This window comes from Aphelocoma coerulescens, chromosome 4, assembly GCF_041296385.1.
Source record: "Aphelocoma coerulescens isolate FSJ_1873_10779 chromosome 4, UR_Acoe_1.0, whole genome shotgun sequence".
NCBI classification, from domain to species: domain Eukaryota; kingdom Metazoa; phylum Chordata; class Aves; order Passeriformes; family Corvidae; genus Aphelocoma; species Aphelocoma coerulescens.
In genome coordinates, this window is record NC_091017.1 from 43,431,332 (window position 1) to 43,575,510 (window position 144,179).

Below are 144,179 nucleotides of genomic sequence, written 5' to 3' on the forward strand. Positions count from 1 at the left end.
ACTCTGTTTCAAAGGAAGTCAGCTATGGTGTAAGAAATATGGTTGGACAGGGCAACCCACTTAGTAGGCATCTACTACTGTTAACCCCATCCAGCTGTTGGCAGGAGTCTGTGTCCCCTTCAGATAACTTCTCACTGCTGTTTAGTGACACTATGTTGGTGTTGTCACAATGTATCAGCATGTAATTGAAAACATAATTTAGTTCGTAGGCAAAATGATAATTTATGCAAGTTTGAAAAAGTATCTTCAATTAATTAAAAAAAAAAATCAGCTTTTATCAGAACTCAACAGCATTTCTCATCACACTGTGTGCAATCAGTATTGCCACCCATAACCTTTTGACCATAATTTTGTTACTCCTTTCTCCTCTCTGCTGTGAAGCTTTTAATAATAATTGCACTTACTGTCTTTTTACTCAGTAGAATATGTACAAGGAAAGGTTTAGGAGATTTATAGTATTTCATTTCTCCCCTCTGAGTAGCTTTTTGAGAGTCTTTCTTTGCTTCTCAAAGAACGGATTGCCAAAGGCAAAGAAGGAATCTTGATGTATTTCTTACAGTTTAGAAGGCATACGAAGTTTCACTTACTGCAAATAAATATGTGTGCTTGGTTGACCTTGGCTGGATGCCAGGTGCCCACCAAAGCCACCTTATCACTCCCTTTCTCAACTGGAGAGGAGAGAGAAAATATAAGAAAAAGCTTTTGAGTTGAGATAAAGCCAGGCAGAGATAATTCAGCAGGTACCATCATGAGCAAAACAGACTTGACTTGGGGAAATTAGTTTAATTCATTACCAATCAAATCAGATTAGGATAATGAGAAATAAAATATATAGGACTGGTCATAAGTAGGATTGTTAATTTCTGTGAAACCAGCCTGTTGGTTGGGTTCACATGTCAATATCAGTATTTTGAATAGTTCCATGAGATGAAAATTAGAGGGGAAGTAAGATCTCTGGCAGCATATGCAATGTCTTTAGATTCTGGCTTTTAAATCTCACTTCTAGACTTGCTTTTGGATAATAATTCAAAAGAATCCTTTATCTGCAAGAAATGAATGCAGCGTAGAGCTTATCTTATGATAGTAGTTCAGATGCTTAATTTCATTAACCACTGTTCTCTACTTGCTGCTTTATCTGAAAGGATGGTGTATCCTCTGGAAGGATGAGCATCTTCAGTTCCTCTTTTGAAATCACAGATCTCCTTGGCTAAATGTGTTGCTCCTTTTCTTGCAGTGGCAGCATCCTTTGAGATAATCCTTCCTTCTCTTCCCATTTTATTCACTTTCAAAACAGAAGGTCTAGTACCGTGTTTTTATATTCTTTTGGAGGCTTTTCCAACATCTCTCACACAGTGTGTATGAGATATATGAAAAAATCAAGATGATGCAATTTCTGGAGAAGCAGGAGCAAAAACATGGCTCCTATACCATTAAAAATGTATTTATATTCACTTTAGTTATAAATTAAATCTTGAGGGAAAGAGATTGCTTCAGAAGAGATTTGCTTAAATACTTACATTAGTGATTTGATGCTGTAATTATCTTCAGAAGTTGTTTAATTAAACAAATGCTTATTAGGTTATCCTTAGTTTAGAAACTGTCAGAATATGTGCTTTTAAAGGTCAGCACTTAGGTAGTTTCCTTCTTAGAGTTGTGGGGAGGGAAAAAGAGGAACAAAGATCACTGCTTGGTACTTTGCCTTGCTTTGAATGGAAAGAAAAACCCAAACAAACCATAAAGTCTTAACAATCGTTTTGCTTTCATCACATTTTAAAAGGCTTGCGCAAAGCCTTTCTCCTTCGCAAAGCCAAGCAGGATTTGTCCCTTTATCATGATGGTCTTAGAACATTTAAAATGCAGGAAAACGAGTTTAGCAGCTGTCAAAATTAGTGCAGCTCCTGGGACTAATAAAAAGAAAAACTGTAATGTTGACACATCAAATAACATCCTCGGGATGTGGGACAACACCTAGTGTGCGTTTGGTCTGACCTACAAGATGCGTGAGTGGCAGCCCTTGTGCACAGTCATTAACTTGAAGAGGGACATTATGCTTAGGTCTCAAATTGTATATACCACTTAAAGGAGAATAAACATTCTACTGTAAGTGTGGGGGACCAAAACAAACACTGAATTTGTGGAGAGCTGCATTGAAATACTGTTTTGTGCTTAAATGCCCCTTATAAAATGTGTGGGCATATGTTATTTCTTCAGTGTGTGGATGTGGATACATCTAATAATGCTCATATTTATAAAATATTTATTTGGCTTAGATACATATATATTCAGTGTATAGTGAGAAACTATAAGAATTACTAAGTATGTGTTTTTAAAAAATATTTCCAGATGCTAAAACAGACAAAAATATTGGTAAAAAATGTAAATACAAAAAAAGCAAGATGGTGTTTTAAGAAAAAATTTCCAATATACTGATTTAATTACCTTGAACTAAATCGGTCAAGGACTCAAATGCAGAAAAGGATTGCAAGTCAAAATGTAAAACACTCCAAACCCATCACCCTTCAAACAAAGGTTTCCAGGCTTATCTGGATGAATAGTGACCTGAGAAAGAACCTCTTCCCTCCTGCCCTACGGACAGCATGAAAGAAAGCTTTATCTTGTAGGTCAGAGAAAGTAGGAAGAGGTTAGAATTGCCAGAAGTCGAGCTGAAGCGACCTTTGCAGGGAAATTAAAACAAATAAACAAAAAGATTCTTTAGATAAAGATGAGAACAAGATCTGTTTGCATGAGGGAACCTGTACTGGCCCCAAACAAGAGTAGTATTTTGAGTCACTTTTAAATAGTGATGCTAAAATCTGCACAAGCCAGATAGCTAATGATTATGGACATGTGGCAATGGAAACCACCTCCCTAATGATGGTAAAATAAACTCAGTATGTAACATATGCTAAATGGATTATGGGTGGAAATTGGACAGATGCTCTCAAGAGTTTTGCCTTTTCAATCTGGTAGCAGCTACTTAAGAAAATGGGATGAGAAATAAAGGGGGAAAAAAAGTAGAATAAAGTACAATGTATGGTTTTCAATGGTGTGTGTTCCTAAAGTAATGTAAGTTTAGATTAGATACCTGATCACATTACCAGAATTAGAAGTTATTTTTTTGATGTCCCTAACTCAGTTCAAGAATAAGGCATATGTCTTCTATGCCTGCTGTGGACATTGTGGTTTGTGTTTTGTATTAAACACTAAACATGCTGAGGACTAGTGGAGTGTTTTATGGCTTGTTTTGTGCTGAGGGAGTTAAAACTTTTGTTCCATGGACTCACAAACTTCTTTTTGCTGAGTCAATTTGATTCTGGGAATGAAAGCTATGCTAGTAGGCAGTTCCCATTAGGGGAACTTCCCTTCCTTTGCAAAGGCTGCTACACAAACTTCTCTGTTTTCCTCTGACCAAAAGACATGTTCTACGTATGTTCTAGGACTTTTCTCTGGGGCTCCATCTTTTGTCCCAAGTAACAAGAAATAGGGCAAGCTCATATAGCTCATATTGTGCCAAGGGAGGTTTAGATATTGGATATTAGGAAAAATTTCATTACTGAAAAGGTGGTCAAGCATTGGAACAGGATGCTCAGGGAAGTGGAAGAGTCCCTGTCCTTGGAAGTGTTCACAAACTTGTACACTTGGTGCTGGATGTGGTTTAGTAGTGGACGTGACAGTGCTGGTTCAATGGTTGGACTCCATGATCTTAGAAGTGTGTTCCAAACTAAATGATTCTGTATACAAATATATAAACAGCTAGCCTTGCCTTTGCTACTGTGGCCCAATGTTTCCTGAATGTCCTTCTTGGACAACTCATGGAATACAAAATAATAGTAAATGGCTTCTTGCTTGCAAGAACTAAGCAATGATGCCTGGAAGGGGTTTAAAGGCTGTGTTATGAATGCATTATATACACTGGTTATTAATAGAAGTTACTGCACTGACTTTAGTGAGAAACTATTGTTCTCCAAAGAGCTTGGAGAAAATCTGCTTTCCAAAGGCAGAATTTAAGACGCTGTGGAAAAGAGCCAACAGCTCTGAACTACTATTGCCTTTTCACAAGCAACTGGAGGCAAAATTTATGAGACATTTTTTTTCCAAGAGGTTTTAGCTACTGTTGACTGACTGTATTCAGAGAAAGGAGAGCATAGACAACTCGACAACAAAAGCTTTCATAATATTTTCACCAATGGCTGGGGTACCTGCAAATTTTTATCTTTTATTTTTTGATGACAATTATCTGCCTGTCAGTATGCAAGTGCCACACTAGGGTGAGAAAGAGACTACTTCCTGTATGTGATTAGCAGCCGACTTGTTCCCTAATATCACCCAAAATTATAATTCTTGCCATAGTGGAGAAATATACTTTGTCATCCTAGAATAACTTTACAGTTTATATACGTTTTGGTGGGATTGGCCCTCCTCCTTGCTGATGATAGATATATGTCCTAACCCTTAGAACTCCTGTGTGTCCTACTGTACATGCTGCCATGGCATTTTAGCACTAAAAGATCTTAGAAGAAAAGACCTGCCTTATCTAAATCTCTGTGCTCTGCTGTTTAAGACATCTTTTTTTCCCAGATTCTGCAAGAGCCAGTTCAGAGGGCTTCTTTGTGGGTGGCAGTGGATGCAGGAGGGGCGTGCCTGGTATGCCATTACAGGTGTGAGTCTCCAAAGCTCACTACCTGGAGTGTAGAGAAAAAATTACTCTCGTGACTTGTTTAGGGCTACTCGTGGCGTGTCCTTCCTATTTCCTTTTATAGAGGAAGCTGAGCATAGAATAGTAGTAGTTTGGCACAGCTCTTTCTAGACAAACTATGAACACTAATGCATGGAGCAGGTGAAATTGTTGGGAGTCTTTAAGGAGAGTCTCCAAAGATTTGAAAATTTGTAAAGAAGTTTATAATGTCCAGAATTCTAGCCATTTTCTACACATGCATTGTACTTGCATATTGGGCGAAAAGAGCGTTATCTTTTCTCTCCAAAGGGAAACATTCCAGAATTATCTCTAACTCTGTTAAACACAGCCACAACATTCACTGTATAACCTAAAGCTTGGCATACTCAGAGCCAGTGCTAGTAGAGTGCTGCAGATGGTCTGTTGAGGGGTGTGTGCTGTAAGCATGATGAACCTTCATCTTTGAAAATATTTTACCATAGTCTCTGTCACTTTTATTCATCTACTGATTTATCTGGATAATACAATTTGCAGATTTTTAACAATGGTGTTTAATTGTCGAGGTTTCTTTACATTTTTCACCTTCCGAGGACTTACGTTCCAGATTGTCTTCTATTTAGCAAAAGCTAGGGCTTAAATGCAAGTTTGACTGGGAGGCAAAGCCTGTTGGTGCAGTGGTTTTGGTCTGTACTGTGTTCACTTGGATTAATTATTTTTGTGGTCTTCTTGTAAATAAGAATTAGTCTTTGGGGTTTTTTTTGTGAATATCTGTTTGCCATTGCCAGATTCTTGAAAGGTGGTTATAGGCTATTTTTGCTTTAAGAATGTTTTAATTTGGGTTATGTCTCCAGAGCTAATCAAAAAATAAAAGAGAAAATTGCATTAAGTATTTTAACTCCAAGTACAATTTTCATTTCGGAAGAGAAAATTGTCTGAAGCTTTTACAAAAGAAAATAATTACTGATACATGGAACATTTTCTGTGTAAATACACTCCTTGCACGTTTAAGGAAATGAAATTTTGTTAACGTTTGGCATATTATATGCATAATCCCTTAGAGTTCAAAGTCTTGTTTTACACTTCAGCACTGGGAATCAGGATTTCCCAACACAATGCGGTCAGAAAAAATGAATTAACACTGACGCACAGCTCCTGACCTCCTTGGCGCCAAGGGGCTACATTTAGCCAATTTCCTGCAAGGATGTAGTTCAAGGAAAGTTTCTCACTGATGCCTAATATAATTTACATGATCAATTTACCTTTTTGTTTTAACTTTTCCAGGAGTAACTTCAAAAAAAATCAGTTTTTAATAGTTACTTGAGTACCATTCCCTTGTTGAAAATAAGATTTAATTTCATTGCCTTTTTATATGCCCTGTTTGACTGTTGAGTCCAGTGTTTTGTTATTTCAACAGACTTCAAACATGTCATAAATAAATTTCCACTGGGTTGGCACTTCCTTTTTGCTTCCTGATGTAGGGTTGGATTGTTCTTTGCAAGTCTCTTGGGATTTTATGAGCTTTCTCAGAATGACTGACTTGACCACAAATTCAACCATCATAATTTTCAGAAACCGTTCACACAGAAAAGCCAATGGAGGCAATTTTTGGAACAATAGCATGTGCTACGTATTGTATGAGATCAAATGCCTTCTCAGGTGTAACAGGAGACACAGACAATGATGGAATCTATTCAAAATGTTATATGTGGGATTAGAGTCAGTAGCAGAGAAGGTTGTTAATATGAAAGTTGTATAGGATGATATTCCTAGAATAAGTGTTTCTCAGAAGGGGTGCCTTGTGTATGCATAAAAATACTGACATGGTTAAACAGACTACTTGTCATTTGGGAAGCTTAACGAGTACCATGGAGATGAAACAACATTAAAACTATGTACTGAATCCACTTAGGATAAGAATGTTATAAAATTTTAATAATATTTAAATCAACTAAGTAATGTATTTGAATAATTAAGTATCTCAGACAGAAACAAGAAAAGAAATTAATGTAATAAAAACGATTAACTGAGAAAGTAAAAGTTCAGCATTGAATCCAAATGCTTAGAGAGAGAAATGTCCGGGGGCATCTTAAATATCCTGGTGAATCCTGGTCTTCTCTAGGCTTTCCATTTATGACAGCCTTGAAGTGGCAGCTGTGCTTGGTGTCTGAAACAAGGCTTTTGCTATGTTTAGTCTCAGAAATCACCTTTTAATATTCTACTAACTATTCAATAGTATTAGTGTATTCTGGTCAGTAACAAAATATTGTCCCTTTGTTAATAAAAGCGCATGAATAAGATCACTTCTTCTGGATAGTTCAACAGAATTGTTAAGAATCTGAGATTTAATACCACCTGTTTTTCTTAAGCACTTTTGGCCATAGTTGAGTATAATTTCTCTTCTGTGCCAAATGTGTGAAATGTTTGGGAAGGTGTCTGCATCCAAGTAATCAAGGAATCATAGAATCATTTAGGTTGGAAAATACCTCTAAAATCATCAAGTCCAAACTAAAGCTAGTGCTGCCAAGCATCACCAAATCATGTCCTCAAGTGCCACATCTACATGTCATTTAAATACCTCCAGTGATGGCAACTCAACCACTTCCCTGTGTCATCCTGTTCCAGGGCTTGAAAACCCTTTTGGTGAAGAAATTTTTCATAATATCCAATCTAAATCTCCCCTGGTTCAATTTGAGGCCATTTCCTCTCAGCCTGTTGCTTGTTACTTCAGAAAGCTATTCCCACCTCACTAAAACACCTTTCAGGCAGTTGTAGAGAGCTAGATCATCTCCCCAGGTCTCCTTTTTCTCCAGGTTAAACACCTGCAGCTCCTTCAGCCACTCCTCATAAAACTTGTTCTCCAGACCCTTCAGCAGCTTCGTTGCCCTTCTCTGGACTCACTCCAGCACCTCAGTGTCTTACTCGTGCTGAGGGGCCCAGAATTGTTTCTGTGATGGCAACTGTATCAGTTTTCCAGATGCACAAGGACTTCCAACTCCTCTTGGTTGCTGGCCTACATTGGTGCAGATGTTCTTCAATTAGGCTATTGATCCCATCATCTTTTATGAATTTTTGGATGTCTCATTTGGGTTTCCTATTGACTTTTGAAGTGCTTTTAATAATTAGAAGGTTCCTCTGGAGCCAATTTGGCACATATCTGGGTTGGACTGCTATTGCCCTATAAGATCTCATAGGCAGATTTTTAAGAAATTCATTTTTGCCAATACTTTGAAGCTGAAAATGAGATTGCTCAGTTATTCCCTATTCCAAATATTGGGTAACTCTGGATTAAATATTTAAAGACAGTAATTGCTGAAAAATATGTTTTCTAATGCTGAACGATGCATAATTAGCATTCTTAGACTCACTATTTAAAATATTTCTGGAAGCATCCTAAGTGACGCAGAAGTAAGTGTCAAATATGCATTTAATTTATGTCAAAAAAATGCTGCTGGCACAGTCATCCACTTAGGAACAAGTGGTTACTTGACTGCTGGGCAAACGTGATACTAATGAATGGAGTAAAACATCACGTTATTTTCCTATGTTCCTACCACAGAAAAAAACGTGGAGGGCTTTGATCCAAAGCAATAATTTTTCCTGCTTTCATCCACAAGTTGTACAGTTTTGCCATGCTGTGTGGAAAGACAGCTGGAATTATATACCTTGTGTAAGCAACTACTATACAAATTTGTACTTGGGAAATAAATGAGCTCAGAAATATTTGTGCATTTGCTTAAAAGAACCAAACTACTCTACTAATTTGTCACTGTATCTATGCCTTATATAATCATGACAATCATGCCATTTTAATCAGAATTTTATGCCCAGTGACATAACTTGCAGTCTTCATTTGTAACTAATGTGCTGCTAGTACCTAAAATGAAATTGGAAAGGTAAAACTGCATTCAGCAGAGTACTTTTTCTTATCCACCTGCACAAATTTAGAAAATTCCTACAGAGACCAGAACTGAGAGTTTGATCTCCATTGTTCACTAACTAATTCAAAGTGGGAGAAGCTGTATATAGGATAGTGGGAAGACTGATATTTTCATTACCACATTTTACCAAAGAGAGGGTGAGTCTCATTAGAGGAGATGCTAGATGTCCTGCAATGTAAATATCCGAAGTTCAAAATCACTGTGCTCAATTTTGAGTCTGAGCTACTTTATTAGGAGAGAAACTATGTGATGCCACATTCAGGCCTTTCTTATGACAGCTTACAATGATTGTAGGCAGAAAAATTATCCAAGAGGCTGGCTGTGGTATGAGCCAAGGGTAAACAGCAGCTGGTCTCAATTTTGGAAGTGGAGAGATGAACAGGGAATCAAATAAAAACTACAGAAACAATGGTGAGAGAGAAATGCCTATACAGTGATTGCACAAGAAATTAAGTGGTGAAGTAAAAGGTGACAGAAACTCAGAGAGCCTTGATGCACCATTTTACATAAAATTAACTTCAAGTAATACTACTTAAAGTAAACTTCCTTACAAAAAGCTAAACATATGTTCTCTTACCCATTGTATAAAAATAGGTAAAACCCCCTATTTTCTCTAAGTCATCCATAATATGTACTGAGGAGATGATGTATCATGGGACAAACTTGAAAAGGTTTGCAAACTGCTGCAGTATCTGAGATTACTAGTCTTGCTCTAAGACTTAGCAGAAGGATCATTTCTTTGTTCAGGTAAGATGTTGTCATTCTTACTGTAAGGAAATGATGATATATGGAAAGAGATATTTTCTATTCCCGGCAATCTTTTTTTTTTTATGTACCTGTAATGGTATTTTATCTAGCAAAATACAAAGGAGTTCAAAACAAGAGTTTTCCCCCAGATTTCTCTTCAAAATCATATCTCTGGGTTTTTTTGGTTTTTTGTTTTTACTGTAGTTACCTGTATATACACTTCAGATATATATATATATATATATATATGCATTTATGCATATATACTTGTTTCTATAGAGATATATTATACAAGCTTTATTGGTTATCTAAATATATCTGTAGGAATCTAGCAACTGTTGTTAATAGTTAGAAAAAGCAACTATATTCTATACTTTGAAGTGAATATTCCATTTCTTTTTATATCTTTTTTTTTTTAACAATAAGTAAGAACATAATTCCTCTTTATCTCTCACTAAAAAAAGGACATAATTGTGAGAGGTCACCAAGAACTATGCTATAGTTTAAGTACCTTTTTGCTTGACTTGGATGCTAGTTGCCAAATTCTGCCTAGGAAGAGCTTCCCAATTAAAGCATGTTAGAATTTAAGACCTACTTCTCTGTACAAATTAACTGAAATAATTGATTTCAATAGAAAGCAATGGGAAGAAAAAACTTAGCCTTACTGAGCTACAATTCTGGCACCCTTGGGGGAATGGGAACAGATGGTTTTACTACAGATCCAGGACTGTTATGCATTATTTTTTCTCACTGTCTCTCATCCTGACTTTCAAAGAAAACAATTCCCCTTTTCTGGACCATGATACAGATTTTTTTGGATGCTTCTTAGCAGGATGTGTATAGACGTGGGGTTATGAGATTTCATACAGAAGGATGCATGAACCAAACTGAGCCAGAAGGGAGATTGTTGCTTTGGTCTTGTGAAGATACTGGCATTCCTCACAGAAACTGTAGTTGCAGGAAAAGGATAGAAATAGATCAGAAAAGCTGGCCAGTGACTGTATTGCTAACATTATAGGGGATCAAACTACATATAAACCACATATTGTATATTAATTAGATATAACATAGTGAGACAGACTATTGCACTAGTGCTGGATACCAGATTTTAGTACCTGGTTGTGCAGAACTTCAAGCATTTTTAGTTCTCATCGAAGTTTGCAGTGAAACAGAGGATATGTCTTGTTTGCATCTTGTCATGGGAATTAGTCTGCAGTTTATGGACTGTTTAGAAAACAGTCTAATTCTGGTCTGAAATGGCTTATGCAAGAGAAAGCTATTTCTATTGTGTTTATTTTTTCAATGAATGTGTCATTAAATCTGTTTTTTCATCTATTGAAAATGCATTAAATATATGAATGGTACTGGAATGATGATTTTATGGAGTTATATGGAAATCTTGCAGTGCTCTCTGTCTTATTTGCAGTTAAGCATTTCTGGGCAATATGTTTAACATTTTTTTTCTGTATTTTGGCATGTGAGGGAGAATAGATCTGTTAGAAATGCATACTGTTGGGTGTAATCTGGAAGTAAAAGAGAATGTGTCAGAATTCTAACTAAAGAAAGAAACTCGCTTTTGTAACATTATTTTAGAAGTGCACTAAGGGCATAGTTGATGCTTTTCTCATACACAGTGTGTGTCAGCAGGTGGAAAGATCCAGCTGAGCAACTATCCTTGATTACAGTTTTCTACTCAGCAGATAACAATTGAGGTCAATGATTGTTTTCTTTGGTGTAAAGACAAAAGAAAATGTAGGCAATGCAAGTAATAAGGATAAATTAACAGTATCAAGGGGGAAAAGCAAACTTTCAAGGCTTTAGAGGTAGAACAGATCAGCCCTCATCAATTTCTGAATGTTTTTGTCTTTGAAAGGCACTTTTTTTTTTTTTTCCTGCTAAGATAAATTTGGACATTTGAGTGTTAAGTATCAATTTACACATTTGGGCCTTGAAGACAGGCAAGCAAAACATTATCTAATTGCTTCCATGACAGTTTTTACTGCAAGAAAATGTCAAATTAAAAGTTTTCTCATTTAGCAGATAGCTTCATCAGAAACAATGCAAATAAGATGTAAAATAGTTTCATGGTTGATGTGTAGATCTCTCATATCTCACATAAATTCAGGTTTTTTGAAGCCCACTACGATAATTGCTAGATTTGTGAATCCAGCCCTTTCCTTAGTGTCCTGTATTTTCCTTGGTATTCAAAGTGTGTGATGAGAAGTAAAAATATGGGTTTTCCAGCTTTTTTTCTCACATCTGAAAACAGGTTAAGCATTCATCACCTCAAATCATCCCAGCAGAATGTGAAGTGTCAATGACCTGGTATCGCTGCTAAGCACTGTGAATACACAAGTGTGTTTCATTCTTTCACACCAAGCACTACACAAAAATGTGTTCTTGGTTTGCATGAGCATCTATAAATCCTTAAGGAAGTCGTTTCAAGGAGGCATCCTTTGTAACATGAGTGGAAGATGCAGAGCTCACCGTGTGAATTGGCCAAAACGCCCCAAGTACGGCAGCTGCAGCCCTGAGCTCTGCAGGGGCTCGCAGCAGTTTTACTGCAGGGAGTGCAGTGGCCTGCAGGACTCATGGGCAGCTTATCACAATCAGCCAAAGGGGAAGATGTGTTACTCTGCTCACATCAAATTGGAACTTGCCCTGACTTCAGCCCCAAGTCTTTGCCATGAAATTACTGATCGTCTTGGGGAGGAATGCTTGACAGACTGTTCATGTATATAAATAATGTGGTATTTTGCCTTTCAGATCTCTGATTTTCCTGGATTGTTTGAAGGAAAAAAATAAAAAGGCTTTTATTACTGACATAAGTTGGATTACTACTGTCTTATTCACATCTTTAACAGATTTCAAACCATTGAAGTTCAAGTAAAGAGGCTTTTTTATCCAAAATGGTTTTCTTTTCTGAATTCTTTTAGTGGTTATACCTCACTACACATGAGGATGACAGCTTAGGAAGTGGAAATGTATTGCTTTCATCGAGGTATATAAAGTATTAAATAATCATTAAATAAGCATTGTAAACTAAGAAATACTCCAAAATAATAAAGTGCACACCTGGAAAGGCAGCTGGAAACTTAAATGAAAACAAGTTCTAACTGTGTCAATTTACTCTACAAATTAATGAAATCACAGCAAAAATACAAAAAGATGTGGAGTTTCTTTGTACATTGAAGAACCATTGCAACTCACTTACCCAGAGCATGTCATATCCTACAGAAAAGAAGCATGACAAAAGTGAAAATTGGGAAATAGTCACATGAACTAGATGGAAGGGAATTATTCCCATACTTGTCAAATTTCCAGAACTACTGGCTTATAGCAGGTGGTAACATCCAGAACAGTTCTGTCCCTTCTCTATCATCTAGTGTTACAAGAACATAATAGCCAAATAAATAGTACTGGAATCATGGTCAAGTCAACCACAGTTTAGAACAACATTATGTTCTCCATTTCTGACTTGAATCTTACTTATATCATGCAAAGTATAATAACTTAAACAGAAGGAAGAAAACCTTTCATTTGAGTTTTGGGCATAAAGCTGTTTGAAATTTATGAATATCTACTGAGTTTTATTTCACAGATTAAATAGAGAAGTTATCAGTTTACATGCCTTGATAGAGTTTACGGATATATACAGCATTCTAGGCATTTGCCAAAGGGCATCTTCAGCTTAGGGAAATTACTTCGGAAATTGCTTCCTACAAATTGGGAGCAAATTAATGAGGAATTATTTTGGTCTAAGTTTAGGATTTAGGTATCCGTGATTATATAATCAGTTGTGGATCTAATCCCTTGTATATTTTTCCTTTATGTATCCTTTCATCCTACTCTTTACAGATTCTTCAGTGAGAAGGAAATTTTAAGCACTGACTGGTGAGTATGCTTAAGGTTTAACTGTGCTTTGGTGTGGCATTTCACTGTGTTGTAAACTCTTGTAGCAGGAACAATGCAATTTCATTTAAGCTGTCTGTTTCACAACTCTCCAAACTTTATACAAATAGTTTTGCTGTCAGTGGAAGTTGTTTCAAATGCTCTTAATCTTAATTAACACTTCATAAATGGTGAGATTTTCAATTTTCTCTGTCTTATTTTTTCAGTCCTTTTTCCATGAGGCATGCTTTGAGCTGCACAGTGTTGTTGGCTCTCTGGGAGAGCTAACAAGAAACCTAGTAGATATCTGCTGCTTCATTTTGCATGAAAACAGGAACAAAACTTATGGATGATGTCTTCTCAAGCTAAGGAGTTGTAACAGCTATAGTTACCTATCCGTGAAACCTGGAGTTTTCAGGTAAAATACTTCTGAGTATATGCATTTCTTCCCTTTTTCAGTAATCAATGATGTTAGAACAACCTGTACAGAACAAGAGTGCTTGATGACATTTACCAGGCCTTGCTGCTCTGAAGACTGATCACAGTCTTACAGTGATGCCATTAATTATGAATAATACTATTTAAATCAGAAGAAAGAATCAGTGATGTCAGCAACAAGCCTCTTCCTGCAGATGTATGGTATTGACTTGCCTTTAGCTAACCTCTTCTTGATAGCCTTCTCAGGGGTCAAGATTATTATATATTTATTTAGTAATTAATTATTTTTACTTTTTGGAGTATCGATTTTTCTTGCTGGGAGTTTGAGGAACCCCCTAATACAGATGATCTTCATTCCAAGCTGGTCCTAGAAGCTGTCTGATGGGTAAGTCACAGAAGAAGCCAGAATCTGTCAGCACTGGTGGCTGATTTTAAACCACTCAGAGAGAGGATGCTGGTTTAGGAATCTGTGTGCACAGTTCTGCAGGACCCTGACTGGACATAGAGCAAATAACTGAACTGGGACTGTAGGCTGGGAAAGGTGAAGTTTTATTCACCCACTGGTTGTTTATCATTGTTAGAGTTACTAAAATAAAAATAGTTATTTTAGAACTGTTTTTCAAATTAACTTACAGTTAAAGAATATAAGACATACTTCTTACATGTTTCAAAGAACAATGACATAATAAAGGAAATGTTAACTCCTAGATCTTTGAAACATAAAGGCTTATAATTATGAAAGCTGAATGCTTTTAAACTTAACGCAGTAATGTACTAAATGAACAGATAAACTGCTACTGCTTGGATTCTCTAAAGCATAACCTACTATTATTAATCTTTCAAAAGAATACTGATCTTTTATATATATACTTGCAGCAATATCAAACATCTCATTGCTGCACAGTCTGTTCCTTGAAATAAATATGAGTGTGCTGTCAGACAGCTTTCTAGTTTCCTCACAGATGACACCAATATGTATTTGAAAACTCACTCTCTTATTTTTGGAAATTACATTTGATAAAAGCTTTATCTCTACATAAAGCATATATTTGGTTTTTGTTCATAGTTTGGAAATGAAATTAAATGTTATGTACTAGCTCTTCCTCTATTGGATGTAACTGACTTGACTTGGAGTCAGAAATATATTTCAGAGTTTGTTTTTTTCAACTTAATTTTGCTTGAGTTTATTTTGAGCTAAGCTTCCAGGAAGTGTGTCTGCACATATGTTTAGATTTTTTTTTTCTGATATCAATACAAGTCCAAAGTATTTTTGTGGTTCCGTTAGAGGTTATTTTCTGTATTTTAAAATAAGTATCTCCTAAATGGTTTACAAAAACTGATTGGATAAGCTGAAACCAATAGCATCTACCCTGATGGTAACCCATGGACTACATTGAGCCACAAGTGTTCTGTGACTTGGCAGCTCTCTGCATCCAAATTACTGGACAGGGTGCAGGCTAGTGAAAAGTACATCCATAGGGTATAAGATTTGAGCTTACAAATAGTATCTGTCTTTAAAAATGGCATTATCCCTCTGGGAAGGATCCCATAACCCCATTTTATCTGTCTACACAGCACTATAAAGCAGGTGGGGGGCACACTTGTGCTGAGGAAGAGCACCAACCTCAGTGTTTTTGTGGTATATATGAGAAGTCTCCTTACCTGCCCTTGAACCCAAGATTTTTTTTCCCTCACAGCATGAATGAGATGTGAACATAAACTCAATTACAAGGCTGAATTAAGTTCCAGAATGCTGCACTGGACATCGAGGACTGGCTGAGTGCACTGTTAGACTGCAGGGGTAGTATGCAGAATGCAGCAGAATTAAAGCTTGAAATTTTTACAGCGAGAGTAATATTATAAATTTTGGTTTTGTTTATAAATTATCCTTTATGTTTCAAGTGGTATCTGCTAGGGTGATCAATGCATCTGATTTTTTTTTTTTACAAGTTTACTTAGGGGAGCTCTCAACTGTAATTATTTTTATTATTATTTGCTTGGGCAGATTGGAATTGCAAACTTTGAAGTTTCAGGCTTCTCTTTAACACTTGCTTTCACGTATGTGTAGTGAAGAATAACTCTAGGTAGCTAAAACGAGATTAATCCCCATGTTGGTCTGATTATTTAATGGAGAGAGAAGAAAGAGGTCCTAATGATAATAGAGAAGAAAGCAACCCTATTTTTAGTGAGAGATTGGATATAAAAGGGAAATAGAAGGTTAGAGTTAACAGTGATATGTGAGAAAGGCTGACAGGAAAATAGAGATATTCTTAGGGGGAGACCGAGATATGGCCCAGAAATCTAAGAGAAGTAATTTGAGAAGGGGGGCAAAGGGGAAGAGTTCAGTGACCACATACATCTGATTATAACTGTAGAAAAGGGATAAAGAGTTTTCTGAAACTCAGCTGAAAGGTCAGTGTCTGTCAGGAATGGATATAATATCCTTACCCAGGAATAGGAGAAATACTTGAATCTAAAAGATGTTATTTTCATGACAGGGTTTTGCTGAGAAGAAAAGGGAATAAATGGTGATACACAATTATTAGAGGTTTCTGCAGTTGTTTGCCAGAAGTAGAAACACTTGTACAAAAGAGCAAAGCACTGTGTTTTAAGATTTTATTAGTTTTTCTGGTATGTTCTATTCTTTGTAATTCAGTATATTCTCGAGCTAAAATAAAGTCCCCTGATTCACAGATTCAGACTATAGATAAAATATAATTTTTTAATCAAAAATTACTGAAATTTTAGAACTTGTGATTGAAAAATTGGTGATCTCCTAATGCTTTCTACTGTCCACATTCCATTACAACATTTGGACAAGAAAGTATAGGTAAAATGAATCCAGATATGTGTTCTATAAAAAGGTTTTCATCTCTCCAGAGCTTTTAAGACCTCTACTATATTGTGGAGTCTTAAACCTGTATTTAAGTGGCTTAATTTTTTCAGTTCTTATTAGCCATTGATATGAATTACTTAAAAAATTAAATACCTGGTCCATTTCATCTTATTATTTCATCACTCAATTAGAAGGTTGTTCTGTGTTCTTTCCCATTAGTTTTATCTGCAATGCAAAATGAAAAGAGAAAGAGAACAAAAAGAAGCTATTAAATAAATTATCAACTATTATTTTCATTTTTTTCAAGGAAGCAAAATTCTTATAATATAACAAATTATTACTATATCATATTTTCTAAATAAAAAATTCTGAAAATTCTGAATTGACCACTTTTAAACTTTTCTACCTGACAGCAACCTTTTGTACCTCCAAATAATGCAAAATCCATTATATTTTTAAATCACAGTATTTTAAGAATATATCCTTAAATTAAATATATAATAAATAATATTTAAAAGAATATAGTCTATTCCTCAGGCTAATCTGTTGATGAGCTTACTGACTGCATAGATGATTCCATTCCTGTCTTTTGGCATGGATGTGATTGCTGGTTATGCTTCAAAAAAATAGGAGATATGTTAAAATTTAAGGGCATCTGGAGTTGTAACTGAGATCTAAAGACTGAAAATGAGCATACTGAAAGCAATCCTAATGCTAAGCCTTTCAAGATGATACAGTACATATGTAAGATTTCACGCTGGTCTTTCAAATAGAGCTGAGAGAACTGATTTACTATCAACTTGTTCAGCATGAATTAAACAACCCTGTCAGCTGACCAACAACACTCATACTGTAAATAGCATGTCCCTCTGGTAGTGCAGGTAAAGAGGGCTTACTCTGCATAATTTATGGTCTCCCTAGAGAACAATATTGAAAGAGTACAGAAACTGCTGTAAATTCCTGATGAAATGCAAGCATAAATCTGTTTACTATTAAATGTGATTTAGTGCAGTTACATGCACTCTCCCTCTCCCAACCACCTTGTAATTTTTGTACAAGTTACAAGAATTTTAGACAAATAACAATAAAAGCTTTTTATTTGGACTTAGTGCAGAATAACTTGCATATAGAACTATCATCTATCTTTTCAAATATCTTTTTAAGCTGTATAACCTATTTTTATATCTTTTAAAGAACATTAAGATTTGAAGTGAAGATGAAAATTTCAAGGAGATCATTATCAAATATCTCTTCAAAACTGGCAATGATATAGACCTATAAGCTTCTTTATGCAACAGATGCAAGAAGGACCTACTCTACAGATTATTTCATGACAGTATGGAGATAAGGGGAATCACATTATATCACATAGAATCTGTAGAGTCTATATCCAATACTAATGATAATAATTCTGATGTCTGTGCTCTTGTTTATTATCGCAGGGGGTCTGATGCTGGCCAGCACCGGTGTGCTGTGACATTCCTACAGAGAGCATCCTGCAAAGCATTTTCCAGGGGTAGTGGCAGGCCTCCCTGAGCAGTAGGTGATTCCAGGAAGTGTAGCAACTTCTCTGCTGAAAGTGATTCCAGCTCCTGTGATTCAGCTCTTTGTGAAATCACCCAAGGTGAACTCCGGGACAGAGAGACAGGAGCCTCGTTTGGCAATTCCACAGAGGTGGCTTTTATTGTCCAGCAGCCCCTGTGAAGGGGAGGCCAGGGACAAAGGCTCCCTGGTCAGGGGCAGAAACAGGGGCTTTTTATGGGAAAAGCAGGGAATGGGGTATAAACTTATTAGCCAGCTGGGTACAGGCTATTACCATACAGAAACAAGGCATGCTGGGGGTGGTTCACTTTGTCACCATGACCCAGAGGAAGGTTGCTTATCTCTGGGCAAAGTCTTTTTGCCCTCAGACCTCTCTCCTCCAAGGGAGTGCAGAGGGCTCTTGTGCCAAGGGCTCCCAGCCCTCCACAGTTTATAATGCATTTTTCTAGCACTATTCTCATGGAATGTAGAATTGGAGAGCCTGATTATCAGAAAATGCTACCAACTGCTTGTATGTATTATTCTATGCATATTTTCAACATAATTTTGAGAATGGTTAACTAGTCGCTTTGCGCAGACATAAACCTGATTTGTGGCTACTTTTACAAGTCAGGAATTTGCTCTCTATAAATCTAAGTTTTACTTAGAGATTAGCACAATTTATGCCCAAAAGTCTCAAGGCTTGGAAGGTTAAGAAACAGAAAAAGCATGCATTCAAGAAAGTAAGCCTTATTAAATGCTGATGTTTGTGATAAAGTTGAAGGCTCTTGTTCATTGGTCTCATTTTCGAGCTTCCTGTCTGCCCTTCCCTACTCAGATGAGTTTTACCATTTTGGAGTGTGGCATGCTCGGTAGAAATACAAGTACCTGCTTAGCCACAGTGGGTTTATTAGCTGTTTTCATGAACCCTTTAAAAAAATTTAGACACGTGATCATTGCTCAGTTTAATGAGGTTTGGTTTTTTTAATTTGCATAGTATTTTAACATGCACTTTTTATAATCTACATGGAATTACTTGATGGAATGTAGGTTTTCTTCTGCCTTCACTCGTGCCCTCCTCCTTTGTAAGCACAAGTATATTTTTTGTCTGTTAGATACCTGCTTACTTAGGCTCTGTTCTTGGTACCAGATTTGGTTTGTCTTCTCTTCACTGACTTCTGTATTGGGCTGGGATAGAAATTTAAAATCTTCACCTACAGTTTTTTTTTTCTCAAGTCTTTGTAAAAGTTTGTTATTTAATTGATTTCTTAAGGTATTTTATGTTTCCCTTAAGCAGTTAAACTACAGAAGTGATGTTTGGATTTTTTTGAATACTGAATTAAGTTTGATCATTAGCCTCTTGCTATTATGTTGACATTGCCAATTTAGACACTGATGATTTGCATGATTGCTAATGCCACTGGATGGGAAGTGTGAGTTGTTATAATAGCTAAAGTTGTGCATCAATGTTAAATTGTTGTCCAAATTTCTACCTTCATTTGATTGCTGAAGCAATAATAATAAAGACATTGTTCAGTATTTGCATGCCTGAACTTCACCCTGTTATCCCATTTGGATAATAAATATCTGGCCTCTTAGGAAGAACACAGAGCATAGCAGGCATACAGTGGAAAGTGTGAAGTCTCAAAGTATCTCTCCTCCTGTTAGACTGCATCAACCTGTGCTGGGAATGGAGTAATCAACAGGAACTTTCACTCAGTTTTAGCAACTATGAAATACAAAAAATCTAGAAAAGCAACCCCTCCTGGCGAACTTTCTATGATATTTCATTAATAACTCTTTAAAGAACAGCTGCTTAGATCCAGCACTGATGTCTACAATTATTTTTACAGATCTGACCATTCCTGTCACAAAAATCTTGCTTTGCAGCTTTGCTTGTTCCACTTCTGCACCCAATAAAGTTTCCGTAAATAAAGAAATTCCTTCCAACTTCTGATACATTTTAATTTTGAATAGATTGATCTTCCCATCCAAGTTAAAAATCTTACCTTTTTTTAAAATTGTAGATGTTTGATTTCACATTTTCTGAAAGAGACTTTTTTAATGTAGAGACTGTGTCAATCCACAGCAGACTGGTCCTTTCATGTCCCCATTGGAATATATATTTTTTCCCCTTCAAAATATATTTGCATCTGTATACATTGATGAAGAGATCTGATTGACTCAGTAAAGAGTAAAGCTCATCAAAGCATTTTGAATGATTTAACGTAGCCTATAACACTAAATAAAAAGCAGTGTTGGAATTTCCACTTTCATACCAATAACCTTGAATAGACATTATTTTATACTTTTCCTTGGGAGTGCCACCAAGAAATAAAATAGGAGATGAATATATTGGAATGTGAGTAGTTGCTACCGTGCTTTAAACATAGTCCTTATACTTGGGCAATGTACAGAATCTCCAATGTTCCCATTGTCATTAATTATACCTTCTTTGCTACTGTCATTCTAGAGCCAGAAGTACCACTGGCTCACAAAACCCTCAGTACAACTCTATTCCAAATGGAAAACACAACAGGTATGAGAAAATGTCTGCAGTCTTCCCTCATAAAAGTGCTTTCTCCTTATTGCCTTTTTCCCCTGTTAAGAACCCTGAAAATAGAGTTGAATCTGAGTTCCTGTTTAGGCAGATGATTAAACATTCTCACCATTATATAATACAATTTCCATTTTATTTTAAACATACTTTGCATGATATAAAAATATTGATCACAGTGAGCTTTAACAATTGTTACTGCTATAAACAGAAATGCTGCACGATGGTTTTAGTGGAAATAAATTATATAGTCATTATCTCTTAAAAAAAAAAAAAATCACAAGAAGGAGAACCTAGGCTGTTTGGTCATTGACAGAAAATAAGTCCTTATTGAGTTCTTTACAAAACACGAACCCCAGTTGTTTTCTACATTTTGCTTTCCACATCTTGAGAAAAGCACAAGTCTGTCTCTGAAAGCCCCACAGGGTCTCTGGTGAACATTTAATTCCAAATATTATCAAAGTTTCTGTTGTTCTGTTGTTCTAATGGAAAAATGTACACCAACATAGCAAGTAGTGCTCTCTTCACTAATTCATAAGTGGTCTTTTCCAATATGTAGGTACACAGCGGCACACTTCTTCACTGAAGTAAAATCCAGCATCGCAGCGTTTCGTTCGCACTGTACACGGAGGTCTGTAACAACTAAAGAAAGGAAAACAAAAAGTGGACATTAATATAACACAATCATTTATATTTACCTAGGGCAGAAATCTGTGTGCCTTCACTTTGCCATTTCTCAATGGGATATTTAATTCTTACAAGTATATATATTTTAACTTATGATGTTCTTGCAACAATTTTAGTCAGACATCTTCACAAAATACAATGAAATAGTAATGAATTATACTGAAGAGAAATTATTCTATTGCAATGGATACACATGGATCTTTTTTACCACACTGTTGGTTACAGCCACATTCTAATCTTGAGTAATATTTTTTTAAATTTTGTTTTGAAAATAGGATATATTTCTGTACTCAAATTGGCTTGTTACAACCTACTGCATGCTGCAAATTGGAGGTGGTAATCTAGAATCAGGTGATAATCAAATCTATCATCCTCCTACCCAGGACTGTTTCTCACCTTATTGGTTACTTCAATAAGCCTGAGAGAGGTTTGTCTACATATGTTACACTGTGACTCTGATCTTGAAAATGAGAACATACTTCCTTTCAAGTTGCAAATTCCCACAGCCAGTCTCTGAGGCCAGTGGGAATATATCTACATTCATATTGCATCCGCGTGCATTCTGAAAAAAATCAGAGCCTATTTATCATGTTTCTGATAAAACTTAATGGAAAAAGGGCAGAATTAGTGCCTACCTGATTAAAATAAGTTTTGCAGAAATACAGCATTAAACCACAAATCACATCTACTATGCAGCACCAGAATTTTTCCTCACCAATTCCTTGACTGAAAAATACAACTTATACAAAGATATCATCTCTGGTTGTCCCTGAACCCTTCCTTTTCCTATTTAATTTTTCTATTAAAACAAGAACTTGACCCAAAATAACCTACGATAACAATGCTAAATACTTTCTGGTGTATAATGGAGACAAAGTACAAGTCTGGGATTTTTTTCAGACACTGGCAAGGAGTCAAAAGACAAAAGTCTATGTCTTAAATTTCACCATAGTTATACTTAAAACTTTTACTTAAATAATGTGCACCTGTTTGTGAAACACCGATATTGTGATCTGTTACGATAACTGTTACTAACATACATACAGCACGCTAAATTGCACAATGTCACTCTTCTCTGCCCTAGGTAATTCTTGTTTCAGGCTTGTGGCTACTCTTACTGTTGTTGCAAATAAGTTAGTATGTAGTGTGCTTGTTTTGGATACTAAGTTACTACTTTGCAATAATTTGTGATATGAGGTCTGCACTACAGTTACACTAATTCACACCATCTAGTTCAACCAATGAATCTGGCTATGAGGAAAGCAACAAGGAATGAGGAAGACTGCAAATGTGACATTTATTAACTAGTGTCACGTCTTGTTCAGTGTTTTCAATGTCATTTATCATAGATTAGTCCACCATTGTGATCTCTGTAATTAAGGGAGTAACATTTTTTGTGCCACTTAATAGATATTTGAAATCAGTGTAGCAGCTCATGGGAATCTCTCAAAGCCCTACTTATCTTTTCCCCCTAAAGTTTGGAAACGGTGGTAAAAGGCAACAAAAAGGTTTGTGAGTGAATAGGCAACCAGCAGTAGGTCTGTTCTGGGCAAAAGGTACTCCATAGAGATTCAGTGGATGAAACACTGAACTCACCTTTTTGCTGTCTCTGCCATGAAAGTTCAGACCATTTCAGGTACTGAATGACAGTAAAACGAAATAAGAAGAAAAAGATGCAAAGCTAAACTCTTCCACACACCTATGACTGTACACAATGAAAAGCAGTCATGCTAACATTAAGCATGAGGAGTTCACTTTGTTTAGGATTCATGCCTCCTTGTGAACTTCAACTTGCAGCTGAGACTGCTATACAGCACCTCTCCCACATGAGTTTGTGTCCAGCACAGTCAAGTTCAGGTTACTTCAGTCTTATCCTAATTTGGGACATTTCAACAGAGCGAGAAAGTCCCTCTCCTCCTCTAAAGTGCTTAGCAGATGAAGTTCCTAGTAATCTGGCCCAGCCAAAACTGACCAAAATAAATTTTAGAGCTGGTAGCACAGGGTGAACAGCAGCACTCATTGTAACTACATAAACGTGGTTTCCTTAGGAAACTGCTGAACAATAGACAAGGTCTTTCAAAAGATTTGGTCTGAATGCTGTTTATGGAGTGTTTTCATGTGACAGAGATCTGTTTCAATGAGCATAATCTGAGCATGCTGGAGCTCAGACAGATGTTCTCTCACTAGTCCTAGTGCTGGGCAAATCAAAAGCAACTTTCTCTTTATGGTCAATAATTGTGATTTTTTGCTGCAGAATGCCCATATAGTCACTGTGGGCAGCCTAGCAAGGCCACAGATGAAACAAGTCTTGGGCTGATAAACAGCATAAATCACCTGAAAAGCCAGTATGCTGAGGTTTTTATTTTTTCCTTCCCATCCTCTGCTTTGTAAATTATTTTGTATTACTTTCATCTGAAGCAGGGTGTAACACTAGAGATAGAGGCATTTTAGGTACAGTGCATAAAAATATTAGTGCTTCAAAACCAGAAGCTACAAGGACTACTTGTCTCCACAGGGAGCTGTCTAGGACATGACAACAGGATTATGTTCATGTCTAGGGCTCACACGTCTAGCACAAAGCTAGGCAGAGTTGTACCTCTATTTATGTTTTATAAATTTATAAAATTCATATATTTATTATATAAATTCAATTGTATAATTGATGCTGTTATAAGTCAGCCAGAGATCTTTCAGAGATAAAAAGGGCGTTGCAGGGATTTTTTCCTTTTAGAGACAGCTTGTGCTGGACAGAGACAAAAAGTGAGAAACCTACGCTAAGTCTTTTCTTAAGGAGAAGAGGCTGCTCCCTCTATTTTCCTTGGCAGTGCTAAAATCTACAGGACTACTGGTTCCAGAGGTCTAAAGGTTTTCCCCACACAAAATCAAAAGAAAAACAGCTCAGAAAAGAGAAAAAGGTAGAAGCACCCTATATCATACTGTCCTTGGAAGTGAGAAAGTGATTCAAACTCTTTACTGTATTCAACCACAACACAACTGAGAAAGGCTGAACTCAATTTTCTCCTTCAAATACTAAGTCTTTAAATCAACAGAGACATTGAAATCAACATTGGATATTTATTATGGCATTTCTTAGCTTCTTAAGTGCCTGACTTCTCCAGTTGTGCATGCTCTTTTAAAATGTACGTGATTTATATTTGTAGCACTGCTGGAAGTGACACCTCTAGTGTAAAGGCTTTGTAAAATGTAGAGCTTATGTAACCAGGCTGGTTTCTTTTCCTCTGCAAACATAAAATTGAAATGATGTGAGTTGAATTATAGAGAAAAATTAGTTTCTGATGTTTCTAACAGCTGTTCTATTTCACTTCAAAGGCCAAATATTGGAAAACAAGTAATGCCAGTTATCTTTTCCCCCATTTCAAAGACTTCAATAGAAATGTCAGTACTTATATTTGTCATTTTTTCATTATGAAGATGAAATAATGTTTATATATCTGGAAATATATTTATCCCAAATAATTACATGTTACATTAAATATTACATAAGTGTTATTTTTGATAAGCATCAGGTTACTACAGACATTTAAATGTCCCAATTTGCTATTTTCTGTTTGCAGTGCATGAATTGTTATTTGTCATTCATGTAATAGAAATAATTCCCCTATACTAGAAATACGTGATCCTTCTTCTCCAAATGACATTGAGTGGATTTTTTTTAAAATTAATTTAATTAATGAATTTGTTCAAGAAATTTACAAGAGAATCTTACAGGAAAACTTTCCTCACATAATATACAAAGCAGAAATAATGCTGGTTGTTTCTCAGAACCTAAAGTCATCCACATTTATATATATAGACTGCTAATGCTATGGGTGTAGCAGTCATGGGAGGAAAAGGCCCTAGGGTGTATAAAGAAACAGCAGAATTCTCTTCCTAACTAAGTTTTATTTTAAATGGTGGTCTGGGAAGTCTGTTTTATAGTTATACATGTCTACTTTTCACAAAAATCACCCAGAGCTAGGTGACTCCAAAATTTAGGAAGTGGAAATGAATGATGTTATCTCCAGAACTACACCCTGAAATCTAATTAGGAATATTTGAGTTATTTGAATATTTGAGTTACTTGAATTGCAATTTTCAGTTCATGGGGGAAAACAGAGTAGGATTTTAAATACCATAAGATATAGGGAGATTGAACTTAGGATTCATTTTCACCAAAAGGAAATAAGTCCCAGGAAGTAGTAGTAAGAGTACTAAAAACTAAACATGGTTTAAATACTTATTATGCCTAGTAGCTTCCTCTTAGAGATTATCGAAGTCACAGAAGATAAAACTGAAGACAGGTTTACTGTTTACTTAAGACTGTTACAAAGCAGTTCAACAAGACAGCTAATGTCACAACCCAAAACTTTATGCCTTGAACACACTAAAAGAAATTAGAACTGAGGTTTTACCTGCATGTCTGGTGATGGAACCTTTTTCCTTTCAAGAAGCATTTATTGGGAGATTCTATACATTCACAGACACATTTTGCAGGATTTAGTGGCTGATGTCTAGGACAGCTCTTTTTACATACACACTGGCACTTTTCTTCATCAAATTCCTTGTTGGGCCCACAGGAAGCAGGGATAAGTTTGTTTTTGCACATGCACTGACATGATGATCTGTCCAATTCTTTGTGAGGTCCACAGCTCGAGGGCCGCACGCCTCCTTTGCAGACACACTGACAGGTTTCTTCATCCAGCTCTTTGTTCGGTCCACAAATATGGAATCCTTCAGATGTGTCTACAAAAGCAGCAGAGAAATCACACTCTTACCAGAATTTTGTGTCTACTCTCACACCTATTTTTATGGGAAGAAATGAGCAAATCCATGCCTTTTACGGTGTTTCAAAAACAAATATACATAAAAAGACAGGCAACAACCAGTAGTAGTATTAATACAGAAAAAGATACAAGTAATTGCTACTACTTCTTTGTCTTTAGGTGAATATAAACATAGAACTACATTAAATCCTTTAAGCAAAAGTGCTTACCAGAATCTCCAAGGTGAGAAGAGAAACCAAAATCATGCTGTGACAAACATCTGCAAATTTGATTATTCCAAATATGATTTTTTGGACAGGTCTTGTTTGCCACATGACACCTGTGAAATTAAAAAATGCTGTTGATTTACTACCATAAGAACTCAAGGAAAAAAAAATAAATCAATTTTAGCTGTTGATTGCATTAGTTTCTCTCCATTGCAAATATCTTTCTAAGTGTCAGTTCATTCATAATCTTTTTTTTTTATTCCTGTCAAATCTGTTACTAAAGGTTCTCCCTACTACAGAGATTTTCAACCATTTATTGAAGAAACTTTCTCACATTTCAAGTTTTAGCTCTAACTTCTAGAAACTTATATTTGTACTTTGCTAATGTAGTTTGGAAACAGCCCTAGAACATAAGCCTCAGGTAGAAAACAGAAGAGTATAAAACATTTTTGCATGCCAAATACTGCATGTAACAGGCATCATTTTATGTGTTGTTTTAAGTACAAAAATGTTTTCAAACTTAAGATAGCAAAAGACAGCAGATAAATTTTATAATGAATGCTGTAGACAAAACTTTAAAAAAAATATATCAGTTTATCAGATTCCATTCCAGTTTATGTGAAAGTTATGTGCCATTAGCTGACACTTTCTCATTAGTTACTCAGATTCTGGTGAGCTTTCTTGAACCTAAAGATTTGAACTTTAGCAGTGCTGCCTTTAAAAATAAAGGCAATAAACAAGTTAACACTTTAGTCCTCTTTTTCTGCTACAGTTTGCAGCCAAGGTAGTGGAAACCAAAGAAAGAAAAAAAAACCAAAGGCAGCAGCTGTTGCCTTTTTAAAGAATGAGTGAACTGAGCTATCTGGTGAATCACTGATAGAATATTTATGTGTATTATCTCATCTTCATCTCTTGCAATTTCTTTATCACCACAGCTGACATTACATCTTTGAACAAGTCAAACCTAACTTCTTGTATCCGGGCTCTGTCATTTATTCATTGTTTCTGTAGTATTTCTAAATCCTACTAATCTGTTAAGACAACACCTACATTACTCATTTGATGCACTTTTCATCCCCCTGAGCACCATTACTCACACATTCAAAAATGCAGGTGCTGGGACATTCTTCCATGATCATCATTCAAGTACACCCCTCCCCTTCAGCACACTAAATCACTGCTTGTACAGACTGCTGTAGTTTAACATCACCCTGCTTCACCTCATGTTTTATCAAACTTGTGTTTCCTGATTTCATTCCAGTAATGGTCTCACTCTTGCTGCCTCACTTGGCATATGTTTCCTTTAGCCTGCCTCCTGATTCTGTTTGAGAAATAGTTTGGATAATTTACAGACATATTATTGTGTTCTGTTAAAAAAACCCAAACCAACCAAGTCAAGCCAAACAACTACAAACCAAACCCTCCTGCCTGTTTTATTGTACAAAGCCATAGATTCTGAACTTAAAGACAGTATGTAACAGTAGAGGAGACCTTTATATATTCTGATCTATTACTGTGTTGTCTTACCTTTGTTGAAGCATGATTCCTTAGTCACAGGAGAAACAGCTACCTGTGAGTGCTGGTTCAAGTCTGGTGTCTGTACTCTCACCTCCCTCAACTACAGGTAGCTGCTTCCTGGCTAGAATAAACTCTTGCTCTGGTCATTACAACAGCTCTTAATCTAGAAACACTGAGAAGCTGGAGAGAGTCAACATCCTTTGACTTTATTATTAACTCTTGGGTTTTTATTGACTCTTTATAAGCTGTTAATTATGTAATTAAACTAATTATCAATAGATTTACTTCCAAGCCACTGTTTATGATCCATGCTTTGACAAACAAATCAATTGAACTCAAATAGAATATAATCTGTGTGTCAGAAAACATCCAGACTTAAACTGAATGAAACCACTGAGGAAAATGCTTAAAACCTCAGAGAAATTTGCTCTATTCACTCACCTTATTAAAAATGTCAACAACTAATTCCAGTTCGGCTTCTAGTTATTGATTCTTCCTTAAAGCAACTGTTAGACTATTATGTATTTTTGACCTCCTAAATATTTATACATCAAGAAAATCCCACACACATTGTTCTTCAGTTTTAAATCATCTCACTTCAGTTTATCTAATGGTAAAAAGGTAATGTTAATTTAGTAGCATTCTCTTTGTGTAAAATAATGGCAGCTCCCTTGCAGAATGCATTCTGCTACTGCTATGTATAGATCACCTATCCTAACTGTGCAAACATCCCAGCAGTATTTTAAATCTGATTATATAGGCTTGCTCATAACGTGAAAGGAAAGACAAGCCTCATACTTACTGAGTTTGTGCTGCTGGCAAGGAACGTCTTATGATAGAGTGGACTTGTCTGTAAACATCCAGCTTGGACATGCACCGGCAGGACGTGTGGTTGGCAAAACTGACGGTGACGGGCTTGGGGCCGTGAGACAGAGGCACCGTGATCTCAAACAGCTACAAAAGGCAAAGCAAGAATCTTCTTACAAAGATCACTAATGGTCCAACTAAGCAAAATATAAGGACATACGAAAAACCTATCACGAGTTTAAGTTCAGACTTTTTGTTTTGGATTCTTGTTCCAGCTGTAAAAAAAGTAGCACTTCTTAAAATTTTGGTCTTGAGTCACAAGTCCATGTCTAGTTCAAAGTTCAGTACTGTCCTGGGGTAACCAAAAAATTAATGCCTAATTGCCACCAGGGATATCTACTGAGTTTTTACTAAGTTCAACACAGCCTTCTGGAAAGAGACTTCCTAATCAACTTTTTGATTATACTTACAATCCCTTTTGCCTTTTATACCAATGTGGCTCCATTTCCCTGATGTATTATAAAATTCCCTTTAAATTAATCACAAAATACTGAGATGCCTCTGGGAAGAAGAGCAATAGTCATAACACAGAGGTTTCATTTTTGTACTGATATATGACAATAGCTTTATGTACTTATTTCTTTTAAAAATATCCATCTATTTGAAGGCCATCATAAATTATAATGCACAAGCTAGGAAATTGGAGAGGAGGAAGGTGATGTTGCAGATAAAGACAAAAAGGACTGTGTTTATGAAAATAGCTTCAATTTCTGCATACAGTATATACTTAAGACAAATACATGCTTGAGTTCTTTGAATATGTTTTTTACTACTGATCTTTAATCAGAGGACAAAACTCACCTACATATGCAAGACTTTTTTTTTTTTTTTTAACAAGTTGTACTTTTCTGCACTGCTGTTGAGACCTCTGACAACCTGGACAGCCAGAAACCTACAAATGGACAAGCTTTTACTATCTTAAATACCTGCTTAGGAAGCTGATTCTTAGAAGATATATATGAATTGATGGACAGAACAAAGAGTATGAACTTAATTACAATATTACACATGTAAAGAAAATCCTGTTTTTTCTGTTCTCTCATGACAGTATGAACTTGCTTTTCTGAAGCTGAAATAAAAACCCACTGCAGCAAGAACTGATAAATCTTAGAAAATAGAATAAGCATGAGTTTTTGAATGAGCCTAACTGCAGCTGGAAAACAAGTGCATATTCTTTGTCTATTCTTGCAGTAGGCCAGTTTGCTCTGCTGCAAAGCATAGCAGACTCCAGACCACTGAAGATGGCAGCATAGGACTATTGCTACATTTCCAAACCACCTAAAAGAGGTAGGTCCCTGCCCAACTGTCCTGTTTAGCTTCAGGAGATCACTGAGGGAAATTTCACAAAAACAGCTGAGATGGATCAATCATGGGTGGAAGTGATGGTGAACATGAATTAATCTTAATTTACATTTATCCTTCCATTAAAACTGTGAAAGGTTTGGAGACAAATATTGCTAACAACTATTCCCATCAACACTTCAGTGGTACAACGAGAAAAAGGTCTAGTTAAACAATATAAAGGTAGCTTCCTTGACCTCCTTGAATTACCTTCAGTTGTTCAAATAAATTCTTTTAATAATAATGTATTTTATATCACCTGAGAATCGCTATTGTTTATACATAAAGTCAAAAAATCTAAGCCAACTATTGTATTTTTATCTATATACATTATATCTATAACTCAATTATTTGTATTAGAGTTTATATTATACACAGTGTTATATTCCTACTCCCCACTCTTGTAAAGTGCTTAAGACAAGACATGAACTAACATTTTGAAAAAGAATAGAAAACAGACCCATCTTCATTAATGGAAGTGCTGGAATTTAAATACTGGTGTTGTAACTATTGATTTGTTCTTCCTTCACTTTTGCCAGCACATGTTGTTGGGATACTATATGAATGAGATATTTATTCCTCTCTTCCAATAACAAAAATATATAAAGAGGTTTCACAAGAGGTTTCAAATTATTGAAAAGTAGTCTGTTACAGAAAAAGTATTTAATGCTCTGAATAGTTCAGTTTAAGTAATCTCTATCAGTTGAAAATAAGACTCATCCTAAAGAAAATCTATATTCTGCTCTCAGATGTGATAGCAGCATCTCTAAATTCAATGAAGCTATTTAAGTGTAAACTCTTAACACGCAGCAGTTGTGTTTGAATCGTCATCTAAAGAAAACATTTCAGATTAGGTAAAACCTGACCATAAGCAATGCTTTATGGTTTTGATAACATCTACAATTTTTTTTTGCTCACCCTCCTCATCCAACAGAACAATAAGGTCAACATCTGCTTTCACTATAGGGCATGTTTGGCAACATTTAACAGCCAAATGTCAGTACCTAGAAAGGATATGCCTGTGAAAAATGCCTCCTAACCAGTACGAGGCTGGTTCTCAATTCTTTTTCTGGCAACATTCTGGCTACTATGGCTACTGTTGCTGGTACCCACATGGCCCAAATGGGTAACACTTCCTGGAGACCAAATGGCTTATATTTCTGTTTGATCCCTCATTCTCTAAAAGATTGGTTTTACTGCATTCTTAGAAGACCAAATCTTCTCTTCCTTTCCAACTTTAAATTATAATAAAAAACAGACTAATTCACTCAACAGGCAAAAGGGAAAAGCCATTTCCTTCACGTACCGATGCCTAAAGACAGACATCCAGTCCCAAAGACTACAAAGAATGAGCTTCAGTCCCCAGAAGAACATAAGATCTGATAGCAGTAGGGATTAGAGCAGTTTTTCAAAGTGTAGAGCTTTTATTGTTCTGAAAAATGCTATTATAATAAATGAAACAGCAAATTAAAATACATTAAATGAGTATTACTCCAGTCAGAGGCAAATTAAAAAATAAATTCAACTTGCTGTCCTGTACCTTTTTGCCACCAACACTGCATTATCAGGAAAACAGTGGAAAGCAACAACAGAAGCAATAAGTGATTGTATAACTAAAGAGTATTATATATAAGAAAAAACAAAAAAACCCCACACAAAATCACAAAGCTCTGTCCTCCTCCAGAGAAGCTGCTAACTGTAAACATAAATCAGTAACACACTGTTACTGATCAGAGTACAACACATACTAACAGAAGCTCTGTGTAGCTGAAGAACAGTTGAAAGCCATAAATAAATAAAGCATTTAATAAGAATTCAACACCCTCCATTCCTCCACCTCCAGCCAGTCTAGGCTGTTTTGTCATAGAAAGCCAGATGGCAGGTCTTCCAGTCCTTCTCACTCTTTCTAGGATTTCTCTTTCAAGTACTGTCCACAACCTACAACTTAGTATGATTTTAAACTTAAAAAAAAATAAAAAAATAACAAATCTGACAGAACATGGGAATCTCTGAATGTGTTGACAAAAAGCACTATCAGAACTCCTGAAAATGCAATTTTCCATATATTTGTTCTCACTGATCCTTAGAATCATAGAATTGTTTGGGTTGGAAAGGACCTTAGAGATCATCCAAGTAGAACCCCTCTGCCACGGGCAGGGACACCTTTCACTAGACCAGGTCACTTAAAGCCTCAAAAGGCAATAAATTTTGATCCAAGGCATTGATAGCTTCTTCTTTATACTAGAAGGACCTCATGCCATACTTTCCAGAAAACTGCAGATTTTTATACAGAGTTTTTATTTGCTTCAGTGGCTACATTAATTTATTCAGCATTGTCACGATATGTGCCAATATCCATTGTATCAGCACACATAAAATTATTATGCTCACTGACTTCTGAAACATATCAAAACTGTTATGTGGGAAGGCCATCATTCTAGATACTTTTCAAATGCAGGATTTATGTATGTTTTTTTCCCAAGATTTACATTAACTACACTATGTTCTTCTGATGGATTGTGGTTTATTTTGGCACGTTTCCCTTAAATTGATTGAGTCTAAGTTTCCATCACTTGTGATCTTTGCACTTTAGAAAGTGCCAGTAAGGCCAGCCAAATATAACCAGTGTAACAGAGTACAATGTGTCTAGAGAGGTTTTTAAGCTAAGGACATGAGACTGATTTTAAAACTAAACATCCTATATTGAAAAGAATGAAAATAAACTATTTGAGAAATGGAACATCATCATTATTTTGCTATCTAACTTTCAAGGCTTACGTGGGATATAACAACAGGTAATTGATATAATAAATTCATATTTATTTAATCTGCTTGTGTTCCTTTTTCTATCTTTTTCTATTTTAATCCTTTTCTTTTCCCAGAAACATTAACAAAAAACATTTGGAACTTATGTATCTCCCACTATTAATAGTACCTACTATATCACTACAATAATCAGTCTAACAGAGAAATGCATGGGAAAAGGTAGAAATGGTAATGTTCAAAACAACTGACTATTCTTGTGGCATATCTCTGAATTGTGAAAAAGAGCACCACGCACATCCCAAACTGGGCAAACAATTTCAAGCTGTTAACTTGTTTCCTGTGAGAAAATCTCCTCTAAATCTAATTTTGATCTGCTTGGATAGATGTTTTCCCTTGAGGGACTGTAACTGTAACTGTGAAACAAGATGATTTAGGACCTTTACAACAAGTGATCTGAAAGAAGCCAAAAAATGTCCTTTCTGACAGCCAACAGGGAGAATGGGATGAGAGCTCTTTGACATCTGCTCTCTACTTCCCTTCAACCTATAAGCAAGTGGCTATAGGTGGGGCATAAAAAAGTGCTGCTCAGGGACAGGCTGGAGCAGCACCAGGTGGTTCCATAATCTTTGTAACCACTGTTGAATTATTTGTGCCATGGAAACAGAGAACAGCTGCTTGATAACGAATTAGAGAAAAAACCCAACACAACCACACCACAAAACAAAAAGCCAACCAGTCACATTTCCCACAGATCCTTACTAGACAAGCCACCACCTACAGACTTGGCTACTGCACTCAGGAGAATTAGCCTAGGGAGTCTTCTAAGTCATAGACCTTGTACTGTATCTTAATTAAGAAGTTGTCTCAGATCTCAATCCTGGTTGTATAAACATCCCTTAGCAGCTACAAAAACAGGTTTTGGGGAAAAAAATTGTATTAAAAACAAAGCAGAATACTTTTCTACTTTTCTCTCAATGAAGTTGATTACCTAGAAAGGATGAACACAGCCTGAACTAGAGAACTATTGACCTCGCTCTGGACCACCACTGTGTTCCACAAAGCAATCTGGGAACATCTGACCTGGTCCCTCCTCCTAGAAATCAATGATTTCCCCCTATAAAAATAATTTCTGTGCTGAGTTCTTTTATTTTTAATTAATTTTGATGAAAGCTGATATCAGCTTTCTATATATTTTAATGTCTGGAACCAATGCTAGAGCTTGCCTTCACAGTAAGAGCTCCAGTTGGAAAATTAGTTTCCCATTAAGCACTTTTTCTGCAGGGTGAAGAGTATGAAGTTATCTTACAGAGTTTATCCACAAAAAATAAAGCTAAAAATTGGTGAATTATGAAAAAACTATTTGTTCTCATTTCCATCAGGAAATAAAGAAACTGTGGTGAAAAGAGATGTGTTGGGTACCTAAATGCTACAGAAGTTCTTGAATCCAATACTTTTTTTTTTTCCTAAGTCTCATTTGATATGGGGTAAACTGTGGTCACATAATTTTAAAAAATTTGAGATAGTGACAGATGAAGAGATATAGCTATAAGTCTGTTCCTTTATTAAGGGTTTTTTAAAACTGCATTCTGTCAAGGACCAGATAAAACTGGAAAGCAGAAGCAAGACAAAACTCAGAGATTAAATTGCTTTTACAGAATAAGTAAGAAAATAAAGCAGTGACATTGCATCCTTTTTCCTTCTAATAAGACCTTTAAGATTTTACTTTTTAGAGTCTCTCAAATCTTTAACTACTCTTACGTCATATCATCACCAATAACACCAAGAACTTCAAAAGGAAAGTCAGTGCTAAACATTTTTTACTGGGTAAAAAAATTATTTCACCCAATGGATGTGAACACTAAGATGAAAAGAAAGATATTATTTACCCCAAACTGACATAGCACTCAAAAACTAGGAAATCTGTGTTACATGGAACAACTCTCTCTGTGACTAGACAATCCTTTATTTTGGTAAGATAAGCTTTACCAATACATTAAAAAAAAAAAAAAAAAAAAAAAAAAAAAAAAAAAAAGTTTTATTTCTTGGGTTTTAAAATGAAAATGGTATTTACATCTTTCAAGCAACTGGAGTTGAGACGATGGTTTCACCTAATAATGAGAAAAACAATAAGGCTTTAACAAAGTCAGTGTTGCACTTGTCCTCATTTAAGCTATTTGAGTTACATTACTCCTGTGTGTTTGTCTACAACTAGACTAAATTTAGGATTGAAAACTCTTGGAAGGATATACCATTTCAGACAGACAGATCTGTTGAGAAATGAGGGCAGAACTCTAAATGCACTCTAAAAATTAGTGGGTTTTGCTGTTTTCTTTACATTCCCTTTTCCTAATTCCCCCCTAAAAAGGCTCAGAGCACTAAGAAGTTTTATGATAAAGGAGTGACATTTCTAAGGGCTGCAATTTTATAACTGGCTATGCAGTTTTGGTCTTCATTATAAATATGTACTGCATCTTCAGCTAGACGCATCCTGTTGAAAAAGGAAGCAAGATTTACACTAAAAAGTGAAAAAGCCCCCAGTGAAAAAAAACCCTACCAAATACTATAATAGGAAAATACCCTAGGAAATTCTTGTAAGTATGATTATTTTTACAGGATTTTTGAGGGAAATGTTGAAAGACAGTTGTGAGAATTCCTGTATCTTCTTAGAATAATGCAGCATATGCTTCTTTGAAGGCAGCTCACAGGCTCAATGCATGATCTCTGCACATTCCTACCTGATCACTAGCCCTGAACTTGAAGAAGATGCATTACAACAAAAAAAATGGTTACATAATGCTAATATTTCTCAATATAGTAAAATGCAGTTCCTAAAAGGCTTTATTTAAAACATGCAACCTTCCTGCACATGTCCTACAGCAGCCTACACCAGTAAGATTAGAGGCTACTTTTCCATAAAGTACTTGCCTCATACAGGCATATGGTAGATGAAAAAAAAAGAGAGGGAATTAAGTTTCATGGATAATCTCAAAACTGAGAATGGGACATAATAATGTCCCGTTTTTCTTCCCTAAAAAATAAAATTATTCTGGGGGAAAGAGTGCTAAATACATTTTTTCCAGGCAGTAGTCTCTTCATCTGTTTTACCCATGTATTCTGGAATCAACTATTTCCTTTGTCACAGTAGCAAGAAGAAGGTTTAAAATATGCATGAACATAAATGTATTTGCAAGGAGGATGTGAACTGTAATAAAAGAGTGAGAACTTACTGTCTTGCTGATGTAATTTGTGCTGATATTCATACACTGAAGTCCTTCACTATTGCAGCAACCTCCACATCTGTAGATTGATACACATGGGGGTTTAAAGAAGGTGTTTGTAGTTGCTCCAAACTCTTTTCCCACATCCACACACACTTCACGTGGCATGCACTGAGTTTTTCTCCATTCAGTATCAATACCTGCCAAGTTACAGGGAATTTCATATGTTATAAAGTAACTGTTTAAAACCAAAACTGTCCTGCAGTAAATTAGGATTCCTTTTTAAACTTCAAAACCAGAATATGAATTGCTAGAGTCACACCCTTCAGTCAGTGAAATACACATCTCTCTATGTTACCTTCTAGCTGAATTTTCTTCTTTAGAGGGACATGACATATTGTCATGAAGCAAAGTCACAGTGGAGCTAAAATGGAACCTAACAGGCAGGGGGAGACCTTAGAGTACAGAATCATAGCCTGGTTTGTGTTGGAAAGGACCTTGAAAGTTCACCTGTCATCTAGTCCAACCCCCTTGTAATGAGCAAGAACATCTTCAACCAGATCAGGCTGCTCAGAGCCCCATCCAAACTTGAATGACCTTGAATGTTTCCAGGGATGGGGCATCTGGCACCTTACTGGGCAACCTGTTCCAGTAGTTCACCATCCTTATAGTAAAAAATTTCTTCCTTTTATCTATTGTGAATCTATTTTCTTTAGTTTAAAATTATTACCTTTCTCCTTTGCCTAGGGCAAGTCTTATCGTCAGTAAAGTCTGCACTTTAGTACTGCACACCTCTGCAAAGTTATCTTAACCAGCCCTACAGAGTACTTCACTTGGATGTGATATATTAGAAATGTTAGATTTTATACACTTACTGTGAAATTCATTTAAATACATGTTAAGTTTGTTAACTAGAAGGGTATAATTTAACAGAAAATATTACTATTTAGCAATTATATACAGCATGTTATTTAACCTGACGGATGATTTTTGTGCCCAGATTATCCACATAAATTGGGCCAAAGACTTTGTATCATGTTTTACAGCCTCTTACCAAATATAATCTTGAGCTAAACAGCCCTGAGACTTGTGGCTGTACAGGTCCCTTTATTCCCTTTTGGCATTAGAATTTGGTAGGCTATTCAACAAAAATGGAAATCCTGCCCTTTGTGTACTTTGAAGTCTCCATTAAGGTACGTGATTTCCAATATCATGTCAAAAAATACACCTCCTGCTATAAATCCCGCATTTCTCTGCCTACAAGAATTTGTTTAAACTGTAAGCTAATATATTTTTACCCAAGTTATCTGAAACACTGAAAGGTATTCAAACACATTGGTTTGAAAGCTGTTTTCCTTGTTTTATCATAACACCATTACAACTATCCTCTTGTAACAGGAAAAAGTTAAAAGTGGGTTATTTGGCATTCCAAAGCCATAATTTGTAAGAGAAGAAAGCATTACCAGCCATGATGCAATTGCAGAAAGTGAGAAGAAACAGTTCAATGGGTCCAACTATTAGCATCCTCTTTTCTTTCTGCAAAATCGTTACAGCCTCTACAAAGTAGGATTCCTTATACTTGAAGACAAGCACTTCACTTTCCCTATTTTATATTATAGACAATACATCCTATCAAACTGCTGAGGTTGGTTTACTGACAATGCTTAGCTTTTAAAATATTTTTGACACAACTGAAAAGCCTTCAGATTTTAATTTATTGTGTGTTGGAACGTGGATTGTGTCCTGTACTTACTTTTCAGGATCTCTGCATTATAGTGTGCTGCGGCAAATTTCAGGGAATCATCTGATCTTGTGTCAAAGCTGGAGTGTTCCCTGTTGTGTTGCCAACCTCCTCTCCTCAACTGACATTTGAACATTTTCCAGTATTCTGGATAAAGTACTGTCATGAGTTCATCCACACTGGACACAGACCGCAACTGCTCTTCCAGGTCTTTGCTTGCATGAGCCTGTCAAAGTAACATGCAAGATTAATTACTTTCTCTAGTACATAAGGTTGCTGGAAACTAGCCTGAAAAGCAACTCATACATTGTAAAATAAAGTTGTGCTCAAAGGGGTCCTCATTATAAAAACTGCTTCTGTCAGTCAATGCCAACAGTAGTATATTGACAAATAATTAAACCTTTTGCTTCTTCCATCGCTTCTTTATCACCCTTGTAGTTCAAAACATCTGTGTGAGAAAGGAGCTATAGAATTAAGTCTATACAAACACAGCTTGCAGATCATAAAAAAAAAAAGCTCTTTTATCCTGGAAAGATAAGTTTTTGTGATAAAATTTTGAATGCTTAAACCTCCAAACATTTAAATGATGTTCATGTTATTTAATATCACATACTCTTACAGTAACACCAAGTTTTTCCCATGTTTCCTTAGTCCCGGCAAATCAAAACACCCAGAAATGCAAAATCAGTTAAAAAAACCCAAAAAACCACCAAACTAAGAAACTAATTACTGTTATTTAGTACCTTTCTAGGGTACTAGAATCTTAATAAGAAAATTTTATTATAAAGCAGTAATCTTTAAATCAGTGGGACACGAGGACTTTGGTACCCTGAAGAATCTAAACCTCACACTCCCTTGCTGTTTCAGGAGTAGCCTCAAATCCTGTAGTCTTGCTTTCTTGTATTGCTGGCCTTTACACAAAGTCATTGCAATTACAGTTTTCCAAATGACTGAAATTTACATTCCAATTTATCACTTATCAGGAAGATTCCTCTGTTTCTCTCAGATGAAACATATTGCATCAAAGGACTGGTGTTATCCCCTGCTCACCTTTCTCATCCATGAATTGCTGACTTCCCAACGGGAAAGGCAGTATGGAGAAAAAAAGAGTATTGAAGAACCTTTAGCCACCTTCTCAGCCTACATGGCCCTTAGATGGCAGTATGAGACACAAAATATAGAGGTACACTCTGTCCAAAATGCATCAGCTGGCTGGAGACTCTAGTTTACTACAAAACTGTTGCTCTAGTCAAAAAACCACCAGGCTGTAAGAGTGTAAAACATGCCTAAATGCAGAAATACAAAACTATATAAACAGGAATTGACAAATTCTTATCTGACTCCCCAACTAACAAAAAAAAAAAAACCTTTCAGTTCAATGATTTTGAACATTATGTGAGTAAAACAGTTAGTTCAGAACTAGCTCACCTGAGTCAAAACTGTTCCTTGTCTCACAACCAACTACCAGGGTACAAAATGGCATGTATAGTTGCATCTACTTCCTTATCCAGTGTCAAATACAGCTGAAACACCTCAGGATAAGGGAAATTCACAGAACTCATTTCTGTAAACACACTTATACACAGAACTGTAAGGTGGTGAGGCATTGGAATAGGTCACCCAGAGAAGTTGTGGATGTCCCATCCCTGGAATTGTTCAAGGGCAGGCTGGATGTAGCTCTGAACACCCTGGTATAGTGAAAGGTGTACCTGTCCATGGCAGGGGAGCTGGAGTTAGATGATCTTTAAGGTCCCTCCCAACTCAGGCCATTCTGTGATCTATGATTCTAATACCAATTTTAAATTCATTTTATATGATGAAGTGTTATGAAATTAAAAAAATGTTTTCACTGAAGCCTTGCTAACCACAGTGTCCTCGCAGATGACTTTGACCTGGGAGGTTTCAACAACCAAGCTATTGTCTCAGAAATGTGCCCATGAAGGTCTTCATCTCTTTCCTTGCCACCGTAGGAATGGCCATCCCTGACCCGAACCATGCAACATCAGTTTCTGGGGGCTTTGCCTTCAAATTTACTGGTAACACAGAGAATTTCTCTCCCCACCACCCCTACTCTCCTTGCAGAATGCCACTCAGAGTCCCAATCAGTGGGTTGGAGACCAAAATCCAAGCTTAACAAACAACTAATTTGGCTACTCGCTGCTTGCAGCTCCTGAGAGGTGAGAAGTGCAGGCTTTGAGCAGCCTCCCTCCTGCCAGAATGTTTCCTGAGGGTGCTGCAGCACATGGCCCTTGAGTAATGGGAAACAAGTTGCTGCACCAGCACAATGCCAGCGTTGCAAATGCTTGTCTGCCACGTGATGGGAATATGCATGGCACAGTGTGTGCATACTGTCACAAGGCCGGGAGCCAGTCTATTATGCAAAAGGCACAGGAAAAAAAACCTGTGGTTAGCCATCCAGTAGTTGATTCTAGGAAGTCCTAGCAGATCATGGGGATAATGTGGAAAGCGAATTCAATCAAAACTTTGCCACCTTTGATGAATCCTTAAAAGCCTGTGCAGACTACAGTAGACGAAATGTTGGCTATTCTGTTGCAGACATTCAAAGTACAGGCCTAGAGCATCAGGAAAATAAGTAACGAAACTCAATATTACTTTGTTGATAAGCTGGGCATGGAGCAGGAAAGAGTAAAATTGTAATAAATAATGTATGTCGATGAATTCCTCTTTAGTCAGGCAATCAAGTAATGTATTTTCAGCTGGAAACGGAATTTGTTATACATATTAAATATGTATGAATAAAACTCAAAATATGAAGAAATTAATGGCTTTAATTAAGCATTTTATCAAATGTAACACAGAATTGTTTTACTCATATTCCATGGGCCATAGTGCCATGTGCCCACAACCTGAGACATGGCAGCCTGGGTTGTGAGCATAGATTAAGGAAGGAGAGGCTGCAGAGCAGCACTGAGGAAAGGGACCTGGGGGTCCTGGTCGATGGCAAGTTGAACATGAGCCAGCAGTGCCCTGGCAGCCAGGCAGGACAACCCTGTCCTGGAGTGCATCAGCACAGCATTGCCAGCTGGGCAAGGGAGGGATTGTCCCACGCTGCAGTGGGGCACCCTCACCTCAAGTGCTGTGAGAAGTTATGGGTGCCACAATATAAAAAATACATCAAGCTATTAGAGAGTGTCCAAAGGAGAGCCATGAGGCTGGGGAAGGTTCTGAAGTGAGTGAGGATACTTGGTTTGTTCAGCCTAAAGGAGACTGTGGTCTTCAACATCCTCACAAGGAGAAGCAGAGGGGCAGACATTGATCTCATCACGAGACCAGTGACAGGATTTGAGGAAATGGCCTGAAGCTGTGTCAGGGGAGGTTTAGGTTGGATCTCAGGAATAGGTTCTTCACCCAGAGGGTGGTTGGGCACTGGAACAGGCTCCCCAGGGAAGTGGTCACAGCACTAAGCCTGTCTGAGTTCGAGGAGTGTTTGGACAGTACTCTCAGGCACATGGTGTGACTCTTGGGGCTGTCCTGTGCAGAGCCAGGAGTTGGAGTTGATGATCCTTGTGGATCCTTTCCAACTCAGCTTATTCTATGATTCTCTGAAGTACTCATTTAATGTGAACAAAAGGAAAACAATCTGAATTATTTTCTGCTTATTCTAATAAAGTTATTTGTTTGTAAAGATGGCTTCCATTGAAATTTACACCATGGAAAACTTTTGTTCTCTCCCTCTTCCAATTTAGAAAGAAAAGAGAAGGAAATACATATGTCTGTACTAAATACACCACTCCTAGTGTCCAGAGGTAGGGAACAAAAAAGGCATAGAAAATATATGTTGATTTTTCAACATGATTACAGTGTTACCTTGACAGAAAGATCAATGATCTCTTCCTGTACATCTATGTATTTTTTAACTGCAGCAAATTACTCTCATGTATGAAAAATTGTTTAGAGGAACATTTGTTTAAGGAACTTGTGATTTAATTTTGTAGAACAGCCAAACATCTTGTTGACACGAACATCAAATGAAATCTTAAGTTCTGGATGATTACAAGAGTGTGTCCTGCATATAGAATATGCATCAGATCATTAAGGATCATTAGAAAGAGTTTCCTAATTTTTAAGAGAAGAATGAATCTGCTTCTATAAATATAATAGTAGTCTGGCAACATTTTTGATTTTGTGCAAACTTTGGTAATTTCACAAAAATATACTGTCTTGGTCCAAATCTTTTATTCTTTGCTCTTTCTTAATTATGCATTGGCTTGTAGTGTAGGACACTGGATTTACATTGCAAAACAATTTTGAGACTTAAACGCCTATTTAGAATATACAATGAGACAAAGAAAGTATCAACAAAAATGTCCTAGAGATCAGAGAAGCTCTCATTTTTCATTCTTCTTATGCAAGTGCAGATTAGTGAAGTTCAGAAAGAAATATGGTTTGTAGCTGCAATTACTGTCACCAAGCTAGTTATTCCCAAATGTTAAGTTCAAAGGGAGGAAAAAAATAATAGAACATTAACATCGGTTGTAATAAGAGATATTCTGCAACTTCTAGGATAGAAGAAAGCTTTTTAATAAATGTAAACAGTCAGTTGATTTTCATATAATTACAGAGCACTCCTGATGGAATCGTGGACCAACTGCTTAATGTTTTACTGGTAATGCATTCTGGGATTTATCTTATACATTAAGAAGGAAGCAGGAAATAGTGCCAAGAGTTATTGCACAGGAAGGAGTTTTCTCTATCCTGTGCTATTTTCTTTGCACTTTCAAGTCAGCTAAGAGATTGGGGTTTGAACTTTCTTTTTTTTTTAATCACCACCACTCCCTTCATAAGTGTTTATCTCTATCCTTTGGTTGACCATTCTACTATTTTTTGTCATTTTTACCTATTATCAGTGTTGTCCTGCATGAACACCTAAAATCACTAGAAGGTACATTCTAATGAAAGACACTGATTAAACCTTCAACTAGCCAAACTCTACAAGATGATAGGTGGTATTAAGCAAAATAACAACCTAAAAATACGAGAAAGAATGGAGAATACAAAAAAGATACACTTCTCCATTTCATTAATTTCACATTTTTCATGAGGGGTAGGGGAAATGACAAATACATATAAATAAAGGAGTAAAGCTTGATGACACATGATCTCTTGTTTATTAACTTATTTAACTTCAGAGCATTTTGTTCTATCAAAGTATTTTTTCACCATGTGGCTTTCCATTACATGGTATGTCCAGTTTTTCATAAAATTATGGCTTGCAAGGGAAAGGGCAGGATACCAAATAGGCTCTATAGCCATTAACAAAGTCAAACATATAATAGATTTTCCATGCATTACATTACTTATCTTTCATATGTCCCCAGTGTTTGCCTCTATTATTAATAACAAAGGTCAGAACACTTAATATTTGGCAGCATGCTTGACATATAATTGATGGTGCAACATGCTATAATGGTACTTTATGTATCTGCTCTGACTACAGTTGTCAGCTCATTTCATTTTCAAGGATTTTGTTGACAATTCTTAATAGGAAAATGCTGTCTATAACCCCCTCCATTTTAAGATGCTTATAATCTGTATTTATTGATTGACTGAAATGGATTAAAAATCAAGTATTTAAATCTGAATGTTGAAATGATTTGTAAGCAAATGGAAATATTGCAAGAGAGGAGTATTTGTAAACACTTGCATAATAATTTATTGCAATTTTCATGTATTTCAGTGCTAGGTTTTTTTGGAAATTGATGCCAGTAAAAAAAACTTCTAATTGAAAATTGTAATTATAGTTAAGAATTAAATTCAACTTTTATGCCCACTTCTATGGTCTTCCTAGAAAAGCCCTGATTTCGATCTCCCATGCACCCATTTGTCACCAGCAAACTTGGACGACTGTAGTTGCAAACTAAAGTTACCATTCAATACAGTGACAAAACAGTGCCTCACAGAAGCCATACAGTGAACATAAATTTTATTTCACATCACTTCAAATAAGTAGAAAGACCACTGCAGTTAATATGAACCAAATCAAAACAACATGAGAACGGCTGAGAGATTAGAATCAGTCTCTGATCCAAAGAGCCTACAAAGCACATCTGACAAACCTAAAAAGTAAGAATCAAAGTACAAAATAAATAAATGAAACAGTCTGAACTATATTATGCTTTAAGTGACTTCTATTCACCATGGCATTTTAAATACTAAGGATAACATCAGGGAAAGAAAACAAATAAATGGCAGGAGTGAGGGGAGAGAATGGACAAAGTAGATAGGCAAGGAAAAGTAAATTATTTGGGAAGAAATTCAAAAGAGAATTTGCTAAGGAAGAAAAAGACATTGACTATAAGGATAAGCTTAAAAATACAGAAGTTTCACTTCTTTATTATATATCACATCTTTTTCTCTTGCTTGGGCCATTTTTTGAGAGCAAGATGCATAAACTGCAAGAAAATCATCCTAAGTTTATACTATTTAATATTGCTCCTCCTGTTTATAAGTACAAGTATTTGAGCTGAGGTAGTAATGTAAAATTCCCATGTTAAGGGAAATTCAATTTTTTGCATGCCAGCATTTTTAGGGTGATATTTTATTTAGATATTGTTAGACAATGCTGGAAAATATATCTAAGTTCATAGATTTGTGCAAAGGTACTTAGCATTAAGCCCTTCAGTGAAACATTTAGCTCCTGCGGAGGTTCTGAAACATAGCTCTTGCCTGGTACTTATTCTTCAAGTACCTGCATTCCTCAGTGGTTCTCAACCTTCACTAAAAAAATGCCAGTATATTCAACAGGAATTAGTTATGAAAATACCTTTTTTTTAAAATCTGAATTTGAATTCCCTGGGAAGCAGAGAGAAAAAAAAAATTAGTTACTTTCTAAAGCAACTCTGTAGTCTGCTGCCTAATTGCTTTAAAAACTCATTTTGGACAGCCAGTTCTCACAGGTTTCTACAAACTTGGGCAATTAATACCATTCCTGACTATAACAGAGAGCAGTTTTGAGAAAGAGGATTTGTGGCACCTTAGCTAGACTCTTTTTGGAAGCAATTTCACAACAAGATTATAGTAACAGGAAAGGTTTTGTTCTCACACACTTCAGCCTGATCTTTAAAAATCTGTGTTGCTCCAAAGCAGCCATGTTTAACTTGTATTCCTAAACCCATGCAGAGTGTTTCTAGGAGTACAGCAAATTGTAATTGAAAAATAAAATACAGAAAAATCAAACCCATTATCAATAGACTTAATTCACTATTCAGGAGCTTTCACTAGATAAGCCCACAAAAAGGTCAAAGGCTGCAAATTTGTGGGATAACCATTTGCTAAGTGCATCTGCATCTGGATTGTTTAATGTTCAAAGCCTTGTACTGAAGCTTCCAGCTAGCATTACAGACAGACTTGGAATCAATAAGGATTTGGATTATTGCTGCTGAAAGGCTTACATCTGATTAAATCTTGAAGACATCAGGCAGTGCAATCTGTACCAGATGAGATTTGTGTATTATTTTGTTGGTCATCAGCAGCTCCAGTGACCAGTGGTGACAAATGTGTGGATCGCCATGCATGACCAGATGCATGACTAGAAGAAAGGGATAACCCCTTGTAAGTAAAAAACATTTATAAAGTGAAAATAAAGGACAACACTGTGATAATTGCTGAGATATGAAGGTGATTAACAGGCACAGAACCCTGGCAGAAAGGAGACAGCTAACAGAATGAGAATGCCAGTGCCCTCTGCAATGCAGCCACCACAGCCAGCAAGGTTCTGGTGCTGACTGCATGCACTCCATCTACAAGACATCTGGGTTGATGTCACGTGGCAGTTCTGTAGAATTTGTCACATTATAAAAACAATACGTTCATTTTGAATACTTTTAAGCAACTTTTAATTAACACTGACAAAAGCAAATCACACAATTCTGAAAAGAAAAACTTGCAGTCCTACTAGAAATCCCCTCATTATAAGGCCTTACTCTCTCAGAAAAAGATAAAATGCCAGTTAAGTTTTTTATTTAATATGGTCTGAATATGGCTGTTTTTTCAAAATACCCTGCAACCTCTTATTTTCCTTTCAGCAGTCACATGTATCCTATCAAAATCAGCACAAAAGAATAAACTATCAGGACTTTCAAAGAAGATTGCTTATTCTCAATCTTTGCTTAGCTTTCATTGGCATTACTTTTATTAACAACTACCCTTAGCTTTGTCAAAAAAAAAATCAGACAAATATAGAGTCTTTTTCTGAAGAAAATTATTAACATAGTAGCACTGCAATGAGCTGTCATCACTTGAGCAAGTGTAACACAGGCAGTGAGAATTTAAAACTTTCTCAGTATCAAGTTGACAGTTACTGAGTGGAGAGGTAAGGGGCAGGTCCTTCATTTTGATTTCAATTCTGAGACACTGCTTGAGCACAGTACCTGAGCTACAGGAATGCATCCCAGACCCTAATCAGTCAGTGAGCAGGAGTTCTGGCTACCTATCAAATGAGTGGCTTCAAGAAGGCAGTAGGTAGTTTTTACATCATGTTTTCTATTTACAGGTCAATTGTTGGTAAAAAGAGGTTTCAGTAAGAGCAGGAATAATAAATTGCACATTTGTAAGAACATTTCTGAGTTATGCTGAACACATAGGTTCTCACTGTGATGAGAGTATTTAGTTCTCAATTCAACACTTTTGATTATTCTTGAATTTTTGAAAATGCAGTCATTTATAAGAGAGAAAGATTACATGAACACATTATATCTTATCATTGTTGAATAATTTCTCTCACTACTAAGTAACTTTCCTTTTCACCAAGTTTTTAAAATCACTATTTGAAACACTGAGCAAATATAGTTAATCTATGGTCTAAATATTTAGCAACAGGTCACAGAAACTTCTTGAATTAATTATACTTTTAAAATGGTTCATAAAACAAATAATTTCACAGGCTGTGAAATTAGATCATTGAATTTCAAAGACGAACTTTATTCCTAAACAAATGTCTTAATCTAAAAGGACATGATTTCTGTTTTTTTAAACAAATCTTGCACAGTTTACAGATCTGTACATAAATATTAATTACTAGACCACCTACTTTGTCACTATTTCAAAAAATATTCCAGCCATAAACACAACACACTACTTAAAATTCAACAAAAACTATAGAGTAATGAACAAGTTATAACACAGCAATTTTAGTTGTAAACTCTTAGTTTTAAATTATTACAAACAAGTTTTTTATATATGAAAGAGGAAACACTTAAAGGTCCTCAGAAACCTGTGCATTTTATTAAATTTTAGAGTTTCTAAGTATATGCCATTAAAATTACATTATTATTGGTTTATGTTATTTGGCATCATATTTTTTCAGTTCATTTGACACAAGTCTATTTAATAAGCCAAAGTAACACACCAGACTAACAGACCAGACAGATTTTGGGAACTAAGGTATTAAATTGTGATATTTCATTAATGAAAAAAGTACCAGAAGAAGCTTTTATTTTTGTTATCAAGCTACTACTTAAATATTTTATGTAAAGGATCTTTGCTAATCCAGGCAAAAGAAAGAGGTCATTTGAATTTTTATCCTCAGTAGATATACAATTAAGAGGACCTGCTACCCACAACCTGCTTGTGCCTGTTCTGATAATTTATGGTGGAAATTTGTTCCACTCAGAATTCTGTGTGGAACATCCTCTGGACCACAGTTTGACACCTGTTACAGATAAGTTATACAGAGAAAAATCCATTTGTTTAGATATTCAGCCTGTAATACTTTTTTTTTCATTTTTGCTTTCCATGATTGGCTAACTTCATTGCAAACTGCAGTATAAAAGATCAGTAGTTCTGTGGAGCTGTCACATTTGTTCTGAACTATGAGGAGCAAAAACTGATAAAAAAATGAGGGTCTTTGATCACAAAACAAGAAATAATGCTTGTGTATCACTAAAGGAGAAAGCTTATTGTACCATGTAAAACCTGACAGGTATTAACAGATTTGCCAGCAAGCCATGAGAGATAGGGAAAGGCAAATGAAACCTTAAGAATGGCAAATCCAAGAACCAAATTGAGACTTGGTCACAACTCCCTTTTATGCAACTAAATCAGGAGAAATGTATGTTGCCCATTATTTTTGGCTTAAATTATTCTGAATAGCGTATTGTATAGCAATGTTACTTAGAAAGGATCAGGGAACATCAGCAGTATTAAAATAGATCCTAATTTACGCTGACAGGACATAGAGTAATCCAATGCTGAACACAGTATGCTATCAGAAGAGTTTTTGAATGAGGTTTGACTGCAGAATGAAGTTACTGCAAGAAGCAGCCCTGAGGTATCAGCTTCCATTGAATGGCAAGAACCCATATGACCCCTGACAGAAGATATATTACATCTTGAAATATGTTATAATTGCCATTAGTTGTTGAAAATTGTCCTATATCACCTTGCTGAGCTGCCTCCATTCTTATCCAGGCCCAGAAACTAATGAAAAAATACCAGACTTATATGGATTATATATATTAAAAGGAGGCATACAGAGAGCAGGAGAAAGGGAGAAAGAGGGTCTAGTTATTCCAAGTCTGTGAAGAGATGTAAGGAATACACTTAAAATTAAGCTAAGCATAGGCATAAACCTTACTGTTACATTGAAATATTTACTCATGTTAAGCTTTTTATCTGCTCTTAGAAGTAAACCATTTTTTAATTAAAAAAATGGGTTTGTATCATTGCATTTTGTAGTCACTTGGTCACAGAGTCTTGAACAGAACTTTAGGTAAAGAAATCCAGTCAGGTTTGTGACACGAAAACAGGAATGGGAGAAGAGATAAGGGAGTAAAAGTGGGTTAGTACTATGACTATGCAACACCCAGTCTCCAACCAGGAGCATCCTGAGATTTTATTCTTCAGCAGTAAAGGTACACATCTTGAGATGACAGATTCTAATAAAAAAAAGAAGAACAAAAAAAACAACAAAAGGCTCTCAACTTTCTGAAAAAAAATAGATCCTGTTATTTTCATCATCTTCTTCAAAATCAAAGGTTCTAAAAGTTTTCTTAGGTTTTAGCAGGACAAAGTGTCAAAACAGGAGAACTTATGCAGAGAGAAATTTCAAATTCTCCAGCTGGCAACCTCTCAGGAAGTGCTTTTCCAGCCGTAGGAAACCACTTCCTACAGACAATCTGGAAAGATTACTCATAATGGTTTTCATACAAAACCGTGATGGAGTTATATGCACACAAAAACAACACAGTAGAAGGATTCCTTTTATTATTTTCCCCAGTAGATTATTGCAGGTACCACAAAGCACACATATGTCTTTACAGGATTGCAGTCCTGGACAAAGGAATTTTGGACACACACTTAGTAATAGCAAGAGTCCATTATAATCACTGAGGTCACCATTTACAGGACCAGACCATGAAACAACTTCTGTTTGTTCTTGCATGTTTCTAACATTTCTTTTACCGAGAACTGCTATTTTCTCAGTGCTTTAACAGCAGCTCTTTTCAAACAAAGATTCAGACAGAAGGAGCACATGTCTCATTAGAGTAACTGGCAGTGAGAATGACATTTCTGGTATGCCGAATTAAATTTTGCTTCAAAAGAAAGTGTTTTGTTTATTTTCAAATTTATTTGCACTATGATTGCAAAAGAAGGAAAAACATAAATGGATTAATTTTAAGGACATTTTGTTTCATACTGGAATAGTTCTAAAACAATTTGGAGAGCAATTATTAATTTAGCTTTATAAATGTGCATGGCAGATGTTATTACATATTTTTATTAGTTTAACTAGAGGCTATTTCTGACACCTCGCAATAATCTCCCATGCTCTCTTACATTTAAGAAAACTCAGATAGTTGCCACTCTCAATTACAAGTGGCAAAACTTGACCAGTATCTATTAAACTCCTGTTTTTCCTGAGAAGGAAAAGAATAAAGAAGACAGAATTTGCTGTTTCAAAAGACTAACATTATAGAAGTGTTGCCTTAATATGTTTCTTTGCAATTATTTGCATTTGTCATTTGGATCCATTAGAACTTAAACTATGGCATAATTGTATTTCTTTTTTGATATGTCATTAAAATTGACTGTGCCTTTAAACAAATGTACCCAGATGCTCTGGGTACAGCTAATCACAGGCACAAAGGCCCAGTCAAGGTCAGGCTGCAACTTTGTCTCTAATTGCCCGGTTATGCATTCCTTGTTCACGCAAATCTTCTACTGACTTCAATGGGATTTTTGTTTAGTGAGGATTACAGGATTCAGCCTCCTAGCTTAACTACTGCATCTATACATCACTGTGTGTAATATGTTCCAGTCCCTACAGTTACAGTATCTGTAGTTTTACTAGCCCTAAATAGCATGTTGAGCTTTTTAAGACTTTTATCGTTCCAAAGCCTTAAAATGCAGTTTCCTTTTTCTATCCTTTTCTTTCTCTGTCTCTTCCATGGAGATTTTAACAAATAGTTACCTGGAAGCCCATATTTGTCTTACTGCTGCTATACTTTTCATTTCAGACATGCTAATTTGCTTTCTAAACCTACTGACCTAACTACTCCATCAGCCATTCTGTTAAAACACAAAGACAGTAAGTTTCCTACTCCAAAGTATTTCTCTTAAATTCTTGGTTACATTTCAAGTCCTTATTAAAGCAATCTGGTGATTTTTACATGATGTTACCAATGCCCATAATAGCTTTTGTTGACTTCTCTAAACATTTTTGCTTGGCACAGCATGTTTGTATGATTAATTCTCAATTCCATTTTTTTACGTGTTTACATCAGGTTGCCTGCAGTCTTCCTAGTTCACCCCACAACATACGTTCATGAAACATTTTTTCATCATTATGCAAACACTACAATCTAGACAAAGTGCATGCCATCATTTTTTATCAGACCAGCCGTACAACTCAAAGACAAGGGTGTTTCTATGTTGTCAGTTCAGGCCTGTTGGTCTCTTCCTCATCCAAACTGAACACATGAGGAAACCCAGACACAGCTGACAAGACAGTTCACTCAAGCGCCTGATTCTAACACAGAACTCCATGAGCTTGTCCCCAGCACATTGCAGCTGCTCTAGCAACAAAAAACCCCCTTTGTCACCTCCCAGGGCATGCAACAGGCACCTGCAGTATCACACTATGCAAACACCTTTCCAAGGGGCTAAAACACATACTTTGACTATTTAAAATCCAAAATATACTCAAAAACCCCAAAAAAACAAAATTCCTCTGAACTAATGGACCCTCCAAAGCAACAAAACCAGCCATTATGCCTCAGAGACATTAAATGGGAACTGAGGGTACTGACACAATGCTCTGTCAAGTGTGTGTTCTCATCCTGCTCTGGGCAGCATTGACATTCGGTGGGCCTATAACCAAGGGGCCTGAGAGCTTGAGTTTGCTCTCTACTACAGCCCACAAAGCCCACCTGGATGGAGTCTTTCCTTCTTTAAGAAATGCCACGAACATGAGACACATTTGGTGCAATTCTTGTCAAAATCTTGATTAACTCCTAACACCTCCCAAAGTAAAGCCTGGCACATGGACTCCCTGGAAAGTGAAAACAGAGCAGTGAAACTACAGGACAGCACATGTAATTTACAACACAGTAGCCCCCCATGCAAGTTGTATCACAAGGAAGCCAAGCACCTTCAGGGTGCTACAGTTTAGTCTAATCAATTTTATTGGCACATATTAAATCCCTGTTGCATTTCTATATTTACCAGATAGTTTTTTAAGAAATGGGTTTTTCTCCACGCTCACTCCCCATGCAAGGTCTTTGTGAAAATGTAGCTGCCTCAAGCTCTCTGACCCCTGTATTCTAAACTCTCTGCTGGATTAAACAGAAAAGCATTAATGCTGGAAGACTTTATACATCACAAATGTAGCCTCTGCTATTTCAAACATTTCAAGCAAAATACCAGAAATAACCCAAACAAAGCTGTCCAGGTAGAAAGCCAAGCACAGGAAACCATTACTTGAGTATCCCACACCCCCTGAACTCCCTCACACTCGTCATCCTACCTCAGGTCACGCTATCTATACTTTTGTTCTCAGTGATACCTTCTCCATTTTTGTAGCACAATACTTTTGATAGAGATGTAGAAAAATAAAATCTTATGTTAGAGGAATACATGCCTCCTTAAGGCATTGTCAAGAAAAGTTTAACTTTTTTTTTTCTATTGATTAGAAAGATGCGCTGGTGAGCACTCAACATTTTGATTATGTTAAACATTTAGATTTTTAAACCTTACAGACTTTGTTTCTACCCAGGCCTGTGGTCTTTAGCTCATGTGGTGGGTCTTTGGGTAACTTCAAATGGTTTTGTTAGCCTCAATTCTAAATATTAATTTCTGACTTGTGAGCAACATGTCAACTGTGAGCCACAGACTGAGAAACTGTGAGTTCACTGACTGATTTTGACTTATGAGAGGCCAATACTCTAATATGTTTTTAATAGCATTTTACTGCAATTTTAACAAAATTTCTTGAGCAGCAGATAAAAGATGAATAATTGCTTACATGAGGATCAGAAGCATAAACTGAAGTGACACACTGGGTAAAGCATATTCATTTAGTTAAAAGGTCTCTAGTGAGTTGCAAGCAGCAGCAAATATATAATTGCTGCTCAAGGTTTGCAGTTTCTGTGACATCACTATGCGAGTGATAAGAATACTATTTAATGGGGTCCACTTTCAAGGTTACCTTTTGTTCCAGTAGAGTTTGAAAGAGTCACTGCCAAATGACATACAAACTGGTATTTTTCATGCTTGAAAGGCACATGCTAGTCAGAAGATTTTATCAGCTATTTACTTTAAATGCAAAAGAGCACTTAACTCCCACTGATAAAAAAGGGATGCAAACTCGGTAAGTTTAGGACACTGCTACAAGGCTACAGTCAACAGCTGCTAGACTGTAGTTCTTAGACAATATGCAGAAACAGTAGTTAACTTTTGGGGCTCAAGCACCAGCCTGACCATCATACTCTTTTTGCCCTGGCATATACAGTCTCAGTAAGGAGCACAGCTGATTGCCAGATGAGGTACAGATCAGTACATGCTTGTGTGGGCTTTGCATAAGGAGCTCTTAGTCTCCTTCAGTGTCATGGTACTCTGTCCCATCAAATAAGGGAGCTTGGATAATAGAACCAGCAGTCTGATGAAGTTCAAACCCTAGACTACTGTAATTTAAATGAAAGGCTTATTATCTCACTATCCTCTCTGTAAGCAACATGAGGCACACACATGAAGAGTATGAATTAGAACTGGACAATCCAAATTTTGGAAGGCAACTAGCCCTGCCAAAAAGCAGATGTTTTTAAACTGAACTCAAAACCATGTTTTTTTCTGTGAATGGAAATTCTTGTGTGTCTTATTTTGACTTTCTTTCAGTAAAGCCTGCACTAAGCCATGGTACTTTGCAGCCTGCTCTCAGAACAGAAAATAATTCTCTGAAGTGCCCAGATACATACTTTCCATTCTCAGCCTTTTTCAGACTTTCAATAAATACTTGGCATTTAAGGATGGATCCCTGTTCTCTGCAACCACATGTGGTTGGCTTCCTGAGCTCAATGCCAACATTTCCTCAGAGCATACCTTACATGACTTGCCTAAAACTCCTCACCACTGTCTTTAAGACCAAATGACATGTGCATTGAAGTCTCCCAGCTCTTGGGAGATACAACAAAGCTTCTTGTGCATACTGACTCTGCCCGCAGATACACCAGTGCTGCCAAACTCAGTACCCTTCTTGGGGTAAGGCTAAGTAACCCTTCTTAGGGCTAAACACACTTGAAGGCAGTTTTGAAGAGCACGCAGACATTCCTTGTGAACAACAATATTTCATGATGCTCTCCCATAGTAAAAAATCACATAGTAATCACATTAGTACAAAATCACATAGTAACTGCAGGAAATAGATGGAAAAGAGAGCAATACTCAGTGTCTTCAGTTCCTACAGCTTTACCCAGTGTCAATACAAAAGACCACACACACTAAAACCACATATCAGTTGACTGAGATGGCCATGTCAGGCAGATATCACTAGCGGGCAAAAAAATACCTATTTAGTAGTAGCTCCAAATTTAAAGCCACAGAATTTATGGGAAAAACAAACAGAAAGTGGTCTTTGACTACACCAATATTCCTGACAAAAGGCCTTACATCTGCTAATAAAAGGTAGAAGTTACACTTGGCAACATATCCTGAATCAGAAGGTATAGTATATCAACAAGATATTGATTTGCTATTATATTTAAAGTGATTGCCTCAGGTTTTATACTTTATCTGGTTTTCAGAAAGCATGAGCTGTTCTAGATAAAAATAGATGTCAGAAAATGCATTGTCAATCAGAAAATATGGCACATTATTCTAAAAAATAGCTTGTTTATGATTTTTTTCAAAGAAAATCTAAATAGAAAATGGAGTATAGTCAAATCCAGCAATGGTGTAAATGGCATAAATTAATATATAGTTATATATGTGCTCTTTCATGACTTCAGATTTATCACAGATATACTAGTGAGTCCCATTTTCATGATTTCAGATATATTAGTTGGTCACATGGTAATATTTTTGACAAGTAAGGGAAGAGTTAAAGAACTTTGAAATATAATTTTCATGAAAAGAATCTCCCAAATGCAGATTTATGAGCCTGGTTAGGAGAGGGGAGTGTGCATGGGTTTTGGTTTTGGGGTTTTTTTCTCTTCTTCTTGTTTTGTTTGCTTGCTTATGGACAACTAGAACTTGTTACTTTCTAATCCTCCTAGAATAACAGATTGGAAAGGTCCCCAATAGCTATCTAGTCCAACATCCCAATCAAATTTCCAAAGAAAAAATGTTCACAGTCTCTCTACAAAACTAGTTCTAATGCTTAGTTATCCCCAAAGAAAACATATTTTCCCCCTTATATCCTTTGGAGGCCTCTCCCGTTTCAGCACATTATCATTGTGTCTTGTTCTAAGCCTGTGCACCTCAGTGAAAAGCCTGGTTCTATATTTGAAGTAACCTCTAAGTGGAAGACCACTATTTGGTCCAGTCCTCTCAGACTCTTCTCATAGGGCAGATGTTTCAATCCATCTTGGTGGCCCACAGCTCGACTCAGTCAAGTTTAACATCTTTCTTGTATATTTTTTTTCCTTTTTCCTGAAAACCAAGCACAGTACTCCACATGTGGTTTAACAGCTAGGCAGAGAACAACCATATTGCTCAATTTACCAGCCTCCTCAATTTACCATGCTCCTCTTGAGAGAGCCCAGGATGCTGTCAGTCTGCATGGCTGGCAGGGCATAATACTGGCTCATGTTCATCTTAACCATCTGCCAGGACCCCTAAGTCCTTTTCCACACAGCTGCTCCCCAGCCACTGAGCCTCAGCCTCTATCATTACAAGGAGCTCTTCCATCCCAGGTTAAAGTCTCTATTGAAACTCATCAGATTCCAGTCAGTCCATTTCTCCAGTGTACCTCTGAACAGCAAACCTGCAAGGAAGTCTATCAGCTTCACTGCCTCCACACGTGCAGTTTGTTGCTATCCAAAAGCCATGAAGGTGTTTTCTGTCTCACCACCATGTACCCTCTTCTCCTGTAACTCTCAAAGATATAAAAAAGATGGTTAGAGAACAGTAACACCAAAGTTGTGGATTTGATCCCTGTACAGGTCATTCACTTAAAAGTTGGACTCAACAATCCTTGTGGGTCCCTTCCAACTCAGAATAACAGGTGAATCTGTGACTGTAGCAAAGCAGGACAAATCCCAGGAGAGGGCTCTCATCCACAAACCTAGTAATTTCATCAGAGACTGTGATCAGATTAGTCAAGCATGATTTACCCTTGGCATTCACCGTCTGACTTCAAAAAAATCGCATTTATTGGTTCTCTAATTAAACACGAAGTTGGCTCTTTTCAAGGGCAGGATGATACTCTGCTACTTGAATTCCTCACATGAGCTTCAGTAATTCATGGTTGCTACCAGCCAAGGCTGTCTTTGATTACTGCCTTCTTGGCCAGCTCTTAGTGAGGACTCTCTCACTCAGATATATAGCACCCTCATTAGTGTCCTTTTGACAGTCTCCAGAAACATCCTGGGCTGCTTTTATGCATTCCACTTCCAGCAGGCAGGAGGGAGGATAAAGTCTATCCCAAGAACAAGGGTCTCAAGAGTTGCTTAAATATGATGTTGTCCTATTCTTAGACTAAGCAAGTGATCCCTAAAATACACTCACCGTTATGTCACCCACGCCAGCCCCTCCTCTGATCCTTATCAACAAGAAACCTGCCCACTCAAACTGCTTCTTCTTGTAAAGGAAAACTCCCACCCCTTTCTTCCCTGCCAGTCTTCCTACATCCATCCATCATAGTTGTTCCAACAATGCCTTATTGATGGGTCTGGATGCAGAGGTCTGTCTCCTCCTGATTGATTCCTAGGTTGTTTGCATCTCTCTGCAGGCAATTCTTCCCTGACAGTCTATAAACCAGAAGATTTATGTTTTGCTTTGGAGTTGTTCTTCCTCAGATTTGACCATCTGCTGATACTACTTTTCTGTCTGTCATCTAAATATTGATTCTTTTCTTCCAATATTTTTTTTTCCTTCTCTTTAAAATCTGTTTCCATCCCTCTCGACTCCAGTAACAAAACATTAATTAAAAAGCGTGTACAGACAATCTTACAAAGTTTGTCTGTCAGCTATCACACTTTCAAATTAGCACTGCTACTTTGGGAGAAGCTGGACCACTTAAAATTAAAATTTTAAATTAAAATTATGAAAAACCTGTAGAAGTCTATGCAATAACATGTTCAATTAGTATCACATATGTAGGCAATAGAAGGAAAGGTTTTATCCCAGCCAAACAAGGATAAAAATCTCATCTAACACAGTGATGAGATTTAAAGACCAGAGCTGAATACTGAAAATATTATCTGGAACTGACCAAACAGACCACATAAGTATAGCTATCCTGCACTGGTATTCCAGCCACTTCCTTTAAAAGTTAACCTAGGAATATCTACAGATTGCAGTACTGAGATTGCCGGACTTGATATCACTTGGCACAGGACACACTCTGGATCAGAACACAGGCTCCCTAGCTGGGAGGTGCAGTTGACTCTCTTGATGGACAAGAGGCCTTGACAGAAAACATTTCCTAAGCCAGAAAAAATCAGCAGGGCTTCATTTCTGCTGAGGATATTGACCAGCAAGACATTGAAACATTAATCAACAGTGAGGATCACCGGCCTCGCATCTTGAACTACAATTCCACTTCCTTGGCTAAGCCTGCAGAAGAGCTTTAGAGAACAATAATACAGGCTCATTACAGGCTACCATTTATAAGAGTGTGTGCAGTTTCTCTTCCAGCATGTCAGCTGACTGCTTACTTACTTATTAAGTTACTGATGGCAACTTAATACTTGTTTAGCAAATGGAGGTCACTTAAAAAAAAAAAGATGTTATTGACCCCTATAGTTAGTTCAAAAAAAACCTCTGAGAGGAGGAATAGACACACATTTCAGTGTACTGGGAAAAAAAGTGTTAATGTTGACTACTGAATGAAAACTCTATGAAACAACTCTCACTGATTGGTTGTTATTATTATAATATTGTAAAAGACTGCAGATCACTAGCAGCTCCTCCTAAACAAAATACTCACAATCCAAATTTCCAATTGAAAAGCTTCTCTCATCAAGACTTAATTCTGAGCACATCTTTTTTGAATTAAACCAAGGAGATAATCCCCAAGGTAAAATAAAGTGATATACATGTCTACAGGGATGGAACACAGATTAGCCTTAATTTTAAATTTATTTTTGAAAAAAGCTGTTATAAGACACAAACAAAGACTGTCTATTCCTAGGTGACTATTCCTATATTTTTATAGACTCTTAGGCAACACCATATAACTGTTAAGTATAACATCCTATATATTGCTTGGTTAGAGAAATTTCTTTAGAAGCTAGATCATAGCACAGAAAATGGCACAGAAAACCCAAAGATGTAGGACCAAAAGATGCTGTGTTCCTCACTAGTCCATGAAGCCTTTTTTTAAAATGAAGACAAAAGAAGGTTGTATACATTATAAAATTGCTAGACTAAAATCAAAATTGTTTCTATAGATAAGTTCTGCTCATTTTTAAACCTGAAAAGGCAGCCCAACCCCTTTGCTAGAAGTGCCTGCAAATCAAAAAACATACTTGAAAGAGGCTTTCTGTCTTTCTGGCTGTTGTGAACAGACCTACACTGACCATACTGGAGTTGAGACTATTAACAGCAGCTGAAGATCTGGTCTTCCAATTTAAATTCTGTCTTGACTTTGAGTAATTCTGTTGAGGTCACTAGAACAGGGTTACTCGGGACATAAATTTGCCCCAAGGGCTTTTGTTGCCTGAGATATATTTATATTACATTAATGTATAAACAGAAAATCCCTAACAAGTTCCAGTAAAGCAATTCATGTAATTAGTTTGTAACTTGTGCTTGAGTCTTTCAAGGGTTACTGAGGGTCAAATTAGGGAAACATATTTCTGAAAAGCACAGGTCCTGGAATAACAAATCTTCAGCTCACATTTCTAAGTGGTAGCACCTCTGTATTTTGACTTCTAATAATCTTTTTAAAGAGTGAACAGATGCAAACGACAGAATAAAATACATCTGAAATGATGGAATGTCATATTTAAAAGCAAATGGTAGTTTTGTGTGTTTCCAGAAGCAAAAATGCTTTAGTTAATTTCTATTTAAAATTCAGAACATCATAAAGATACAAACAAACACAAAAGTATGATCTTTTTTCATATATTCTAAAATAGAAGAATTCAGAGGCAAACAAAAAGTAAGTATTGGCTTCTTTTTACTATCTGTAACTGTTCCTCATCTATCTGTAACCATTCCTCATCTGGAGTTTAAGGTTCAGTAAAACTTCCACCATATGAAGCACACACAAGTTAGCAGGAGAGGGCCTAAACATTAAACGTCAGTGGACAAGAGCGAGCTGTTTAAGGAAACTGATGCCACTTTTCATACACATGAACCAAGTAGCAGTGTCTTCTTTTACAAGCAGTAGCATGGTTTAGTTTAAAAAGGCTAAAGTTATGTAACTTGAAGGTTGAGAAACACTATAGGACACTCATTATCTGTAAGAATGCCAGGGAGAATATATTTTTAATTGACTAAACCTGTCTGAGAGCCCTAAACAGCCACTAAAATATAATTAAAATAAACTATCAAAGGTCACCATGGACCATTTGTTCATTTGGATAACAACAAAGGCAAATACCAACCGTTGATAATTCCCATTTATTGAATTTATTAACAAGCTGCAGGAATGTGCTTGTTGCATTACATGACTATGCATATTGAACAATTGTTTTATTGCAACTTTACTGTCTTCCATTTTACATAGTTCACAACCCTTTACACTATGCAAACACAACATTTTATATTTAGATCCTGTTACATCACACATGGCATTTATCAACTGGTCAATTATTTACAGAAAACTGAAAAGAAAGAGTACGGAGATGCAGTCTCCTCAAAGGCTAAAGAGACCAGATAAATCATGAGTTTAAGACTACTTGTAGCATGTAGTTCACTAGATTTATCCTACAGTACATCAAAATTCTGATTTTTTTCATGCCAAATATGTAAATCTGTTATTTTACAGTTGCTAACAAAGCAAGGAAGAAGTTTCAAAGTGGAGATAAAAAGCTATAGAATATTCAAATCTGTTTGCAATCCATTAAGAAAACATGATGCTTCCATATACAGCTAGAGTACCAAATGATGTGCAGCCAAAACCACATCAGTTTTAATGGAGAAAGACAGAAATACGTATTCTGAAGCATGGGCAGAAATGGAAAAATGCTTTTGATCTAGCTCATGAAGGATAATAAACCCTGACAATGCACATTTTGGATAATGCTCTCAGGTTCCACTATATTAATATTGTGCAATGTTTCTAATTTGTTTGTGCAGATATATTTCTAATTTGTAACTGCAAATACAAAGTATTTTGAATTAAAAAGGAATTCAAGCAAGTCAGATAGTTCACACTGAAATAAAAGCAAATATTATTGTTTGTGACTTACGGAGGAGTACCAGCTGGCATGTATTATGTCTATGTACTACATCAATCACCAAAAACACAAACTCCAATAAATCTACCTTATGTCCTTATAAATATAAAGCTGTTTTTCCTTTCCTAGACCAGATTGTTAGCTTATGTAAAATGGTACAGCTCTAAATCCAGCCCTCTATCTCCTAATCAGTTCAAGTAATGTACCAGACACAAATTTCTCTAGTTTATCTTTTACAGATGGGGGTGGATTTTGGTCTTTTGTTGTTGTTGTTTTATGGGGGTTTTGTTTGTTTCTTTTTTTTTTAACCAAGTGATTGACTTCCACACAGAACACTCTTACATGAGACACAGTACCAGTAAATCAGAGTATCAGCAAGTACTGTTGGGGGTTTTGTCAAAGCTCTATCTGCTATAGATGCCAATTTGTGCATCATTATCTCTGTACAGTATGTGTTGTTTTTAAACAGACAATGTACTGCTAATGGATAGTGACAAGAATAAAAATAATAAAGGCAGTGGAAAGAACATTAACCACAGAAAGATGAGTAGGACCTGGCCTCTCATGATCCGACCACCCAATGTATGGGACATCAGTACGGAGAAACAAACGTGCTTTAACTTTTCCATCTGATGATCTGATGATGAAAGAATGAAGCAGAACAGATTGTCCAGCAAGCTTCTGTTAAGTGCTTATCACAATTTTCAGTACAGAGCATAGAGCAAACCACTAGAGAGCAAGCACTTCTAAAGTCTACTCAAACTACATAGGAGGACTTAATCCTCCTGTGAAGGAGAAAATAGTTTTTGACAGAAGGATTGACAGAGCTATTACTTGCCATCTTTGAGGACAAGTCTGGACAACGGGTGGTTTTGTGAGACTAGAAAAGAAAACCAGAGTTCCTACCCCAGGCTCAATTCCAATTGCACAAACACTAGAGTAAACAATAAACAAACAAGCTATTTGCAAGTTCTTAGGGAGGAAAATGAAGAATCATCCTTATCCTTTACCCCCCAAGAGATTGTAAACATCTGTTACAGCTGTGTGTAACACACCAGTCATGTCAAATTAGTATAATTATCTTTTCCTGTTATGGCAGAGAAATGGTTTTCTGATAAGGAAGGAGCAATATGGATTAGATGAGTTAGGATAAGCCTTCTACATGGCAATAAGCAGCATTGTAGTATTGTCACATGGGGTAGAGCCATGCTGTCTCTCTGCTTGCCTGAGACCCAGCCTCACTGCTCCCAACACCCTTCTCCCAACCTTGCACCATCTCTGCGTGGAATGCAGCCACAAGTCAGATCCAGATAGTCTCTGCTGCAAGACAGACCATACGTACTTTTAAACTCACTATTTCTGCAGCCTAAACAAAGTCAGAAATCAAAACCTGATACAGCTGCACACGATATTTGTGTAACAGCTTCCCCAACCCCTGCCCCCATGTTCCTGCCCCATGAATGATTTTGTCAGGTTCTGTGGTCAAAGGGACCCACTAAAAGATACTGATTAGCAAACTTGGTCCTTTTTCCAATGTGTTGGACTGGTTAAGGACTACAAGAAATGCAAACAGTTGTCATGGAGCTGCACTTCCTCTTACAATTATTCTTGAGAAAAAAATCTGCGTAATTTTTTCTGCCAGCTCAGTTTTCTTGGAAAGCTTGTGACCTCAGTGTGAATTACAAGCCTCATCTTGTCCACTCTGTAATTTATTTTGACTTTAGTAAGGCTTTTTCCTTGATATTCTAAGATGTAGGAAATATGGTCTAGAGGAAGTTACTACAAAGGGGGAAGCAAAACTGCCGGAAAACTGTACCCTACGTTGTTTGTCAATGTTTCACTGTCAAAGTGAACACACTTGTTGCTGTGCAGTTGAACATACTCTTTCTGGATTTGGGAGGCTGAAGAGGGACATGCTTACCAAAATACGCTTCTGACTGCTTAGTCTGTAAAAGACTTTTAGGCTGTAAAAAGCTGTTTAGACTTTTTAGGCTGTAAAAAGTTTGGATGACAGGATCAGGTTTCAAAAGAAACTTTGTCAATATGAGAAATACTCACAGGAAAAAAAGAAAGATTATGAGATTTTGTTATGACACGTCTACTCTTCAGAATCTTTTAAATTCTGTCCTTCAAGCAAGAATACTCAACTGGACAAACATAATTGAAGAAGTTCTAACTTTGTAGCTCCAGTAAAGCCATCTATGAGTCACAAGTTGAACTTGAGTTAAAAACTAAAAAGAATACACTGAAGAGACCAGTGTTTAGTCTAAAAAAGAGGAGCTTAAGGGAAGTTAAGAGCTAAATACATGGAAGGAGGAAATAAGTAATGTTCCATATCCACATTATCTTGGACAAAGAATAACAGATTTATATTTACAGGACATGCTATTTACACTGGATATTAAGAAAAAAAATTCTGTTGAATCAACTTCTTTTCTAGAGATCTATGTGGGAAACTATATTAACCAACTTCCCCTTTTGTCTGTTAATGGTCTCCCTTTGCTGAGCCACACAAACATTTATTGAGGCTTTTTTGTTTGCTTTGAATCTATCCACCATCTTGCTTTCTGCCAGTTTTGTCATAAAACAGTACTGCCACAGCTGAAGTCAGAGAAAGCAATCCAGACAAACTTCTCTAAAGGAACCAGATGAGCATATCTTATTAGAAATTGTTATAAATATTCCAAGTATAATCAACAAAATTAGGATATGTTGATTCAAAATTTGTTTTACTGTGAAGTTTCTGCTAGATTGAGTGGATCAAGTAACTCCTTCACAACATGTGAAACTCTACGTGTGAATCTGATTCCAAGAAAAATGTCCTTTTTTTGTAATTATATATATTAGAGGAAAAGCATAGTTGGTTAAAAATGCCCAAGAAATAATCCAATAGACTGATTTTTCCTTAAAGGTGTTAACCAGCCAAAAAAAATCGGCTTGTAGAAATACATAAAATACTTCTAAACTATTACCTTGTGTTGCAGTTACAAAACAGCCTAACAAATGTTGTTTGGACACCTGTTCCAAAATCAGGGCTCTCTCTAGCATACTGCCACCCAGTACTTTAAGAGGATGGGGGAGAGGAAGGGAGTAAAAGGGAAATCATATCTTTTTCTGACTAATGGATCAGTTCCAAACAATTTGAATTTTAGGAGGTCTTTCTTTTTTCTTTTGTTTTCTTAGTAGTTGTGCAAAACTTATGATGACTTTCAGACAAAATACACTTCAATCTTATAAGGCCACATATATAAACATATATAAAAGCAAACATAAAAAAGGCAAAAATCTAATTAGGTTTAAGAAGACAAAACACAAGGGGAGCCACAACAGTGAAATGTAATCTTTCAATGAGCAGAACACACTGACATTTCTCACTACCTTTCCCATTCACGAATTCAGATATAAACCACCCATCCCTGCACTGGATCTATATAAAAATGGACCTATAGTTTAGGTACAAAATGACCCTCCTTTCTAGGTTGTATCATGCAGACATTCACCAGAAGCTAGTCCTTTGTGTAAGAGACACTTGATTTACTTGACATGGTCAATTTATTGACTCACTGTAAAGATCTTAAGACTTTTGGGTTTTTTAAGTTTGTTCAGAAGGAGAAAAAAATTTAGTCTTGTAATAATATATGCACCCCAACATCAACTTTTCTAAGTCTCATATACATAACCCTGAGGATCAATCTTAAGTTGAAGATTTGAATTTTGAATTTAGAATTACGATAACTTACTAAACAGATAGAAAGAATTTATGGCATTATTTTAAAAATTATTTTTCCATTTTCTTTAATAAAATGTTTTATGATAATGAGCTATACTTATACTGAAGCAACAAAAAATGTGGATTTCATTAGTTTATATTATAACTTACTTTGTATTTCATTGATGTAATATAAAATTATATTTTTTTTTCACAGCAACTAAGGTAGTTTAAAGCACAAAAAACCAGAAAGCGTATCTCCTCCTCTGAAAACCAAAAACCCATAAAGTTGGTATCTCACTCTAAACAATGCAGAAGCTCACAAACCATACTTATACAAGTAAAGTTTCTAAGTAAAAAGAAACCAATTTTCAAGGAAAGAGATTACTATGCTAATGCAGAATCTTGGTCCAACCCCCCCTGAAATCAATAATGAAATATCCACCAATTTTTGGTGGACAATAACCACGCATACAAGGGACGCCTAAATCTACAGAACTAGATTTGAGTAAGCATAGTAAACATGGCTGCTGCCTTCCTGACTTACCATCCTCCAATATTCTCCATCCTGCAGATTATACAGAAAGAGATCTGAAGTGGAAGATAGAAGAAGAGGAAATAACACAAGGAGTATTAACCAAACTCCTTCAGCCTTGCTGCCATTTGCAATAATTCATACAGCCAAATCCAGAGTTAGTCATCTCCTCAAGGCCGTTTACAGGAGCACTCAAATGAGTCTTTTGTATAGACCTGAGTTGTTTAAAAGCCCATAATGTAGTGATAATTGGTATTGACACTTAGCATATGTTTGTGGCTACAATTTTTCTTCCTTACATGTCATCACTGTAAGCAAAAAATGTAACCAAAACCAAGCTAAACACCAATTGTAAGATCAGTAAAAATTCTTAAAAATTAAGTATTTTAGTAATTTGAAAACAGAGTACTAATTTTAGATTGCTAATTATGAGAAAGACATCAGTGGGAACTGTAACGCTTTCATTCAAAATTACTTTTTAAAGCAACTTAACATTTAACTACATTAGTGGTTTAAACCATAATATCAGAAACAGTCCACTTGCATCTCAAGAGCTGAAAAGTGAATCAGACAAAAACCTAAACACTGAATTTAAATAAGACACTTTTTTTAGACCATAATTTTCTAATCAGAAAAATGGCTTTAAAGTTCTAAAAATTATATGAGTATGAATGAATCCCATCAAAACCTACTCAGTACCATATTATGGCTTTAATCTAAAGCAGGGCTATGGAAATCAAATCAGTCTATTTGAATTGCGTGACAATTTACAGTAAGAATCTTTTATAATCATGAAGTCATGAAAAGCTGCAACATTTGGTTTTTCAGAAAGAATTTCCCCCTATAATAAAGGCATTAGCACTGCAGCTCTGGTTGAGGTTATTTATGTAACTCAGCTCAAATGTTTTTCTGTTTTAAACTACATAGTTTAGGGAGAATAAAGAAAATTACTATTGGTCCCACTTTAAAAACAATCCGATTTTAATTCAAAGCAATTGCCAAAAAATTTTAGCACCCCGAACTCTTAGACACAATTTTAAATTATCTCTGAAACAGCTCCGTATTGAATCTTAACTCCAGCTAATTTCTAAATAAATTAAAAGATGAAGCTCCAAAGACTAATCTTATTTTCTTCATGTGAAAGATTCCACTGCAAAAAGTATCAAACTCTTATTCTTTAAAGGTGCATACTCCAATAGCTGAGCAACAGCTATTTTCCTTTCCATTAATTCCACTCATAAAAACCTACCTAAGTTTTGACTAGCAGAAAAGAAAGCTTTGTTAGAAAGAGAAGAAATTTAAGTCAATTAAAATGTGTGATGTACATCAGTTGTTTGTGGACATTTACTTGGCATACTAATTTTTTCACTAATTTTTAAACTAATCTCTGATATTATTGTTTTGATTTTGGAGAAGCTGAAATTTGTTACATAACTCACGATATGGTATGACTCAGATTGTAGGGGCAATGAGCTCTCAGAAGATTAAAGCTTATAAAGCCTTCTTTTTAAAAAAAATAGAGATATGAGAATTTTAAAGAACATAAAATGCAGTTGGATGAGCTAGCTATCTACAAAAAAAAAAAAAATCTCAAAAGAATACCGATCAAAATCACAGAAACAAATACATGGATAAAAATCTGATAAAATACATTACCTAAAGCTGGTTTAGTGAAATACTAAGGTTAAATGAATGGTTGCATTAAATATAGCATAATAAGTCCATATTGCAGCCTGGTTTACCCACTTCTCAGGATGTCATCAAGGAACAGAGAAGAGTGAAGGAACATAGTTTCATAGCAGAACAGTTTTTAGACAACTACAGCTCCACCTGAGGAAGAAGGAACTTCCATCTCAGCAACCACCTGGAAGCAGAGAACTCTTGGCTGCCCTCTAAAACTCATGTGGTGGGGAAGAACTAAAGCAGAAAAGAACATGGTGAGGGCTCTCTAATAGTGCTTCAACTTATCTTTTTTTTGTTTGGAACCCAAAGGTCTTAGAAACCTCTGTAAAGCCCCAAGCTGTTCATTGACTCATCGATCTCAGGTCAAGTGAAGAAACCCCTGTGAAAGCAGATGTTTAAGCTACTGGATGCCCAGACTGTCTCAAAGTCCTGCTCTAAGAGATGGGAGATACACCATGGCAAGATACAATGTTTCTTCAGCCTACCTTGATTAGTAGAAACCTATGCAGACTCATCCTAGTGAAATCCAGGTGCATCAAACCCATGAATAGGGCATTCTTAAACAAAAAATAAAAAAAACTCCAAACCTCTGGAAACCCAAACAAATGAAAAACTGATTCAAGTCATGAACCAAAAAGGTCAATATTTTTAAATCTGCCTCAATAGAAACAATGTATGAAATAAACTTGATCTTTATTATCATAAAAAGGAACATTTTGTAACAAGTTGCAAAAGAAAAAAAAAAAAAACCAACCAACATATACATATATTCTACTTCAGTCACTAAGTAATCTCAAATTTCCCAATGCCTTAGTCCATGCAGAGAGAACTTCCAGGGGCTAATTTAGAATTTGCATGGGTTTATCCTTTGAAGCTCCCTGATCTCTCACAACAGCTTTGGCTGACCAAGTTTCTAATACAGCACATGGCTAAATGCCCATAGATGCTGGACTGTGCTCAAAACACAATTCAGTTAACAAGCACACTGCAATTCTCAAATGCTAATAACTACTCCTTTGCTCACAAACTTGCAAATCCCTCATTTTCCAAAGATTACTGAGTTTTTTTAGACTGTGGAAAAAAAGTTGACACCACTCATTCAAAATTATTCTACAGTGCCTTCTAAAAAAAGGATACTAAAAAGAAAACAAGTAGCTTAATATACTTTCACATATCCCTATGTAGTTGTATAATAATATAAATGTATTTCAATCTTTAATTGGGTCTTGTAAGTAATGGCAAAAGAACTTCTTGACAATAATTTTTAATTTATATAAGATCTTGAAGTACACATTTTATTCCCACTAAAATAACTATTGATGCACACTAGGACTAACTCACAGCCTACTAAATCCATTGTCTTTTGCCAACTTTAGAAACTCTGAATCAAATCCTGAACCTCATAACTATCAGAGAGCTCATAATCTTCATGTACAGGGACATCAGTTCAAAAATATTCAACACAGAAATGTAGCTAGTAAACTCAAAGTGGGGACATACATCTCAAAATTACAACTGATAGCAGAAAAACCTGAAATTGCCAGTTTGCAGTTTTCATAACCAAAGCTACATACACAGAGATAAGAAGTATACTTCTGCATTTATGCTAACTTTTTTTTTTTTGGAACTAGAATTCCAAGCATATACCACAGCTGTTCTTCAATGCCTGAATATCCAAAGTAGGTCTTCAAACCAGTAGTGAGAATTAAGACAGCCTGCCACTATCTTCATGGTACCTACCACACATTCAATTACAGAACTTATTTCAAGTTCAAACAGAAAATGAAGGTAGTTTGTGATGATGCACAAGTTAACAGAAAATTAGTTACCTAGTGAAGGCACCAACAGGTGAAGCACTAACAGCAAAGTGGCTGTTGCAACACAGAACTAAGCATGGATAAAATCCTTCCAAGAAACTTCATGCAGGCTCTCCCGGAGATCCATCCTGCTCCAGCTACAAGCCTAGAAATAACTCATTAGTTATCTTAAACAGAGGTTCAAGAACAGGTGTCCTCTGATAAACTCAAGATATTGCTTTCTAAACTTCCCTTCCCACTTAACTAAAATGCTGGAAATTACAGAAGCAAAACAAAAGGAGTTTCTTTGTGTCTCCACTTTCTGTAGCAATTATTATGGCTTTATATATACACATTGAGCAATGCAGCAGTTCTGGGGTTTGTGGTTTTTTGTTTGTTTTCCATAAATAAGAAGAGAATTACACCAACTCTCACTACCATGTCCATGGCTTCTCCAAAACTAACTTCTTGCATATTTCAAGTCTCTGGCTGGTGCCCATGCTTCCCAAAGAGGGATTTAGTCTGACCTGGTCTGCCCTCTGTACATGACACTGCAGCTGCATTCACAGGCTGGGAAGGGGCCTCAATGGCTCTGAGGAGCATTTTCTTGAGCAGAAGTGTTTTATACAAAGTGCTACAGGTTTTTCTAAGTAGAGCCTCTCAGTGGGAATGAAATGAGGAGGACAAATGCCCACAGAAGAACTTCCATGCCCCTGTTACTGCGTCCTGAAATTCTGAAGCAGCTCTAATTTACTCAGCAAGCTTCTGCACAGTGTGGTAGAATGAATTAGAGGTAGAGGGCCTTAAAGCCAGCCATTACCCTGCACCCACCTACACCATCTCTGTGCTTTTCAGAAGATGAAAACTAAAAATCCCTCCTAACAGTTTTCTTCTGGCCTAGGACAGAAAACGATGTACACAAAAGATGCACCTTACACATTCTCTTACATGCCACACAAAACAGCATTCCATCTGGCTACACTTACAAAGACAGCAAAATAAACTGAAGTTGCAAGTTCTGTCTAGCCATGCTCAGTACCCTAAGGCTTTTCACCACACTTACCCACGCCTGCTTACCAATTTGAAACAAAAGCGTGTCCAAGCACCACAGCACACATGTAGTTATTTGGGACTCACAAAGGAGGGTCACCAATGAGAATCTCCTCAGGAAGCTGATCACTTTGGCACACTGAAAGCATTTCACAAGCTTGAGTTTTGTGCAAAGTGTAACAGGTGCTTCCATATAAAAAACACACTTACTAGAGAGAGTCAGTGACCACTCTCTATGTATGGTCTGGTATCCTGAACGTTTTCCTTGGAAATGGGGATCTACTATCTCAGTAAAGTTTCTATCAGAAGTTCAAAGCCACCCAGCGAGTCTTAAAAACCACCCAATTCATCAGGGTGTCTTGCTTCACACTGGGCTGCCACCCAGCATCTCGGTGCCAAGAGGCCAGCCATGGATACCCTGAATGCAGGCATGCTGGATCACAGCATCTGGCCTTTAGCAGCTTGGTGCCCTTTTCCCCCACTTTGTTGCCACAAAGATCAGATCCTTGATCTTTTACCCAAAAGTATAACCAAGAGTAAACACTCAAGATTTGTACTGGAGATGCTGGCTCCATATTTTGTTTCTTTCTACGTGTGGATCTGACATAAGTCTGCAGATTGGGACAAAAACATGGATTGCATTCTGTTTCCACATAAGTGCAAGCCCAGAGTAACTACTGACTTAAAACATTTATTTGGGATATAAAACTGAGTAAATAAGAGAACTTAAGCCAAAATAACTCTTAGATTTATAGATTTAACTTCTTTAGTTTATGACTTTTAAACTCCTTAATCAGAACAGCCACATATTATTGATATGTAAAGTGTATTCCAGGTTGTTTAGCATGCTCATCTAAGGAAAAGTGCATTTATATTTAATTTTAAAATGAATTATCTTTGTTCCCTAAATACACTGCTTGAAAGCTTTTCTTTTTCTGTTAGCAATATTTGCCAAATCTTTCTTCTTCAATCGAAGTTTTACTTTTTTATTTAAACTTCTGGAGGCACAATTCAAACTTTCACATATGTTTCTATACAAAACCCAGCAATGACAAAAAACTCTAAAAAATTAAATATTTCTTCCAAAGCCAGAGGGGTCATTTGGACTGAGATGCCCAAAATTACTGACTGTATTTGGCTCACTAGAATAATTCCTTCTGCACGTAGCTACAGCTTCATCCATCCAGTACTCTTTTTGAGATACTTCAAGATGTAAATAAGGGCAAGCTGGGGCTGCATGAATTACTCACACAGCTTGCTCCCTGTCATAACATTTATGGAAAGATCACAGCTCTTCTCTCTTCACTCCAATAGAAACAGGAATGCCATGACGATACCTGCTCTGGTTTGCTTATCTGTGATGGATGAATGTACACTCACATAAAAGCAGTATGTGTGCTTGTAAGAGGACAGCTAAGGACACAAAGGACAGGTAAGAGGCAGCACCCAATCTCCAATTACATTATTAGATATATAATCATTAAAATGAAGAGAGACACCCGTATGTTACTCACTGATGAGCGTGATAGGGCTGAAATCACATTTGGGTGCATCACTTGAACAAAACGGAATGCTATTACCAGCTGCTTCAACAAGAAATAGCCATGTTTTGGTCTTGTATGATCGTAGCTCATTAATTGCCCACTCTCCCTTCACAAATCACACTAATCATATCACCCCACTTCAAAATGCAAGGAGGATTTGACAGTAAAAGACAAGAAAATCAAGCAACAACCCCAAGGTGTTTCTGTCTGAGAGCTGTAAAATAAAAATATCATAATAGCAATAAACAAATAATTATATATTGTTTATTCCAAAACCAGAACTGTTTGAAATCTAGAAAAGCAATCAAATAACAGAGTAAAGGGAGTGGAGAGTTCCACCTCCCTTCCAAGACTCAATTACATGATGCAACAAACTCATTGCTCTGGAGGAAACAGCTACAAGCAACCATAACAAAGGAATTCAGCAGACTTGGGAGGTGTATGTATAACTGGATAACAAACTTGGTGGGCTAATTACCCTGGCTCAGGCCTTATCGGCTGCCTGATGGAAGCCAAAGGATAAAACTGGAAAAAAATCATCTTCAGACATTGTCCTTCAGTATTAACATCACAATCAGATGAAATACTGGTCATCATGATATTTCCAAGGCTTTTTTGTACTTGTCGTCATACCAGGGAGAATTTTGGCATGTCCTACTATGCATGTTAGTACAAAGGTCTTCTGCTTGGAGAGCCAGATACACCAAAGGAAGTCTGTTCCAACCTCTTGCTTGAAATGGCCGTTTTCATCTATGTTACCTCAGCACTGAATCAAAGGTCTTGAAACATAAAGACTCCTATCTTAGAGCATATAAACTTAAGGACCAGAATAGATGTTAAATTCACCATTTCCCTCGACAGTTTTTTCTAAAGGTTAGTCATTCTCACAGTTCAGAAGAAAAAAAGCCCACATCAATGTCTTTGGCTTCAGTTTTATGCCTTCTGCCATCCTACATTTTCTCTTTTTCAAGGACTTCTATATGGTTTACCCAGTCACCTTTTGATCTGAAACTCTTTAAGCTCTTCACAGAGGTTATTTCCCTCTCTATTATTATACATCTCTTTCCCCCAACCCAGTACAGTAGCTCAGTACCCAAATATACTTACTAGTATATTCAATCCTAAATACTAGAAGACAAATCACATAGTTTTATTAACTTATGATAGTTTTATTTCAACTATCATAAGTTTAAAGTTTCATTATTTTGCTCTGCTGGCGTCGCAATTTTTCACATTTGGGAATGAGTGCTGGCACTTTACTACAGCAGGTAGAAAAGGGTTCACTGTGTGATGCAGCAGATAACAATGACATAGGAAGCACTTCTGCAGCAGTAATGTGCATTTGTTTATCGTTCTCCCTACCTTTATAGGTTGTTATTTTACAGACCGTATAAAACACTTGCAATTTATTAGTAAGGCCATTTAAACTAGCATGGTAGGACAGTTGAAACATTCTTCAAATTACAGTTTCCAGGCATTCAAGAAGACATTTTGTCCAATGCTTTGTTTCCCGTCAGTGCACATTAGCAATCATAAATATGAGATTGACAGGGTCAGGACAGGATTATCAAGTTGAAAAAAATCAAGGTATTCCACTGGATTTGAGGTAAAGGTTTTAACTGATTCATTTTCACTTTCCTTTCTAATGAAATCAAACAGCCTTTTGCCATAAAAACATGAATGGGAAATATAGTGAACTGCATTCCGTGTTCCTCATCGGTCATATTTTCTATGAAACTATCACCTGGTGTGCTGAGGCAAAGAACTGCACTTCAACTAGAAATCACCAGGGGTTTTTTATTGTAATCACAGTCTACTAAAAGCAACTTTTTTTTCTATTTAAAGCAGAGAGATGCATATTACATGCATATTACACTTCACTGTTTGGGGCAAATATGACAAAAAGATGAGGTAACTATGAAACACTTTTGACTCAGATGAAATGAGTGTGAGAGAGGTGACTCAGTCTCACTTCCCCACTAAGAATAAAACTAATAAAAAAGGATGAAAATGAAGCAAGAAGTCAGGAGAAGGAATGAAAGAGACCCCACCTTTGGCATTTGACAGCACAGGTAACTGTTTCATTGGCACTGCCACGAGGGCCTCTGAGTTTATCTATAGGTACGCTTGTGGACAGTCACATTTAGATATGAAACAAGTTATAGTCATGCATGTGCTTCACTCCATGCAGATCAGGGAATAAAGACCTGGAAAACTACTTAAAATTACCTCATTTATAAAAGGAAGGTTATTAAATCAGTTGCTTCTATCACCTTTTAGATGAAGTGATACAGAACACAATACAATACTTTAAGTGAAAGCAGTCAGCTTTCTATTCATCCACATCAGATAGTCTGCACACTGTTATTTGACTGTATGCTAAGTCAGGCAGCTAACAATTACGAAATCTTTTCTAAACAAAGACATGTATTTAGCTTGAAAAAAATGTTTAATTCTAAATAAAAACAGTTCACCTGGTAATGCAGATTTGCTGCATTCTACTACCCTGAAATTCCAACTGTCAATGAGTACACGGACTTCAAATCTTTTGACAATAAAGTATTAACAAGCATAAGAAGTAAATATCCTGGAGTCTCAACATACACCTAGCTAAGATACACCAAGATTGAAACAAGTATAACCACCAGGTCCTGAAAACCAGCTTATTGATCGCAATTTGAGTCTCTCCTCTCATTTAACAGAGTCAGCATCCTACTTTCAGCTGAGAGAGAGTTCATTTCACCTTAGTAGCTGGTACAAGGTTGTGTTTCAGATTTGGTATGAGATTGACATGGAAAACACACTGTGTTGCTGGGCCATGCTCAGCCTAAGCCAAGGACTTCCTAGTTTCCCTTGCTCCGCCAGTGAACAAGTGCACAAGAGGCTGGGAGGGAGCACAGCCCCAACGGCTGACCCGAAGTGGCCAAAGGGATATTCCATACCAGAAAACGTCACAAACAGTATAGAAACTGGGAGGAGCCAGTCACTGCTTGGGGATGGTCTGGGCATCAGGCAGCAGGCAGGAAGCAACTGTGTTGTACATCACTTTCTTCTCTTCAGTTTTAGTCTTCTCTTTCTTTCTCCTTTCCGTTAGAATTATTGTTGGTATTATAATTATTATCTTTTACTATGGTTCAGCTATTAAACTATTCTTGTCTCAACCCATGAATTTTACCTTTCTTTTTCCAGATTCTCCTCCCCATGCCACTAGGAGTTGGGGGCAGTGGGGACCGAGTAGCTGTGTGGTACTTAGTTGGCAGCTGGGGTTAAATCATGAAAATCAGTATGAAAGTGTTAGGCACTGTGTAAAAATAGGCAGTTAAATTTTTTTTTTTTAATTGGAAATTAAATTTAATTGGAAAAAAATTACCTTTTTTTCAGAATATTTTAATTTTAAATTTTTTTCCCTTGGATTCTGTATTTTCAAATTTCAACTGTCCTACTGGAAACAAAACCATAAAACTAGAAGAGATTAATTCATGGAAAAACTTAGAGTAATTTTACTTCAGCTATAGCAGAATTGTTAGCTGACAGTTTTAAATACACATTTAAATACATATTCTTAATTTCAAGTAATTTAAATAACCTATGTGTATATATAGATATAGACACATACTGCAAATGTGCATGTGTGTGTTTGTATGTTTATACATAAAAGGGTGGAAACAGCATGATTATATTCTATAGCTAGACCTAAATTAAGCAACAGCATCCGGATACAGAACAATACCTTAAAATAAAACTATATGATCTCAGGAAATTCCATACTAAAATTATCTCTCCTTTAATTCCACTGTACTAGCACTGAATGGGAATCAAGACAACAGCTGGTGCTAGGTATCAGATGCATTGATCTGTACACAGTTTTATTTTTTAAAAAAATTCAAATATGCTTTAGACTCTCTCAGCATAAAGTATGTTATATAGTGTTCCTACTAACCTTAGTTTCTGCACACATGTTACTGGAGCAGTAGGAATAAATTGGATAGTGGTTCCCATCTCTTCATTGCTGCTTTTCTTTACCCCTTTCACCTTCAGCTACTTCCTACATAAAACTTAGCACCACTCAATGGGATTTAAACACTGAGCAAAGGTTCAGTACTGCAGAAACTTGAGCTTGATCTGAGGTCAAAAGTTTCATATATTTCAGAAAAATCCCTCAGCAATTTCACCAAAGAGACTACGGAAAACACCAAATGCAACTGAATCAAGTTGCTCTAGTTACACAGGATAAATGTGCAAGTGCACACTTATTTCACTTAACTCCCCCTCAATCAGCCTGGCCATTTAAATGAGGTAAGTTTTGAAAACTGAAATTTGTGAATATACCTTAAAACTGTGGTCAATGAGGCCATGCCATGCACTCCTCATAGCTGCCAGTCTGTCTCGTAGCTACAACAAGAGACCAGACAGCGTGACCCAGCTGCTTAAACTTTGAGCAGTTAAGGCACAGCAATCACAGATGTTTTTCAAAGAATTCCTGCCTCCTTCAAGGCATATTCTGCTCTAAGGCTACTTTTTCATAGGACATTGCAAAGTGAAAAGAAAACAGGCCCTCACAGCTGGGTTAACAGTACCACTGTGATCGAAGTTACTGATCAACAAATGTCCTAGACTGTCACAAAAAAATCCCCACATCCACTCTTTCTATTCCCAGCTGCTTATTCATGCCCTCCCACAAATTCTTGCCTCCTGTGTAAAAACAGGCACATGTGAAGCCAAGAACTAAACCGGACTAAAAAAATCAGTTCGACCGAGTACTCCTCAACCCTCGCACCTTCCTCCTGGGCAAGCTGTCACTCCGATCGTGTTCTCTACTCAGTTCCCCACGTACTCCTGCTGGCACTCATGAAGAGACAATGCAGGTGTCAAACAAGCAAGTGGGCAAGCTAGCAGCACCAAACTATGCAGGCTCTGGCAGTTAACTTCAGCGGGAACTTCTTCAGTTTTTCCGCTTGTAAGACCTTGTTTCTAGGTGTTTATTCAAAGGTTTTGACAGACTAACCTGAAGCTTCATTTTCCACTGAGGAACGGTCTTAATGTCTGTTTCTTGTCCACATTAATATAATGCAGCCTCCTCACTGAAGATTTGCAGCACCTTAAACTGGCAAGGACATACAATTTTGAGTCATGAGAAGAGAAAGAAAAAACGGAGAATTCCTCAGGGGCATATTTTTAACATCTCCAGCAAAATTTAGCTAACAAATAAGCACCACAACTTAAGACTTTCCAGTAGACTTTGGCAGATTGCTCTGCTAAAACACAAAAATGTTTAAGGAACAATCAGTATATGTTCCCTGCAGCTGCTGAACAAGACCTGCTGTGCAGGTACAGCTTTGGTCTGCAGGAGGTCATGAAGCAACAGCAGTGAGAAGAATAAACTTCAGTGTAAAGAAACACAAAGCAGAAAAAGGCTCAGTCTGCCCTGAAAATAAAATGAGAAAAAGAAAGGACACAGAGAGGGAAGAGATCTGGAGTCTGCAGCTGAAACCTGGATTTTAGAGAAGAGAATGGTGGAAACAGGAAAAGAAAGAAAGCTGTGATCTGAAGCTAGTGAGGGAGATGGGGAAGAGACACACACTGAAGAGGGACCTGGTTTGGCAGTAATTTCCTGTGCAGAGAAAAAGTGGAAAAGGAATCAAAGATCTGTGAAAGCCTGGTGCACCCTCGTTGCCATTTATTCACACGAGAAAGGGCAACAAAAAATTATGATAGAGGGTATAAAGAGGGGAAGGGAGAGATCAGCTTGATGAAGAAGAGAAACAAGGTCTAGAGAAAACACAGTGAGAAACTAGAGATAGATTTAAAACACAGGAACTGCTCAAGAATCCAGGTGAAAGGCAGAAGCCTAAAGGACAGAAGCCTGCTGCCTCCTCGGCTATTTTACTATTTCACACAGAGCAGCCTTGAACGAGCAAAAAACACGGAAAGGTCTTAAGACATGCAGGCTTCTATCTCCTCAGCTGGATGAGTTTATGTATCAATCTACAGTCCTCGAATTAGGTTCAGCATGTAATTCACAGGCTGCAGTACACAAGGTAAGTGGAAGCACTTAGGCTGGTGCTGCTTCCCAGCTCCCCATACCGAGCCCCATTCGGTAAAGTACTGTAGGCTGTCCTCTGGATTTGGACAATACAGCTGTAGGCATTTTTGTTTATTTTTTGGAAGTCCCTAAACATCAGGTAACACCTAAGAATATCAGAAGAACATCAGAAAAAAAGTAAGTTTTTAACACTAACATTGTGCAACCTCTGAACGTTTTAATTTTACTGAAGTAGCAAGCTCTAGTGTATATACTCATATACTCCATACATCCATGGTTGCAATGCTTGCCAGCACTACTAGATTTATCTTGGCTCTAATCTAACATACTATTTATGTGGAATGACAGCAAGGCATTGATAATAAATCTTCAATTAAATGGCAAGAGCAAGATTTCCAGACACCAAACTTGTGTCACTGAAAGTCCAAGTACAAAGCAGAAGATAAACAATATTTATATGTCCTTCTAGTAGTTTAGTTATTTCTACAGAAATAATTTTGGACAACTACGTTCACTCAACATAACCCACCAATGGACAGTCTTGCAACTGGTCAGTGCAAGTTTAGCTGCTCATGAGCTACATGGAATTTGTTGCAAAATTAACCTGTTTACAAATACATCATTAACCAGACCACTTTCTCACTACACAGAACACACCCACAGTAATATCTAATCACAAAGAAATATGAGTTGGAGCTTAATAGTTGATCCTGAGCTATGCTCGGCAGGAAGCATAGCTGACTTGTTAAATTAGCAATATGGTCCAATATTAGTAGCCCTCCACTTTAACATTGCTGAATCTTGTATGTATGTAAGGAGAAAAAAAAAAAAGCCAAAAAAAAAGCAAAATTGGTTTGGTTAATAAGAACCTTATTACCTGCAAAGATTAAATTAAAAAGATAATTTTATTAGAATAATCTGTTCACACTGGTAGTCATGGCTCATGAGGTTGTGTTCATGAACCGCTGAATCCAAATACATGACCACTCTTACTCAATTTTGCTACACAGTAAAACAAGGTCAGCCACTAGAAGTTATTTACATGAAGTACTCATAAGTAAACTGTTGCACAGTTACTGTAAATCCAGCATAAATCTATGCTGCTACCAAATGAATTTTACTATCAAATTAAGTACAGTCTTATTTACCATAACCCAGGTGCAACAGTTACTTGTTACTCATAGATAGTAACCTTCTTCAACTACTAGGGCTGGATCCAGACAAGCATGACCAATTACACTTTTCTATCAGTTTTGCTTACAGAGCATAACTATACTAGAAAATTAATGTATTTCAGACAAATCAAGTAAAAACACTGCAAACTCAGAAAAAAAAATTAAATAAAACAATTTTAAATAAAAAAAAAATTGTCCTTCCCAGGTACAGCTCTGTCAGAGCTTGGCATGGAATATAGTGACCTTGAAGAGGGTGGTAGAAACTTCTCAAAGTGTTGTGATCTTCACTAAGTAGAGTCAGAGAGGTTGGGAGGCTTTCTTCTTTGTCTTCTTTCAATGTCCTAGAAGACTTTGAAGCCAATACTGCAGCCCAGCTAAAGCACTTACATATCACAGCATCAGAATGCTAGTTGCAAACTAATTCTGATTTTATGAAAGGAGATGGCAAAATTGGTAAGCAGTGGATTCAAGCAGTTCTGCATGAAATTCAGCTACTTTAATGATTACCAAAATCATTAATTCCATTTTTCTTTCCTTTATTAATTCAATTTTTAAGATTGCTACTGAAGTATCAGTGCAAGTTTTCTAAGATAAGGAATTAACTTCACATCTTAGTAAGACTTTGCATTTACTTTAATTCTTCAATACTGCACTAACTCAAAGCAAATAGGAAATTCCCATTCTGATTAAACTAATTAGCTAATGAACACAACCCACTCTGACTCAGAATAAGCTTTCTTAAATAGCTTCCTCATTAGGCAGTTTGAAGGTCAAAATATATATGTATAGTGATGACAAAAATTTAAGTCTTCACAAGAACACATGTTAAATTTTTTAAGTTAGGGGCTTTATGATAATGCATGTACCAAGAATTTTGAGGAAGGAAAGAACAAAATTGAAGTTAAATACAAATGTAATTGTTTCCACAATTGTCATAAAAAATATGCAGAACAATAAAAGAAATCAATAGGTTGGCACAAATATAAAAAGATTTTTAGAATTTAGAAATGTTATGATTATCCAAAAGAACTTCAATTTTATTCAATATATACTTGTTAGATAATATCTCTATTATAACAAAAAGGATTTAAACAAATATACCTCAATGGCATATTGGCAAGATGCATAAATTCCTCAAATACAGCAGCACATGGTACTTTCCTAGTGAGGGAGAAGAAAAAATGTCCAAATACCACAAAGCAGAAGGAACAGCCAATGCAAGGATTAAAAAAAAAAATCCTAACCCTAGATGTCATAGTCTTCTTCAGAAGACTACAGATGTTTCTAAAGGGCTAACACTCCACGTCTGCTAAAGCTCACATTACATAATCCTTATCTGAAGGGCTTTCCTTAATTCCCTTATCTTCTCCCTCCTCCTAGAAGAGGAGGATAGGGAATTAAGGGAAATTTGTGACCCAACCCCACCACCTTCCTCTAAATATCCTTGCAACTGTTCCTGTGCTTTTCTATGGAGTAGGGCATCAAGTGCAAGAAAGGATCTCCTGGATTGCCCCTGTACTCAGCACTGCACTACTGTTCATCAAATGGCATTTGAAAGATGGAATTTCCTACAAATAAATCCATAATAAGGGTCTCAGGCATCATAAACACCTCAAAAGAGCTACAGATTTTAATTCTGACCTAGAGGGAAAATATTTCTCCAAGCTGGCAAAGTCAGAGGCAGACAGCAACTAAAGAGATACCATGAATGTAAAAAAGGTCTAAAGATGAAAATAAAATCAGCTTCTTAACCAAGAGGGTGGGGGAAATCTGACAATGCACCCAGTCACTCTGACTGGCCAAAATATAAAAACCAATCAAATTTGTATTTGATTGAAATATAGAATAAAATAATTAAATGACACATTTAGGTTGGTCTTTAGTTGGTCTTCAAAAATTTAAGGACAAATGTCCCAGATCCTCGAATTAAATGACTTTTTTTTCCCCAAGTGCTGAAAATAACCTTTGTACCTATGTAACACAAAAGGTTCAAATTATAAATGTTAATAACATTAACTTTAGAATAAGTCTTTACACATATTGCAAGTCAACAAAATCAAAGAAACTCCACTTCCCCCAAACCTCCAGGTATGAAGTAGCTCAGAATCTACTACCTGCTCATAGCATCTTCAGTATGAAAACAGACCAAACCCATGGACAAGACATCTTTAAAGAGATACTGAAGAGGCAGAGCCATATCCTCTAATATCCTCAGTCCAACAACTGAGGATGTTAGGTGGGTATGAGGGGAGGGAACTGCAGAAACAGATTAAGTCTAAATATTCTCCTTAAGCAGAAGAGCACAAGCTGCTGACATGACAGAGGCCACTTACCTAGCAAACCATTAGCTTGCTCCAGTGGGGTATTTCCTATATTTTTATGCTTTAGGCTAGGCTTGACACGTATCTAAAAATTTGCAAGCATGGGGAGGTTTTAAAATTGCTTGGTCATATGCACCTAGTTAGTGCACATAATCGAGCCCTTGCAAGTCTTGCCTGACAGTAACATCTTATGGTTAGCAGGCATAAACAGCCTTTGCAAGACTGCTGACATATTTCACAGATCACACTGAGACCACAACTCATTTTTAAATAAAAATCATTAAGGACATTATATATACGGCTCATAGTTTATAACTCAAAAGATAGCTAGTTACTTTAAATCTCTCACTGTGCACATGTGGCAGGCAGGAAAACACATTAAAAGCATAATGAACACAAAAGTTTAAATAATCATCCATCATCTTGAAACAGACCCCTAAGAACAGCTTTTATGTGAATTTTGAGGAAGTAGTAATAACTACGAAATGCCTTCCCCTCCTGTTCTTCAGTATAAATATGGGTAGTTCTTTAAAGGAGGCATTTTAATCATACTCATGTCTGACATGTTACAAAACACTGGCATATCAAGACACACTTTTAAAACAAATATACAAGTGGAATTCTTAGGAAAGAGAACAAAACATCATTGTATCCCTACACACATCTGTCGTGTTCCACATATGGAATCTTGTGTGCACTCCTGGCTTTCCCCTCTCCTTGTTCTGCAGTCTTAAAGAGGATTAAGAAAGGTATGAGGTCAGCTGATCAAAGGTAAAGAACAGTTTCACTTCAAAAAGCAGGTTACACAAGTGAAAGATTTTTAGCCTGAAAAAGAACAGTGGAGAGGGGAGCTCAATAAAATCACAAGTGGCATGGACAGAATTTCTCCCTGCCTTGTCCAGAGCAGGAACTCCGGAAGTTTCATAGTTAGTCAGCAGGTGTCAGAACAATTCCTTTTGCTTGTCTCGAGCCTTTGTTGGTTTGTTTTTTTTTTAATTTACTATTATGTATAGTAAACAGAACATCCACTTAAAGGCATACTTGTTGATACAGAAAAGTGTTGATGTGACAAGCTTCTCAATTATTGGGCTCAATAAGCACCTGGAGAAAAGTCTACTGAAAGCTATTAAAGGAAACAAAATAACACACACACCCCATCATTTAAGGCAAGGAAGTTCACAAGCTGCTGCCAACAGCCTGTCAGCTTGTAGAGACACTTTCCATTTCTTTGCTCAGGAGGAGGTTGTCAAATAGTCCTGTAATTTGGCAGAGCCTTGGATGGTGAGGGCATAAATAAAAAGAAAAGAAGGCCAGCCACAAAAAACTAAGAGGTACTGGAAGACCAGAAGAGTGCCTGTAGCCAGGTGCATGTTGTCATGGTTGCCCTTGCACAAACATGATGAGTCTGGGGATCCTGCAAGTGCCTGCTGCTGGGTTTTCTAACTGAAGTCCCCAGCTGGCCAAAGGGCAAGCAGCATGTTAAAATACCAGATTATCAGGATTTCTCCTGAGTATGGTCTGTGGAATGCAAAGGTGAAAGAACAAAGCAGAGTAGAAATCTCCCAAGCCATTTCCATTAGGTGTTTTGAGGACAAATAGCTGGGTGTTGTGCAACGAGCTCCCTACAGGTGAATCAATCAGGGCAGCTCACATGATCAAGGATAAAAAGAGAAACTTTTTGGGTACTGTCTTCTTGCAGGAATAGGCATGGCCATGGCCAAAGGGCAGACTTCACCTGGAAGGAACTGGAGAAAAAGGGGTGTTGGGGGAAGATGTGACAGATCATTTCTCATCATGTACTGTGCATGAGGTTTCCAACATCACTCTCCAATCATCCTCTGCCGCATCAGTGGGGCACAGGGTGCAAGTTCAGGGGCTATGCAGCAGGGGCCCTCCAATGAGATTGCTAAGAATGGCATATAGGGCTAATCAGACATTTTATCTGACCAACTACAGATATTCTTCTACTCTTACATGACCTCAATACTCCATATATATAGCATAAGCCAACTAATCATGGAGTAAAGCAACAACTTACAGGCTCAAAGGAAAAATAGAGATCATCCATCTGTCATATGAGATGAGGATTTGAAAATTTCATTAATTTTCTGAAACTGCTAGCTAAGATATTCAAAGAGTTTCATTACTACAAAGAGCCTTTCTATGCTGTTAATCCAGATTAGTAGTGACTGTTCAATTTAGAGTTTGCTTAAATCTTTAGTTCTACCTGATGCAATAGAACAGTCTAATTCTTCCTTCCTTTGAAGCATGGCCCTGCCCTCTGAAAATTCTCCTCTGCTCCTTACCCTACTTCCTGTTCCAAACTCATGGTTCATTGTGCTTTTACTGCTTTACAGCCCATCCACAGACATTTCAAAAAGGAAAGTACTTCAGAGCTCCTCTACAGATTTTTACTCCTTTATTTGTTTTTAGTGATTTGATCACCTGCTGGCCCAGCCACATGGAGGAAAAAAAAAAAATCATTAAAGATCTTCATCATTTTCATAGATGATAATCAGAGAGAATTCAGCAGCTCTTCTTGATAAGAAAAATAGAACTTTTTATCACAAACCACTTTACAACTTTTAGCTGTACAGGCTGCCTCTCACCCGAAGTGAGCACCACAATCTTAAAGGGAACCATAACCATAGACAGTCCTTTATCAACCCATTTGCCACTCTAAGGTGGTCTGATCTCAGTCTGAGTCCAGCTGTTCATTTAAACTACCTCTCTCAGCACACACACATTGAACCCCTCCTAAGAGGGGACATTCTCACATATCCAGTACTATTAACATGGCATTCCTGGCAGCTGAAACAAATTGCACGGAGGTAACCAGGAGCTGCCCACCTGCTGGGCTCTGCTGAGCCACAAAAGCAGCCCAGACCACTCCAAACCATGTGTTCAAAAAAGTCTGTTCTCATACCTCAGGGTGTGCCTGGGAACACAAGGCAGAAGGCACAAACTCAGCATCACTGACACTCCAGCAAGCAAGGAAACCCTTGAAGAATTTGATTTTGAGTCTGGGCTCTTGTTTCTGTTGTCTGGCACTTCAGATGAAGCAGCCATGCAACTTTACAAAGGAGACAGGCCAATACCCACTATAGTGAGCCTCACATCAGTGAGGCTTCGAGCGGCTGTTAATGTTCTCCTGAAACTGTGCCCTGTGGGCTGCACAACAGGATTCTTGGTATTTTTAAATGAACCAATATTTTGCCCTTCTCTAACCAGCCAGAAAAACATCCAACTGGAAACTCAAAGTATTTGTCCTTTCTGGAAAAAACAATTCTCCATATTTACTGAACCTACTGTGCAAGCCTGCTTATTATCAAGATCATCTCATTTCCTCCAAATCACAGAATATTTCAGTACTAATGATTTAAAGGAAGTAAAATTAAAAAATATACTTTTGGCAAAGAGATATTGAACGCTTATCATGAATATTTTGACATTTATGAATCAAATGAAACAAAGTAAATGGTCATATTTGTACTGCAGCAGCACTCTCCCTATTATGCAAGATATGCTGGAGCGCAGGGTGGGGTGAAGAGGAAGTCCTAGGCTCTGTTTTAATTTGGAAACATCTGTCTCCCTAGGGAAGGGAAAAACATCAATAAGGCATCATCTCAAGCTTATTTTGTATTTCCTTTTCATGGTTAATTGCACTGCTGATCCAGCCATAAGTACCAATTCTATAAACATTATACAATTATCTCCACCAAGACTCTCGATACTATTACTTTTACACGCAAATTATGTTTCTATCAAGAGTATCTGTGGGAAGTTACAAATACATAGAACTGGAATGACTGAAGTTCCTTATTTTTAAGAAGAAATAGGAGGGGTGTATTCTAAGCAATAGTGAGTGCGCAACTAAGCAGAGATTCTCTCCTCAGCAGCACACCAAATGAAGAGTGATCCTTTTAGAGGTAAAAAATACAAGCACTGTCTTTTACTTCCAGTGAAACCTACTATTATGGTATTCCCATAGTCTCCAATTCACAGCAGTTGCAAAGCTGTCACATAATCTGCAACACCTAGCAGCTGTTAGTCAAGAAGAATGACAGGTCAAGACTGGTAAATTCACAGGGCTCCAAAGGCAACACTTTCAAAGAAAACAGATTATTTAAAAAAAAACAAAAAAACAAAAAACAAAAAAAAAAAAAAAAAACCAAAACAATAAAATGAAAACCCTCTCAGGATGGCTTCCAACACTTGAGGCAAGAAATGCTTTCCCTTCTCTTTCTACTTAGGGAACAAACAAAACCAAAGGGACTTTTCCTTAAGCAGACTGAAGAGTTTATTCACCAGCTGTAACCTTCTCTCTCCCCCTCTGAAAAAAATACACCCATGAAACAAACTTACTAGCCCTCCAAACATTTCTTTGTCTACACAAACATGAGCAAGTCAAGAGCAGATAAGGTGTAAAGCTTCGCTTGGCCAGTTTTTCTCTTGGCTCTAAATACTGTAACTGATGCCACAAGTACATTCTGGACAGCTGGAGCAGTTCACCACAAATATATTTGGCCAGCTGAATCTGGCAGTTGAAGTAAGTTGAAGGACAACAATAGTAGTTTTTCTTCTTTTAAACAATCTCAAATAGAACATAATATTTTGGTTTGAAGAGACCTCCACAATCATCTCCTCCAGCTGCCTGACCACTTCAGGGCTGACCAAAACCTAGAGCACGTTGTTAACAGGCATTGTCCAAATGCCTCCAAAACATTGACAGGCTTGGGGCATCAACCACCTCTCTAAGAAGATTGTTCCAGTGTTTGATCATCCTCTCAGTAAAGAAATGCTCCTTAATGTCCAGTCTAAAGTTCCACTTGTGCAGTTTTAACCGCTCCCATGCATCCAACCACTGGCCCTGAGGGAGAAGAGATCAGCACGTCTCTCTCCACTTCCTCTCCCCAGAAAGCTGGAGCGAGGAGTGAGGTTACCCCTCAAGACCTCTTCTCTGCAAGCTAGATGGACAGAGTCCTCAGCTGCTCTTCAAAGGGCATCCCTTTCAGCCCTGTCACCAGCTTTGTTGCCCTTCTCAGGCTGCATCCACGGACCTTCACATCCTTCTTGAATTCTGGGGCTCAGAACTGCACACAGAACCCAGGGTGAGGCCACCACAATGCTAAACACAGCAGGAGAGCAGGGTACCTACTGTTTCTAAAAATCTTTAGAAATACTAGAAATTTTCACACATGCATGTGGGGTGTTGGAGGAGTTACTGTGGGTCACCTTTTGGGAAAAATATTAGGAAATAGCCAATTGTTGCATCTATTCTGTGAGAAATTATCCCTTCTGCTGAATTCCTCTCTTCTCTTTCTCAAGAGAATACAATTATTAAGTAAGGAAAGTCAAAGTATTAAACCATATAATGGTGTAAAGGATTTTGTTCTATATGATTCCTGAAATGACTTATTTCTCAGTGCTGCCACAAGAAGGTAGGAGGAGCAACACAGGTGATGTCACACTTGACACTAGACAGAAATACATGTGTCATTTGCTCCCCAGCAGCCTTCTGGCATCTTCTTCCAAGAACTGTCCATTTCTTTGCCAGAATTTTCCCTTGTCCAATATAAAAACTCCTGTTTAATTCAGTAATGAACAGGATGTAAAATGCCTTCAACAGTTTTTAAGATGCATTCTCAAGGTCAAGCTATTGGTAGATTATCAGTGAGTAGGTGAAGTCATTATGTGAACAGTATGGAGTACTACAGAGTTCAGGGTGACAGCAGTATCAGGTAACTAATGCTATTAACTTCCCCAAGCAACCAATCATTTTTCATTGAAGTTAACCGTAATTATGATCCCAAAAGTTTGCTGCAGATATATGGCCTTAGTAACTACATGTAAGGGGATTACATGCTCATCTATACTCAGTAAAGACTACAATATAGTCAAAATACACCAACTGCTATTTTTTTCCTTCTCCTTATCACAAGCTTTCCCCTGTGTTTTCTCCTCCTCCCCCAAAGAACACCATTCTCTTGGTTACTTTGCTAAAAAGGAGCTTCTTACCATAGTATTGACTCCTTCCACTGGCAACTGCTGTCTCTAAATACTTGTAAAGAGTTGTAGCTATCTTAGACAAGTCAGGAAATGTCAAAAGAAAAAACCCAACAAACTACTACAGAGCTGAAGGGATTGATTTATGATGATTAGAGTGGAAGAATAGAAGAATAAATGACTTACAGCATAGCTATTTCCTAACTAAAGTCTGAAATGCAACAAAGAGGGAGAGCAACACAAAAACTGTCACCAAAAGAACTTCTGGAGATAGATAAACACAAAACAAGACAAACAAGTTGAAAAATTGATACATAAGAGGAATTCAAAAACGATTGTCCATGCTCCCGTAAGTTATCAATGTTTTAAATTAAAATTCTGCTGCACTTTATGCAGCCATTAATGTCTTTAAAGTGGATACATATTTACATGGAGGGGAATTTGGTATTACATTATCATTCTGAATAGAAGCAAGGTGAAATTTAAATGTAATGAATATTTATAATATATAAGGAAAGCAATCATACCTATCCTACTCACTAAGCAAAATTCAGTACTTTACCAAACAAAACTCTTAAGACATGACTTAGACTTTGGAGGAGCTTGCAACTTTCAAGTGACAATCTTGCTTGGAATTTCTTATAACTCATTCTACAAACAGCTGTAACGTATTTTTTTTACATTTAACAGGATATTACATTTGATAGGAAACCAGTGTGACTTTAGTTGGATTCTCTTTGTTCCAAGGATTTTCTTTTAATGAATCACGGGCCACATTCAAAAAAGCAGCAGCTGAACACAAGGTTCTCACCAGACTTTCTAGCCTGGATGCAGGGTATCAATGGGAGAGTATTATTGCCATCACCCTCAGCTACAATAGCCTGAAGTATAAGCCCCGGGTTATTTCTGCTAAAATAAGTGGACACACACCCTTGAAAAACAGGCAAGAGTTTGAATACACACAGAACCCATGTGAACATAAAAATAATGGTTTTGATGGAATGCTTCTGTATGCCTCTAAACACTGCAGTTAAAATGCCCTCCAAAGCTTTTTTTATGACCTTCATAAATGCATGGGATTGCTGCTGACAAACAGCTGAAGTCCCTCCCAGGCACACCAGCATGCTTACACTAGACACCCAGGAATGCACTTCAAGCACTGGAAAGCGCAGTGGGCTCTTCGAGCTTAGTACTGTACTTTACTCACGCAAAAGGCTAGACCAAGGTTTAATATCTATGTTTGCAGAAGCATTGCTTAGTCTTTAAAACAGGTCCTACCAGCAGTGTTCATCCCATTCCCTCTGCTACAAATCATGCTTCTAAAAAAAGCCAGCATCTTTTTGTGTGCATGTGTCTGGAAAGAGAGTGGCTACACACACACACACACACATAAAAGAAAATTTGCAGCAGGCTAAACAGCAGCAGGAAAAAAAATAACATTCTCCCTACATGCTCGATTTAGCACTGCTTAAGTACTGGGAGGGAGGTGTAAGCTTGTTTTCAGAGCAGACAATGCAGCCTCACCTCTCACCTGTGCATGTAACATAGAGTAAGGCACTTCATAAACTTACGGTGACCATAAAACTGATGGGTTTGAGGTTAGACCATGGAGATACAGTGACAGCAGGAAACCCTGGAAACTGACACACTGCTTTACCTCCCACTAGCTAACAGTATTTAAACTCTGTTAGCCGTCAATGGGCAGCACTGTACAATTAGGTCAGATTTAAAATAATTTTATAATAATAAAACTAAATTGGTGTATCTCAGGTAGCATCCAAGAAAAATGCAGCTCAAGTACACACACGTATTTTCATTGCAAAAAACCCAAATCACAGAGTCACAGCACAAACTGTTCTGTACTTTATTGCTGTCTGTGCAAAGAGGCCCCAATGAAATTTTCAGGGATGTACTTTAGAACAGGCAAATACATTTTCATTTGCTATTCCCATTATAATACAAAACTAAGAACCTTTGCATAGATATAGTTTCAAACCTTTTCAAACTACACGGGACAATTGACCAATATTGCTTTTGCATAGTCACATAACTCTAAAGGTTAGACTATGCAATAAAATGATGGTGCAGCTATGGCAAACCCTCCCAGCTGTGTGGTTTCGTTCCAGTTACTGTTACCGTAATAACCTATTCCTGCTATTGTTACCACATTGCCATTAATGAAGTCCAGGTACATACTACTGCCACACTTTCATGTCAATAACCTAAGAAGTTTCATGCACAGAATGCCCATGTAGTTCCTTCATTTTTAAACTTTCCGCAGACAAACAATAAGGAGCTATTTATTTCTATAAATAACACTCTCCCATGTAGATAGGGTATACTCACCCCATGTTCCCTATTCAAAATTACCTAAAGAACAAAATCCAGAGACTAAACACGTTATAAGAGTTATTAAAACACTCAAAGACAGTACAAGGAGCTAAAGTTTCAAGCCACCGGTGTGGCTAAACAGCTCACCCTCCCCTTGCTGCAGCTGCTCCGAGCATCCCTGCGGGGCGGCGGGTCCCTGTCATACGTCGTGAAATTTGGGGCAGGAGGGCTGATTCTCCCGGGCCCGCCCTGAGCAGAGAGGGAACTGAAGTACCAGGTTGCCTTCCGCAGCAAGCCACCCAGGCGGAGAGAGGGGGCCAGGGCCGCCCGCCCTCCTGCCCCACCGGGAGGGGCGGGGTGTGGCTGCGAGGGGGTCAGCTCGTCGGGACAACCCCCTGTGCTGCAGGAAATCCGCAAGAGGTGATTTACGGGCAGGGTTCATTCCCATCCCACTGAGCTGACAGTTCAGCTTGAAAAGTATTATTCTGAGCCCTGAAAGCTTGTTAAATAACGAACTTTACCCTTAGGCCGAAAAAAAAACCCCCAAAAACTAAACCAAAAACAAAAAAAAAAAAAAAAAGAAAAAAGAAAAAAGGCAGGGGTGGGGGCTAGGAGTGGAGGGGGATAAGGCAGTGTTGCACAAGCTTATCAGTGCCCACTTGCTGCAGAACATGCCCTTGCAAGAGCTGTGTATGAATAACTAATACTATTTATATCTGTAACACTTTCAAGTTCCTGCAAATCACTAGAGAAGTTTAACACGTGAAAATTACCTGCTTTAACCTACAATACCCTTATTTTCTGGCCAGTTTTTCCTCTTATGTTGGCGGAATTTCAACTTCATTCACACTTTTTAAAGTGTTTTCTAAAGCTAAAGCTCTTAAAATTGGAGTGGAGAGAAAGAAATATATTGTGTAAAGAGTTGACCCAAAGGCCTGTATGACCTGTACTTAGGCATCAGTTTAACATGCAGCAGCATGGCATCTTGATGGGAAGTAAAAACATAACATCTATGAACTTCTTTGAAGTTAACAAAGTTCAAGCAGATGACTTTATACTGACAACACAATCGTATTTTCCTTGAAACAATTATTTGCAGTTTACTTATTTAATCCTTTCATAATTACTTCAGATATTCATCTCAACATTCACAGAAACAAACACGTGCTGTACTCACTCAAACAGCTCCAGCAAAAGCAACTCACAGCTAAAGACTTCCAACATGACTAAGTCTGCTTGGATCCAGAATCTTTCCCTACTTACTACTCAGCAGTAGTCAGGCACAAAAATGTTTTCCTATTAACGTAATCGCCGAACACATGCTATCCCGCTCACTTCCCGGTCTCTTGACCTTTCCTTCCTTTGGTTTGCTGACAGTTCCTCTTTTTCCAGGGAGCACTTGCGCTTACACACAGTGCGCTACAGCGGCAGCTCCCAAAGACATCGAGGTTTCTTCAAGAAAAAGAGTAACTTTCCACACCATATTCACGGGAACACAAAGTATCACTGAGGAGAGTACCTTCACTATCAGCTGTTCTACCTCAGCAGTTTAAGTATACAAAATACGTGCTGTGCTCCAGTTTGGATTCTTTCTACCTTTCCAGCATAAGCTATTCGGAGAGTTTACAACTCAAATGCCAGTTTCACCCAGTAAATAACTGACTTACAGTCATGGGTTGGAAGGAGTTGAGGTATTTTTACCCTCCACTAAGTTTTGATTTTTTTTTTTTTTTTTAATATTTATAAATAGTCTGAGTGGCAAGAGTGGCTCGCTGAATTGATTTTGTGTTCCTACTTTTAAATACTTAAGCATGAAAAACTCTTTATGATCACTGATAGCATACTAGCACTCAGAATATTGCAATGTAGGCATTCAGCTGTAGTCGACATATTTTAAGAGAGACTACAGTATAATCAGTAAACTTTTCCATGCAGATTATTATTTGAAAAGTATGACTTCTGTGTACAATGTATGGTCTACAAGAGTTTGAATACCTGAAGTGCAGCTAATGTATACTATCAAAACTTAACTTCCCCATGTAGTTATAGTAAAATCTCCCCAACTTTTAATCAGTAAAGCAAACAGCATAGGGAGAAAAAAAAAATCAGAATATTAGTTTAAATTTTAATCCACACAATTCCCTGCCTGCCCCATACTGAAATGAATAATGAATGAGCTAGGTCATGATTGCTTTCACTAAGTATGTCAGAAATCTTCAAAACAATGAGATGAGGGTAAGGCAGACATCAAAGGTCTTTCTAACAATGCCACATGCTTATACAACCACATACTATGCATCTTTTTATGCATCAGCATACCAGGAACTGCATAACCACAAGCACCAAAGTACCAAAGGTACTTGAGTTTTATGTTACGAAACTTCATATGCAAACAAAAATTAACCGAGAACCGTAAGTATTTGTGTCTGGAACTCGAGAGTTTAAGCCCAACCTTCACCATGCGTCTGGGCAGAACTAAGATTTTCAGACTGGAGTGTCACCTTACATCTCCCGTCAACTCTGTCACGCAGCAGCAGCTCACCCAAAGCGTAGCTCCAAGAGACTTTTCAACAAATGGAAAGTCTAGGGTTTTGTTGTCATCATCCCCCCACGCCTCCCTCGCCGCTTCGTTCCTGTGCCCAGCTGCTTCCCTGAGCGGTTCTCAGCCCGCCCTCCGTCCGCGCTCCCCAGAGCAGGACCCCGCTCGGAGGCGCCTGCGGGGCGCGCCCCCGCTGCCAGAGCCGGCATCAGCCGCGGCCCGAGGGCCGCTGCCCCGTCCCAGCGCCGCTCCAGCGGCTGAGCCGGAGCCGGGACCGCTCCCCGCCGGGCAGTGCCCGCTCCACGGCAGGAGCGCAGCCCGTGGGCTGCCTCTGCTCATCAGGTGTTTCGCGTCTCTCTGTAAATGCAGTTGTCCCCCGTGCAACCCGCCCTCCAGCAACCCTGAAAACTCAGACACTTTAAAAAATTCCTTCTCCCACTTTTAAGGACCCTCCCCCCCCCTTTCAAAAGGCTTCTCCCACATCTTTTTCCTTGGTGGAATCCCCAAGCCGTCCGTTCAAAAGGACTTGCAGCCACATGCCCAGAGGAGCGAACTGGCATCTACAGCGGGGGCACGGGCTTACCTTTGCTTCCCCCGCGTCGGGCTCCTCCTCGTAGTAGCCCTGGCCGGACTCGTAGGCGGCGGCAGCTGCCGGCTGCCGGGGTCCCAGGAGCACGGCACCGGCAGCCAGGCAGCAGCTCAGGGAGAGCACCTCCAGCAAGTGCATGGTGCAGGGATGGCAGAGCGGGGCCGGAGCGGGACCGCTGGGCAGTCGGAGGAATGCAGCCGAAATTATGAGGCTCCTTCTTTTCCTCTCCCTCCCTTCTTTCGCTGTCCTCTTCCCCCCTCCCTCCCCTCACAATATCCAAGGCAGTAAAATCCGTGGGATGGAGAAGATGCGGTAGCAGCAGCTCCTATGCGCCTGCAGGGGAGTTCCCGACTTTCCCAGGCGCTTTGCAAATTCTCACCAAAGTTATCCAGAGTTTGCCAGGTAAAAAACCCACCAGGAAACCGGACATCCGAGGCTGCGCTCACTCAGGATCAGGGGAGGTGGAAAGCTCAGAGAGGAGGAGGAGGAGGAGGGAAGGGAAGGAAAGGAGGGAGAGAGCCAGGGAGCAGCAGAGCGGGACCGAGCGGCCGGTCGCACCCGGGGAGATCCTTTCACGCGGGCCGGGCCGGGCCGGGCCGGGCCGGGCGGGGGGCTCGGTGCCGAGGGGCCGCTCTCCGCTGCGCTGCGCTCCGCCCGCCGCGCTGTGCGGACGCCTGTCAGCGGCGTTGCGGCCGGGGGGTGCGCGGCGCCTGGGGCTGCGCGGCGGCGGCGGCGGCCGCGCATGGCGAAAGCGCCCTCTGCCTGCGCCTCCGCGCGCCGAGAGGGGCCGGCGGCCGCCTTCCTCCTCCTCCTCCGCCGCCTCCGCCTCCTCCTCCAGCGCTGCTGCTACCTCGGCGGCGCCGCCGGCCGCTGGCGCCCCGGGGAGCGAGCGCCCCGCACCGCGGGCAAGAGGCCGCCCCGGGCGCGCCACGGCTCTGCCGGGAAGGGGTGGCCACCGCTCCCGGGCCCGCAGAGCTGGCCGCGTCCGGCCCCGGGCTTCGGCTCCGGGAAGATGAAGCCCGCGGTCGGTTCCAGCCCCGAGGACAAAGCAAAGTGTCCGGCTCGTTTCATTTGGCTCGGAAGCCAAGGGGTGAAGTTCTGTAAAATTCACACAGAGAAATCATGCAAGAAAATTTTTGTGAATCCTGATCAGTTACTTGTTGAGCAGCGTTGGCAGCTTCACTTAAGACACTATGCAGTTATTTTTGGCAGGAGAAAAAAATATTTTGCCATGTTAGAAACAGTAATCCAAAGAGCACCATAATTATTTGTAGCCTTCCTATCAAGCACATCTTGGAGCTGTCTTCGAAGAGAAGTAACACCCCATTCAGAGCCCTAAATAAAACTGAGCACAGATCCTGTGTTGCAGCTACACTGTGATTAAAATTTTTTAAAAAATGCACATTGCTATCAAAGTAACACATTACAGCCTGCTCAAATCTCAGCTATGCAGAAGGAAAATGTTATATTCTCTATACTCTTATTTTTTTCTTGATTACTGAATCTTGTGTAAATATTTTAAAAGCTTTTAATTTGCCTTCTGCATCACTTGTGTACATCTTTTGGTACTTAGACTGTATAAGAACCAACTGTGGGGGCAGATCCCTGACTGTCTTGACTGGATGCTGGTAGTCTGCTCATTTTACCTTGCTCTTATTCTTTGGGAATCCCATTATGTTACTATTCTGGGAGTCATACATAACGGTGTCTCTAGCAGGCTCTCAGGTAACTCTGTTGGTTTTTTTTTTGTTTGTTTGTTTTGGTTTGGGGTTTTATTTTTAATTTATTTTTTATTATTTCCAAGATGGTATTTCAGCATGCACACAAATATTTTGATTCTAGAAAGTAATCACTTAATTTGCAATCAGAATGAAATCTAAAGTTTAAATAGAGCTGTATTTTAAGAGGTTGTATAGTAATTAGAAAATTACTGAAGAACTAATTTTTTAAATACCTTCACAATGGAGAAAAGCAATGAAATTAAGATGGGGTAGAAGTTAAGTAGAACAGCTATGAAGATACAAAATAGCATACATAAATTAAAAAGCCCATTGTTCTTCACTGGACCCTTACAGCGCTCCAGATCAAAGCATAGGATTAAAGCCTAAAGAGAGCATAGTCCAGGATGCAAAATCCATCTAAATAGAAATACAGCATTACCAGTTTCAGTTTAAACATATTAAAATCTCTCAAAAGTACCAGAGACTGGTATAGAAAGGAAGTTCTTTTGCAGCCCTTTATTAAAACCTCCCAGTCTAATCATGCACAGATAATATTATTTCAATAACCGAGTGCCATGCAAGGAGAAGCTGCGTAACTAAATCACAAAACAGGATGAAACATACCACTCCTGCTGTGCCATCATAATATCAGCTGGCTTCATTATTTATTTCCCCAGTTCTCCTGCACTTTTATTCTTCCCCCCACAATTCATAGAACATCCATCACGGGATCAAAGGCTTTTATGTAATAGAGCATTTCCACCAACTGCCCTGTATAGCAAGTTTAAAGTGTCATAATTGAAAGCTAGTAATCATAGTCATGGTGGCTCAAGTCTCAGTCTAACCAGAAAGTTTTAAAAAGAAAGTGGTTGAAGTCTATGATACACATATGTTCTGAGCACAAACATATAAATATTCCATTGGCTCTGGGACACCAAGGTTTTCCTCAATCTAGACTAGATTTCTCTCCATCCCATAAAAGATGGCTAATTTAAAGGTTTACAAATTAAAATATATTTTTGTCCTTTCTACACCACTTAATGGCTAATATTTCTCCTCTTTTCTTCACATTAAGTAGAAATCAGCCTACAGGACAATTAATTTAAAATTCTAAGTGACACTGTGTACACTAACAGTGAGCTGACCTTACACAAATGATTAAAGAGATATCCTAATAGTGTAAAGACACAGGTCTGGGTCTTACTGTCCTATGTGCTTCCATGACAACAATAGATACTGTTGAAAAATGAAGAATTTTTTTTTTATGTCAGAAGATTCCTCCAAATGAATTCTTTTGATATTGTTTTAAGAATGAATTTTAAAAATCCAGGCCCCAATTCCTTGTTCAAGTTGGTGTAGCATACATCTGCCAAGCACACTCCTCTCCTGTATGTAGACATACCTGAAGTCTTTCTTTCAGATACATTCTGCTTCTGAAACACTGATGCATTTCAGTGCCTGTTTCCTATCCATTTGTTAGCAGTATGAAAACTCACTACAAGAAATGTGAGCTGAGACTTGGAAATAGGAGAGAGTTAAGAGCAGCAAGAAAAATCAGCAACATTCTTTTGTAATGAGGTCTACTTGCTTAATGAAGAATTAAATGCTAACAAATGTTTTCTTTTCACAGAATGTAATTTCCATTCTCTTTATACTTAAATTATTGTGCTTGGTTCAAAGCAATGTCCTTTTCATTCTCCTATTAAACAGACAGAGGCATACCCAAGAGTTAAAATCAGATACCATAGTTTGGTTTTGTTTTAAAATGGATAGTCTTACTGGAAAGTTTCAGTGGAACTTATGTTTAATGTAAATCTCAAAGGTAGAAAACTCTGCTCCTTCTGTGCAGCAACTCAAAAGACTATGGAAGTGCCATTCCAGAGTCATCCCAAAAGATGAAGGCACTAAGTAAGCTTCCTTAGTTCCTTTACAGATAGGACTCTATCATACTTCCTCTTAGGCTTAAAAAATATAAATTGGGTATTGATCAATGCCTAAAATATCAATATCTGGTGTAGATATCACAAATTAGCCATAAATGTTTAGGGAAAAAACGAAAATAAAAAGAAAGGGTAATTCAGATTCAGTGCCAAACTGAACAGCTCGCTGATGCATTTTCTGCCACTGAATCATTCAATCCAAAGTTTTATTACACATTTCTTATCATATTGCTTATCTACTCAGAGTAAGCAGCTTTGCAAAAGATTTAGCTACTGAAAAAGGGGGTTACAGTGGGGTTGAGGCTGTAGTCCACTTCTCTAAATTTCTTATTTTTATGAAACATAATTTCATGGAAATATTTAGGAGTACTGCAAGTTTTACTGATTATGAGAGTAATGTCCTTCCTCACTCATCGAAAGCACATTTAAAAACCTATCTTTTTCTTGGTATGGGCCCTCATTTAGTATTTCTTTTTATAATCCTAGAAAAAGATCTAAGCATGGTGGCTTGGAGATCATCAATAGCTACTGAAATATTTTCCTTGACTTTGATCAGGTAAAACTTACCCCATGGGAAAGTGTTCTACATCAAAGTTCCAGCGAGGACTCCTGAAATGTAGTTTTATCCATTCATTTGCATTATTGCCAGGACAAGTAACTTCAGTTCAATGAGAAAGACATCATTGCTGCAAAATCATTTTCTGCAATGCTTGACCTAGCAGCCTGCACTTTTCTATCTAGAAATTTCTCTTTTGTTTAGTATAAAAGTTGGTGCCTTTTGAAAATTAATTAACAGGACAAGAATCCTTAGAATTCAGCTTTTTGACACCACTTGATATTCAAGGATTACAGGATTATTGGGATTTCTTTGTTCTCAGGGATTCCCTTTTTAAACTGTTAAAATCAAAACCATTGGCGTCTAACATTAGAATTTCTCTGTGCTACAGACTAAATGACTGCAATAATGTAAAATCCTTCCAATTTGCTAAAATAAGGAGTTAGTATGATGTAAAAATGGACAGCACCAGGCTGCATCTCAAGAAAAGTGTTTGTATTACCCAAAGTAAATTACATATCTCTAAAGTTGTCCTAAACTTAGGATGGAGAAAACCCTAGCATGCATTTTATTCAGCTGACTTATGTGAGGATTCTTCTCTTTACTGTAGTTTTTTTTCCCTCTTGTGATGTAAGGTCTCACACAACAACAGGTATGCATAGTTATCATGTTAATTTAACATCCTGTAAACTGATGATGTTCATTGTTATAACCTCTGACTATAAACAATAAAATGACTGATTGCAAATTTATGCTGCATCTTAACTGAAAGCTGTGCACAATCTAAACTGTGTTTAGCTGAAGCCATGTCACTAAATAAACAATCTTAGATTCAACAAAAAAATATTAGGAGCTAACAGCACATGACCACAAAATATACAAACACTTACCATGATACATATCTTCCTGCAGTAGTTTTCCAAGTGACAAGCTATGAGATAGCATATTATAAGTCTTTTTTCCCCCAGTTATACTTACAAAATTTGGTAATATAACAGGGCAAAACAGTCCCAAATCAATCCAAGCGATATTTCTACGTAATTGCTTAAACCATGGCAGAAATAATTATTTCTTTAAAGAAATGCAGTTTTCCCTAACTTTGCTCCTGCATACCTCCTCTCCACTCATCTGTCTGCTGCATTCCTTCTCTTCAGTGTTTCAAACTTTCTGTTCAATATTTTGCCTATTTTAGAAATTAGGAGTATGTTAACCCTACAAATATAAAATGATGAAGTATCAAAACCTTAAAAAAATGGTCAAACAGTATTGAGACAAATTCACTTCCAAACCCAAATTAGTGTAAATGAATTATTTTAATTATCCTCATTTTTTCTTAATAGGTTTTCTTTGCCAAAGTAAATTCTTTTCTCCTACTTCAAATGGCCTTTTACATATTTAAACACTTTCCCTTCCTTACTTAGTCTTCTTGTTTTAAGCTAAATAAGATCAGTGTTTTCAAAGTCTTTATAAATTTTTGCTTTGCAAAGTTATAAGTGCAACTATAATTTGAATAACATTTATTCAGGGGTCCATTAAAAGATGATGCTCAACACTGAAAAAGGATACCTCAAAAACTGACCTGTGTTGTGCAGAGGAAAATACCCCAACTCATTCTTCTGCATGTACATCCCCATGTGGTATTTGCTTTTTAGGCAGATTAATTTTAAGTTTGCAATAGGGTGTAATTCCTGTATATTTTTGAGGATTCTCTATCCAGCCAGATGTTCCCTTTCCTGTAGATGTAGATCTGACTCTTCCAACTTAAGTGGAACACCTGCATTTCCCAAGAGAAAGGTGTCCATTATCTATTTTTTTCTAGTATTTTTTTCACTTTATGAAAGTTATTTCCAATTTTAAGTCTATCTGTCTTTGCTGTCCTTGTTCCCTAGGTCTCATCTGTACATATAACAAAGTAGAGTTGTATTGCACCTGTGCTGCCCTTGCTTACTTGTGGTCAGAATGGTATTGCTGATCTATTGCAAAGTTTAGTTAAAGATTGAAAATTCTCTCCTGACTCGCTGATCCAGACTGCAGGGTTTGCTTCAGCCCATCATACTGATTCAGAATCCAAAAATGGGGGAAACTTTAGGTCAGAGGTTCTTGCTTAAGTCAAACTTCATTTTTCACATAGCTGAAAATAGTTGGAGATAAATTTAAAAATTATGAAAGAGAGATTTGTGGTTTGGATTGAGTCCTGGTTTGGGTTTGTTGGGGTTTGGTTTTTTTCCTTGATAAACCAGGTAGTGAACCTCTGGAATTTGTTGTTACAAGAGGTTTAAACTGGGAGGTCTAAAAATGGATCAGACATAGTTCTGGGGATCAGGACCATAAAATGATTTTTTAAATAAAAGAGAGTTGGAGGGGTGAAATATAGGAGTAGTCCAATGTCGGATACTTTATTCAATGAATACAGATGCTGGAAAAGCATGAAGGAAATGGACTGCAGTAGCAGACACTCTGTGTGCTCTCCCTAAATAGCATATTCAGTTGCAACTGGTGGAGACAAAAAAATAGATAAACAGTCTAGACAGATGGTTTGTCTAAGCCAATAGGACATCTCTTATATTTTGAGGGAAACTGAATCAATTTCTCACTGATTCAGGTCCAAACCACAGAGTAAGTTTATTCTTGTCTTATAGTCTCATGTTCAGACCACTATACTTAGTCATAACAAAAATACTTATTTTTGCACGTCATTATTTCACCAAAAGTCACTCCAAAAGATATGGCTGAAAGGAAGTACACAGGAAATCAAATGTGTAAAATAGTCTTTATAATTTTAAATGAAATGAATAAAGAGTACAAAAAACCTGAACCAAGCCCCATGTATCAGCTTTTTAGATACATCTCACAGAAAAACAATAATGCAGCAGTTTCAGATATTTTATCTCTTTCGGGTTGTTCATTGGTTTTTTTTAAACAACAAATAAGACAAAGCAAAACAAGAAACTTGCATATGCAAGTAACTTTCAGTCAGGAAGTTACCATTACTAACATTTTGAATTTGCAGCATGCTTAACTTGGTTACTAAAAAGGTTTTGTTCTCTGTTAAACAGTTGCTTAATAAAACCCATAACATGTTCCCTTCAAAAAGTTGTGTGTTTTGTGCTGAATCAAGAGTGTTATTGCTGCTATCAGACCTCAGGATACATCCTGGACACAGACCTAGAAGGATGAGGAAACACCACCTCTAAGAATTCAAAGTTCAATCCCTGACTTTTCACTTTTCAAAAGCTGATAAGAAACAAACAAACAAAAAAAGCGATGAAAACAAATTAAAGAACAAAGATGCACTGATATGGAGATTGCATCAGAGGCCACAAATAATTCCTTCCTTCACTGTCTTGCCAGAAAATTTCATTTTCCTATACACTCAACACTGGGTGGCAGAGGTCCTAGTTCCCTGTGATATAGTGTGTGCCACGCTAATTTCCCCCATTATCATTAATGAATTTATGTAATAAGAGACACACTTAGACCAGCTCTTGACTGCTTCTTATTTTCAGTACAACCTGTTAATCTGTCTCTGCAGTGTCTTGGTGTTCAACACCTCAGGCTAAACGAGGCAACTGATGCATGCAACATGGTACACCGGGCAAAGCAGGCTGCAGTAGAGCACAGAACCATAGTCCTTCTGGTTGCTTACCTCTTTCTAACTTGAATTTAAGCAGCTACTACTGACCTAAAAAGCAGGTAGCATGCTGGGCCTAATCTATTTTTTGAATTCCTATCCCATCATGAACCTACAGCTATACTCCACAGGGACTCTTCAACTAATCTGTCCCAGCATAAAATTCTTAAGTGCAAAGGGTGGATCAACAGACCACTTTCAGGAGCAGGTTCCAACTGTGGAACTCAACCTAATCTTCTCTATTGATAATGAATATAAGCCCGAGTGTATTCAAAACTAAAACTAACCCCAGCTTCTTAGTAAGACTCCCTGCAGTGATGGCATCTTCCCAGGGTAACCAGCTGATCTGGAGAGAGAAGGAGGAGATAGAGAGCCAAGCATGTAAATTTAAAAAAGCTAAAAATTGCAAATATTTTATTAAAAAAACAAAAACAAAGATATGTTCCCAACCATGGATTATTACATTAAAATAATTTTTAGAGATGCACAGACATTACCTTTGCTTACTTTTTCTGCCTTATAATTCTGAGTGGTTAAAAATTACCTTTTATGTAACTGTATGGCCATCAAATATCTCACTTAAGCAGGATGGAGATGGTCATCCTTCCATCTTATTTTTCGGTTCCCTTGAGATGTGACCAGTCAGGGGCAACCTCTCTACTGTGGAAGGGCTGTGGGATGAGGGAACATGCTGGTGTGGTACCGGGTTCTGGGTTGCCCCAGCTGAGGAGCTGCAGAGGAGGTCGGACTGTCAGATGACCTGATGTTAACTTTAATCTCTTTTATGGACTAGTCAAGGACAACCTCTCCAAGCCCATGAGCTCAGATACAGAAAAGAGAAGAAACAAGAGAGACAGGATTTTTTTTCTGGGAACTTGGTGAAGCTCAGTGAACCCTAACTACATGGTGCTGCTGCTGAGACTACGAAGAGAGACACAAAAGAGATGAGACAACTCATGCTATAGTTTTAAAAGCATTTTTCTGCTTCCAAGGCATTGCAGATGGTAGATGGCTTCACCACACCCTTTTTCTTCTTGGGTTACTCCTAGAAAGTTTCTAATACTTTATAATGAAATAGGTGTTTACTAGTGGATCTCCGGAGTTCTAGTATTCTAGTTGGTAAAACTGTATCAAAATCAAATCAGTCCAAAGGAATGTTTGTCTTCACACAATTCTGAAGCTATTCACCTAACAGGCTAATGTTTATAGCCCAGTTTTGCACTGAAATCTTTAAGGCAACCAGAGGGAATTAGGAGCCATAATTAATTGTAATAATATCCTTTTTCATTGTAATAGCCTTCTTTCAAATCACATCTGATTTTCTAAGTCCTTATTCCTTTTCTTGCCCTTATCCACATATGTTGATTGATCATCTATGCCAAAAGGTGTAAGAGTCGAATGAGAAAGAGATGTATTCATGTAGTGATATTCACAGCAAGGCTGTTAATATTCATAGGAGATCTTGAAAAGTCATTTGATTTTTAAAACGATGTGAGAAAAGTGTATTCCCTTTTTTTTAAAGCAGAACTTCAAAGTCTAGATATACAGTAGTTTCAAAGGATTTTCTGCACATTGTGTGAGCTATTGTTTAGTTAAACTGTGTAACATATCCCTTGTTAAATAATAATGCTGAGTGCCAGTAGGAATAAAACAATTTTGAGTTCAATCTACTCTCAGTCAAGGTCAAAAAGAGCTGGGATCAAACTCAGTGAGTTTTCAAAAGCTTACCCTAAATATACAATATCAAAGTTCATAATTAAGAAGACTCATTTCATCAGTCAGCTTCATGTTTGAGCAGCAGTGGGAGTAATTGTAACACAACTCATTTTTTCAGGTTGGCTTGAACACTTGACCTTATAAGCAAACTCCTTTTTTCCCCCCTTCTTAAGATGCAAAGCCAAACCATTTGGTTTTAACAAAACAGAGCTGTCAGTTTGACATTTCAAAGCATGTTTAAATGCTTTCTTTCATTAAAAAGATAGTTTATCTTTAAAATAGACATTTACAGGCTATTTCTACTAATTTTTACCATGCAAGGATAAAAAAAAAAGTTTCTGCTTTCTTGACTTTTTCTTTAGGTCATCAGTTGAACTGTATTTGTTCTAGCATTTAGAATACATAGAGATCTTCAAATCCATGCAAATGCCAGGATGCCTCAAGGGCATTGTTGCCTTGATATTCCTCTTGCATCATGCCAACATTTACTGACCAAAGAATGTGAAATCCAAACGGAGAACTACAATTGTTTTCAACAGTAGTCATGTGTGGGCAGATACTCATCAAAACTAGCTGTACACAGAAAGAGTAAAACAAATAGGAGAGGATCTCATGCCCCTTCTGTCATCCCAGAATTAAGGCTCTAATCTAAAGCCAAGTGTCCAATGGCCCATTACAGTCATTGAAAAACAAAACAGGCTCCTTCCAAAGAGGAAGTAGTTCTCCCTTTCTTTGGCACCTTCTTTAGGATATGTGCTAAAATATGTTTTCTCTCAGTTAGTGACAGAAGGAGACTATATTCTAAAGTTACAGAAAAGAAGTCTCATGTAGAGAATCTACATTAGAATATCTGACCCTGGGGAGATCCAATGACATAAGGGGATGCCCAATAAATACAGGTGGAAAGAGGGACAGGAACTTAGTCTCCAACATGGCCATTTGATTATCAAAATGGAGCAAACATTATAGCGGATTAATTGACAAAATAAGAGGAGTATTTGATTGTTGGCTGATAATGCTTTCTCATTAAAATTGGTGTATTGCTCATCTTTTTAGCTCTCTATTGAACAAAATTGGAAGGTGTGACAAAAGGGGATTAGACATGTCAGTAGGTTTTACTGGAGAATTATCAAATGAGTGAATGAAAAAAATTCACATTGCAATTTATTAAGTCAGTCTAAAAAGTTGTTAGGTCCTTAATGCCCTCATCTTGCTCATGGAGTGATTTCTATTAAAGTACTTTGATTTCTATCTGAGACATTTCGACTGTCAAAATCAAGCCATATAGAAACAGGATATTGCTAGATGATCTGACATTCTGGTTGAATTTTGGGATGCAGTAATCTCTTGGGAAATATGCCATAAAAAAAGCTATGTGATCTACAAAGTGTGAAAGCAGACTACAGATTAAATGAAGGAAACTGCATTTGAGACATAGCAGGCGTGGAAAAAGCTTAAAAAGTTGAAGTAGAGCAAAATACAGATTAAGAAAATTCCAAGTCCAAAAAGAAAAAAACCCTATATTTCATCTGCTCAGTATGAAACCTTTTTAAAGTAGCCCTAACTAGAGTAATAACTTCACTGAGTCAAAAGCTGCTCATTTAATACCCCTAGACTCAAAAAACCCTGACATCTCCCCCTCCACATTTTCTTCCTGTCAATCTTGTAAACTCTGGAAACTAAAAACCAATTTGTCTCTTTCTAGTTAAAGAACGTCTCTTATAAAAGTCTACCTTGTGAGACAAACTTGCTAACAATTTTGGTGATCTGATTAATCTGTTATACAGAGGTGGAACTGGCCCTTTCAGGGCTCCTTCGGTATTTCAGGAGTAATGCATTCAAAGTATTCTGGTTAGAAGAGCAAACAGATGCTGCTCAACAAGTAAAGGTTACAATTTTAGCATGGAGAAACAATATTTATAAGTTCATTGTTTTTTGCCATTAGAGAGAGAACACCATTTTTCTTCCCTTTTTTCACTGCACTGCAACTACAAATTTTTACAAGTATTATTGATAATCATAACTTTATGAGGATTTTAATTTAATACAGTGAAGTGCCTTGCTGGACTCTGAATGATAATGAGGATGTTGGGTTTTTTTTGGTTTTTTTTGATACTGAACCTGGAGAGACTTCTATAGAACTTTCATGTTTTTATAGAGTATGTTAATTCCTGGAATCTCTATGTGCATCACATAATATATACAAAACATACTAACCCTGCCATGTAAAAAAGTGGGCAGGTATTTTAAAAGTCTGATTTTATTGTAGATAAAAAAAATCCATTTAACAAAATCCCCCACAAAGTCTCTTGGATTTTATCATGGATGACTAACATACCTAATATTAAGCATTAAAATCCAACATCACTTCATTTCCTCTCTTCCAGACTAGATTTAGAATTCTGATCCCAAAACAAATGAGAAAGGTTAAAAACCCCCAAAACTGAAAAAAACTTGAGAAGGGGAGAAACCTAGGCATTTTACCTATAATTATGAAATCTTCTGAATTGGAGATATAGATACCGGAGAAAAAGTGCTGACCTTTGTCTATCTCATTACAAAGGAACTCCTCTAATTCCAAGCATAGCTCTGATCATAAGAGATCCTCATCCAGTTCTGCAGGACTGATGATATGTCCAGATCAGGTATTTGAAGACTATCATGGAATGGTGTTTTCAATAAGAATCTCAGGTTTTCACAAACTGGTAGAGAAGCACGCAGAGTTCCCTTACGCAGGTATTACTGTGTTAGTCCTTACACTCTAAATGAGATGGCTTTTTCAGCAAACCAGATGTGAAAACTCCCCACAAGCTGATCCATTTCTTCTGTTGGAACCACGTTTATGGTTATAATTTAAACAGCATTTTTTTTCCTTTGTGCATGTCACAAGAATTAAATAAATGGAAAAAAGACAACTGTGTTCCAGTTATTCAGGTATTCTCTTATTTATAGCTAAATATCAATCATTCTATGTAAGTGCTCTGATTTTCAGAAGTATCATGTTTTATGAACTACTAAATTTAGTTTATCTGAATACAACACTTGGTGCCTCTAATATTTGAGATTCAGAAAATTGTGCCCAATACCTCTATAGGCACTCTCATTGCAAATGGTAAATGCCTACCTATGAATGAGGAAATTCCATGCTTATTCACAGTAAGTTTGTTCAATAAATCCAAACTGCTCAACTGAATTAATAGCAGACTAGAGAGTGCCAACCAAGGTACGATTTCCACGAGAGATCTGTTCTTCAGAAGCACTGTACTTTTTATCTCATATAGAGTGCTGATTGTCTTTTACAAAATTGTGAACAGATAATAATTCCACTGCATTTTTTTCTCCTGAATCCAGCTGGTCTGCTACATAGTATTTTTTTTTAAAATGGTACCATGTATATAGCCTTCAGCATTACATAATTACAAATAAAGTAGCACATAACTTTCTCTTTTATTAACTACAGAGGCTTCTGCTTGACTTTCATTAAAACAAGGAAGAGGTCGTTATCTTTACCTTTCTTTGCCACCTATTTGATGTAACAATTCTAGGAAGTTGTGAAAATTATAATTACATTATGACATTCATTTTGTATTCTTACTTCAAAGAAGAAAAAATTGCGTGAAGTAACATATCCTATTAATCACAGAGATTTGAATCCATCTAATCTTTTTCTATAATTTTGGCTAGACATCTATTATAATGTCAAATACTATTAGTGAAGCTTTAGCTACTCAATACGTGCAACACAAGTTCTTGCATGAGAATTGACACAACAGAGCAATAAGACAATAAAGGGCAGCAGGGCCTGTGGCCTCTGCTCTCCAATTCCATAATGTGAAGAAAAAGTGAATTCACTAGGAGCTGTCAGCTCTAAAACATCTCAGTTCAACATGATTTCACCAAAGATCAAATGGAAAAGGCTAATCTTGTTTTCTAGACACTTAAATCCCATTTTCCCAGGCAGATTTACCCCAGGTTCATCCAAATGTGCCTAAAGCAGAATATCTTATTCTGAAGTGTCTTTTTTTTTCCTAATACAACAGGCACAATAGCACTGAATACATCAGTGTCACAGTTATTGTTTCCAAACATCAGGCAGAGGGCCACAAGACATCTATGGAAAGTAGAAAGCATGTTGCTAACACTCTTACAGTACATTTATATTTTATTAAAATAATTATTTATACTTGCATATCAGAAATTTTCAGCTTGATATTTCCCACACTTGTAATCATCCTATATTGGTAGAAAGCAACACAAACCTTTAATAGTTTTTTTTAGGGCCTTAAGTTCTTTTTGGTTTTGTTTAAATAATAGATTGACAGGAATGCAATTTACTCATACTTGGTGTTTTGTACATGAAAGATATCCTGCTGCTTAGTCACATGCATGCTACCATAATAGTTAAAATGAGATGAATAAACCATGTAGCTAAAGTGTTGCTTAAGATTTGTTACCTACAGAAAAACTGTAAAGATCCTGCAAATATGGGATTTAAATAGGGATTTTCCATTTTGGCATCCAATATTTAACTCCCAAAGACTTGCTTTGTCCTACTCTAAAGATTTGTAGTGTCCATTTCCATTTTTCCCATTTCCCTTCAGTAAGATTTTATTTTCAATTCAAAGACCAAAGTGTTAAAATTAAGTAAGACCTATGTTGTACTTAATTAGCAGAAAAATTTACCAAGTATTTACCTGCAAATCTGACTCAAGTCACAGTGTTTATAAGTTACACTTTGGATATAATTTAGAGCCCTGTGTTCATTATTTGCCTTGGGGATGCGGATGAGGGGGAAGGCGATATTCCCATAATAATAAAATCCAAAATTTACTACAAATCAATAACAAAATTTTCCATTATCTTCAGTGAGAAAGTTTCATGCCTAGTGTTTTGCTTTTTAGGCAGAACAGTGCTTGATGAAGAAATCTAGAGACATTTTGGTTTTACAAATGTGTTGGTCTTGACTAAATTGATAGCAACGTAGCAGTGGTGTTTTGTGTTGCAAAACCAGTCTCTGATTCTCCATCAAGTTTGGTCCTGTATTGAAAGCAAGGGAAGTGTTCCTTTTCCAACTTGGCATACTCAGGAACATATCTTTCTATTTCTTCATTCTATACGAATGAAAATGTAATTTAAGGACAAGATGAGGCTTAAAGTAAGCTGATTCTGTCATTACAAAAGTGCTTTCTTTCCCATTTAAAAATTAGTACTTATTTTGAAGAAGGAAACAAGCCAAGAATCTTGACAATTATTACTATTTTAACCAACAGCCCCCACAAAAATATTTCTTTTTTAACTGTGGAAACTTACAGATGTGTACATTCAGAAGTGTAGGGCAAGGCTTAACTGGTTGTTTTCCCTCTGTTAAAAAAGGACTTTTTTCTATATTTTCCCCCCCACAGTCCCAATCGATGCAGCAGGGAATTCCTCATATACCACTGTATGCCTCTGGACATATTTATACCTAGTTCTGAAAGCAAAACAAGAAAACCACCAAAATATTCCTCCTCCCTTAAATAAAATATGTAAATTAATGTTTTGCAACTTCAAAGAGGAGGAATAGTAAAAACAAACACTATACAATATGGAAAATTGGCTAAAAAGCCTCAGGATTTTTCTGTTCAGATACCTAGCATTAGATATTTTTTTTCTGTTAAGTGTAATTATTCCCTTTTGAACTTCATATGAATAAAAATTGTAAAAGTGATTTAGCAGGGTTTGCAAAGCCATAAAAGTCCATCAGAAGCAGGGAATTCTTGCCAGCCTCTGTAAAACTCCAACAATACTGTTAAAGATGACTACTGGGAACCCACAGCAAACCACCATAGAGCATGAGCCAAAAACCAAAACCACATATTACCAAGTTTCTTTTCCTTGGTATCACATAAAATGTAATAAGTACAAATTGAAAAAGATGGGAGTCTATTATTTTCAGGGTTAATGGACAATGTACTACCTCAGCCCATAAACTGAAGGTACAGGAGTTTACAAGACTGAACATTTAATTTTAAGATTGCACATTAAGTCATTTTAAAAACATTGCTTTGACCAGGCAGAGAAAAATTGTGAAATGTATCATTTAGTGTTGCAAAGAAAATGCAATCCTAGCCAAGGACTTTTTTGTGTGACTCTGAAATTGAATTATTTGAAAGGAATTTGCATTTGGGACAAAAAAAACCCAACTTTCTGGCTGTGAAAATAGGGAAAATGCCAAAAACAAACAAACAAACAAAAGCATTCATCAGAATAAAGAGACCTAATAAACTACTAAATAAATAGTGATCTCAGTTACGACAAAAAAAGTAAATAGAAAAACCCAAGCAGTTAGCAGATGAAAATATTTTTTCTTTCTCCATTAAAAATAAATAAAGCAGCTCTTTTACCTCTCTTATTACCATTGTATTTTAACTTAAATAACTACAGAATGAGAAATAAGTAATCAAGAGACAAGAATAATAACAGTACTGGATTAGGCAGCATGTATCAAATTAGATTAATTATTTTGCTCATGTGTAACAGACAGTACCAGAATTTTCTTTTTTATTTTCTACTTTAAACTACTGAATATGAAATATATTGTTGTCCAACCAGAATAACTATGAAAACTATGTAAAATGCCAATAAAGGAAACCAGAAAGGACCTGAAAGAATCCAAACACAAATTTTTTAGAAGATGCAAAATTCTCTCTGATGCAATGTATTGTTTGTATGGGTTAAGTGAGAAATAATAACTTATTTGAACCAAAAGTGACTGAGAAGCAATAAAAATGAAAATCATAAAGACTTTTTCTAGCGGCTGTATCCTCACAGAAGTGTTTCTTTTTCAGGGAAGTAAGACATTTTTTCTAGAGGTAAACTCTGACATATTATACAAAATACTTTCCCACTTTCAGTTTCCTTGTTTCCCTCAGATATCTCTGGAATAGATGCAGCTTGTATGTTGAGTGGAAATACTGGGGAAAGTCGGTCTCTCTAGCCTGCTATCTTGACCCATACAGTGACCAACAGCAGGAACCTGAGGAAGCTGAAAGCAAGCACATAGCTGTGCTTTCTCAGAATATTATCTAAACCTCAGAAAGATGCAGCTTAAAAACTTCTGGAGCAGAAGCATTATCTATTTTTTAATGTAACAGTTCTTAGTTTTCTTCCAGGAATCTGAACTGTCATACTGTGAGATCATGTAGATTTTCACTATCCATAACACCATGTGGCAGCTCAATAAGTTGTGTGAAGAAACAGCTTCCTTGGTTTGTTCTGAATACTATTAGTTTTATTTTACACCTCTTATTCTTATAAAGGAACTGAAATAAATTCATATCCACCTTTTCCTCCACACCTCATTTCGTAAAATTCTTTACATATATTCTTTAGTTTTCTTTTTTTGAGAAGGGTCCTAGTCAGTATGCTTTTTGCTCATGCAGATGATGCTTTAATCCGTTTTATCACCTTTGTCATCCTTCTCTAAACCTTTTTTTATGCATAACTGAAATTAATAAAAAAGAATTCTATACAGTTCTTGTATGTTTGTTACAGATAAAAAAAATCACACTGGTGTTTTCTATTTAATTTCTTTATTACATTCCTAATAATTTTTAACATTGATTTCTTCCTTTATTAGTAATCATTAAGTCAAGAAATATTCCCTATATAGTTGCTAACATTTGCTTTTGAAGAGAAATATAAACAAACAAAAGTTTGATATTGATATTAAATAAATATTATATACATATTAATGATGTTGATATTAAATATGATATTGCTAGTTGATTGGTTCTTTGTGCCAAGCCTATGACTCAATTTTAAAGTTATAGATGCTTTACTAAAGATCTAAAGTAGAAATCAAGCAATGTTTGAAAAAAGTACTGTTTGCTAATATCACAAAATCTGCCCTTGCTAAGAAGTAGTGTTGGTATTTCCAGGACAGGATACAAATGCTGCAATAACTTGCTCTTCCTAAAGTCTTATCTGATTCATACAGACCATAGAGAATCTTCTTCAGAAATAAATTCACATTAATACTTTAGGCTTTCATTCTGTGGACAAGAAAAGTCTCAACAATGCACTGTAGCACCTGAGAGGGACTACCAAGTTCTATTGCTGCTAGAATAAGATCAGGCACTCCTGTTACACCCCACATGGACCCTGTAGCATTTTGCTGTGTAATGGAGAGTAACATATTAATGCCCTGTATGAACCAAGGCTTGCAGCAGCAGAGTCATCTTCCCAAGGGCTGCTGATGTTGTATCAGTCAGTGCATCAGAGGCCGTTTTGCCCAAAGAGCAACTGGCAGTGCCATCTGTCACAGTCATTCAACTGATGGTCATTTCTGGAGAATTACATTCATAGGAAAAGATGTGTATATAGGAGATAAAATATTCAGTTGGGTTGTGGTCAAGATGTTTCCTGCTGCCAGCTCTCAAAAGACTTACAGTTTTCAGTCTGGGTTTTCTATTATACCATAAAAGATAATTTTAAGTGGCCTTTACTTTGAATTTAAGGCTAGTTAAAGAGCAGAAAATCTTAAAAGGCCAAGTAAAATGGAGTCTTGTTGCAAGCCCAATGTTGCCTTTACTTCAGACATTTGGGTCCAGAAAGCTTAAAACTAATGAAAAACCGGTAGTAGAAATGAGAACATTTAATGTTGCAGAAATATAAGACAACCAACAAACTAAAGCAAGTACTAATAAAAATAAGAGATCAATTTGTAATCAGTGAATGCAGCACTCATCAAAACAAACCATTACTACAAGTTCTGAAGTCAGATCTAGATATTTTTGAAGACATGTTCAAGGTTACAAAACTCAAGATAAAAAATTCTTACATATGGTGTTATGCTGGTCTGATCAGCTTTAAATGTGTAAAACCAAAAAATTTATTTTATTCCTTTCCCTCTTCCAACTCCCAGTTATGTTTCCTAGTAAAACAGAGCATTTGCACATCAGTGCTGTGGGCATTTTTTAATCAGATAACCTTTCTCTCCTAGCACACAAAATACAAAATGTGTGGCAAGGATCTAAAAGGCCTGTTAGCCTTTTTTCAGAAGGTATAGGTATGAATATGTCATATTTATTAGTACTGTTTGGCATCGCACCAGAAATACTTGGCAAGAGAGGCTATAAACCAGAAAACATTTGTTACTGTTCAAGCTCACAGCACTGAAATTTGTAAGTAGTATGGTCTCTGAAATATCAGTGTACTTTTAACTATGTTTATTTTACAAGTCCTGTGCATTTCAGGTAAGAGCTCCTGTGATGTGAATTATCAAACTGCCAGTTGTGGCTTCCTGTATTTCCACTTCTCTGCTTCTCCTTTTCAGTTGCCCAGCATGGAACATCCATATGCGTGCAGTTCAAATGACATAAATGGATCCATATGCACAGGTGAACTCACAAGCTAATTTGCCCAAGTGAATAGTAGCCAAAAAGCAAGTCATAAGCCTCACTTTTTGCAATTTTTTACTTCTTGGTTAGTATTTGAAGTGCCTCTGAGGCACTACCTAGCAAGAAGAGTTCTGAAATAAATACTAAAACTGTGAATTTTATAGAAATGAAATATAATTAAAAAGAAGAGTCAAGAAGTTCTATTAGCTTTTGGAATACTGGGGCATAAGGTGCTAATACATGTAAACATATGTTGAACTATACCTTATGCCATATTGACCGCTATGTAAAATGTTTTATGATAATAATTATATCTGTGGTCATGGCTGAAATTCATTAAGTTTTTTTCCACTCATTTATACTAATATAACCATGTAAGAGTAACAAACAGCCGTTATAGAATGAAAACGTTTGAGTAGTGTGGTCTTCCAAAAATTCATGGCACAACCAAATCCCAGGTTACTGTGCATTGCATTCTGCTTGCACATTGTAAGCGTTGCTCCAGAGGAATTCCTGTTACAGGGATGTGATTGCTGGTGCAACATGGTGCTCACGGGGTGGCTGGGGTGCAGAGAAACAGGGGGTATTCACTCCTACTAAAAATAAGGAAACATTACACAACTATATTCAGGAAATCATCTATCTAGAAATCTATCTCTGCTAGAGCAGGATAGGAAATTATGGTACTGGTTTTTTAATGGATGAAGCACTGGTCTAATACAAAAGACAATATTGCAACCGTAAGAGAGGAAAGCAACTATTATGGTTGATTCCATGGTGAAAAGAATGCTTTTGTTTGATAAACACCACTGCAGCTGGTTACTGCAGTGTACAGTCTGCAGTAAATAAAATAGAAGAGAGAACTGACTACAAGAGTAGACAGGACTGAGACTCTGAAGTTGCCTGCCACATCTCTGCTGGAGCATATCACACACATCAGCTAGAGGGACTTTACAGATGAAGACACCTTAAGAACTTAGTGTAAGAGGGAAGTCCTAAAATTCACCTTGAAAGTCTTCTTTCTGCAAATGCCAAAAAACCCCCAAATCAAACCAAAAAATCCTAATCAAATAGGAATTGGTTTCTCCTGAGTGCCTGACCATTTCTTCCAAATTCTCATGGAAAAGAAAGTGTAAGATGAAGGCTCCATTGTACTAGGAGTGATAATTTGTCATTTGGGTACAAAGGAGAACAGCTAGAAACAAATCACAACCTCAATGCAAGAGGTGGTAAGTGCAATATAAGTAAGCATCATGACAAAATTACAGTTAGTGAAGCACAGACTCTCACAGTCCCTTCTCATTTTCTGTTTTCTAATGCTAGGCATCTCAGATAAGAAAATAGGAAGAAACATTTTTCAAATCATTATAGTGAGTTTATTTACTCTATATGAATCATTAATAAAAATTTTTAAAAGTGATGGTAACAACATCAAGGAGATGGCACTGTTAGGCCATGAGTTAATGAACTTCAGTTTGCTGGCTATAACCTTTAAAAGAAAAAGAAAAGATGTTGTAGGGGTCAAACCCAAGGATTAGAATGATTTATTGCTCAAGCATCTATGATATATAGTGTAAAGGAGTTATCAGGGCATTCAAATTAGTTTATATGTGCTAGAATCTTTACAGTAAATCATTAGAATTTCTACAAACCCTAGATAATTTTCTAAGGCAAACAGAACCAGGTCCAACACACAATCTTTCCAGGAGACTGCAGCTTAAACACTGAGCCAGAAACTGGTTACCTAAGGACCAGTAAGGATGGCCTGTTTATATTATGGATGAACAGAGGACATTTGCAAGCAGCAACACCCACTCACTCATTCTCATATATCACATACATAGTACATTGAGAGGGTTAAATGTTCAGCAAACTCAGTATAATGAGCCCAGGTTAGTAGTAGAGCAGTAGTACTACTCCCAGGAGACACGGAGTGTTTATTTGCTGTGTGGGTCTGGGAACTTAGGTCATATTCCTAGTCTTACAATGACAAATAGCATTACAAAAATGGGTATCTTCCAAAGTGGAAAGCAGCCCATGTGGTCTACTGACTACTTGAGTTCCTTTAAAAATAAATGGTAATTTAAAGTCCACACTGACCTGTAAGTCCCCATTCCTTCAAGGAAAATTAAGAGTGGGATCTAATCTGTGAAGGACTGAGATCCATGTATAAAAGAAATAATTGTCAGCTATAAAAATTAAAGTTAAGCTGTGACAACCAGTAAAGGTAGGAATACCATGTCTCATCCTGCTTATCCTGAATAATTTACATTTTCAATGTAAGACCACACTAGTATCCACTGCCAAAATGTGATATGAGATGCAAAAGAGATCTAGTTAGAAAAACATATTATATTCCTACTTTCAGCAGTTTTCTTAATGATATCATGAAAACAAATGAAGTAACAATACAAATATTTATGAACTGCATACAGAACTGTATCCTAGTTTTTCTGTCCATCTAGTTTTCTGTTGTCATCCTACCTTTAACCATCTCAGACAAAGCTTCAAGGGGACAGAGACCTTTTAAAACACCCTAAAAAAGTACATTCAACCCACTGTTTGAATTAGTTGTTTAACTTCATAAACATCTGTCCAATCACAGGTCTTTACACAATAAGAAAAGATAATTAGAATAATGAAATTAATTGGAATATTTTTTCTAAAGTTTACTTGAGATAACTGGAGCAAAAAAAGAACTCAACCACTAATAACTAATTTACAAGGTGTAGTCAAGAATTCAACATATTTGCTTTACATAGACTACTGTTAATTGTTTACAGACAAATTTAATAGTGATGCTTTTTCTCTCTACCCCTGCCCCAGTCCCTGAGAAGAAAATATAGAAGCTTAAATAGTCAAAACATGTTTTTCTCTAGTCATTCTTTCCATAAGAAATGGTTGCAAAAAAAAAAAAAAGGGAAGCATGTGAAAATTTGAGAAAGCAGTAGCTCAGAGATTAAACCTACATGAAAACTTAAGTCAAATTGAATAATTTAATTGGCTTACCTTAAATCAGCTACATAAGCATGTAACTGAAGCAATATAGACACTTTATCCCAGCAAAATATCTATTAACCACCAAGTCTGGTATTAACCACCAAGTCTGGGTGACTTAATCTAGAATTTCTACAAGCTCTCAGGTGTAAACTCTCATCCTAATTGCACTCTGCCACCACTTGCCGACTGTATGTCCTGATGTTTCACCTGCACATAGCGAGAGAGACCAGTACAGCTGTGTAAGAGAAGCTCCTTGCTGGGGTAATGTCAAGGACAACATTTCTACTCAGCACTGAAAGTAAATTTGTATCCTGAACAATTGTTGAATAAAGAGCCTTGCTCTTCCCATTAACCAACAATTTGCTACTCTACAGATTAATCAGGTTTTTGCTCTTAAAACCCTACTTTGTTACCAGCCTCCATTTATTAGTGAAAAGATCTATAAATTGGAGACCTATGGATATTTGATTGATGGTCAGAAATATTTTGCCCAAAAATGGACTTAGGCTATTTCTAACAGGACTCTTAGTGGCATAGGAGTACTAAACCAAAAAAAGGAATGTTTTGAAAACACTCAGCCCAAGGCTGGAGGGACATTCAACTCACTATAAAAATCTCATTGTCAAGACCCTGAAGAGATCATCACACCGTAGCTAGCTAACTTTAAATAAAAAGAGGTAAAATGTTGCTGAAGACTGGGAGAGAGACTGCACTAAAATCCCTGATTTTATTCAATTTTTTATCATATTTTTGGATTAATTTCCCTTGCTGCCAGATCCAGCAGCTGCAGTGATAAATTCCAGATCATTTGGCAAAATCCTTTCTTCATCGGGGAGATACCTGAAATTGACCAAACTAAGTTATTTTCTTAGCTAACGTGTTATTTATACCTAATGCATTATTGTAAACTGAGATTTTATGGAACATGAAAAAACCAACAAGGCTAATTATCATACCCAGAGCTGCCCAGGTAATTGAAACCATGGAGATAAATGCTGTCTTTGAAATCACAATTTAAGCTACTGTTTGCACAGTAACCTAAGGCAACAAATATTTAGTAAAGTATATCATTCACTCCCAAGAGCTCAAATGTGACAGCAAATGTATTTTTTATTCACAGTCTGGGAGGCCAAGCAGTTCCTGCAAGGTACTATTTTTTAAGGAATTTTTGAAACAATTACTGTTGAGAGAAGAGTCACATAAAGCTTCAGGGGCACAGCACAGGCACATTCAAAAGGTTTTGAAGTGGCCAAACTTTATGTACACAGAAAGGCCAAACATTTCTTGTTTCTGGGTCGCAGGCGATCAAGACCTTTGACCTTCAAGCTATAGATCTCTTACGCAGGCAAATTACTTACACTGCAATACTTCATAAACAACAGAAGCCCCATGTGTCCCACCAGGCATTACAAATAAGGTGGGGTTACACTCGAGATAGATTTGATTTGGATGGAAATGAGCCTCCCTGGGAAGTCTGCTTAAGCCTTTTAAATAATGCCTGATCAATGGCATGGCAATTTAGTTTTAGAATTGTAGATAATGATGCTGCTTTACTATTTTAGGAACTTAGCTGATATGAGTCAGCATAAATATTCAATTCTGATTTTTTTTTTTAATTATAAATATTACACAATAGATGAAAAGGAAAATACTTCCATTATCAATCTCTAATTTATTTGAGTGATTTTTGCTTTAGATGAATTTGGCATTTTACTGCTTTCTCTTATATGTTCATAAAGAAGTACTTAAAATATGATGTGGAAACAGCAGAAAACTGCAAATTAGAGTAGCAGTTTTTCCAGGTATGTCCAATTCATGTTGCCAGCGAGTTCCGTACCATTTCTTAGTTTTATGTATTTGGAGCGTAAACCAAAAAAATCCCATTTTTTAAGGGGCAACTAGAAGCCCACATTTCCACCACAAGAAAGGAAGAGAAGTTCTAATTATTTCACTTTTCTCCAACAAATAACATCCATATATAACTTTGTTATGTTGCAATAGATGTTAGAGTGAGAAATGTGATCATTCCTGTTGGAATGATGACTTTCACCCTGTAAGTTGCATTATCTCTTATTTATTTCTCCTTCAATTCAGCTTCTTTAGGAAACACCTTAAAGCACCAAGAATTAAGAGATATGTCAACATCCAGTACTCTATATTCAGTGGGATACACAGAATTAAGTCAGAGCACAAGTGCCCATGATTCAGTAGCACTTTGCTCAAAGTTACCACTTTGCTTTGGTGACTTGGAAAGAGTGAGCTAGGGTGAAAATTTTCCTTTTCTTCTGCTGTTTTAATGCTTGGTATGTAATCCAGGCTGCTAGACCACAGCAATAACAAACATTTAGGTATGCTCCAGCCCTATTAAACACACCGATATATGTAGAGTTGTGGTCACTTACCTGAGATGCAAAAGTCACAAGATTTGTCCTTCCCCTCAGGACAGTAATAAGTAACCAAATTCAGACTTTATTTTTAACTGTTTTTCTACAGCTGAAAGAGCTCCTGCAACAACAACTAAATGTTTATTGGATCAAAAACAGGGAACAGTATTTAAAAACACATTTAAGATCTACCAAATGGAAAACTCATTTAGGAGGTGGGAAACTGACATAATTTTCTTATTTTCAAGGTTTAGACAACAGAAACCCTGTCTTCTCCTTGGACAGGTAATACAAAATTAGTTAAGAGTTACCATTGATTCTTGAAAAAACACGACTTTTTTTTTTTTTTTTTGAGAATATCAGAACAGCTTAATGATATAACAACATTTTAACATTGAGAAACAGCTTCCTCTTTATTGTATTTAATACCAAATCCCTCTCTCCTAACTGCAAGTGCAAATACATTTGGACCAACTGTTTTGGTAACTTTTTTCTGGTTAATGTTTTTGGCCAAAATTTTGCCTGCACATACACATCCCAGACTGCAGGGCTGTACAGGATCCAATAAAAACAGCACAAAGCCTGATGAAGTAAGATATAACATTTTGGGTCTCGTGATCTCTTCCATTGAGCTTTTCCAGGAATCAGGAATAGTTACTTATCAGAAATCTGATTGCACAGAAGAAAATTCAATATAAAATTGCACATCATAATAGACTAAAAATAAAAGTTTAACAAACCCAGTGATGTTTATTAATTAGATGCTAACCAGCCAGATGTGGTGAAGGGGTGGGAGCAAAATCAAAGTACTCATTTTTGTGTATTCTTTCCCTATGTTTAAACTTTACTCACGAGAAAAGAGAGAAAAGTCAAATTACAGGTTACAAATTAGTACGTTTTACACATTTAAAGTTGTCACAAATTTTTAGTAAGAGTAGAAAACATGATAACAACCTAAAATGAATTATCAACACTACAATCTCAAAGAAGAAAAACACCTTTCTAATGCCATATTTCCACTCTGAGAAGAAAAAAAGAACACTTTTCACAGGAAGATCTCATTTCATTTAATTTTTTCCCTTCACTTACTCCATTAGCTTTCCCTCAGTTATGGATTGTCAGCTGAGGTATAGTTTCTTTCATTTGCCCCTCCAATTTGTCTCACTTTAAAAAAAGCAACCCACTTACTAAAACTAATTGGGGCACTCAAATTGCTTTGGAAAACATCTGCTACACCTATAAGAAGTGCTTTAAAAGAAAAAGTGTATCAAAGTAGTATGATTGCCTGCATTTTGACCCAATCATCAAATCCCAAAAGATTAACATAACTTTTCACAGTTGCAGAAATTACCCTGGATCTCATTCTATCTCCCTCTTAATTTCAGAAATATATCCACCAATTAAAAATCCATCAAAAGGCAACTAAAAAATTACTTTCACAGCCTCTGTATGGCACCTATTTAAAACTGGTTTCCATTTGTAAAATCTTATTTCTGTGAGAACAATCCCCATTAGTAAATTATGTAGGGTTAGACACAAGAAAATAGGAAGACTCATTCACTGAGGTGGTTTCAGTAACAGCTGTCTGGCTAAGAAGCTAGACAAGGTAATAAGCTTGAGTGATTTCAATGGTTAGGAAGAGAAAACATAGGCCAGACTGTAAAACAGAGCACTTGTCATAACAACAGCAGAGCTGTACTGATTTTGCTTGCAATTTGTGGTATATAAATAACAACATATTTACTCATGTTGATCTCTTTGATATTACTGGAACATTATTTCTTCAGAAATACTGAGTTAATTTCTTTTTAACATAAACATATTTCTTATTTGTGATCTGAATGCTATTTTTTCCTTGATTTTTCTATTTCTATTTCTCTAAATGAGAAAACAAGTATTCAATAATGTATTATACAACCTAAGATTTACTCCTAGTCAAATAAGAGCTTTACCAAAGAGGATAATAAAAATCAGGTGCTAAAAGCACAAGCATATGTGAGGAAGTACTTCCTTAACAACCCATGGACTAATTCCTTGTATGCTTTTCTAAACTCCTTTCATACTCATTAAAGTAGAAATTGTGTCATCAAAAGAAATATTATCCACATTTGTTTATAACATTAATATTACATTAATGATTAAAAGTCATCTGGTTTAAGACAGTCTAATATAGATTAAGTACAATTTGATATTCTTCCAAGGACCAAATCAAGTTCCTTTTGGAAAAAAGAAAATACTGCCCAAACTTCTTTTGTTTTTGTCCCCAGAGTTTAATCCATGTTTTCTAGCTGTATTTTAATTTAAAATTAGTACAAATGTCAGCCATTTCTGGCGCCATAATTTGTCCCACAGAGAGTGTTGACTTGTTACCTTTAATCTCACTCTTTTTTCCTAGAGTACTGAAACATTAAACCATTAAAATCAAAGAGATTCTGTCATTCAAATTCCTCTACTACAGAGATATGAGAATGCCATACTGAAGCACATTTAAAGTGAAACAGCTACTAAAATTCTTTACTTCCTTACCTCACTTCTACTTACTCCCTACAGCTTCTAAGTAGCACTGTAATATAAAAGGAAGTGAATTTTAACTGAACACAGTGACAAAAGGCCCTGCTAAATTAGGCTGGTTTTCAGGAAATATAAATTCACCTATGTGACTACTATTCTTGAGGTCAAACAACATCAACAAGCTTTTATACAAAGCAATAATCCTTTAATCCAGCCTTAGGTAGATATTAATCTATCCTTACACATGTATAGACTGTCAGAAACAAGCAAACCAACACAAAGCTTGCTGTACTAATCAAGAAACTAACCAATGGATATGATACCCGACAGAAAAACAACAAACTTGAAGAAGCACTCTACTTGCAGCTCCTCTGTGCAGCTGTGCTTCATCAGCACACAGGAATCAGGAGCAAGTGTCAACACCTGAATCTGCCTTTCCCTGCTGCCCAGGAGAACCATGATTGACTAGAACAGGAGAGAAGATTAAAGACAGATGGTTTTTAATTCCTTCCAGAATGCAATGAAGCTAATAACTCTGCATTGAAACAAGGTTGAGTAATACATATCATCAAAGCTACTATTTTCTTTTTATTAAGCTGGAGGAGTATAAGGGCTTCTTATATTGTTTGATAATGCTGAAGAATTTCCTAACAGAAAAATTTATGCCAAAATAGTGAGGGTCCAATTTCCATGATGTGGTGAGAGTTCTTCCCATGTTGTATTAGAACTTCTCTATAATGCAGTCTTTTCATTAGGAGAGTAACTGTATCCTCCAGCAAGCCACAAGCAGTATTTCACTGGGTTTTGCTTCAAAAGATGTGTAAGCACATACATAATTTTATCAGTTATCTAGTGTTGTTTGCTTTACTATATATATTTTAGTAGATTGCAGTCATACCTAGGAACTAGGCTGGACTGGAGTCTGGCTGAGTATGGTCATCCAACAATGAAACTTGAATGTTTCTAGCTCAAAACTATAAATCTTCAGCAACTTGATTGCCAGCTTTTCTAGGTAAAATAAAAATAATGTACTTTGCAATGCTGCTTTATTACATTATCCTTCCTGTTCAAACAGAGACCTGTCACCTTAGTAAAAAAAAAAAAAAAAAAAAAAAAAAAAAAAAAAAAAGCTTTTTGTAAGTGATTAGTACATATTAAAGACCAAAAAAGTCAACTTGGACTTCTCGTTAGATGACTTAAAAGAGGGCTACAGAACTGTGTTTCATCAGCTCTGCAGTAAAGCCCAGTAAATCTTATTTAAACCCTCAGGCTAAGTCTATATGAATCTACATGGTTCAAATTGGAGCTGAGACCAAGTCACAAAAGGAGCAGTCACTGTCCTTGTCCCAGTCATGTTAATTAGCTTCTCAGTTTTGGGTAGCTCCAGAGTTTCTGCACAGCTTTCCCTCCTTCAAAGTTAACATGAGACTTGTGACACAAGACAGTTAATACCTTGGTCAATACCAGATACAGTGGTTTTCTGCAGATCAGCTATGTATTTTTATGTGACACTTCAGTAGAATTTTTTTGGCACACATATTTATGGTTTTCTTACTTTGATTTTCTATTTGTTTCATTGGGTTTTTTTTTTCCTTGGAAATATTACCTGTCATCTGATGGTGATTTTCTAAATTTCATTACCTGGAAAAAAGAATATGCAGAGCGCAAAACTTTCCCTCTTCCATGGAAAGACCTTCAGCCTTGGTTTCATGCTCTTGGCATATTTCACATGGACTTAAAACATTTGAGCCCCTGAGCAACTTGCACACAAAATTTTGCACAATCAATAAGGAAACTGGGAGCTTTTTGAAGAGTCAAGGCAAAAAAGGAGCTGACCTAAACCCATCAATAACATCTAAATATTTTGAGGTATCTTTCTTAGGGTAGTGACCTTGTGCTGTTATGTGTCTGTTAGTAATGACTATAACATGTTGCTATTTTTCTCTTAATCTTTTACATATCCAAGATACAAACATTGATACTTTTCTTTATCTCTTCCCTTATCTGAGCAGAGTAATTGCAGATTAGTTTCTAATGAGTAACATTTGTTTGCCTTTATCTGCTGGAGAGTCAGGAGGTGATAAAGAACACATATGTAATCATATTTTTGTGGAGATAGGTCCAAACTTTAAGTAAAAAACAGTCAGAATGGTTCTTGCCACTAAAAATACCATGGCCTTGCTTTTTTTTTTTTTAATTATTTCTATTAAAGTTGTACCGAGGAATTAAGACCAGTCTATGAAAAGATTATATTCATATTTATATAGGCACCAATAAACACTTCCATCATTGCTTTTTAATTAGTTGGACTCTTTTACTTGATTGGACTTCAATCTTCAGCATGGATGGCAAGAACCAGCAGTATCTTCAGTGTCACTTTTTATTTAAGATCCCCAAGTGCATACCTTTTCAGTCCCTGATAATCTACTTGCATAAGGTTAAACACATATTTCAACGTGTTCCTGAGATCTTTTGATAAATCACATAATCAAATTTCCCCTCCTTCATTTGAGAAAGGACCTTGGTAGTACTTCTATGTTTTAGGTCTTTCTTTCTTGAAGTAGTGACCTTGTATTATTGTATATCTGTTAGCACTATAGAAATAACATTAGATTCCAAAAGGAAGAGTATGCTGACAGTTCTTGTATCAATAGCCTTTCTTAATTTCTCTGTTGTTTCAGGTTTTGCAATGGAGCTGACTATCACTTCTGATTTGGAAAGCTTTTTAGTAAGTAAATTGGTCTGTGTCTAGGTTTGGATATCTCTATATTTTCCTTTACTGCATGGAGTGAGTGTAAAATCACCTCTACTTCCTTCATTTTGCAAATGATGCTGTTACAGAATTAAAACAAAATACCACCACCACCACCAAAAAAACACCCAAAACCAAAAAAGTAATCCACCCAAAAAAACACACCTCCCCCCAAAAACCAAGCAAACAAAAAACCCCAAAACCCCAACAAAAAACAAACAAACAAACAACCCAAACAAAAACCAACCCAAATCTGCCCCTCAAAACAACAAAACCAAAATGTGACCAAATAACAAACAAAGAGATGAATTGTAATCTCACATAAATATTTACCAAATCCTTTTGGGAAACATGAGTTTTATTTAAAATTCAGTTAGAAAAAAGCAAATTTTCCTTGAGACCTGTAGAAAAACTCTCAAATATTATTATTTGAAATCTCTCAAATAATTATTACTCTCAAATTATTATTATTATTATTATTTATTATTACTCTCAATATATTATTACAAAATGTCAGAATTGCTGCTTCAGCTACTGCTGAGCACGTAAAAATCAATTTCTCTATGGTTATTTGCTCTTTAAATACTTTTTAATCTATTTCTTGTTTGTTGAAGCAGACATACCAGCAATAGCATACACCATAGAGTAATTTACCTTCATATTGGCAGACCTAGGAAAAGAGCTCTCTCAGTTGTAGAGGATGGGTATTCATCTCCTCCCCTTCTCTGAGCATTTGCCTAGGTATCATAGCTCTTTCCAAAACTATTCCGTTTTCTCTGTTAAACATTGCTGTGTTCTGCAAAATCGTGTGTCTGTGCTATTTTTACCCCTGTGAAGCACATTAAGTGCTGAAAGCAGCCCAGTGTGACAGTGTGAGGCAAGAGTGCCTCCAGAAGGGTGCTGAATGTGCATAAACATGTACTTTGTTTTTCTCATAGCACCTGCCCAAATCCTGTTGCTGACATGTCAAGTGGTGAAAAACATTTGACAACATAACTCTCCAGTACATCTCTCTTCTTAATTCTCAATTAGTCAAAAAAGTTGTTGACTGCTTCATAAATGTTTCTGGGCCCATACAACAGAAATGTTTTTCATGTTTCTTTAAAGCAACCAGCAAGCATATCTGCTCTTTATGTTCTTCTAGCCAATCTATAATTTAAAGGGCAATAAAATTCTTCAGCCTCTGTCATAGGTCAAAAGCAGCTTTCCTGGGGGCATTCAGACTCCTTCAGCTTTCTTTAGAGCCTCACTATAAATGTTTCCTGTCTTCTATCTGAGCAGCACATGCAATTCCTATTGAATTCATGAAATGGACAAGTTTTTAATGTAAAAATGGGTACTTTTGACCATTTTGCCTGCCCCCCTGACATAACAGAATTAGCATTTTATAAATAGTGCGTAGTAGCTTCATCTAGAAAAAGCTTAAGTTCTTCCTTATTTTTATCTTGCTGTGGTAGCTGCTTGAAAATGCAATGGGTTGCCTATTTTATTTACATGGCAAGTAATGTACAATGCAGCTTTCTGTACATAAGTCTTGCTGCAGCAGGAGTCTATCAGATACTTTGGAAACATGACTTGAAAGAAAGAACTGCAAAAATGTGATTGTTAGGCTGAAGAGGAGAAAAACAATGGTGGGCATGGAAACAGTATTTAGATACATAAAAGAGGAAGGGATTAATATATTCCCAATGTAGTCAGAAAACAAGGAAGGAAGTAGAGATTTTCATTTGTCATTAGAAGAATTCTTGGTAGGTCATAATTAAGGACTGAAACAGGTTGGAATGTGAAGATATATGGTGTATCTGTCTGGGGATGTTTAAGGCTAGACAAGCACCACTCAGGAATCACACAGGATTAGCTGACCCTGTTTATGGAGAGTGGTTGAGCCTGGTGAGCTTCTAAGGTCCATTGCTTCCATATTTGTGCCTTACTCTAACAGTTTTCAGTAAATTGGATAAACACCTTAAGTTATTCAGCTTAGTCAGATACTATGAAAAATAAAGGCAATTTTTGAATATTCTCCACATTCCCTAAAAGTTTCAGCTTTTTGCTATTTTATTTTCACATTCAGGGATTTTCTGTTTAGATTGGTTTCTTCCTGTACCATATGTTGTTCACATTATATGTGATCTGAAGTAGTTAATCCTTCAGGGAAGAAAGATGATTACAAAGATAATAATGGAAGATTCAGAGAAAACTTCTACTCAATGAATGCCAGCTATCAGACCAAAACTATTCCACAGAGCATTTTATTATTTTGTGTACTTTGAGTTAGATTACTGTAATCTCTGCTGATCCTCCTTGGAGGTGGGCTTTGCCTGTGCTTACAAAACCTTAGTTTTAGATTGACCTAACCACACGACTGAGAGATCATCTGAAGGCAGTTCTGAAGCAATACCTGTAGTAAGATTGCTTTTCATTCAGTGGAAGAGATTTGCCAAGGGAAATGACTGTTGTTCTAATACGCCAACCACAATAGAATGCTTTTCTTATTAGCAACATGTTAGAGAATATGTATCAATTTAGTTCTGGAATAAGGGTACAAAACAAGACCTGACTGATCTGCTGCTTAGCTAAGATAAAGCCTCACTTATTCAAATTAAAAACAGTAAAATCAAAGAACATAGTTAGTCATAGCCCAGGAGAATGGCTAGGAGCAGGAAGAAGCCTTTGTATTAGAAGTTATCAACATAGAATATGACTGTCTACTAGAGAGATGATAGGAGAGGGCATGGTATTTTTATTAATGACAGGGTGTTTTTCCCATTCTCTATCTGAAATACAATTTTCTCAGGCTATGAAGTTGTAAAATACTTAAATATTCAAGCCAATAGCAAAAGGCTAGAAGTCCTTATTTCTCAGTCATGCCTTAGAAAATTAGGGAAATAATAAATAAAAATGTAATGTAGTGCAAGGGATGTGAATTTAATCACACTAAGAGAATTAACTAAAAACTGTAGCAGTCAATCAATCACAATGCATTTAATAATGTTGTGAGAAAGAGTTTTTCATTATATATTAATTAAGAACACTTCTTGTTAAAATAAGAGTGAAAAATCACCCCCCAACCCCCCATGTTCAGTGTGTCTTGGGCATTTTTGAACTTTTGTAATGCCTGCAAAGGTCTTATAATGTTATGTACACCACTAATGAAGCACATTTGTTATATTATTTAGAACTGTGAACTCAGTGGCTAAATATACGTTACAATTCTGCCAAGAATGGTGGCAACATTAATCATTATTCCTTCTACTTTACCTAGGGAAGGACAAAAAAATATTCTGAGGTCTCACAAAAACTATTTGGGCAAGTTCCCCTCCTTTTTTTTTTTCAGGAGAAAATTTCTTTTTATTATGAACATGGATGTTGCCTAGAAATTTTGCAGGGCTTTAAGTATCATAAAACTATTTTCACCCCCCAGTCTATATTTGCAAAGCATACAAATTTTTTATTTCCACGAGGCAATCTTTGTCTAGAAATTTTAATTCAAGTGTTTAGGTGGATATTTTTCTTTTCTCTGTTGTGAACAATAATTGCATTAATTCCAAAGGTGTTTTTTTTACTTGTAATTGGAATAGGTGAGTACTTTGCACCCTAAGTCAACGTTTTGGCATGTTGTGATATTCCTTGGGATATCTGAGGGAGAAAGGAATTTATCTGGGACCTAGGAGCCCGTAGGAATGCTCTCTTCCTAGACGGTGCTTTCCCTTTCAAAAGTAAAAGGCCAAAATCTCCTTTGGGAGTTTTTCTCAATTTCTTCTGTTGACATCCTTCTGAGATGATCTGAGAAAATAACTAAGCAAGTTGTAATGAAATGTCCCACTCTAATGTGTTTAGAGTAGGTTTTAGAACTGTAAATTACTGATTTAACTTAGGAATTTCCCACACCCGTTTTGTCTCCACCAGCTCATTTTCTCCCTTGCTCTGTTCACTTCTACCCTCATTAAATGCTGATGCCCCTACTTGGAGAGTCATGCTGTAAACTAGATCACTGAAAAAGCTCTGATTAACAACAACAAAGATAACTGCTAAAAAAGAACTTTAATTCAGTAATAAAACCCCCTCCTTTATGTATATTTTTAGTTATTCTGCTCTAAATTTGGAGAAAAAAGTACTATACCCAGGCAAATACATTTTTCTATAATGAGCAGATACGTCTCAAAAATGGGCAGCCTCGAGGGCTGGAACGGCAATGGCACTACTTTTCCAAGTTTCTGATTGGCCACATAAGGAACTATCTAGTATTTACATCATACAGTATTCAGATTCATACAGCAGAAAGATTTCTCTGTAAATCATGGATTATTTTTTAAGGCAGAAGCCAGGTAGAAGCATGATTCAACATTTGCTTTTGGATGACTTTTAAAGCTAGAAAAATTGATGTCAGGGAAAACAATAGGAACCAAACATGCTGAGTTATAGTCCTCTTCAGTCTTGTTCTCTGGCTAGCTTTACAGGGATAAAGATCCTGAGTACAGAGTATTGCAGCAGACAAGGGACAACAAAGATTTATGACTTTTCTTATTTGACTGTCCCACAGTTCTCAATAATGTTGCTGATTTATTTTAGGTCTTCTGTGGTACAGTGATGTTTCTTCATGATGGCTTGCCTAACTGCGGAGGTCGACTGCTTTCTTTGGGACTGCATGGCTCAGAAGGTCATGGGTGTTTTGTGCTTGGCTAAATCTTAAATTGCTAATGTCAGAGAGGATGAAGGGAATAACTGCAGCTGGTATGCCTTCCTTGTATATGTTTTCAGACAGGATCCCTCTATACATTCCATAAATGCTTTCAAAATCGGTTCCCATTAAACAAACCAGCATGTTCTAAGGGATTTCAGTAGCTGGTGAAAAGTAATTTTCTTCCAGTCAAGGCAGTTTTTAAAGGGTATGTGTTTCCTCTATTATAAACATGCTGTTATGCTTTGGAAGACAAAGCCCTAGTTTTCCTCTCCCTACTGCTCCCCTCCTTCTTAAGTATACTCCCTTACTCTGGAATGCAAGACTTTTTATCCACGTCTTCTTTCTTTCCCAAGTTTCCAGAGTTATGCCATATTGGTGGGAACAGTGAAATCAGGCAGCGTATCATAACTTTCACTTAACAGCCATAGCTCAAAGCAGACAAAGATACAGAGTGCAAAACTGCTTCTTGAAACCAGGGAGTGTTCAAAAATAAAGTCTGTCTTCCCTCTTGCTGCATTAAGCTCCTACTGCAAAATTTTTAAAAAAGTTATGAGATAATGAGTAGATTGATTAATAAATAACGAAGAGAATAAACACATTTCTTAATTTATGCTACGTAAAAAGTTACATTTTTGGTGCAAATAAAATTATAGTAATTTTTAAAATTAGAATTATTTTTTTGCATAAAAAATTAAAATGCTGCAGAATTGTTATTTCTAAAAGTACCCAAGTAAAAAAGAAATAAAAAGATAACAAAATTTAGGAACTGGGATGCCTATGAGTTACTGCAGCCATGGTTTTTGAAGAAACATCCAAGAAGATTGATTTTTTTTTTTTTTTCTCATGACCTGGTTTTTATTCTTCACAGACTTCTGATTTGGATGAGAACCATGACAATCCCTGAACACATGTCTAATTTGGACTGTAGTGCATGCCATAATACATCCCAGCAGGAAGATGCAAACACTGCCACAGACAGTAGTTGGATAGAGGATATGAAGTAACAGTTTATTTATGTTCCAGATCATGGTAACTTAAATACTCTTCACATTCGGTAGTACTAATGATACCTCTTACTAATATTAGTGTGGTGCACTGCCAACACCTGGAGGCCAATGCAACACTTGAGAGTTCAAGGACAAACTACACAGTACAGTGCATTTAGGGACCAAGCTTTATTGCCCATTAAATGGCTATTAAGCAGCATCAGAAAAGTGAAGACTTTTCATCTGTGTGTGTACTGCCGGAAGTTAAATTTCAGGTTTAAAAGGAAATTCTTTTTATTTCAGATAGAATGTACATATAATCCTTCTAACTGAAAATCTAGTGCTCATTCTGATTGGATATGCAGTGTGGGAAAGATGTTTATACCTATTTCAGATTTATGATCTCATAGTACATATTTTTGAAGACAAAATTTTAAAATTTTAATTTATGTCTTTGAGGCTGATGATTTTGAATTTAGCAGATTGTTTTTATTTTCTTTAGAATAAAAATTCACCTAAGCAAGGATCAGTTACAAAACCTCAGTTACAAAACATATATTGACAACTACAGCTAAAATTCATAGCTCTTCAGGCATATTTTAGGAACAGAAAAAGTCTCATTTTCTGTTCCATTTACTTTACAGATTGCCTCTCCAAATTGTTGAAATAATGAATAATGAAAATAATTAAATAATAGAACTTAACTGCTTTTTCTACCATGAAGTTTCAACTGGTGAAGGATTCTTTTCATCTTGTTCTAAAGCACTTTGCAATTAAGTTTAAGAGCCACTAAACCCTCTAAGGATAAAGGTAGCTATTCAAGTGCAAGGTCATTAGGAAAACCTGAAATTTCCCAGTTAGTTGTTGTGCCTCCTGTTGGGAAAGGTATCTTTAAAAATGTGTTTTAAGAGCCATGACATCTTAGAGGCAGCAGCCAAACCCCAAAATTTAGTGTGTTAGTATTGATTTAATGGGACAATGGAATCCCAACAACAGACAGAAAAGCAATATGGTAAGAGTAGAAAGAACATGATTTTCTAAAATTCAGAATTGATGATTCAATTACTCAAATTCATCAATTCCTCTGAGAACTCTGTAACAGGCCACGATTCCCTTCTTACCAAATTTAGTTTGGTACACAAGTGGCAATTACCTCCATTTTTAATCACAATTGCAGAAAATGTCTGATTTCATTGAGCAGTTGCTAGCAGATGGTAACACTTCATCCAGCTCTCAAGAGGCACTGAGGCTAGAAGAAAATTCATGAACAGTCCTTAGTAAGAAGACTGTCATAATTTTCACCCTGCCTGTTACTATTTTTAAGGGTTACCTTCATCTTCCTCTTAGTAACCATCTCCCAAACCCAACTAGTAAACACTTTGGGAGCTACTGTATTTTCTCCTTTCTGCAAACTAAAAGTTTTTACCTAACTCTACTCCAACAAACTCATCAATACAAGTGGCTAACATAAATATTCTCCTTTCTGGTAGATACACAATGGTGAGAGAAAAAAAATACTACAAACCATTTATTCCAAAGTACAATTACTTTTGGAAATTCAGTATCAGATCTTATTTTTACAAATTCTTGATTCTTTTCACTGAATCAGTGAACTCCTTGTCAGGATACATGCTGAAATGTACAAACATCTACAAACAGGTTTATACGAAAAAAGGTTCTGAAAAAGGTTTATAAAACTCATTAATTTAGCAGTTGAGCGAAAATATAGAATCCAAACCTTGACTTTCTGTATATAAAGATCCGAATTGCACACAAAGTGCCAAATTTTACTATTAGTCTTTGCCAGTAAATAGCACGTTATTAGAAGCTACACAAGCATCTCACAACTGGTCAGCTGAAAGCTGTATTATACTGTTAATATAAGAAGCCTAGAAATAGCAACAAGATCTGTTACATTTATAGTAAGATAGTAAGATATGAGTGTATTATTTGGACTAAACAGACACATAAAAGAACCTGTTGCTCAAGCGTAGTGATTCTCCTTGTGTAAGATGCACCTTAGATCTTCAGTGTTGACTTAACTGACTCCCTTGGGTTGTGTCACATTCAGATGTGTTTGATCTAATCATCCTTCGTTCACAGGGAATGAGAAAAATCATGATGGACAAGAGCCATTTGTTTTGGTTTCAGTTCTGATGACCAAAATTGGATCTAACTAGCAAAATGTTCTTTCTGATATGTTGCATGAAATCTGGACTGCCTTTTGCATGGCTGTAAGATCGAGGTTATTATAATTTGCTTGACAACACAGAAAGCAGACATAGTGTCTGTCTTGAAGATCTTCTTATAGATATCTCCAAGATACTGAAAAATAAAGCAGTCTTCCTCCTCCAAAGAAAATTTTTATTGAAAGTGACCACCTATGAAACCCTCAGGAGAAAGCAACGAAATAATAATAAACCTATATGAAAGGCAATCCATTAATATTCAGTGTTAAACCTATATGGAGGATAACCCTATTGCTGTTAATTTTTTGTATTTATAGAACTCAGAAAAAATCAAAACGTGAGAATTCATATGAAACAGCAAGGTTGAAGAAACTATTCCTGTTCTAAGAACAACCTTCAGCAAGGCCCTGAAAAGTGAAGTGTGAGAGAAAGAGATGGAAAAAGGAAAACTGGTTGATGGAATGAGGGCGACAAGGAAGCACACAGGTGAACAAGAATAGAGTTACATATTGAGTTAACCTTGAATGGACCCTTAGCAATAAGGAATAAGTTATCAAAGAGCACAACAGCATGCTGCAAGTTAATCAATAAGTGAGTGTTAAATGTGAGTATAACTCAAGCCATAGGTGCCTCAGTGAAGTGGAGATGAAGAATGTAGCAGTAGGATAGGTTAGGTGACTGGTGACTAGCAGTCACAGTCAATGTAATAGACAACATGGTATCACCTATCCTGACTTTGTTATTAGGATGCTCCTGAATAGCTGCCCTCATTAAAGGGTCTACTGCCAGCTTGCTCTTTGAAAGTCCATGCTGCATCCCTGTTTACCACCAGCTCACCTGTGGTGTGTCCATGTGAAACTCCAGAGTGTTGTTTGTACAGTGCTACCAGCAGTCACACTATCAGCTGTTAGCCACCATGCTGGTATTTGGCTCCAGCACTGTCCTGTTCCAGAGGACTTGTCTGCCTCGACTTGTCGGTATTTGCACTGACTTTCTGCCTGGAGATGTACTAATGAGCTATTACAGACACCCTAAATTAGACCCTGATGAAGAACACATGTTGAGTTTGCTGAAAATTTATCTTTTTGGATGCTTTTGAAAGACAAAATTAGTTTTTCTGCTGTAAAACTACCAGTGTTATGGACTGTACAAAGTTACACTAATTTCCTTTCTTCACTAAGATGTTTTTCTATCATCATGGCACAATGTGCAGTACACATTTCAAACTGAAATATTCCACAAATCAAGTAGAAGAAAACTGAACAAATGCAATTATGACAAAGTTAACTTTCCTCTGACTTCCTCTTAGTTATCATGAATATAGTTGTATCTTCAAGGGTCCAGTCAGCTGTGTCCAGCTGTTTTTTTCAGGACACATCATTAGCAAATTCATTATATCAATGAAAAATGTATCTGTTTTCTTCCATGTTTTTAAGAGTTTTGTACATGAAAATAGGTTAAAAAAATGAATAAGTGTTAAATAACTTATTTTCCATGTGTTAAAGAACATAAACATAAAAGATTGCTATGTAACTGAAGTAGATATGCTTAATATATTTAAAGTAAACATAAAACTATTTTTTCAAAAACTAGGGTGTTAGACTCCTGCAAAAAACAGTTTCCTTTTTCTGATTTCTCCTCTGCATCCACACAGACCTAACAGGCATCTCCTTGAAAGTATTTTTGGCTAGATAAAAGAGTTTTACAGCTCTGGGGAAAATAACCTCACTATTGCTCTTAACTATCCCCTTGATACTTTCATAAAAATGTTAGACCAAACAGAATCTCTCCAGGAAATTCCTAAACTCTAACCTTTCAGGGTCAGAGAATGCAGCAGACAGTTTGTTGTCTTGAACAGTGACCTCAGTGCAATTCTACTCCAAACAAACTTTTAGATGCTATCTATGTATTATCCCCGGGGAATTCAGTGCTAGCCCTTAGAGATCAACAGTAGCACTTTTTGTACCACTTTCTTCACTTTCTACAGAGAATGAGGAAATGACTCTCAAATCCATTAAATTCCAAGTATGTTGTAATCATTGGTTCTCTCAGAATAGTCCTAGTTAGAAATAAATTCTATATTGAATTTTTTTTTGAGAAGATAAAATGTGCAATATTTCAGTAATTATGATATGAATAATTCTGAAGCCAGAGCCAGTTTTGTGCATATGTAGGATATGATGAGACTGAAATAGATTTTCTGGGTCACCAAGACCATTTCTCTTGTATAATTTCTTTCAAAAATGTGAGAAATTATTTCTTAAAAGTGGTTTTTAAATAGTAATTTTCTTAATACACGTGAGCCATTATCAGATAAAACTCATCTCAGGATTCTAAGAAGAAACACAATTAGAAAGCCTTGCAGAAATAACAGCTCTTTCATGGAAACAAACTTGGACAGAAAAATGCATGTTTTGACATTTCTGGAGACTTCAAATTCTTCCCAACAAAACTTGCGTATTGCTCTTCTACTAACATAAAAATTTCATAAAATAAAGTTTTGCCCATATATTTAACCATTTTAAATTAAGAAAAAAATTTTGAAAAATATTATATAGGGATGAAATTATTCACTGGGTTGTCAAATACACTAAAACCATCAAACTAATAATTATTGTTTGGATGAATTAATATACTAAAATAATCATAAAGTTCCACTACTCTTTTTGGTTTAACAGAAATTTCAGTCAACAAAAAAGGTTGTTTTAGAGAGACTCCTGTGATTTCTTGGGGCTTCTCAGGACAGGACACATTCCAAACTTTGATCAATCTTTTCTGGAAAAATTTCTCAGTGGCATTTCTTGCTATTTTACCCACTGCTTTCTCCCAGAAGGCCAAAACTCAAAGATCTCTGTATTGTTCCAGCTGTAAAAGCACATCTGTCAGTTTAAATTAGATAGACAGCTTCCTATAGTCAAGGGGCAGACTAATGCCATTAACCTTCAAGCTTTACAAGAACTTTTTGGTGTTCAGTTTTCAAATTCAATGCAAAGCAACCGCCTGTGAAAATGATAAATGCCATGAAGAGTCAACAAACTGCATGGTATTATTTTGTTTCATATTATTTGGGGCTTAGGCTTTCATAATACTTTAAGTGCTGATATAAAATTATAAAAGTATTAGTTTGCCAAGTAGATTTTTAAGGAGAAATATGTTCTTTGTATTTTGCTGTACTCTTATAAACCATGGACTAGATGGGAACAGTATTCAGTTGGACAAAAAGAGCTGTCTTGAATCTTTAAACCTTGCAGTGCTTGTTTGCAATAGCAGAAAACATATCTCTGTCTTTGTGGCATTCTTACTTTGATAGATATATAGAAAGAAGTGGGAACAAAAATGCCCTTTTCCCCCCTCCAAATTATAAGATGTGTGCCTGAAACAGCTCAAAAAACATAAGAACAGATTGATTAATCTGGGTAGCAAGGAAACTTTTAATGCAGTAACAGCTGCACAGTACTGGATAAGATTATTATGCTTTCCCGTGTATTCAATACCTAAATAAAGTTGCAGATCCTTTCTGTCTGTCGTCTATAGACCTGTACATCCTCATTAACAGATCATGTGTTAAACAACAAGAAGCTTATCACTGTTATATATAGCATAGATCTCATGACAAAGGTGGTTTGTTTTTTTAAAAAAGATACATGTGTGAGATAATGCTGAGTGGAGATAAAAATCTACAAATTAACAGCTTGGGGAAAAAAAGCTTGTTTTGCAGCAAAGAAGGAAACATACAACCATAAGCATAGGTAAATTTAGTAAGGAGTTGGAGTTTGTATACAATGTTACCATGTAAAAAAAGCATAGAGAAGTAAAATACAGAGGTTCAATAAACTCAGTGTTGCAGCCACCTCTTCTCTTAATCAATAACAACCTTTGGAAACTTCAAAATAAATAAATTGGTTATATACATTCTTCTTTTTTTTTTGTACTTCACTTTGCACTTAAGCTGGATGTAATAAACAATGAAAACAATGAGCTCAGTTTTAAAAGAATCTGATGCAATTCTGTGAAGTTCAAAGAACACAATCCCCATTCCCACTGGCTCCTGTGGTGTCTAAGGATATTCAGTTATTTGACTAAGACATAAGGAAAGAAGTGTGGCAGACAGTTTAATGCACAATGTCAGAAAAGTTGTCCTCAGGAAAGAAAACACAGATGTGTCAATGGATAGAATAAATTTTCAGTTTTATGGACCAAATATAGTTCAGTTCTGTGGAGTGTCCTTCATTACTCAAACCTACCTTTTGAAACTGAGTCTCTGATGGAAGAATTGAGATTCAATAAAGAATTGTCAAAATTCTTTTGGTAAAAGACTTAAGACACTTAAGTCTATTCCCATGCTGTTAATGAAGTATTATTGATAGCACTCTTTATCTGTCAGATTAATACACTGTTGTTAACAGCAAAGCTATTCTCAACTGGAGATTATTAGTTATCAGCACAAAGTAAGTGAGCATTTATTGAAAAAATATCAGTAGAGAAAGAAGAGAAAAAACATAGAAATATAAATACTGCTCCATGCTAAAGACAGCATGAATCAAAATAATGTGATTAAAAGATATTTTGCAAGCTTTTAAGAAACATCTAATATAATGTACCAAATATTTCAGAGTTAGAAAGACTTTAGGAATAAGAATTTGATGTTCTTATCTTTTTACCTTAAGACTGTTGTCTGAAAAATTTTCTGTTTTTCCACCCTTAAGCTTCACATTGATGAGCTCATATGTTTTGTAGAATAAACTTAAGAGATCCATAACAATTTGATAAAGCATTGTCACTAGAGCCTGAAGAGACAGTTTGAATCTATCAAGAATCATGTATTCTGACTTCTTTTCAAGATGCAATGTAAATGCAGTTTCTATCTGTGATTTCTACCCATATTCTGTAGGGGCACATGTGACTGCAGAACTGTGATAAACCCAGTAGCTTGTGCTGTGCACTACTGTAGCCTCTGCACTCCCATTATAGGCAGTAGACTTTCCTGTCAAAAGGGGTCAGTTTAATGGAAATAGGGAAAGAAATCTCTTCACAGACAACAGAACGAGGGATCAAGTCTTAGTATAAAGGCTTTTATTATCTTGGTGCCTTTAGCTAAAGACCTTCACCACTAGGCTAGAAGGCCTGCTTGCCTTAGTGATGTTCTCTGATTTAGTTAACAACTTTTCTTTTTTCCCCCACAACAGAATAGTTAAAACATGTGGGGTAGCAACTGTACTTACCTTTTCATGAATTTTATGTTGGCCATTAGGAGGGAGATTGAAAGGCTAAAGGAACTTTGTTTTAATTTTCTCAGTCAAAATAGTGTATTGATTCTGGGTCTTTGTTATCTTAAGAGAGTGCTTTAACTGGTAAGGTACTGTATAAAAGCAAAAGTGAGAGGGCATCACTATCACCACTTGTACACAGGTTTTGAAAGAAAGGCTACAGGGAGCTATCTGAAGAGTAGAATTTGGACTGTAATGTTGGAATGGGAGGAGGAATCTCTTTGCAATAATAAGAAAAACATCTAAATATAGGATAAGGGTTTAAATTAAACCACATTCCTGTTTTCAGGATTATGTTGGGCCCACAAGAAGTGCCCCTGCTCAAAGTGTGGCTGAACATTTCCTGTGCATGGTGTAGAAACTGGTGGCAATGAAGTGAGTCAAGCACAAAGCTGCTCAGCACTGTAGCATCAAGTATATTTGTGCTCTCCTGGTTTTGCTACTCTACCTTTAAATTCCATTCTAGATATTACACAGGATAACTAGTAGCACCAGAGAAGGAATGTGTATCTGCTGAGTCACAGTTCCCTACCATAACCACAAGACCAACGTTCCTAGTGAGGAGCTACAACAGACATGAGCCACTGTGATTGTGGTACTGCAAAGTAACATTTTACCTTCTCATTTAATAATTGTCACACTGTACTTATGCTAATTTTTACTTTTGAATAATTTTTTATATTTGGCTGATGTCTTTTCCTTAATTTTGTTTGTTTCAGTGAAACTGCTAGAAAAGTTCTATTTCAAGAAAAAGATATTTCTTATGAATTGTATATAGCACATCCAGAAATAAAGCGGTTTCTTGCATTTCTTATGTTAACGTTTAAACTTCATCATTATATTTCAAAAATATTACCAATATTTCATAAAGCATATACATGCAAGTAGCCTTTTTCAAGAATACTATTTTTAAAATGTTTATAAAATAGATGTTGAATATTCACAGCATGCATACCGTTTGGCTAGATGAAGTGACTTCTGAAGTCTGCATCTCACAAGTTAGACAAGAAGTTATCAGTGACTCAAACTGAATACGTTTTGTTCATTTACTGATGCTGACAACTATGCTCTACAGTTTGTAATTTTTCTTCCCATTTTGAAGATGGCAGGTTTTCCAAACACAAAATTCTTGGAGAAATTTCCTAGGTGCTCATTTATTAGTACCACATAAACACCACTAAGAGTCCCCACTAAACTAAGAAAACAGACATGAATTTTTGATCAGTTAAATATTTGGACAGCTCAGCTGAACACCAAAAGTCTGCGTTTACCAAGTCAGTACACAGTGGTATCTGAAATAATGAAAGGGTAAAAGGCATTATCTTACACCCCACAATGTGGTAACTGTTGGGAAATGGGTGTTTTTACAAGTAGAGATAGCTGACCACTAGGCACTTTTAGCACAGTAGAAACACAGCTGAGTTTAGTCCATACTGAAAATATATTCTGAGTTAATTGAGTTCACTTGTAAGCAAACATCTTTAATTCTCTTGCTAACCAAAGCAGGAATTTTTAAGTGTCTCTTACATATTATCAGTAATCTTTAATGGAATGTCTTTACAGCTATGTAATCTACAAGAAGTGCCAGAGAAGCCTGTCCTTTTGCCCTTTTATTTTTCCTGATTGCTTTAGAATCATTGCTGACTAATGATACTAAAAACTGTGGTAGGTCAAACTGATACAAAGGTACACTGGTACCTCTTTAAAAACACTTTAGAGATTACCCTCAAATGCTTCGTAATTTCTTCTAGTAAAGACCATATTGAATCTCAGAAGAAAATGAAACATAGAAAATAAGTTTAGTGAAATTTAAAAATCTGTCCAAGAGCTTGCTACTCAAATGATGTTTCAGGCTACAAATAAATGTCTGTTTTTCAAGAAGGAAATCCAAAAGACTACTTAAAGATAATTAGTTTCTATATAGTTAGAAGTCATCCTCAGTAGAAATCCATTTTTTTGTTTCAGAAATATTTTTCAGTCCCAGTCTGAGCAGGGCTCTGATGTACAATGCCATCTGTAGAAATAAAGTGTACTTTCTGTACTTCAAATAATTTCACTATCCAGAGGAAAAGAACACACATTTCAGAAGTGACCTAATATGCACAATAGAAACAAAAATGATTCCATACTTTAGAAGTGAGTATCCTGAAGTTATTCTGTATGTTCAGTATCCTTTCCTTTCTTTCCTTTTGTTTACTCTTCTCCAATGTTCATAGCATTTGACTATGAAAGAGGTTATTTTTATACTAAATTTTTATTTAGATAGTGTCATGCCTCTGCATTATATTAAAATGAAAACAAAGCAGACTCCTGTAAATTGAACCCTAACATGTCCCAGAATACCACAAAGGCCAGCACTGCACAAAAATGACTGAGAAGTTTAAACCCCACACATTCCAAGTGCTCTCAGATCCCTTTTTTTTCTCTAGCAGGGGCACAAGCAAGCAATACAGTTTACAGTTCATTATGTTATCTACTACACTCAGTGCAAGCAGTAGTTATGTGAACTGTGGTAAGAGAAAAGTAAGCAACCAGTAGCATGCTCCAAGCTGAATTCAAACTTTGCCAAAAATAATGTACATACTTTCAGCGTATTTTGGCTGTACACCAAACATGAAACAATTTGTACTGGACTGTTATTTGTTGAATTGATTGTGTTATCCATTTACAGATGTATTTTCTTTAAATGTAAGTTTGTGTATTTTCTTTTCTTGTAGTAAAACAATATGTCCTATAGTATAAAAATACTAGGATATAAAATGTCATCCCTTGGTGTTATGTTCTGAACCTAGCAGGTTCTTACAGCAAAAATGCTACACTGGAGAAAGTGATTTCTTTGCTGGAGGAGCCTAAGTCTGGATTCTGTTGATTATAGCACTTAATGGAAGCCTGTACATGCAAGATGATTCACATGCATTTCTAAATTTCTAATACCAAAAAGCCACTGTTTCATTGACATACTGTGTATGTCATTAACACTACACATACATATATAAAAGTTTAATTATTAACTGCATAATGTGTATGTGACATAAAGTGTAAGAATACAGTATATAGTTTACAGTGCACAGTATATGGTATATAGATCATATAGTAAGAATAAATAGTATATAGGTTGGTCCATATCACTTGAAGGTAATAGTTCCTAAATGAAGCTTCTGTAGACAAACTTGATTCAAGGTCTTAGATAAACAAGATGTGAATGGTGCTTTGAGGGTCAACAGATGAGAGGAAAGGGGGGACTTCATGTTCATAAGAAATCCTTGATATTGGTATGGGTTTCAACCAGTTAATACCAGACTAAATTCCAACCATAACTGACATTTTCTGAGATCCATATCTTTTATATTAGTCAAAATCCAGAAGTATTTAACGCATGCTGTAGCCCACATATGGTGTGCAAGAAAAGAGAGCAAAAATATTATTAACATTAGGCAGCAGGGAAGGCAGGAAAGCAAAGATTCTCCAAAAACAATTTAAAAAAAAGTTTAAAAAATCAGAAATCAGGTAGAAAAAGTAGTTTTTCTCTTTTCCTATACACACAGTGCATTCTATCAAAGAGAATGAGAACCATAACAATCTAAAACTTCTTCATCCTTCATTGCTTGTTTCTGAGTGAGTAGGCTGCTCTACTGCCATGTGAATTCTCTCACAGGTTGAAGAAAGAGTAAACACATCTTGCAGACACAAGTCAGCCTGGTGGGCTAAGTTAAACACAATAAAGCTTGCTGTTGCATATATTCAAAAAAACATTTTGAGTCTTCAGAGATGGTGCAGCACCTAATATAAGTAGCAAGATTTAAATGTGATTGGACAAATAAGTATAGTATCTACCAATTTATTTTTAAAAACAAGTAGGAGACACGTCTGCCCCTCCATTCCAGCCTTTATTTTTTTCTTACCTTGCTGTCCAAAATACCTCCAGGTGATTTTCCCCTGATCACCAGTCAGGAGTGGTCACAGATGCCTCTTTTTCCTTTTCTTTTATCAGCTCATGTACTCATCTTTTCTGTTCTCTCAGTTTCTGACATAGCTCCTGCTAGCTGCCTGCTGGAATTAGTGATCTAGCAGGTACCTTTGCTTTGGCCTTGTCTCCTGAGGGCTGCTCTAGAGTTGTGAAGAGAAACTTGCAATACCACTATCCCTGCCTTTGCTCCACTGTGAAATAATTTGCATAAGTGTTTTGGTTTTGGTACAGTTCCATGCATTTGATCAATCCATCCTTCCCCCAGTGCCTTCTCTGCTATTGCTGTGAAAGGAATAACATCTTCTAATGCCTGTGCAGTCCCAGATTATTTCTTTCTTTGGGTGCTTGAGGCAAACTGATGAAAACTTTTATGGGTTGGTGATTTACATGTTCATTTATGGTTCAAGAGGTAAAGTTCTACTCCTGGTTGTGTCTCTTGCCTTTGTGTTGCCCTGAGAAAGTCTTCATTGCCATGGACTTGTGTTCTGCGAGCTGTAGAACTGGCACCTGCCAGTGAGGTCATTTGAGCTGTGTGGATGGACAGTTATGGAGAGGAGCTTGACATTAATAATGGAGTCAAGCAAAGCCTAACAAATGGATTTTGCCACAATCACAAGGTACTACTGTCAGAGTGCAGACTAATAACTGGCAACGTGCAGCTGTGGAAGTGCTCAGTTCATGCTAGGAATATTCTCACAGCCATGAGATTTTTGTTGGAAGCATTATTTCGGTTTCTACTGGAAACTTTACCTGCAGAGATATTCAGGAAAGTGGGAATATAAATCCCACTGGCTCACTATGACCTCTGCTGGCCAGAGTCCTGCAGTAGCAACTCCCAATGTCACCTTCTAAAGGCCTGTTAATCTGGTCATGCATTATCTTTGAGGAAAGGTCATTTAATACCACATAAATTTTTAGGAAATTTCATACCTTAGCTGAATATTTCTGTTTTAGAATACGAGAAAATTCTTAGTAAAATAGAAAGCCAACTCTAATCTGAAAAAAATCATTTCTACCAAAAATGAAGAAAATGGCTTTGACAACTCCAATTGGTAATGAAATGGCCCAAATGAATGAAAACTTATGGATTTTCAATGCTCCTACTCTTTCCTGCACTTAAGACTAATTGGCAAAAGATAAATAAACAAAACAGTAAAAGAAATAACTAGAGTGAGGTCAGTAGCTTCTAACTCATTATGAGATTTATTAATTACAGAAAGATAAAATGTTATTTATGGGCTAGATTCACAGAAAGGATAAACAAAGATCACAGATGACCTAGCTCTGTATTTAAACTTCTTTTGGTTGAATTTTACTCCAAAATTTCAGTCTCAGGGCCTAACCCTGAGGATGCATAAAATCATTGACTATTTAGGCTTCCGTGAATGAAGATAGATATGCAGTGGGAAATTAGGGCTTTGGGACACTGAGAAATGGCCAAAATTTAACTGAGCAAGCCATATCTTAGGAGCTGGGAAATGATATCAGTAAACATGTATTTAATCTCCAGGAAAGACCTTCTTTGGCTAACAAGCAGTTGAAAAAGAAGTTTGTGAGCATGTTTTGACTTCAGTGTTAAGTCTCTGATGTGTAATCTCACTGAGTTTTTGAGCCTTAGGCACAAATTCCCTTTTAAATGAGAAAAGCTTGGGCCCACCTAACTGCAGGGCTCTGGACTGTCTTCTAAACCAGCACCTAAATTATTGACAGGATAAGAGAGAGATGTCTTCTAGGCTTTGCATGTATGAATGTGCAGTGCCTTGCAGAGTTATTAATTTGCATGTCAGAAGCAACAGTATAGTGTTGGGACTAGCTCAGAACCTGACTTAATTAGTCAGTAGATCAGTAGATTTTTGGTCAGTAGATCAGTAGATTTTTGGGAAAATTATGGGACTGAAATGAATATCCTCCTTCAGGTATGAGTCTACATCTGGGAAAAAATGCTTTCAGGGTGAAAGCAGCCTGATGGAGGGGTCTCTGGTGTAGCCATTCTGTGTTCTGTAGTCCCCTATCCAGTGAGTGTGCTATAACAGGCCTGTTATGGCATCTACATGAGCATGGGACGTCATAACTCTGATATACACCTGAGCTAGCCTCAAAGAGGTAGCTGAACACAAAACACCAGCAACTCAAACTTTAGGACATGCAAGAAAACAGCAAACTAAGGCTCTGAAAAGAGTGTACAATGGCTGCTGGCATAAGAAGAAGCATATGCTGCTCTCTCTGTACTGTTAGTGCTAGTCACAGTAGCTAGATACGATAGAGTATCTTCCCAACTTCATTCAACTATCTGCCTACAGTTTTTCACTCAATTCTGCATCAAAAAGTAATATTGGATGTGTAACAGAGTCTGTAACAGCTGGGTCTTTTGACAGTAAAGGAAGAAATGCTTAACATTTTCTGGATCCAGACTTAGCTCCACAACTGTGTTGCTCATGCACTGAGTGTGCACCATCAAACATTCCAAGCCACATGTAAATCCAAACAATCGGTGTTTAGCAGTGAGATCCATTTCATCAATTTCAAGACAAAAAACCCAGTCACTTCCTAGTGACTGGTTAGTCACATTTAACTAGTGTAAAAGCTTCTTAGTTAAATTTCTTTCTGTTTTATCCACTTGCCAAAAAATTAATAAAAATATTGAGAACTTAGGAGTTTGATAAATTACAATGAATGCATTTTATCAGCAAAAGAATTCAACATTTAGTATACAGAAATGAAAACATGAGCCTAGAGCTGTCTGATGTTTGGGTAATTGGGTTCAAGTTTTGTAGTGGGGTTTTAAAGAATGTGAATGATAATCTTTCTGTTTAAATTAATCTTGGAACACAGAGACATTAATGTCATACATATGTTATCCAACAGTTTGGTTCTTGGTAGCAATTAATAAGACTTTTCAGTTGCTACTAAAACTAGCTTAGTCATGTATACAATTACTGCACCTCCACTACATGCCCACACAATTATGTTGGTTGATGTAACATGAATTACAGCTCCCATAAAAATAGTTACTATTTTATAGCATGATATCAAACATAATATCTTTTTATTGTTTGACAAAAAATGTTGCCAACACAATAACTTTACCCAAGGGGAGGTGATTGGCTGGTGCTCAGAAAACTGATGGTGCACCATATCACTGCACACGCAGCGGAGGGCAGCCTGTGATGTATGTTATGATGTCATAATGTCAGGTAAGCAAACAAGAGTTGTTTGGCTTGACTGTTTAGGAAATCTTGACCTGTGTCTCACCACTCGTTATGACAGGGGCATAATTAAATGTTCACATGTGATGAATACCCTAAATCAGCAAAACATTATAGAAATTGCCTGTGTCGAGCACACTGCAATATACATTACTCTTGTTGTTCAAAATATTTCCCTGGCAAATAGAAGAGAAAACATTTAACCTAGTGTAGATACTTAAAAATTCATATGGCCTTTGAGAATGAGAAATTCAAATATTCTCTGTTGGTTCAAGAACTGCAATGATCTTATAACTTTAACAGTTGTTTCATATTCCTAAGAAGAAAGGCCAACCATCATTAATTCATTTTATTATTTAATAACATGATCAAATCACATTTGTAATCCAATCACTGCAGAGATATTGCACACTCTCTTGTTACTAGGATTCCATTGGTATAATTTTGTCTGTAACACTTGAGTGCTTTTCAGTAAGTGCCCATCCTCTCCTGTTAGGACCCCATCCATTAAAAGAAAAATATGCCTCCATTAATAGCCGCTTTCTGTTATACACACTTCCTAAAAAACCAGGAGTGACATGAAATCTTGGACTACATATTCATCTCACTCCTTAATACATGTTATGATAAGGCTGTTCTAGAAATCATTGCCTTGATTGTCTCTGTGATGCAAGGCCACCAGGCTTTTATGAATAACATGTAAGTGAGCATAGGGAAAGGTGCTTTAGAAGTATATTATCAGTGCTCCTTTAGTTTCATTTTTGGAAATGTCTGTAATACAGATTCTATCTGAACTACTGACCTTCTCCCATAACAATGAGTGCAATGTTTCATGTCAGTGTTACAAGAAGTTTGAATTCCTTCTAAAAACAACAGCTCTGACTTTTCTTTTCAAACATATTTCAGAATTTGAACTTCATGTTCCTACTTGAAAACATAAGTAATGTGAACAAATATCTTCCTATCCTATAGGGACTTGGATTTATGATAAAAGAAAAACAGGCACTAGAAGCAATATGTGCTCCACACATAAAAAGGGAGCAGTCAGCTAAACCAGTGTAGTGATGGAAAACAGAGTGGTCTTTGATTGATCTGTAAGTAGATATTTCTTCATCATGAGAAAAGGAAACATTCTGAAGTTAAAAAAGATCTGTAAGATCTAGCACTAAAATTTTCTTCAGCTCAATACACATCAGGAATGCAGTATACTAATAAACTGTAAAAAGAGATGGAGGAATGAAGGGAAAAACAAAGTCTAAGTTTACCTCCGAAGATTCTGGCCTAATTTTGTTTAAACTCTGACATACTTCTCATCCTGACAGCACCCAAAAATTTCATAGTATTTTACCAAGATTCCCCAAAGCAGTATACAGATTATGACTCATTTAAATTAAATACCATGGTATTTTAATATTTTAAATTAAAAATGTCTGTATCTTTAGCCTTATGATTTATTTCCACAGAAGAATATCTGGATTTTCAGAATTACTTAGGTACCTAAATCCTATCTAGACACATAATTTGCTTTATAGCAATGTGCCTAACTATCTTACCTTCCTATTGGGAACATAGGTTTGAAAAGTTTTCTGTACATGTTCTCCTGAATCAGATCTATTTCCATTTTATATTTAGAGACTGCTTCTTGATAAACTTTGCATAGCTAACTCAGATGTTTAATATCTTCAGTAACTTGATGACATAATTTCTTGGACCTCTAAATCTCATTATAGTATGCCCTTTTTTGATAATGATTGTATATTGTACTAACCATAATTTTTAAATTTAACTCTGTGGGAAAAGAACAATTTATCTGAGAAGCAGTATCTGAAGTAACAAATTTAAAATACAGACTGAAGTTGCATGATTTATGAAACTTTCAGTGTTCCTATCTGTATTATTACTCCCTAGATTTTTCTTGTTGTTTATAAGAGACTAGCCAAAATTTCAGCAATGTAGAAAAAAACCAGCTAGGTCAAACTCTACTCTCAATTATACCAAAGTCATCCAAATCTCAGTTAATCAAATCACAAATTAAAAAAAGGGAAAGCAGAATCTAAATTATTACTTCTAGATAAGGAACTGCCTGAAAATTATTCTCTTAAATTTTAGTGCTGAAAATATCAGCTCTTCTTATTCTGAGAAAGAATCACTATTTCTTAGAAACATTATCTGGCCTGGTTTAACATCACTACATCATTCCAGCTAAAAAACATTCTGTAGTGGGGGGAACTCCAAAATGTTTTGTTACTGCTGCAAACCCAACCATTGTGTTGAATAAGAACGCACAGTACCTCAGTGATTCCTCTTCAGTATACCTGTCATTTTCTACTTTCCAACAAGGAGAATTTTCTTGGAGGAAATCAAGCAGCTTCTGCTATATTAGGTCACATACATGGTGATGAACAAAGCAAATAGAATGTTTTATAGGGTGAAGTTGCACCTCAAACTCGACTTTCACTACTGTACATGCAAACTGTAACTTAGCAACCTGATAGACAGATTTTGTTAATATTAATGCACATTTTATCAGACTCTGAATCTGGACAAAATGTATCTGAATGATTACTTTCCTGAAAGCAAAATGGGTATTTTTGATACTGTGACTGTTAGGGTGCCAAATCTGTGAGCTTCACATTGATTATGTGATGCATATCCCACATAATTATCCACTGGCCTGTTTAGAAACCTCAGTCTGTTCAGAAAGTTGATTCATCATCTCTCTCTTATGTTACTTACAAAGGGTTGTCCACTTCATACTTGACATGACATCTATATGCATATAAAATAAAACATGTCGGGACCAGTAAACAAATTTGCTGAATATATTTAATACACAAAGAAAAGGGACTTGACTGAATGCTGTTATTATTGAAGACTGACAAGTTCTTTAATCACCTACTCTTGAAAATATCAACCTGAACAGGCTGGATATTTTTGCAGTTATTGAAGTTTATCAGACACTCTAATTACTTCCTGTATCTGCTAATTTTTTCTCTCAAAATATTTTAATGTCTGAGTGCATTGCCTTTTGGCTTTTTTTCAGAAGCTAGAAGTAATCCAGAAGTTTATTTATAAGATTTAACAGCTTGTCTCCTTATGTCTCATGAAAGGACTGGATTTGGCAAAATGATCTGAAGAATTAGCTTTCTCTAGATAAACAGCAAGATGTCTGCCACCTAAGAAAATCCTCCTGGGAAAACTGATTTTTTTTAAGCAAA

The 144,179-nt window shown here is 36.7% G+C and overlaps 1 protein-coding gene and 1 long non-coding RNA gene across 3 annotated transcripts; one reads left to right on the forward strand and one right to left on the reverse strand.

Moving 5' to 3' along the window:
• Positions 1-20,216: 20,216 nt before the first annotated feature.
• Positions 20,217-91,762, reverse strand: VEGFC (vascular endothelial growth factor C). Its single transcript, XM_069013764.1, is given in 9 exon segments — positions 20,217-21,245; positions 25,703-26,033; positions 26,284-26,393; positions 28,601-28,752; positions 36,000-36,190; positions 37,744-37,957; positions 91,069-91,301; positions 91,304-91,411; positions 91,414-91,762. Coding segments are annotated over 9 exon segments (1,545 nt in total). The 5' UTR covers positions 91,505-91,762; the 3' UTR covers positions 20,217-21,130.
• Positions 91,763-118,360: 26,598 nt separating this feature from the next.
• LOC138109048 (uncharacterized) lies at positions 118,361-125,926 on the forward strand. Of its 2 annotated transcripts, none has more exons than XR_011150232.1 (3): positions 118,361-118,463; positions 120,595-120,641; positions 125,235-125,926. It is a non-coding gene; the product is annotated as an uncharacterized lncRNA (long non-coding RNA). The 2 variants fall into 2 exon arrangements; XR_011150231.1 differs by lacking the exon at positions 118,361-118,463 and adding an exon at positions 118,470-118,733.
• Positions 125,927-144,179: the final 18,253 nt, after the last annotated feature.